The sequence below is a fragment of the Coturnix japonica genome, chromosome 33, assembly GCF_054131305.1.
Source record: "Coturnix japonica strain WE chromosome 33, WE-NBRP24, whole genome shotgun sequence".
Taxonomy (NCBI): domain Eukaryota; kingdom Metazoa; phylum Chordata; class Aves; order Galliformes; family Phasianidae; genus Coturnix; species Coturnix japonica.
In genome coordinates, this window is record NC_140695.1 from 2895847 (window position 1) to 3036613 (window position 140767).

Below are 140767 nucleotides of genomic sequence, written 5' to 3' on the forward strand. Positions count from 1 at the left end.
CGCCCACGTGACCGCTACTATCCAATCACCGTCTCCGCTGCCCCCGCCCCTCGTGGTGCTGTGCTGTCCCGTGGTGCATTGCGCGGTGTCGGTAAGATGGCGGCCGTGAGTCTGAGGCTCGGAGACCTGGTGTGGTGAGTTCAGTGCGCTGCGCTGCAGGCGGAGCGCGGTCCGATCCGATCCGATGGAGTAGAAGGACGCTAAAGCCAAACATGGGGCAAAGCAATGGCAATGGCACCCGCAGCACGGACACCCCGCAGCCCTGCCCGGCCCCGCACCTTCATAGATGATCCCGCATCCTCCCCACTGGGTGGGCGGGGAGGAACGAAAAGGGACGGGATGGGGATGGGATGGATGGGGTGGGATGGGATGGGATGGAGATGGGATGGGGATGGGATGGGGTGGGATGGGATGGGATGGGATGGGGAACGGGAGGGAATGGAAAGGAACGTAAGGGCTGTGCCAGCAATGCCGCCGCCAGAGGCCGCCCAGGCCCCGACCACCGGGGTACCACGAAGCCACAGCGGCTGCTGGGGCCGCTCCCTGCACAGCGGCTTTGCCCCCAGCTCCTGAATCCCCCGTCGTTGTGTTCCCCCATGAGCCCCTGCCGTGAGTGCTGTGCTTCAGCCTCAGTTATTGAGCCCACTCTTACTGCCTTCTCAAAGGGTTGCCTAAGGAATCAGAACAGCAGAGCTCCCATTGGGCCCAAGGCAGAGTTTTGCTGAGGGTGAAGGAAGGAGGAAGTTTCAGCCCTGGATGGACGCCGTTCTGTGCCCACAGAGGAGCTTTGTGCCCTCGATGCTGAAGCAGCACCCAGAGCTGGCGGCGGGTGCAGGACCTGAACTCAGAGCCACAAGGAAATCAGAACAGGATGCAGTCAGTGCTGATTGTCACTGCTTTGACTCAGCTTTAAGACTCTGTGCAGAGTCTCAGAAATACCCACAGAGTAACAACAAAAAGGAGCAGGGCTGGAAAGGAACAGGGCTGGTTTTAATTGTTGTTGTTTTAAACTGTCCAATCAGGCGATGGTGTTAAGCCGTCATGTCGGACAGGTCCAGAAGGAGCTCATCCACATCCTCAACGTCACATCAGTTTCTCCATCCAGTTCTTCTGTGAGCTCCATCAGAAGCTCCTCAAGGTTGTTGTCTTCAGTGATGGCTGCTTCCCCCGCCCCTGTGCAGCTCAGCTGCTAATTTTCTGCCCCTTGTGAGGAACATGATGTAGTGTTGGATTCCTCTGGCTGTGCCATGGGGTCTGCGTGGCTTCCTGGGAGCAGCTCCAGACTTGTGGGAAGGAAAAGAACAATCTACGTGACATTTCTGAGATGTGCTTTCAGCTCTGAGGTCTGTAGTTGACCCTCCCGCCCCTCACACCCACATAGGGATGGTGATTCGATTAACCTGCGGCTGCCTTTGGAGTTAAGGAAACCAGCAGGTGCCTTTTTCATCTGTTCAAGTAGAGCAGTTTGAGTCTGGCAATCAGGGGCTGGGCTTTGTAGCAGAAACACATTGCCACCCTCAATGCTTTGTCTGTAAACGTGTCAAGAAATCATCCTCTGCAAAATCCTGCTTGCTGGCTGAGGTACTTTTCCCCATGAACTCAGCAGAGGTTTTGACAAAGCAGTTTCAATGATCTCAGATGACCTCTTCCTTTGTTGCATTATGCCATGACACATCTCAAACACCCCATTTTCCCCCAGTGTGAAAGACCTTCTGTCTGATGGGAAAAGGGCATTAAGGAAGAACAAGTTGTGGTCGTCACCTGCTTGGAAGCTTTATGACTTCGGTGCTGAGCACGGTGTATTCGGGCGGGTCTGAAGCAAGAGTCTCCTAGGAAGAAAAAAGACAGAGTATGAAGCACGAGTCAGAGTTTCCACAAGTACCTTGTGAGACATCTGCTGCCTTCAAGGGAAACAGAAGAGCTGTAGAACACTTGGAATTTCTTCCTTTTCTTCAAGGGCAATGTAAACCTTTCATATCCACTACTGCTTTTGCCACTGCTCTTACCATTGGTAGTTTTTTAGCTGGGGACTCATCCGCGTCCTCAGCAGCAGATGGATGAATTTCTGCTGCTTTTCGTTTCTGTCTCCGCATTGGGGGGAAGGTGTTTTTCCAATCAATGGGCCTCACAGAGACCCTGCGCCCACCTAAAGTAAAAGGAAGAGAGAGCTGGTACTGTCTTGCTGCGCCTCAAGAGAGATCAAGTTCTCTTATCAGTCCCACCACCCTTCCACAAAGTTAAATACATTTGGCCAGTGGAATTGCATTGCCCTGTCCGGGATTCTCAGCCATGTTTTGCACACGGTCATCTCTGTGTACCAACAACGCATACAAAGGAACAAAGAAACCCAATAGCTGCACTCAGTAATAATCCAGGGCAAGGAAAAGTCTGACAGAGAGCAATGCAAAATGACAGCACTGCTTTTCTGAGGCACTGTAACGAGCTCCTCGTGCTCACCTTTAACTCTTTTCTTGCAGGGTGATTCCCCTGCTTTTCCCTTCTCCTCCTCCGACCGTTTGCGTTTTAGTCCAGCTGGGCCATGGGAGGAAACTGGGATGTCAACTGCAGAGAGGAGTCCCAGGAAAGAACAGTCAGATCTCAGTAGAAAAACAGTGCATCAAACCCAGGAGCCTGTTGAGTATCTGTACCTCTCTCTGGTGCCTTGTCAACCTCTGTCTGGTTCCCCAGACTTTTTGCAAGGCCTCTCTTTGGAGGAAGGCCACTGGTGTCAACTTCTGGAAGAAAAGAAACAAGGAATGATTGATGAGCGTCTCTTTGGGGGCAGGTTTGAGCACAGTCAACCACAAGCTTCACATTTTCAAGCACTGTTTGTTACATTTGCCTTCCGCTGCCCAAATGCTGTGCAGTCAGCACAGACCTGCAGTGCATCTTCCTCACTCCAGAAAAAGCCCAGCGCTGCTCTGACAGCCAAAGCACAGACGGATATTTCACTATCACGACTCTCCCCTGCCTCCCCAATGAATGGTGACATGCATCCTGCACCCGCTCAGAACTGACATTCAGAATTGAGCCTTTCATGCTTCACGCCATCGGACACTCACTGTGGCTCAGCAGCGCAGTCGGTCTGTTCCCACCGCGTTCCTTCAGGTGGCGAAAGGCGCAGTGTGGTTTCTGGCAGCCTCCGGGCTGGTTCTCCCAGAAGCAGGGAATCAAACTGCGCTGCTTCTGCAGAGAGAAGGAAAGGAAGGGCCATGGCAACAGGCACATCAGGTCTGCAGGGAGATGCCGTGCTCCAACAGCCATCAGAAACCATTGTGTGGAGCCTTAGCTCTGTACCCTCATTTCCTGCCCCTCCTTTCACTACTCCAAGCAGCCAGAACGAACTGCTCTGGAGAAATCCAGGACGGAGAAGGCCCGATAGGGCACAACCGAGCCCTGCTGGCAGGAGGGCAGTGCCACTCTCTCCTACCACCCAGCTCCAGCAGCTTTAGGAGGCTGAGCAATGCGAGCTTTTTGCATCTGGGGAGAAAATGCTTTTGGCTCCTAATGCAAACATCTCCCGCTGTGATATACCTAAGGCACTGAATTCTCTGCCTTCTTTACCTCCTCCCAGTCCCCTCTAGAAACAGAAACCAGTAAGATTTTCACAGCAAACATATCCAGCCTGCAGAAGTGCATTCAGCCCAACCACAGCCATGAAAAGTGGTGTTGTAGACTAAGCTGGAAAGCACATCTTTAGGCAAACACTCACATCAATCCTCATGTGACGGAACTTGCAGTTTCTATTTGAGCAGCCGCCCTCCATCCACAGTCTGCAGACTCGTTCGCTCCCCAGAGCCGCTTCACAGTGGCGGAAGGGGCAGCTGTCTCCCTGCAAGCACAAGGAAACCACAGGAAAATAAGAGCACAGCCTGAAACGTGTCCATGCCATTAGCCCAGGCTGTTAGCAGCGCTATGAGGGTAACATCACCAGCAGGTCTCCCCTGCTCCACCCCTTTCTCTTCAACATGAGGAAATGGAAGAAAACCCAGGCAGAAGAAAGTCAACCGTACCTTAGTGCAGGTGGAGTAGAAGTAGAAGTAGCAGTCGCCTCTTTGCTGAGACATGGTGAAATTCTTAGAGCCCGTCTGGGTTATCTCCAGAGGAATTCCCTGCTCTTGCAAAGAGACGGTTGTGCTCGAACTGCTTGGATCCCCAAAGAGTCCTCTCGGACCGGAACCCTACAGGAAGTGCCTACAAGGGAAGAATCATGAGGAATAAGCATTTTCCCAGCTTTCTTTTGATGCAGTTTGGGCTCTTGAGGAGGGCAATGCCTTGGAAGCAGCTGGTTGCAAGAACTGTGCCAGCTCTGGAACCAATGTGTGTCTAAGTGCCATGACTTCCCCAGCAAGTGCTGTTCTCCATCCCACCAGCAGTTATATACCTTGCAGCATACATTTTGTGTTCCTGCCATGAGAAGGACTCCATCATCTACCCTTGCTGCAGCTGCAGTGGATGCAGTGCTACCACTCACACGTTTGAGAAACCTCCAGTTCTGGCTTACCCGGGCACAGCTGCAGTTCTCCTCCCTTCCAGCTAACACACCAGTGCAATGGCTGGGCAACACCGTCAGTGAGAGCAGGTAGCACCAGCAGCCACCACCACCGTCACTGCCAGCCGGGACGAGGGCTGACACAGCGTGTCCACACTCTGCGCAGCACTCACGGCTCTGGCACTCACTGGTGGCAGCCGCGGCCCCAGGCAGCGCTTGTGAGCTCACTGTGCTTGTGATGTCACTGCACAGCCCACAGCCCAGCTCAGCACCTGGATCTCACCAGGACTTCAGGGGGTTCTGTTAAAAATGTGCTGGATCCGGGGGTCAATAAAGCACAAGTTGCACTCCATGAAGTCTGTGCTCTCCTTCCCTTCTAATGTCTAAAACAAAGGCTGGGGACCAGCAGCAATTCTGCAGGGCTGTAGCAGCGATGCTCAGTCACGGCTTGAAGCAGAGATTGAGCACCTGGTGGGATGGCAGGGCCAACCCAGGGCAGCTCAGGCACATGCAAACCCCTCCCAGACATCACTGAAGGGTTGGCAGTGCAGGTGAGGGTGTCTGACTGGAGATCACTGCCTGCCTGAGCCCTTCCAATGGTCAGCAGTTTTTTCCTTCCTTTCTGTGCCCACAGCTGCTGCACTTGGGCTTATCCTCACCTGCTGCAGCCCAGGACTTTGATACCCCATTATCACTGCTGTGCTTTCCATTGCACTGCAGCATCACACAGGGCAGTAATGGCAGTTCATCATCCTCACCAAAACGTGTGACAGAATCTCACAAGGAATCAATTTCCCCTGCAAACAGCCACTCGGAAGGGCCTCCATTGAGCTGGGAGCTCCTCCCCAGCCCAGCTGTTCTGCTCAGACTCCTTCCAGCAGCCGCCCAGCACCAAACCCAGCTCACCTTATTGGCCTGGTCAGTCCGGGCTGTGCCCAGCTCACACACACGCCGCAGCGGTGCCTGCAGTGGGCTCGCAAAGGATGATCTCCAACAAGGAACGCTCACAGCTCAGTGTCTGTGTGCAGCATGCTCACCAGAGCACCAGCTCTGCTCGACAGCTGGGGGCCAAAGCCTCCCAACCCAGCAATGACTGTGACCTCACACAGACCCACATCACTGCTGCTCTTTCATCATAAACACAGGCAGCCAGCACCTCCTAGATCCAATTGTAAGAGACCAACACAAGGGTCACCCAGTGGGGTTATCTGAAGTAAAGTAACAGAGAACTGAGGTGACTCTTGTCACAACACTGGGAATGGGGACCAAACCTTCAGGCCAGGTTTCTTGCAGTTAAGATTCCTCAGAGGGAGGTTTGCAGTCCCAGAGAAGCCCATGAGCTCCTCTGCACGATGCTCGGAGCAGAGCTGCCTCGTGATTCATCAGTGCTCCATTCCATAACTAAGTACATCTCAGATGAAATAATAATATTTCATGGTCACTTCTTCCTTTCTGTGAGACAAGCCTTAAATGTGTCTTTTTAAAGTCGTCGTGCACCGAATCTACAGCATGCTAGCAATATAGGTAGGTATAATGACATCACATAGAATGGAGTGTTTGCAGGGCTTAAGGCCGTGAATCACGGGTGAGATGTGATATTCCCACTGCAATGATGCTTTTAGGGCAGGTTTAAGTGCCTTCCGCTTTGTGTAACGTGGAGTCTGTAGGATGACAATAATGATTGTGGAATCACACTCATCTTTGAGCTCTAACTCACATCCACGTCAGGAGCCTTCCCAAAGATCAGGCCCTGGTTTGCCTGCCCTGCTGGGCCCAGCTCAGTGCAGGACAGGAGATGGATTTCTGCTGTCCCTGTGCTCAGACTCCACAGCCCAAGATAAGCTGCAGCTGAGATCTCAGAGAGCACTCTGAGGTTTCTCTGCAGCTGTTTTCTGCTGCTGTTACACAGCACAGAATAGCTGGGATCCCCCAGGCACTGCCCTCGCACCAATAACTCCATTGTGCTCAGGATGTGCCAATGTGCTGAAGTCAAACTGTGCCATGTGGGTTTCACACAGATCGAACGCAGGCTGCAGATCTGCTGGCAGCCCTCAGGAGCTCCCCTGCCCTAATCCCACTCTTGCACTCCTTCCCTTCGTGCTCTTGTGGCCTTTAATAACACCGTGACACCTGACAGCCTCCTCCTGTCTGTAAGCTGTCATTTTATGCAGCCGTTTCTCTTCCGTTTACCCCCCAAACTGAAGATGTTTCCCTGCAGTGAATAAGCGATGAGGTTCTTTTCACCTCTCCTTGGACAACTTCCTTTATTGTTTTTTCGGAGCATTAGGGACTCTGAGACCCTGGAGTGTGTCCAGAGAGGAGCAATGGAGCTGAGAAGGGCCTGGAGCTCAGTGGGGTCCTATGGGGGTGACCAAGGGGACGGCAGGCAGCCAGTTTTCCCTGTTTTTCTCTCTGGATCCATCCCCACCTCAATGGGGCCATCAAACCCTTTTGCTGCAGAACCCGCAGGCACTTCACCTTGAAGGATCATTACCTACATTGAAACTACTGTTACATGCAGGCGCACAGGAGTGCCCTGGTTTTCACAGGCTCTGGGCAGAGACGTTCAGGTCTGGAGGCGTTTGGGGCATCACTAATTGAGCTGCAAAATGAGCTTATAGCTCCTGACTCCTCCCATCCAGAAATATCGCTCCTATATCGGCCCGCGCTGCCGGAGCTCACGGGACTCGGCTCCCCGCCGCCGGGATCGGGTGGTGCGTGCGGGGCTGGGGGTCGGGCTGTGTTGTGCTGTTGTGTTGTGTTGTTGTGTTGTGTTATGTTGTGTGTTCCCGGTGTTCCCCTGCCGCTCTCCAGCTTGGCTCGTTCCGGCCCCGCATCGTTCTGTGACTCCCCCCCCCCCGCCCCTTGGCGGCTCCATACATGCACACGGCGGCAGCGCGGCCCGCGCGGCACACACGGGGATGCCGCAGCTCCGCCCCGCCCAGCTGCAGCTTCGTCCGCTCAGCGCCGCGTCTCGGTGTCGGGGCGGCGCCGCGCGGCTCATTGGGTCCCGTTGGCGGGCGGAGCGCGGTGGGTCTTGGCAGCGGCGGATTGGAACGGAGCGGATCGGAACGGAACGGAGCGGATCGACGCGGGGCGCAGCGCATCGCTGTGGGGCTGGCACGATGCTGGAGATCCAGCTGGATGATGGCGGCGTGGGGGGGTACCCGGGCAACGACTATTGCTCGGGGTCGGTGATGTCGGAGCGGGTGTCGGGCCTGGCCAACAGCATCTACCGCGAGTTCGAGCGGCTCATCCACTGCTACAACGAGGAGGTGGTGAAGGAGCTGATGCCGCTGGTGGTGACGGTGCTGGAGAACCTGGACTCGGTGCTGACCGATAACCAGGAGCACGAGGTGGAGCTGGAGCTGCTGCAGGAGGACAGTGAGCAGCTGCTCACACAGTACGAGTGGGAGAAGGTGCTGCGCAAACAGGCCGAGGTGGTGAGTGAGAGCGGCCCAGCGCCAACGGGGCCCGGCATCCATCTTGTGCGCGGCGCCAAGGGCCGGGGATGTGATGCGATGTGATGCGATGATATGATGCGATGCGATGTGATGATGTGATACGATGTGATGTGATGTGCTGCGGCGGTACCCGCATCGCAGGCCGCGCTCCCGGCCCCGCTCCATCCGCTCCGCGCAGCCCGTGCGGAGGGGAAGGGGAATGGCTGGGAATAGCTGGGAATGGCTGGGAATAGCTGGGAATGGCTCCGCGTTGCTGCGCTGCCCCGAGCTCTAACACCGGCTGCATGGGGATGACTGGAGGATTCCTGCCGGTTTCGGGTTTAAACGCAGCCCTCAGATGGTTGATGTCTTCCCTGTACTTCCCCTGCCCTGGAGATGATTCCCTGTCTGATCTCAGCGGCCTTTCCCCGGGCGCTGCGGGTCCCAGATCCCCGGGGCTGCGGCAGGTGCTGGGAGCGGGCGGCATTGGGGCACAGCGCCTCATGCGGGGACAAAGGAGCCGAGCTGAGCGCGCTGCTCCGCACTGAGCGCTCGAGTCTGCCGACACCACCGGCATCTTTCTGGCCATAGGCGCAGCCGGGCGTCTCCAGCCTCCAGCAGGGCCGGTCTGCGACGTGCCGGACACATTGGTACGGCTAGAAGTGTAATGCTGCCGTGTCATCAGCATGTCTTTGCAAAGCTGCTGGGAAAGGAATGTATGCGTCTGTATTGGCTGTGTTTTAACACTGGGAGAGTAGAGGGTTTTTTCCGTCCCAGGAGTCTTGCTCAGAGTCGGGTTTTGATTTGCTTAGATGTGGTAAATGAAATTCCTTGATGACTCCAGAGTAAAGCGTCGTGCAGTATTTCAATGGAGGTGCTCTGGGTGCTGGATGGTGAGGACGTGAGCCCAGGACATTTATCGCCCTGTACTAATGCTGGTCAATTTGGGTTGTAGCCTTAAGTTTTAAGTATGTGTTAATAAAACTTACAGCTGATCTTTTCAAATTCATATGAAGGCAGGGAGGGATTGAAAAGCAATTCCAAGTGTGGGACTTCATTCCACAAGCCGGTATTTTTTAGCTTCTGAGAATTAAATACTTGGAAATGTGCTGCTGCTGGGGAGGAGTGGGGCTCGGGGCGTGGGGTGGAACAGCCCCATGGATGGATCCTGCATCTTTGGACTCGTATCTTTCTGCTCTCAGTTTACCAGGTACAGGGGGTGCTGCTTCCTGCTGTGCCTGCTCCTGGAAGCAGATGTGGTGACAACATTTACGTCCTGCAGGGACGCTCGGACCCACAGCACGGTGCTGTTGGCAGATGTAAAAGCACTCTGTCATCCTCAGGCGCATCTGAGCTGAATGGGCAAAAAAGTATCTGCATAGGGCCTTGTTAGCAGAAAGGAATAGATAATGTGCTTCTATGAGAACAAATGGGTTTTGCCCCCTGTGTAGCCTCTGCTATCAGCTCATGTGTGTGAGATACAGCTGTCATTCCCTTTGTGTGTGACCAAAGCACACCATTACCTGCAGCAGTTTCCTGTGTGCCTCTTCCTGTGCAGTGGATTACGTGTTATGGAAGTGAAAATCTCTTATGCTACAGAGAATTCTGCTGTTCATCAGCTCATTGTAAGCAGAGAAATGCACCCCCCACCAGAGCACGCCTTGCACTTCTGTAGCAGGGGAAGCCCATCTCCGTCCCTGAGCAGCACTCGGCGCTGTGTGCTTTGCCTGTCCTGGGTCTGCAGCTTCCAGCCCCACCTTCAGTGGGGGTTCCACCTCCAGGAGCGATGTTCAATCCCTTGCTGTTGAGTTCTTTGCATGTATCAATGATCATTTCAACAGCTGCAGCAATGCTGGGGAGCTGGGAGTCGGTGATCACAAAGTAATTTGTTCCTGTATTGCAATATCATGTCATGGGCGTCTGATTACATCGTTAGTTTATTGATGTTAAGTGAACTGAAACCAGCAGTGGATGTTATTCTCTGGCATAAAAGTTGTGTCGTATCCTCCTGTTCCCGCTACTGCAGAACCACCAGATCTTGTTTTACATAAGCGTGCACCCAGCCATGTCCTGCTCCATTGGGGCAGCTTGCACAGCCTTCATTTCCCTTCCTCTGAAGCAGAGGTTTCTGTCTCCATGTTCTGCCACTCATTTCCCCAGGATGGTTGCATTCAGTATCTTTCAAAATACTCTCAGCCAAAAGCGAAGCTTTTCTGGACACTTTGACTGCAGAGTGACTCAATATTTTCCACTTGCTCTAAAATAGGGCAGCAGAAGCACCCGGACAAGAGCACTGAAGTCAGAAGTCCCTTGAAATGAAGCAGTGCAGTCAGCCTGTGATTGCAGGGCTCAGAATGTCACATTTCTTTTCCTTGACCTCCAAACCACTGAAGCTGTGGAACAGCGTCAGCTTTTCAGTATTGCCATGTTCTTCCACCTGCTTTGCATTGTGTGAGCGCAGGGTAATGGCTGCACCTCTCCTAGAGCCCATTTAGGGGCTGACTGCTGCTGGCAAGGGTCTCTTTCTGGAGATCCCCCCTTGGTGCAGCTTTCCCATGTGAATCCGAGATCTTCTGCTCCAGGTGAGCGATCTTCTTCCCTTCCTTTATAGCACCTCTGTTGTGCCGCTCCTGTCATTGCACAGAGCTGGGGCTGCCCTGTCCCAGTGCAGAGTACAGCACTTCCCTTGTTAATCCTCATGTGGAGCCTAATGCACATCCCACTAACTCGTCAAGCTCTCACTGCAAGGCCTCCCTACACTCCAGGGAGCCAGCAGCTCCCACTATTTAGTGACATCTGCAGCTTATGCATAGGACCTTGCATAGGAATTTTCTTCCTGCTCTGTAGCGGGTGTTAGGATGGCACCCACTTGTAGGAGCACAGAACTGGGAGGGACCTGCTGACTCAGCAGCCCATTCCTCAGCACTGCAGGCAGTTGCATTACAGAAGCTGCTTCATAAATGTATCAGGCTTTGTCTTAAAGCCATTACTTAAACCTCTTGCGTCTGCTCTTCTAAAAGTGACCTCCTCCTGAATTCCACTTTCTTTTTTTTTTTAACTTGCAGCCTGTTTTTACTGGTTTGTTCTTGTGCCAGCATTGACTTTTACTCCAAGTAACTTCTTCCTCCATGAGATATCTGTGCCTTTGAAGTATTAATAGAAACCAGTCCTGCCTTTGGTCTCCATTGTGTTGGTGGCACGAGCCGAGCTCTGCTCGCTGCCTGCTGGAGGAGGGTCAGGTTGGAGTGTCCCATGGAGGGATCTGTGTGCAGCTGGTTTGGGTGACACTTGGCTGTGCCTGGTTTGATCCCTGGGCGTGTGGGGCTGCAATAGCAGGTGGCTTTCCTGGAAGGCTTCAGCATGAATTGGAGTGTTGCACTGTTCAAAATGACAATGGTAGGATTTATCTGGTGTGATCACCCTGCGTGTTCACCTGTGTGACATCCTGTTGGCTGGAGATGGCAGCACGTCTGTCTGTCTCCTCACACTGTGTTGCAGCTGACCTGGGGCTCATCTTTGCTTTGTGCTCAGCTCCCTTCTCTCAAGTCTTCTCATTGCAGTCACGATGTTTGCATGCCCTTGCCCAGTCCCAGCTCCTCTCTGACCATCAGCATCGCTTCGTTCCTCCTGTGTGATGTTTTGATTCTCTTCATGAGTGGCATTTCCCAGTCCGGTCTCATCTGCTGCACTCGAGTAGCACCTCCTGCCCTGTCAGCCCCACTTACCACAAGGCTGCCTTGAAGAGCTCTGTTAGCTGCCCGTGCTCCCTTTGTGCTCCTCTACAGTGATCCATGGTGTGCGGGGGCAGAGCTGTGTCAGGGCTGGGAAGAGCCCATCTGCCTGCCCTGGCTCTGCCATAGCACCAGGCCTGCTTCATGGAGAGCATTTAAAGGGCAGAGCATCTCATTCTTCTAAAAAAGGCTCAGATCCCTTGGAATAGGAATCCAGGAGATGGTTTTATTGATATATGCCAAAATAACAGCATTTGATTTCACAGAAGCATTTGAAGACCAATCTACAACTATAAAGTAGCTAACACATAAAAGATGTGCTTGTGAATCCTTGAAATTAGCAAGAGAAGCAAAAGCCCTTAAGGGCTGCAGTTGTCAAGGGGATGTTATTTCACTGAGGCTGTGTGCTCCTGTGCAGGTGGAGGTGTTCCTTCAGAGGAGTGTTTCTCTTTGGGGAGGATAGCAAAGATTTGAGCGTGGGGTGTAGCTCAAAGCATCTGCCCACCAGGCAGTACTGCGTCCTGCCACCAGTGGGTTCTGCCCTATTTCTTTGTCTTGGCCTCCTAAGACAGAATACTGTCAACGTAACTTCCCAAATTGCCAGTTAATTACTGCCCCAAATTGTGAGTTGGAGGCTGCACAGCCTGCATTGGCTCCCTGGCTGACAGCCTTCCTGCAGGTGGGGAGTGGAATGCGGTGTGAGTCCTTCCTGCCCTGCAGACAGCCCCCTCCTCACAGGCAGCTGTGCGTCCAGCTGTGCGTCCAGCTGTGCTTCCAGCTGTGCGTCCAGCTGTGCGTCCAGCTGTGCATCCAGCTGTGCATCCTCCCTGTTCTCCCGGGCAGTGCATCCCAGCGCTGCTCTCTGCCCAGCCGCAGGGTAAGGTGACGGCTGAGCTGCTGCTGTTCCCGTCAGCATGTAATACGTGCTGCCAGCCAGCCCAGATTAAGACCTTATAATAAGATTTCTGCATATATGCACATCTAGCTCACTCTGCCTGATTTATTGTTAATATGATATGATGGTTTCTGACCGCATGCTACTATTTTTAGTCATTTTCTTCCTCTGAAAGCCAGTAATGCAGGAAGCTCAGCCATCTCCAGTGTACCGCTGCTTTGCAGAGGAATACTCGTTCTTTCACTTAAGATGATTTTGTGCTCGTTGTTTTCCATTTAACGATGAGCGTGTGAACCATGGTGCTGGTTGTAACCTTATCCTGAGATGTTAGAGACCAGCGATCCTGCTTGAAATCCAGGGAGAGGCTCCAGCAAGACTAATTTGTATGTGTACAGCAGCGTCATGTTCCATCATTACTAACTGTTTAAAATATATCTGGCTCCTATAACTGCTGGAAAATTATCCTTTGAAAGCAAGTATGAAGGGATTGGAAAAAATAGTAATGCTGTGCTCGGCTTTGCTCTCCCAGGACAAGTGGGAGTGGGCTCTTTGTTCTTCCAGTTCACCCATTGATTTCATTGTAGTGGGGTAGAAAAGAAAGGAAGATTTTCCCTTCAACATCATTTGAATTACCTGTTCCTGAGGCCTCACTTCTTGAGCCTGTCCAGGCTCCATGGCATCCCTTCCTTCTGTTCTGGTGCAGTTTGTAAACATATGTGTGGAAAATAGATAGTTGTGTGTTACTGTCAGTTAACATCTGCAATGTTGTGAAGTCACCCATAAGGACCAGGGCAGCTGGATTTCAGGTCTCTCTCAGTTCCTTAGAGAACAGTGCCTCCATGTCCCCATGCTTGCTGGGTGGCCACTCCCACGGCACCCACTTTATTTGCTTGTCTTGACTTTCTGATGCAGGGGGAGACACTGGCTGGGAGATTCTGATGGAGGAACAGCCAAGAAGCGTTTTGGAGCCAGACAGAGTGAGGAGCTGTTGGGTCCCTGTGCCCAGAGCTGGTGTTCGATCTCCGTAGGAGATGGAGCAGGATATTGCTGCAGTGCACTCACCTGAGATGCTCTTCTTCCCTGAGAACACTTAGAGTGGCATTAATTTTTAATGCTGCTGTCTCTGTTTCTTCTCCACGTGGTCGGCTCATTGCTAGTTTGCAGTTTGTTTGAGTACTGTGAGGCTGCAAGACAGACTGGACTAAGAAGAGCCTTAGTGTGGAATGTTTAATCTTCCAATCGGTTTCACTAAACTAAACCAAAGCAACGGTAGCAAATCCAGGAATCCTATTAAAGTTGACCTACATAGTGGGAATAAAATTGGTCTCCTGCTTTCTTTTGCTTCCTGTTTTACTGTTGAGAGTTCTGTGAATGTTTTCCTTAGAGTCAGTTAAAGTTTATTGCTACTCCAAGCACAATTCCTGCCTGGCTGGGTGGCACACGCCTGGGTGGGGAGCTGGGAAGAGATGGGCACCTTGTGCCAGGAGAGCTGCACAAGAGTGAAAGCCAAGCAAGTGAGAAGGGAGAGGGATTTAGCGCTGGGCTGTAATTGGAAGTTTGTCAACAGAGCATTAGCATGGAGTGCTTCCAGCAAACCCTGAGAGGGGGCAGAGGGAAATACTGCTTTTCTTAGCATAGCTTCAACCAGTCCAAACCAAGTGAAATGGCTTCTTTAGGCCTGTTGCTCAGTGTGGCTGTCTTGGTTAGAACTTTTTCTTTTTTACTGATGCCCAGAGAAGACTGGCCGGGATTTTCTTGCTGTGAGGTCTCATCACTCACTGCTTCCATTCTGCACCAATTGAGGCATAACTCAACTTACAGAACTGAAAAAGTAAGACTCAAGTTTTTCTTAGCAGCTCTGGAGCTGAATGTGCCATCCTTATAGAATCACCTGTCAAAGTTGCTCTGGTTTTTACCGTGTAACTCTCTACCCCTTCTCTGATGTGTGCCTGAAAAAACCTCTGGTCTGAGATCTGGGAAGTGGATTGCAAAGGAGACTGTGAGGTGTGACGGTTGTGGGTTGGTTTTCCACAAGGCTTGTATGTTTCCTGCAAAATTTAGATGCAACATCATTAATAGTGGGAACTTTCTGATGTCTGAAGGAGATTTCTGACGTAGGCACTTCTAAATGCGTGACCGTAGACACAGAATTTGGCTTTTCTGACATAAAACTAACAGGAATCCAAATTCAGCCTAGCATGATAAAGGTGTTGTTGAAGATGATGGAACCGTGTTGGTTTACATAACTTGCATTGGCCAGCAGATTATATCTTAATGATACACAAAGTACATCTTTTACTTTATTTTAGAAGATAAGTATTTCTAGCTTGAGTAAATGCTGTTTTAACTTAAAGCACATAGAAATTCTTATCTCTTGCTTTTTTTGTGTGTGTACATATATATATGTATATATACGCACACATAGTATAGGAGGAGAGAAGAGGAAAAGTCAAATACGTTTAGGTCTGTTCCTCATCCTTGCTTCCTTCTCTGGTTTTTCCCTGTACAGAAGTTCATAGAGTTTGAAGATGCCCTGGAACAGCAGAAGAAAGAGCTACAAATCCAAGTGGAACACCTTGAATTTCAGACTCGACAGTTGGAGCTGAAGACCAAAAACTATGCAGATCAGAGTAAGCAAAGTTTGCACCAGATACGATTATGTAGTTTGCTTTCCATGAGCATATACTTGCAGATATTCTTCATGTGCTGTTTTTTCTTGTTTGTTTTAATGTAGTTTGTGGAAAGCCTGAAATCTGTGGCTGTCCCTTTCTTTGGTATAAAAATCAGAGCAATCTACAGGGTGCGACATATCCACACTAGTGTAGTGCAGGTTTCATTGCTTCTCTTGCATGGAGCATGTCTAGATCTGTATGTTAGCTGATGGGTGGAATCTTTTCTTGGCAGTTTCATGGCTGGAGGAGCGTGAATCAGAAATGAAGAAAGAGTATAATGCTTTACATCAGCGTCACACAGAGGTAAGCTGTTGCCTGATTCCTTCCAAATAAACAAACTCTTAGCTTACCCATAAAACCACATCAGAGAATTGGGTTTTTCATCCTGACAGTGACTAGAGCTTCAGAAACTTGAGAGCATCAACATTATCTGAAGGGAGGGTGCAAGGAGGATGAAGCCATGCTCTTTTCAGTGGTGCCCAGTGCCAGAACAAGAATCAGAGGGTGCAAACCGGAACACGGGAGGTTCTGTCTGAACATCAGATAGCACTTTTTAAAAGAAATTTTAAGGAATTGGAAGTAAATGCTGGAAAACAATATTCAAAAAACAGAAATCACAGAATATCCCAAGTTGGAAGGGACCCATAATGATCATGGAGTCCAATGGAGTCTTTTGTTTTATTCTGTTTGCCTCACATATTTTTTCCTCTTCTCAGATGATCCAGACCTATGTGGAACACATCGAACGATCCAAGATGCAGCAGGTTGTGGGAAATAATCAAACTGAGGGCAGTGTACCTGGGAGAAGGTAGGGCCATAACCTCTCCATATAATGTTTGCCATCCAGGAACTTATCAAATGAGTGCATATTTGCAAGAGAAAGAAACCAAAGGATCTTTCCCTGTGGGCATGGATTGTACCTGAAGCTTTTTGTAATGGGTTGAGGGTGAGTTGTGGATAAGTTCTCTAAGGTTTGACAGAGAGGAGTTTTTTGTGTTCTGTTACAAAGCTTAGACTTCATTGTGCTGCTGCAGATGGACGTCTTCTGGAAAGCAACGTTGGTGTTCTCAGGTATCATGTAAAAGACTGATCCATAAAATGGATGGGGATGGAAGAGAGTGTTCATTTGTGTGTGTCTGTGTGCATGTGTGATAGCCAGCAAAACTGGAGTAGTTAAATGCATTAGCCTTTATGTAACTTCTTCCCCAGTTTCTTAAGGGAAGATTTATCTGAGTCAGTCACTCAATAGATCTACTTATGCCCATGAAAGTGCTTTGTTTTTTTCCCCTCTGTTTTCATAGCACCAAAGTGATCAGAGCCAGCCTCTGTTTAAAGGAATGGCAGTAGCAGGAAATGAAGTGCAGTATATAAAACCACTCTATTAAAACCACATATAAAAAGATAATTTCAAATGAAGAAAAGAAGAAATATTCTTCCTATTTTCTAAACATAAGGTTATTTTAGTACCTTCTGTTTAGATCCGTAACATTTAAATACTAGTGTGTCCATTAGGTTTGGGATAAAGAAAGTGGAAGGAAGTGTCAGGTCTTGAAATAAACAATATAAGCTCTCTGGAAGCTGTGGCTTCCTTTTGCTGGGTTGGAGTGCCTGGGAAGGAATTCAGATCATCAAGGTTTTGGTTGTGTATTGTAAAACAGCAGAGGAGAGAGCAAGAGAGACACAAACTGCTCCCCGATTCCTTGCAGACGTGATGTTCCTTCCCCAGCCAGTGCTTGGCCTCCTGCCCGAGCATCGTGCTGTGAGGGGAAGGTTTGGGGGTCAGCCTCTGGTTCTGTACTGGTGCCTTACTGGTGTGCACACAGGGCTGCTGGGGGGAATGGGAGTTTTGTTCACAGCTGTTGGTAACGTAACATTGTGTTAGAAGGAAGGGAGGATGCTGAAGGAAAATGGGCTCTGTAACTGCAGAACATCCATGTTTGAGACTTTTGCTGGGCTGTGTGCCTCTGCTGTCAGATGTCTCTGTACAAGCTCTTAGGCACACCCATGGTGAAGGAGAAACAGGGTGGATTAGGTCTTTGTTCAGTCCAACTCACCTCTCCCACCTACCTGAAAGGTATGAATGTTTGTAGGAAGAACAGCTGTGCTGATGTGTGCGTTTCTGTCTTGTTGCCATCTCCATGTCTCAGCTGGGAACAGGGGGAGCTGGGAATTGCTGAGCTGGCAGGGTGCAGCATTGCAGGAAGCCAAGTGTCAGTGTGTGGTCCTGTTTCTTTTGTTCTGCAGAGAGCAGCTCAGCTCTCCTGCCATGGAGAATATCCAGCAGTGTTTCAGGGGCAGCAATATAGCAGTTTGAAGCAGTTATACCCTAAACTCCAGAGGCAGAGAGACTTATCTGGGCTTTCTCCTGCACAAACTCTGAAGGACAGCACAAATCTGTAGCGGATCTAAAAGGAACTGGAATAGGAACATTCTGATCTGGCTGAGTTCTTTCCATATAGTAAGTTCTCAGTGCTGTGTTTTCTGCAGAGCAGTAAATTGGTGTCATGTCAGAGAGTGGCTTAGAAAAATAAAACTGATTACAGAATACAGTGTAACCCTTTCCCATCTGAAGGTAATGCTTTTCTAGCAGACCAGTGGAAAAATATAGAAATCTATACAAGGAAAGAAGAGCAGAAGCTGGATGGTGGCCTCTGTAGGTGAATGGAGGCAGGCATGATGGGTATGGAAAGAGAAGATATGGGGTGAGAAGAACCAGTAGGTTGTTAGGATTGTGAGAGTGTGTGTTCCTGACAGCTCCCTCAATAGGTTGTTTCTGTTTTCCTCTGCCCCAAACCAATCCTGATCACAGCTGTAATGGTTGGAGTGTGTTAGGCTGGTTGCCCCCCCACACCCCGTTCTCTGGTATGAAGGACAAACCTTGCACTGAGGATTGTCTCTGTGTTGGAGGGATGCTATTCCATGTAACGCGTTGCTAGTTCCTGGAAGAATGGGAAGAAAGAGCAGCTCTCTGTGTCTGTCACAGCCCTTGCCAGGCCTCCATCTGAATCTGTAGGAACAGCAGCTGGGAAGTGGGTCGTTTTCCTTCATTTCAAGCTTTGGGCTGTTCATGTGTGCTGTATTTGTGTATGTTTGTGCCTTTGAGGGTTGTGTGGTCCTGTGTCTGCACAGCTGCGTGTGGGTGAACACCAGCACTTGTGAGTTGGTACACTGATGTGTTTTGGGGGGGATATGGGTGTAATCTCTCAATGTCTTCCTACATGTTTGTGAGTGCATTTGGTTACCTTCATCTGTGGATGTGCTTGGGTGTGTTTTATATGGTAGACTGTGTAAATACATATTTGCATAAGGCTGTAAATGCACCAAGGGTGCTTCCTTGTCACTTGAGAGAAGATGGTGCAAGAACTGCTGGGGGGTGTGTGTGTCTGCTGCCATCTGAGGAGGGGAATGGGTACAGTGCACACCTCCAAGTAGTATGAATAAAAGTGCATGCATTCGCTGTCTCTGATAGGGCTGCATGTTTGCATGACCTTCATTCTCTAATAGTTGTTGTTATGTTTTTTTGTTGGTTTTTTTTTGTCTTGCTTTTTGTGCAATTGCTGCTCTGTTTTGGCTGTTACGTTTGTCGCTGCAGTCATCGCCAGTCATGGAGGAAAAGGTAAATCCTACTGCTATTTGTTAATCATAGTTCTGGAGGTTGCTGTTGGGTGGTCGTGGTGTGATGCTGAAAGGTTCTGTGCTGGCCTATTTGCCCTCTTTGTGTACTGACATCTGCATTAGATTCACTCACATGGCACACTTCCCTTGGCTGGTGCAGAGGGAGCCAGCAAGCTTCTACATCAGGAAGGAGCTCATGCACCCAAAGCAGAAGGGGCAGAGGCTGGATTCCAAACCGGGATCATCCATGTGTGATTGGACATTTGAACTTCACCTTCCAGATTACTTTAAAAAGTTGTCTTTTCTCCTTTAAATTAGAATCATCAAATCACCAAGGTTGGAAAAGATCCCCAATGATCCAAGTGTCCACCTACCACCAATATTTCCCTTCTAAACCATGCCCTGCCTACCGCATCTACACGTTTCTTGAGCACTTCCTATATGAGCACAAAATACACCTCTTTTCTAAGCAGGGCAGGAAATGCGTGTCACCAGTAACTGTCAGAATGCACATCTGACTTTGGCTGAGGCAGTGAGTTCTGCACCCTCAGCCTACAAAGAGGGCTGTTGCCACCTTGCAATGATGGCAAACCTAGTAGTTCTGTTACATTTTCTAAGCTTTAAGGTCTTACAGGAGGAGCATTCTGATCCAGGTTTTGGCTACTGCAAGCCCTTATAGAGGCTTTTGCTGTTTTCCTCACAACATGAGGTGGAACTAACCAAGTGCTCAGAGTCCCCCTGGACCAGAAGGACGTGGGTGTATGAAAGTCACTCCAAAGGGCTGTAGTCAGCACTGAAAATTTATAGCAACCCTGAGGATATTCTGAACTACTCTGGGGACTGGTAACACCAACATCAGGACTGTGAAACTGAAGTTATCTTTCCTGCAGTTTTTCCTTGATGGGGCACAGTAAGCAGCCATTCCAAGCAGGAGCCATGCTGGCACAGCGGTGCAGTGCGCCGTGTCAGCTGGACAGTGCTCAGAATGGAAAGGCTGAGCATTGGTCTCTTCCGTTAGACATTTTGCTTTCACTTTGTAAATGAACTCTTTTCTGCCCCTGCCATGTCAGTGTGTTTGAGTCAGTCCTGGGGCAGCCTCAGATGCAGCTGCAGTTGTTTTTCACCCGTGGTCACAGATCACAGGATCACAGAACAGGTTGGGTTGAAGGGACTGCTGGAGGCTGCCGGTCCCACTGTGTGATGGTGGTAGCTGAGCTGAGTCTTGGTGAAATGATTGCTGTGTCCAGGAGCAGTGCTGTACTGGGCTGGCATGGAGCCTGATGGAGCAGGGAAGCAGATCGGTGTCTTGCAAGGAGGTGTTGACTGCTGCCCTGTTTCTGGAGTGTTCATGCTGACAAGCTACTTTCTTTTTTGAGTTTCCACCTCCACTGCTTGCTCTACATTTTCTCCCACTGGAACTTGGTCCCCAAATCTGTGCCAGCTTCCATATTGAGAATCAAATCCACAGCTTTCTGGTCACCTGCACTTGCCAGAAAGGAGAGTGATAAAGAAAAAGTAATACAGACATCTGGCTTTATGAGTGATGCATTTATTTATAAGTTTGTATAAATTCTGAATTTTGAGAAGACTGTAGTTGGATATGGAGGAGGAATCACAGAATGCAAGTATTACTTCTCTTGCTTAGTATTAGAAGTGATCCAAAACCCACTGATTTCTGCTGTTGGTGCAAACCAGGTTTGGGGTGGAATGTGCAGAAGTGGCGTGTAGGTGACTCACTTCAGCCTCTTTCTTCGTTCAATGATGCCCATTTTGTTGTGGGATTGTCTGCTGTGGCGTTTTCCCACGGTGCACCCATTTCTCAAAGGACACATTGGTTTGAATTTGCTCGGTTTCTTTGCACTTTTGCTTTTCCTTCAAACACTGCATGGGGGTGCTGATGTCAGTTGTGCCTGTCCTGGTCACTTGACCCCCTTTGACTTTCTAGGCAGATGGTTGGCTCTACCTGTAGACACTCTGGGTCTGAACAAACAGCACCATGGAGCTGTGGGTTTGGGAATCCACACAACTGCTAAGCTGGGGCAAGGAGTGCGGTTCAGTTTCTAATGACTAACATTTTGCATGAGCTAGTGTGCTGTTTCTTTTGTGTATGAAGCTCGTAAACAGCTAACAGATTGGTTTTCCCTCTCTCTCTGTTTCTCTGTTTAGCAGGAAGGAACGTCCTAACTCTCTGAATGTCTTCCCCCTCGCGGATGGCATGGTACGTGGGCAGATAGGGGCCAAGATCGTCCCAACACTGGACCACTGGCACCTGAGTGGCCTCGGGCAGCTGCAGTCCAACTCCAGCTACAAGGTTTTACAGACCATCACAGAGCAAGGGTTTCCCACTCTGCCACTGTCAATAGCATCCATGTTTTCATTAAGGTGGAGGTTAACCTGTGTCCATAACCCTTTGCAGCCTCTTTCTGCTGTGAGTTTACTCTTGTGGTGGCTGTGATGAGGTGGGAGGATGTCCCATCGCAGATCTGGTGTACAGTGTGGGATGGATTTATAAGGCTCCTCATGCTTGTTACCCCCTTGTCTCAGTGTTAATCTCTTGGCTGGCCCTAAGTTGAAAAGAGTATATGTGAGGACAGTTAGAAATATAGTGAAGATAAAATCCTTACCTTTTTTAGCTTATTTGTGAGAGGAAATGATGGAACCTGCCTCCTCTCTTTCCCTCTCTAAGAGCAAAGCTTTTGCTCCTCAGATGGGGCTAGAAGTAGAGTTACTCTTGCTCTTCAGCAGTTGTTCTTTTTGTCTTACCACTCTTCTGGCCTTCCTATTTTCAGCTAAAAGGGGTACTAAACATCTGACTGCCCAAGTCCTGCACTGTGCTTTTAAAGCTCTTCACTTCCTCACACATCTGGTCTGCAGCTCTAGTCTTGTGCTGTGTATATTCAGTACGCCTGTCACATTCAGTGCACTGCCTTCTGCACTGGGGCTTGCCAAAAGCCTCACAGCATGGCAGCCACACCAGAGCAGCTGGATCGTTGTGCCTTTTGCTTCAGGTGCTGTGCCATTTGGAGACTGGTCTGAGTTCAAAGACCCAGAGATTGTGCTCTTAGTTGAAAGATCTGTGCATTTATTAACAGCTGAGGCCGCTCATGATGAGCCATCTTTCCCACATTCTGTGCCTGCAAACTTCTCAGTCTTTACTCAGAATCCTACCAGATTCTTAAACGATGTTTCCCAGGTGCCTGGTGTCAGCCCTGACAGCCAGTGATGCATCCACCCAGCATGGCTTGCAGTGTGTCCTCCCTACAGAGCTTCTGGTCTGCTTTAAAGGTGTCTTAAAAGGCACTAATCAGATCCTACACTAATTTCTGGAGAGCTTTACTGCAGTTAGGGAATAGCAAAACCACAGTGCAGTGGGATGTGGATGTGAAGGTGTAGCTTCAGATAGTCTGACGTGTGCCAGCACATTGCTGCACACAATCACACGGCAGCCAAAATGTACAGAGAGCGTATTTGTACTTCTGGAAAAAATTTATTCCTTTGGATCTCTGAACAGCACTGCACACTGTGGTATGGGTGTGCTCTTGAGCTCTCTGTTGGTCAGGCATGTGTGGCAGGTGTAAGCCTTTAGAGGAGCTGGAACAAAGTTGAGGTGAGATCCACCTTCCAGACTACTGAAGGCATCATTCTTTCAGAGATATCATTGCGGGGCTTCTGAGAGGTTTTCAGTGAGAGCTGAGGGGAACTCAGCAGTAATTCAGGATCTGCATTGCAGGAGAATACAGCGGGAATCCACATAGATTGTAAGCTTTGGTTTCCAAGCTCAAGTAATGGAGAGTTACTGACTTGATGACTTTGTCATTTATTATTGGTGATGTCAGGCAAAAAGTCCATTTCTGGTAAAAAGAAAACATGCAGAAATAGTACCGTGCTGCTCTACATGTATTTGATGGGTGGGTCTGGGGCTTGTGTTGATGCTTGCTAGGAAAATTCAGAAGTGGGAAACACAATAAGGAGGTCAGCTGATAGTGTGCAGATAGAGCTCGGGCTATGGAAGACTTGGATAGCTGGGGTGTTAGGGAGGATTTCCTAAGGCTGTTGAAGAAACATATGAATAATTAAAAGGACTGATTATCTGACTCTGGATTTGCAGTTTGGAATGGAAAATTTTCCTCCTGCGAGCTACTTGTGTGCACTCTGACTAAAAATGCTGTTTTTCAGCTCTTCTGCATGGCTGAAATCTCAGCAGTGGTGCTCGTGCACTTCTTGCTTTTTCTTCATCTGCTCTGATATTTCACTGACATCGACTGCAGACACGTAACTGACTTTATTTTCCCAATATGTGTATCTTGACTTTTCTGGCTAGTTTTCCTTCTTACGGGGCCATACATTAGTTATGTTTTAATTGTACTTGTGTACTTATTATGACTATTTTCTGTTTAAGTTGCTGTCCTTTGTTATTTTCTTTTTATATTCAGTTGCACATTTATTTTACATAATGATTTGGAGATGAAAGTCCTTAACGTTTTTGTTTTTATGTACTATGCTTTCAGTGTTATAACCATACAAGTGTGACTACTCATGGTGACATATGACTGCTATGAATGTTGAGCCTTTGCAATGCATTTTGGAGGTCACTACTGCACATTTGATGTTTAGGAGGTTGACAGGTATGGCTGTAGGTAAGTGGTGGCTGTGGAGTTTTCTTTGGGTGAGCAATGCAGTGTGCCTCCTGGACTGCAGAGGAGAGCTGTACAGTCGGTAAAATATCTGGAACAGCAATAGTGGAACAATCAGAAGGACAGTAGAAGGAAGATACCAGCGAAGTTTAATAGATGTTCTGGACTGCGAAGAAAAGTGCCTTGGTAGTGTTAACATTTGAGAGGAATTTCTCCAGGGCAGGTTGGTAGTCTTAATAAAGGACACTCTCTAGATGACTACAAACTACAAGTGTATAATCATAGAGTGTAATTACATTTGTAATAACTCCCTGATGTGTTCTGGGTGAGAGAAGGATAATGTCAACAAGCAGGAAGCTTGTATTCTCGATACAAGTATCACTCTATAGATGCTGTAGAACTTCTAAATGACATCTAGATCCCAAGTCCAAGAATTGACATCTGCACATCCCTTTTGCAGGGCTGAAATTCTCACAGACTTCAGTTATGCTTAAAGGTTGTGGGTACAAGAAGGAGCTCTGAATCTGTTCATCCAACAGAAGTGTTTTTTTGGGTGGGGGAAGAGGTTTTATGATTGCACTTTATGCTTGGAACTCTTTGTTGTCCCTCTGTATGACAGAAAGCACAGCAGGTAAATTGCAGCTGAAGTGTTACAAGGTTTATTGGATCACGTTCCCAAAAAATGAACTAAACTATTAGAAAAGTAACTCACAAAACAGGAATCTGGAGTGGAGGTGAGAAGTGTGGTTTCCACATGTAGCCACAGTGAAGTGTTTCCATCTCAGTTTTGCTTGTAAAATCAGCAAATGTGCAGGGAAGCCATTGGAACTTCCATGTGGGAGCGTGGGGGCTGCTTGGACTGAATGTGCAGAAACCAAACAAGACATCAATTTTTCTGAATGGTCAAATATTAAAAATAAACCTTTCTATATAAATGCACAGATGTAATATAGAACCTTTTGACTTGTGCCATGCAATGCACTGCAGGGTGTTTTAAGATAAGCATAGTGGCCGGTCTAATTAAAGGAAGGTGTTAATAAGATTCCAGATTAAAAAAAAAAAAAAAAAAAGGCTGCAAAGGGTTAATATATTTCAGTATTTCTCTCATCCCATTTTGAATTGCTTTGTTATGTTGTGCAGTTAATGTTAGAACAGTAGAGCAAGACTTAGAAATTAGTGAACCAGCATCACAGCTCCGAGGATGGGAGGCCTGAAGCAGCTGCTGAGCAGTCTGAGCCTCTGCAGCAGTTGCACAGGAGGGGAGAGGCAAGCAGTAACAATTATAGCTGAGTCTGGGTGTGCGGCTGCTGAGCGTCACTGCACCCAATTGCAAGTCATCAGCACATAGAACTCTCCAAATTCATTTTGCCATCTCCCTGCTGGCAGCAATTAGAGTGGGCTGCCGTGAAGAAAGGAGAGATCTCATTTGGTACTGGGGATGATTACTGCATCGGTCAAGACATTAATTGGCTGACTTTGAAGCAGCGCTGCTTTAACTGACAAACAAGGGCTGCAGTGTAAAATCCTCACAAAGCCTTACAAGTCTCCCATGTTTTTCAAGAGGTGTTAATACAAGAAATGGGGTGGTAATGTCTGTAAAGCTGAGACTCACTCATGCACATTTCACAATGGAAGTCTGTTGCCTTCGTTAATTTGTCAGCTTCTTATTTTTGAGTTTCTGGGTCTTGCCTTATCAATTTGGGGAGACCACACCTGTTTCTTCTGTGCTTTCAAGCCAGACCCATGCTTGGCAAGCTTCTGTGTAACATCATGCGGGGACATAGGGCTTCCCCCACTAGCAAAATCGGACCATCAGTTAGTTATCTGCTTTGCTTCTGCAGCTTGGTGTAAGAAATACGCTGCTGTTCTCTCAACGCAGGGGATTCTCATTCTTGTTATGTCAGTGGCTTACTGTAATGGCAGCTTCTGGATCCTCTAAGAGCTCGCATCTTTCCCAAGCAATGTCCGTGTTACCTTCCAGTCTTGGGAAATGCTGTCCTGGCTTACTGCGAGTGCCAAAGCCCTTCAGCTTCTGCTGTAGTCAGTGGCAATTGGAGGGGCTTTTCACTTATGAAAAGACCTTCTTCCTTGAGGTGCATGATGAAGAGGTCGCATAATGATGTGGCTTGTGAAGATAACTCTTCATAGTAAGAGAAGAAGGATGTCAATCCTTTCACAGGTAGGATTTGCTTACTGAGTTCAGCATGGGAACTCACTGCTGCATTCTGGTTGCAGTGCCACGTGTCTCCAGTGAATGCTAGGCATTTAGTCAGTGCAGTGAGCAAGGCTCATTTTGCTTAATGCTTTAAGGCAGCCATATACCAACAAACCGGAGATTAACTGAAATATATAGCTCTGCTTTTCCCTTTTTATTCTTTCCCTACCCTGGAATTGCCATAATGTCCCCAAGATGAAATGTCTGAATCTGGGCAGTCCTCAGCAGCTACCACACTGAGCACCACTGGAACCAAGTCCAATACTCCCACATCATCTGTGCCCTCTGCTGCTGTCACACCCCTGAATGAGAGCATCCAACCCATCAGCGAATACAATGGCACAACCAAGAGCAACAAGAGGACACGAGAAAAGCGGAACAGCCGAAACATGGAAGTCCAGGTCACGCAGGAGATGAGGAATGTCAGCATAGGTATGGGAGCTGGAGCATGTTTATGAATACAGGTTTCTGAGGTTAGCATCAGAACCAGAACCTTTTCTGTGTAATACAGAGGAAATTCCTGTGCTAACGTTCACCAGCTGTTTCCTAACAGGTTGAGACTATAAAACAACGTGCAACATCCTCTAGTGTAGCATTTGAATAAAAAGACTCACAGCTGAGTCCAGTTCTGTATTTTATTATTGTTTGCCCACAGTGCCAGCCTCAACCAAGCAATGAACGCTCTTGTTCTCATGGGCTTTGTAGATTTTACTTCTGGGGCAGCTTGGAAAGGACAAAAATGTCACCTCTAACACATTAAAGGGGCTAATATAGTACACAGGTGACATCCTTAATCCTTCGGGAATTCTCTATGCAAACAGACATTGTGTTTATGTTGCTTGCCTCAGCTTTCAAATGTTTTGGTTTCTAAGTATGTTGGTTTCTATGTAAGTTGGCAAAAGGGGGAGTCCCTTATCTTCTTCCTCAAATATTGGTCTTAGGCTACAGATTATACAGAAACCAGGTTAGATTTCATGCACTGAACTGTGCAGTTTCAAAGTGAAATTTTAACTATATGCAGCACCATGACATTGTCAAGCTGTGCTATTTGCAGCTGCAGAAATGCCTTTAAGGAGCACTGCTGCCATAGATCATGTGTTGTCTTACGTAGGTATGGGAAGCAGTGACGAGTGGTCCGATGTTCAGGACATCATAGACTCTACTCCTGAGCTGGATATGTGTCAGGATCCCCGCCTGGAGCGCCCTGGTAACAGGTATTGGTTTTGTTTTCTGCTCTTGGCCCTCTGTCTTGTTTTTGTGAAGGGTGGATATTGTGGTCCAGAGCTCAAGATGCAGCTGTTTCAGAAAATGCATAAATTCTGCCTAATGCAAAAATGAGGTGCTGGCAGCCTTTGAGATCTCCAGGGAAGGCACATATCAGTAATATGGAAGGATCTGTGTGAGTGGCCCAGGCTGCTCTGAGACAGGAAAAAAGAAATCCAGGGCTGTTCACAGCATTTGAGTCCTTATCTGATCTTACTGCTGTGAGGGTTGCTGTTGAAGTTGGTGGGAGTGTAGGCATCACTGCACAGCCTTAGGACTGCCAGTGGAAGGTTTTCTATGAATTTTTGAGTAGTTATCAGCTATTTGAAAAGGCATCAGCGAGGCAAGGCTGAGGTCATGCAAGGTAGGTATTGGTACATGGTATGGGGAATAAAACATTCTTTTTCCTTTACTTACTGAATTCCCTCAGTCAACCCGTGGCAGAATCCACTCTCAGAGTTTTGACTGTACTGGTCTGTGATGCTCAGTATTTCAGAGTTATGTTCTGGCTTAAACATCACCAAGTAAGAAGAATCCTTGCCTTTCTTTCTTCCAACCACAGCCCAACCCAGGGGATTGTGAACAAAGCGTTTGGCATCAACACAGACTCCCTCTATCATGAACTTTCCACAGCAGGATCCGAGGTGATCGGAGATGTTGATGAAGGAGCAGATCTGCTAGGTAAAATTTGTTGGGACTGTTCTGTTTTCTCTGAAGCAAAGACAGCTCCGTTAGGCTTCTAGAAGCGTTTAGATTCACTCTTTTTTCCGAAATTGGATGTTTGACCTTTAGAAAATGGCATGGAATTTGGGATACACTGTGACTGAAATATGCACCTACAGCAGTAATTCTTACCCAACAGCTTGAGTTAATGGCTGTGTATTTGGGCTGTCTTTGTGTCTGTAAGTTATTTTCCTTTGTTTGAAGATTGCTTCTTCCCCTCCTCCCACAAATCTTCACGCCAGTAATTCTGCATTCTGGCAGCTTCACTTGGAATAGAGCTTTTCTTGGAAGTTTGCAAGAAAAAAAAACCCTTTTGTTAAGATTTCTTTAAGTTTAAGGGGAACAATTGTCGTTCTCGTATGGAAACATCATAGATTTCACTGCAGTTTTTACCTTCTTAGTCAATCCAAGAGAGTTTTGCATTCTCCTTTTAGGCTGATATTGAAGGAGCTTCTTTTATCTGAAGTCTGATTATGTTCTATGTTCCCAATGAGGACTTTGAAGCAGTCAGAGAAGCAGCTTTGTGTCAGGTAGCAGTCTGATAAAGCTGTGAAAGTGTAGCAGTCCCAGCTGCTTGTGGGTTGTTCCCCCTTTCTCTCATATCTCCTTTCCTGGTCTTCATTATCCCTTTACTCTGGACATAGGGTAGGACTAACAGTTGGGTAATGGGCCCTGCGAAGTCCTTTTTTTCAGTGTTAGGGTGGCCTCCTGTGTTTGCTTTGGAGATTAAAATCTTACTTCATTTAATGGGTGTTTTATGGTGAAAACAGCAGTTGTTACGTTAGTGGTAAGTTCATGTATATAAATGATGTTTTTCTATACAGAAGTTTAAATGAAATTATCAGACTGAGCCCTGGCGCTGCTGTTGGAAAAAAAAAATGTTGTAAAATGCAGCTGTCCTTTGCATGATGAAATGTGGCTGAAGTGCACGTTTAATTTCAGCAGATCTGTCTGCTAACAGGAGAATGATCACAAACGGAGGGGAACAAGAAGGCAGTGGAAACTGGCCGTTCTGCGCTTAGTGCTGTGTGACTGAGAAAAGAAAGGTTTATCCAGGCTGAGATGCGACTGTCTGAAACTCGTGTCTGGAAGGCTGGGGGTGGCTGAGGCGTGTGGCTGCAGTTCTAACAGGGGTTCCCTCTCCTTGGTTTTTTTGTCCTGTATGTAGAGTCGTGGCAGTTCCCGTCCTTACTATTTCATGCCTTTTGACACTGAAATGGCTGAATCATTGTTAATTCTTTTTTTTTTGAAACAAAATTTTAGTTTTGTTGGTTTCAGTCACTGATCGATCCTTTTTTTCACTTCCTTTTTTCCCTTGTCTCTCTGTGCTTCGCTGGACATGGCCCATAGGGGAGTTCTCAGGTGTGTATCTCTGCTCTGCTTAGTTTCCTTTCTTGTTTGTTTTTACCTCGTTGAGACTCAATGATATGGTATACACGTGTGATACTCCCCTGCTCTTGTCCAATCACGGTTGGCTTTGCTGACTTTCTCCCACCTTTGCCTTGCTTGGTTCCTTGCACTGGCGGGTTCCTGGGCAGGAGGCTATTCCTGCTTGGTGTTCACGTGTCTGCTGTGTTTTGATCCGCTTTTTGTGTAGCTTTCTGCAGGTTTTGACACTGGCCCGTCTCAAGGTCTTGAGAAAACCACGCTGTGCCTTTCCATTGCTTTGGGGTGCAAAGTGCCTCGTTTTAGGGCAGGCGCTGTGCTCTGCGCTGAGCTCAGCTGAGCACAGGATTTACATAGTTCACTCCTGTTCTTCAAGTAAAAAAGACTGTGAGGAGTCCCTCTGCTTGCATGATGCTCACTATGAGTTTCTTAATGCATCCTGACCCACAGCTGCAGTGAAAAGAAAGACTTTTCTGTAGGGAAGAGAGTGGCAGAACCACAGGCCTTTTTTTGTTTGTTTTGTCTTTTCAGTAGGAGTTTGAAGTGCCGCCTCTGTTGCCTTTTGTCCCATACGAAGGTCAGCAGGCCTAAATTGCAGAATTTTCACCTCTCTGTAAAATGCATTTGGGTACTGATAAAAAAAATAATTAGATGAAATCAAGGAAATCGCTGTTGATTTCAGTGCAAACTGGATGAAGTTTCACCTGTAATAAGGACAGGCGACTTGGGCTGATACGGTACAAAATCTGTGGCATAATTGTGCAGTGCTGAGCTCTGTCACATTCCTCTGCACGGAACCTCCTGATGTTGGGTCTGTAAGGTCACAAAAGGGAGGAAGGAACGGCATCATCATCTCTCTTAGTTCAGATTGTTTGGGCTGTCACTGTAGGCCATTTTTGGGTGGTCTATTCTCAGAGACTCCCCCTCTGAAGTGGCACTGGAATTTATCTCAGTAGCAAAGTGGATTTGGATCTGTGCAGAAAGGCCAGATAACAGCTCTGATATCCCTCCCGTTTTGTTTTTTCTCCTGCCCTTCCTTCACCCTGTTCATCATGTCTGTTGACTTGCCATTGTGGTGGGGTTGGAATGCACAGAGATATTTAGTCCAGGGTAAGTGACCTAAACAAGATAGCACTGAGTGTAGGGTAAGCCAATCTACTCAGCTGCTTGGTATCTGAAACAGATTGCTTCATGCCCATGCCAGCTGATGAATGTCTGCAGTTCACAGCTATTGGCCAGTGCATTCAGTCAGCAGGCTTACCACTGCATCACCATAGAGCAGTACTTTCAGCTCCAGGTTCAGATAGCCTTTCTGATTGCACTGGAATAGTTTAGAAGTAGGGGAGCAATCATTCCAATAATATCTTTATCAATCAGCTTTGCATGACAAAATATTAAAAATAAACATTCATTATGGGAGGACTTGTTTGTCATTGGGTGGAAACCTCTGCAGAAGCATGTTTAGAGCATTATTAATCAGTAGAAGGAGATGTTTGGTTGATTTTTACTTAGTAAATCTGGCAAGAAGACCAAATGAAATATCTTGAATTGCTCAGCACTGACACAATGATGAGTGCAGGAACAGAAGGTGATACTTTTTCAGAGATCTTGCAGCAAACATTGACCAACTTACCCTGATATCAATTGAAATAACGAGGCCTTTGCTCCTGACAGGTGCTGCAGTGAGATTTACCAATAAGAGCAAAGATGTAGAAAAGATCTGCGCTTGGCTGCGTGAGGAAGCCAAACTGCAGGCTGAGCTTTCAGACACAGGTGCTACTGTGGAGTGGATGAAGGATGGGAAGGAGCTCAAGGCCAGTGAAAAATATGAACTGCACATTGTGGGGAAGAAACACACCCTGAAAATTCACAGCGTCTCAATGGATGATGCTGGAAGTTGTCAGTGCATCTGTGAGGGGGATAAAATGCTCTATCAGCTTTCAGTGAAAGGTATGTGACAGTCTGGGCTGTGCTCTTCCGGCCCAGGGCCAGCAGACTGCATTCACCTGACTCCCCAACAGTCCAGCTGTTGTCAGACAGCATCTGGGGTGTTTTCAGTGGCTGTTTTGACTTGAACTGGCCAATCTGCTTTGTAGAGCCATTTGATTTCTGTGTTCTGTCCTGTGATTCGTCCCTAAGATATAGAGGAAGTCAAGGGAAAGATAGGAAAAAGAGCATCCCAGCCTTCCTGCTCTTCTCTCAGGGTGGCCACGAGAGATGATGTAAACAGCTCTTTTTGTAGCAGTGATCCCAAACGTAGAAGAGACCTGTGAAGAGTCACAGGGATGTATACTTAGCTGTCATTCCATGGTTGGCTTTTTCTGACACAGATGTAGAGAGAAACGGAACTTTCCCACGCAGGTCTCTGTTTTGCTGCAGGGTGTAGGTCTGATCTCTGAGATCCACACGCTGGGCCTTGATTGCAATAAATGAGAGCCCTTTGTTTGCTCCAGTGGAAGACTTTCCATTTCTGCAGTACCCTCTGCAGATGACACAAATGCAAATGCACCTTCTTCCCAGCAACAATTGCCTTTTTTTTTTTACACTGAGTTTGCATGAGGCTCTTCATCATATTCTGCTGGCTTGTCACCCTTATTGGTCCGTGGAGAAACAACAAAGCCCTAGAGTAGTGTATGCACATGAATCTTTTAAGTCAATTATTCCACTGTGTGTTAATAGGGGCCAGTTTTATCATCTAACTTTTGCGCTCCAATTAATTTCCATAAAGGAATTCTGTTTATCTTTTCAGTCCTAAGTGATATCTCCATCTTTTAGGCTCGATTTGTTTGCCAGGGGGTTACAGTGCAGTAATAGATACCCCCTCCATTGATTTCCTTCTAGTTTGCTTGTTCCAATTCTTTCCTCAGTTTTCCTATTTTAGACATTTTCTTGAAGCCTTGGGCTTCTTCCTTTGGCTCTGTCCCCTGTCCAGTGTATGTCCTTCAACTTGTGGAGATAAGGTAATCTGGTACGTGGTTTATAAAAGCTGCCAATTTGCCAGCATCTGAATTAGAATCCAGCAATTAGAACTAGGACTAAACGTGCACGTTTGATCTTATGATAAATGAATGCCTCATGGTCACCAATGTCCCTGCAGTTCTTTACCATCATACATATTTTATGTGTCCATATTTTGTTTCAGCACTGGCAAACTTCGTAATCAAAGAGACAACTGGAGGAGTAATCAGGGCCGTTGCTGGAAAGCAAGCTGAATTTGTTTCTGAGACCTCTGAAGCCAATGTCATGGTGAAGTGGTACAAAAATGGCAAAGAAATCACGACCAGTAAGAAATTCACAATGGAAGATAAAGGGAAACTGCATAAGCTTGTGGCTTCAGTTGTAACGAAAGTAGACGAGGGAACATACATCTACACAATTGGAGATGACACTCTGATTTTTGATTGGAAAGTCTCAGGTAAGTTTGTGAGGCAAACATAGGATCACAATCCATGTAAAGCACTTCAGACTTAATTCATTTGATTTGTCCAACCCTGTGGGTTTCCAGTATTTAGGACAAAGTTTGCATATCTCTATTGAAGCAATTCTGAACTTCCTGTTGTCCCTATGCAAATCCACAGTATGAGCAAATCATGTAACTGTGTTGTGATGAATTCAGGACAGCCTTAGCTCCAGCTCGGGCTGGAGTCATGACTTGAGCCCTGACATCTGGGCTTCATTCTTCTAGTTCATGAATTGCCTCAGCGCTTACATCATCTTTAAACCTATGACTGAAATGGTCCTAAGTTATTAGCATGGGAATCCTGTCTCCTCTTTTGACAAATTAAACTCCACATTTGGAGAGTTGAGTGTCTCCTGCTGTACCCGAAGGACGTTGTGATCTCTGAGGTGTCTCCCTGAGGTGCTGTAAGCACAGCCATTAGCTCATAGTGCAAGTAAAACACTGTCAGGTCAAGCCTGGAGGAGTAATGCTTGTCACTGACATGTTCCTGTTCAGGGTGGAGCTGGAGGGTAAAATAACACAAGAAATTGTCATTGAAATTCAATATCTGTGAAATTCAGCTGGCTGCATTCACAGAACCTGGCGTCAAGGTCTGTTTTTTGGTGTATATCTTGAGCCTATTTTCCATAACCCAGTTTTCATTTATGAACTGAAGCTCTACTGAAAGCCTTTCGCTGTAATCTATCTATGTGATATTGATTGATGCTATTAGTTCTTAACAGCTTGACTCTAGAGGGACTGTTCTTCTTTGGTCACCTAGTTTTAAAAGAATAGATGGCTCCTGTCTATTACAATTTTTAATGCATTATTTGTTCACTGATGCCATAAATGCGCCTGGCATAGCAATTGGCCTTGGTATATTCAGTGACTGAAAGCAACAGTTGTTGCTGTAAGAAATGCAATACTAAGCTAGGTCTGCCTGTAGCTGACAGCCATCAGCTTGCTCCTCAGGCAGGTTCTGTCTGGATGGAATGAAGGGCTTGAAATACTGATGTGCTCATCAAACGCTGCTTGTTAGCTTAGAGACAAGGTGTTGAATAGGTTTGTTCATGTATTGAAAACACGTTACTTAGCTGCCTTCATTTTAGCTTCAGAAGAACATGTGCAGAATACAGAATTGATTAAAAGAAATAAGAACTGTCTGCATAGAACTTACTCTTTCCTTACACAGGAGAATCAAGCACACGTTTGTATGTGAGTACCTCCAGAGGTGAAACTCGATCACCCAAATGTAATGAGCAGAGACATTACAATCAGTTCTAACTGTATCTTCATGCTGAATAAGCCTGAGTCAGGATGTAAACCACTTTCTCTTTTTTTCTTCAGATGAAGCCATTAATGTTGTCAACAAGCCCAAAACGACTCCAGAAATATCAGTCAGTCCTTCTGAAGACCTGGAGCTGGTGTGTGAGGTGTCAGCTGCAAGCGGAGCTGTCGTATGGAAGAAAGATCAAACAGAGGTGAAGCAGGACCAGAGGACAACCATCATCTGCCAGGGGACGCACCGCAAGCTCATGGTCAAAAATGTGACCCTGAAAGACCAAGGGAGCTACAGCTGTGTAACAAAAGATGACAAAGCAACATTCCAAGGGAAAGTCAGAGGTGAGAAAATGCTTGGAATCCCAGAGATAAAGGAACGCTTCATTTTGTGTGTCTTGCATTTGGAGGATCAACTGACAGCCTCTCTGGTGCGAAACACTTTGGCTATAGGACTTTCTTTGTCATCTAGTGTCATAGCTACACTTTTCTACATGTGCTTTTCCATCCAGGAATGAATCACTGCAACAAACCATAGGCAAGGAGGGTAACTTGTGCAGCTCTTATAGTCAGCTGGTGTCTGCAGGGTTACAGTGCAAGAGCACACCAGGCATGCAAGGAGTGAGAAAAGGGGAGGTGTTTGAAGAGATCTGCTTACAAAATTTGAATGACACAATGAGGTGGAAAATGCCACTAATCAGACTCATAAATGGCCTGGGTTGCAAAGGCCCACAGTGCTCATCCAGTTCCAACCCCCTGCTTCCTATGTGCAGGGTTGCCAAGCAGCAGCCCAGGCTGCCCAGAACCACATCCAGCCTGGCCTTGAATGCCTGCAGGGATGGAGCAACCACAGTCTCCTTGGGCAACCTGTTCTAGAGGGCCGTTCCCTTCTGATTTACTGGAAATGTAGAGAGACATCAGAAGAAAAAAAGATAAGGGAGGAGGTTCAGTTGTGCATGCAGGTGATCTAAATCTCATGTCCAAATCTGCTATCAGACTTCGAAATGTTTAGATTTATGATATGATATGAACTGATATGCCTATCATTTCCCAAGGCAAAATAGAGGGGAAAGTATTTTCCTGTCTTAATGAGGCATCATGATGGTCCCTGTGAATGGCAAGTATAGTGAAAATGGGGAACTGGAGTAAGCTCTGCAGCAGACTACAGCAAAATGGTGTGACTGTTGTGATGTCCCTGCAGAGAAAGAAGACGTGTTTACAAACAAGGACAAGGTACAAAAGGAGGTGAAGGCTGCACTGACTCAAAATGCCACGCTGAGCTGTGAGGTGGTCCAGGAGAAGACGGAGGTGAAGTGGTACAAGGAGGGGAAACTGATCACCTGGAGCAAGAATTTCAAGGTGGAGTCAGAGGGCAAACAGCGTCGGCTGGTGGTGAGCCAGGTGGAGAAGAAAGATGCAGGGGAGTACAGCTGCGAGGCTGCTGGCCAGAAACTCACCTTCAAGATTCATGTCACAGGTGAGAGAAATTGTTTTGACTGTATTGAACCCCCCAACAAAGAAGGAGGGGAAATTTAAGTGGTTTGACACATTCAACCCCAGCATTCAGTGATGTAGACGGTGCTTAAATTCTGTTTAATTCGTGTGCTTTTCTGTTTGCCTTCTGAAGCTATGAACACTTAGGACTTGGATAGCCTCAGCTTAAGACAGGCTGGAAATAATTTGGGAATTTCCCTGGGGATCTCAAGTAGATGCAATGATAGCAAAATGAGAAGTCAATAATTACAGGGGAAATTAAAGGTTATTAAAGATATCTTCAGGGCACAAGCACACCCCTGCAAATGCTTCTTCCTAAATAGTCTCAGAGACAGCATTTGGTCACAATGCTAGATGGCAGCATTGGTGGTTTCTATTAAATTAAAGAAACCTGCTCTTAAAAAGGTTTTCCCGTATTTTCTTTTGTTTTCTTCTCTATAGCAGGTGCAAAAGAAATGCTTAAAAATAGAAAGCCTTCAAGCTGGTGCTTTTCTTTCCAGAAAAGGAGGAAGACAGGCATTCTATTTATTAGGAGAGTCTGATAAGAAAGTGGAAAAAAGCTTTTTACCAGGGTCTATAGCTACATAACAAGGGGCAATGCTTTCAAAAGTGAAGAGGGTAGACTCAGTTTGGACATGAGAAAAGTTCTTCATGATGAGGGTGGTGATACACTGGAACAGAAGGCTGTACTGACTCAAAATGCCACGCTGAGCTGCGAGGTGGCCCAGGAGAAGACAGAGGTGAAGTGATAAAAGGAGGGGAAACTGATCATCTTGAGCAAGAAGTTCAAGGTGGAGTCAGAGGGCAAACAGCGTCGGCTGGTGGTGAGCCAGGTGGAGAAGAAAGATGCAGGGGTGTACAGCTGCGAGGCTGCTGGCCAGAAACTCACCTTCAAGATTCATGTCACAGGTGAGACAGGTGTTGTCTGAAATTCAGCAGAGAACAGTAAAGTAAAATCTAGTTTCTATTATACAGTGATCCAGGTGCAGTAGTCTGTGCTGAGGTTTTTTCCCTATACTTGATTGCCTGGGTTTGTAGCAAGTATGTGGTTTTAGTATGGCACAAAGACCTGTTTCAGTCTGTCTGTAGAATAATAATTACTTATATATGTACAGTGGAAGAAATATTCAAGATATTATTCAAATCTCTCCTGTGCCTGAGATCCCAAACTGTAATTCTTGTTCACCTAAACATTTGACTAAGATAAGTATGTGCAGTGAGGCTGGAGTGCATGTTGTACGTGCAGCCTTTCATGGCAGGAGAAGCAGGAACTTCTCCTAGTAGTACACTGCCTTTTTACTATGCCTTTATGTTGGAGGCTGCATCTGGATAGGTGAGTCTGCTACTCACAGTAAGAGACCTGGTAGAGCTGACTATTGCCAGAGCTCAAAGTAAGATAGATATCTGCAAATCACACACAAAGAACAAAGGACTGCGTTGGTGAGCATATTTCCTTTGTGCCTTTGACAGTCACAGTTGTGGCAATGGTAGAGGCCATGAGGAGTCTGTTCAGGAAGCCAGGAGTACTGTTCTGGGTCATGAAAAGGCAGCCAGTGGTTTGACTATCACATGTGTATGTGTTTTGATGTTTCACAGTGGGTCTTAAGTAAAAGGAACTCAGGTTTTGGTTGCCTGCAGGACAGATGTTCTTTTGGGTTCAATATGTTTGCATAGTGACTTGCAACCATGGGACTGGTGTTCAAGGACCCTCTTGGTTGCTTCAGTTCCTAGCTTCTTTCTTGCCTAGATTTGACACTTTGTTTCAACAGAAGAGCTGATATTCTCTAGTGAAGGCTATTAGTTTGGGCACAAGTGGTAACCTAAACCTGTTCCAACCTGTACATACAAACCTGCAAGATGGTCTCATTTCAGTCCTTCTGTTTTTCTTTTCTTCCCTCAGAGCCAAAACCTGTGTTTATAAACCAGGTGCAGGTGCAGAAAGAGGTGAGTGCTGCCCTGGCAGCAAGTGCCTCCCTCAGCTGTGAAGTAGCACAGGATCCAAGCGAAGTAAAATGGTACAAGGATGGAAGACTGCTTGCCTCCTCCAGAAAGTTCAGACTGGAATCTGTGGGCAAAACACGGCGTCTGGTTGTGGAGCAGCTGGAGAAGAAAGATGCTGGAGAATACATCTGCGAGGCTGCTGGCCAGAAGATGACCTTCAAGTTGGAAACAACTGGTGAGCATTCGCTTTGGGAGCACTAAGCAGCTGTTTATGTGGCTGAGAGGAGGACTGGCTGTCTTCTACCCTGTGGGCATGGAACAGCCACAATTCCCCCTGAGGGAATATTTGAATATATTAATTCCTTTGGCTATGTTAGAGCTCATCATGAGGTCAGCTGTTGTTCTTTAAATGCTCGGAGTCTAGCAATGTGGGGAAGTGGACTGCTATTTGCTGTTGAGCTTTAGGCTAAGAAGCCTGATTTTAGAGGACCTGACTTCCCCTTTCCCTTCCCCTCTCCTCCCCTTCTCCCTGGACTGAGCCTGCATGGTTTGAGAATGATTTCAGATCAAGGTAAATGAGGAATAGCCATGTGAAAACCTGTTGTTTTACTGCACTATAAGAGACACTTAGTCAAAAGACAAGTGTGTGTTCCAAGCTTGAGATTGCAGGAGATCCTAGAAACAACTCAGCTGCTCAAACCTGTAGTCTGGCTGAATATTTTATTGTCAGTTATGGTCATAAAAGGTCATGGGTAAGTTGGTCCTTCTTGTGATATACTTCTAGGCTTTCATCAGGGAAAAGCTTAATTAGTCCAAATAATCATAGCAGAAAGCACACCAAGAGCATGAGAGTGAAATTTATACTTTCTTGACGTGAAGGAAAATTTTACTTGGTTCTGCCATTCCCCAAATGTTTGTTTCCTTATGACAAGAAGAACTTTGCAAAAGTAATTTTTTTTTTTCAGTCTTGTGTGCAACACAAAAAGGGGTAGAATCTAGGAGGCCACCTGAAATGTTTTTTCCATCTGGAAGGATCCATTTAAGAGCACCCATGGACCTGGTTATGAACAAGTTTTCTTCTTTGCAAAGGCTGTTGCTTAATTAGCAGATACTGTACCTGGGAGAGTGTGAAAGACAGAACTGTTTTTCTTTTATTGTCTCAAAGTTTGCTTTCTTGATGCCTTTCTGATGATAAGACTCTGACAGGCAACTGCTAACTATCCAGGAGGGTGAATGGTGGGTGTTATCGTGCCATCCCTGCTTAGGACTGCAAAGATAAGCAGTAACAAGACAAGCAGTCTTTTCCAGGGGTGCTGCTGGGAGGAGCAGACCCCTGCAGAAGGTGGTAAATCTTGTGTCTGGCAACAGAGACCTCCAACCCTTGCTGGCTTATCTGTGGGACAGGAATGTCAGAAAAGTTAGTTTTAAATCATTTTACAAAGAAGTGTTTGTTAAGAAGAAGAAAAACCCCCACCGAAATGGGGGATAAAAGGCTCTCGCTAAACTGGGGACTTTGGAGACAAACTCCCAAAGACACCTTTGACGGAGAATTCCCTGAGGGGAAAACTTTGTCGGAAGAACCCCGGGACCGGCTTGCTGCGGAACTCCCTGGCTGTCTCCCATCCCCTGCGGCGATCAGACGAGTTCCTGAGATCAACGGACCTACTGTGTACCTCGCTGGACCCACTGTGGTGACTATCTCTTTCGCTCTCTGCAAAGACTCCTTGCTTACATTTCCTACTTTTTCTATCGCCTACCTTCCCTTCCCCATCTCCCTAAAAATAGCTAGGACAATAATAAACTGGTTGGACCAACATTTGAACCGTTGCTTCTTAATCTCACGCCGGGTATACACATATCAAAGAACCTTGCCTCCCTCCTACAAATTGGAGCGAGACAGAGAGGAAGAGGGAAGTAACTTGTTTTGGAAGTCCTGATGCTATTCAAGCATTCAAGGCCAGGCTGGATGGGGCTTTGTGCAATCTGGTGTAGAGGGAAGCATCCCTGCCTACAGCAGGGGGGTTGGAACTGGATGATCTCAAAGGTCCCTTCCAACCTAAACCTTTCTCTGATTCCTTTGATGATTCTGTTTCTCAGCTGCTGGTGTGAGATCTCCAACCTCTCCCTGTTGTCTTTCAGTGCGCAGATGAAGCTGGTGAAAGGTCTGCAGCCCCTGGAATTCCCTGAGAAGGGAACTGTCACCTTTTCGGTGGAGGTGTCCCATGAGGATGTGGAAGGGACTTGGCAGAAGGACGGCGTGCGGCTGAAGCCTGCACCAAATATCACGATGGGTGCCCAGGGGAAGAAAGAAGATGACCTTGAAGATGCAGGACTCATTTCCTTTAAAGCAGAAGGCATTAATTCATCGGGGAGGCTCACTGTGACCGGTATTGGTTGGTGCAAGGTGTGATTATCTGCTCTTGTCCCAGATTACTTGAACAGCAGAACCAGCTTTCCTTCCAGCTGCAAAGAATGTTATGCACTGGGCTATTGCCACCAGAGTATCCGTGAAATATCAAGAGGATTGTTGTAACATGATTGTATCTAGCACAAGTAATGATAATGTGCTCAAATTCCAACTAAATCCACATCCTTCTTTCTCCTTCTCAGAATTGCCTGTGAAAATCAGCAGACCATTTGCAGACATTAGCGTCATTCAGAAGGACAAGGTCACGTTTGAGTGTGAGCTGTGCAGGCCCAAGGTGGACATCAAGTGGTTCAAGGTATGGCATGTAATGGTATTTTCATTTCTGACTTGTTTGGAAATGAATGAGAGCCTTTAATTTCACTTCCAAGGGATGCGAGTCTGAGCTTTTGCTTGATAGCTTTTGCACTGCTCTCTTTTCTTTATGCTCTTTTATTTGCCCAGATCAGCACTCTTTGTTATTATGTCCTGAGTTCATTTATCAAGTTGAAATTGAAGTTTATTTTGGTTTTATTGTGAACTTTTTAGGTCATGCTGCACAAAATATTGTTGGTTGAACTACAGTACAGTCTTGAGCTTCAAGTCTAACACAGAAATTCTCAGCCGGGATTTTGTAGCCTTGTTGTGAACTGGGTTTTTGGGGTGAAATCTGAGTTTTCTTTGCACCTGACAGTGTGAGAATTTGCTCTGGCACTTTGTGTACCTCCCCAGTGCTCAGCTGTTCCTTCCCTTACTTGGGGATAACGTCATTTATTCAAGGTGATGTCCAAACAGGCTTGTTAACAGTCCTCTGCAGTGCTTTAAGCTGTTATAGGTCAGCCAGAATTTATGCAAGTTCTATAGCCTTTCCTTCATGTTGAAAACACTGCACTGTGCTTAAGCTTTAGCATATTTTCCAGTAAGCACAGTTCCATTAATTCTAGGGGAGTGGGTGAATTAAGCATAGATCTGAAGGCTCCCTTTGCTCAGTGCAGAGATGGAAGGACTAATGGAGATCTGACTTGATATTTTCCCTTCTAGGATGGGAAGGAGCTCTGTCAAAGTAAAAAAGTGGGCATTACTTCCCAGGGAAATAAGAGAAGTCTCATTATTCACAAGTGTGAATATGAAGATCAGGGAACATCCACATGCTGAGCAGCCTAAGACAAGTTTAGGTAGTTGGCAACAGGAGTAAGGGGGCTCAGGAGGACACTGTAGAGTAGTGTGAAAAATGAGCAAAGAGAGTTACTAATTGATGCCTCTTGGAAAGTAGTCCAAGAGTGGTCCTCTTCATAAACTCTCCTCTTGTGTGTGGTTTTATATTTCCGTGCAAGTGGCTTTTGGTTTGATTCAATTGCAGTGTAGATCTCTGCATTCCTGTCCAGTTTTTTGTTTGTTGTTTTGGAGGAGAATTAGCACAAAGGGAAGCTGTTGTGTTAGAGTGGACCAGGGTGCTGTATGGCTTGTCTCTAGGAAAACTGCACAGAGAGTTGTGTGCCATGAAATATTTGTCTTCTGTGGTCCGTGTCAGCAGTGTCAGAGTTAACACCTGTCTGTGGCTTTGTGCCATTTAGTACATAAACCCACACTTGGCAAGTCAGAGAACACTACCCTGTGTACTGAGCTATCAGCCAGCATCTGGTAGAGGCTGGGTAGAGCAGGCAGGCCTCCTCTAAGTGACAGCCAAAGGGCCTGTGAATGCCTCACCATGCCCGTGCTTCCCTCTGTAACAGGGAAGGTGATTCTCACAACTGGGGTAATAAACTGTTCCTGATGCAATGAGGTGTTCATAACAAGTGATGTGTAGATCTCCCTTATCTCATAATGTCTTTTCCTGCCTGCAGTGAATATGCAGGATACAGGATCATATACCAGCTTCTTTGAATTACTGCTCATGTCAGGAGATAAAATCTGCCTATTCTTTGAACTAACACTGGCGAGGGTTAGTTATTCTGGCTACCGAGAGAATGGCACAGCAGACTAAACTCTTTCTTTTCCTTCTTTGTCAAATGCCTTTTCATCCAACTGCATGTCCCATAGATATTCAGAGAAGTGTTGGCTGAGGGAAGTGGAAATATTTATCTCCTGTGTGTATCTGCCACCCTATTTAGGCATGTCCCTCCTAGCAGAGTGCAGAGATTGGAGGAGTTGGATTAGGCAGTGGTTTCCCTTTTGCTCACAGAACCACTTGTTCTGTGGTCTCCCAGCTACCCTGTGCCCAGTGGCCTATGCAAGATGGAGCGGAAAAGGCACATTTTATGAACAAACAGGAACCTTTCTGGTCAGATTAATACCTGTGCTCTTTTAGAGAGATTTAGGTACTAGAGGTTTTATGTACTGGAATAGGCTCCTCAGAGAGGTGGTTGAATCGCCATCCCTGGTTGTGTTTAAGAGCCATTTGGATGTGGTACTCAGGGATATGATTTAGTGTAGGGTTTCTAGAGTTAGGGTACTGGTTAGGCTGTGGTTGGACTTGATGATCTTCAATGTCTTTTCCAACCTGGGTAAATCTATGATTCTATGCAGGAACTCTTCTCCTGATGTTAATCCAAGTTGTATCCAGGCCCTTCAGAAGGAAAAGGATATAGCAGCACAGAAATATGGTCTGATTCTGACATAAATAAGTGCAGACCTGGAGAGTTAAAAGGGATTGTGTGATGTTCAAGGGATTTTGAAGCAAAGATGTCCCCTAGGTAAGATTTGTGGCTGACATTCCCCATACATTGTTTGTGGGCACACAAGCTAAGGAGAGACTAGTGATGAGCATGCAGAGAAGCCAATGGTTCAGACAGGTTTGTAGTGACACGACATTGTAGAGTTCTGTCTCGTTCTCCTTGGCATAGTTTGGAAAATAAAGATGAGGTGATTGGTGGTAACAATATGGCTTCATCAAGGTCAAGCCAGGGCTGACAAACTTGGTGGCCTTTCATGATGGAGTAACAGCATCAGTGGATAATGGGAGAGCAACTGACATCATCTACCTGGACTTGTGCAGAGCATTTGATCCCATCCTGCATGACATCCTGGTCACCAAAGTGGAGAAAAATGGTTTTGATGGATGGACCAGTTGCAGGATAGGGAACTGTCTGGATGGTCACACTCAGAGAGCTGCAGTCAATAGGTCAGTCTCCAGGTGGAGGGTGGTGTTGGGACCAGTGTTCTTTAACATTCCTGTAGGCAACATGGACAATGGAATCAAATGCAGCCTCAGCAAGTTTGCAGATGACGCCATCTGCAAGTATTTGGAGGTAACCAGCTGCAGTGAAGTGAGCGATTTCAGTGCCTATTTCTGATGGTGGCAGTGAGTTCAGAAGTCACACTGAATTGATGGTACCTGTTTCCATTCCGACAACGGCTGTAGTTGCAGCTGACTTCCCAAGGCTGCCATACGTGGTGGTGACGGAGCCTTGGGCTTGTGCGTTTGCATGACTCCCACCTTTCCTTTCTGTGTCTTGCAGGTCAGCTGGTGCTGGAAGCGGCCGGTATCTGAGTAGGAATGAAGGTGAGTGCAGGAGCAGCTGCTGAGGGGAGGAAGGAAGTCCATGCTAATGAGCTCTGAAGCATCTGCGGGTCCGGTACCAGAATAGGCAGCAGTGATGCAGGGGGCTCCCCAGCAGGAAGCTGGCTGATCCAAATGCTTGCTGAGAGTTTGGAAGCCCAAACCCTTATGGTCTCTGTAAGGGTGGCTAATAAAAAGATGTTAACCAAGATGGTGGTAAATAGTCAAAGGTTGTTAGCAAAGGAAAACTCACCAATGTCGATGTTTTGACCAGAAAGCTGAGGCAGTCTCAACTGGGGAGCAATCTCCAAGAGATGCTGCCTCAGTGGTGGTCAGCCTTTAAATGAGGTCTCAGAGGAGGTGGAGTCAAGGTCCACCCCTTCTGGGAGCACAGCTAGATTACTCTCACCTGTGCTCCCGCAGCTGACCCAACACTTGCCTCAGCTGATTAATCAGAGGTTCAAGCTGTGATTTCCCATACAGTCTCAAAGCTGAAGGCAGCATCTCCTTGATCTGATGGTGGTGTGCCTGAGTGAGGGAGTGATCCAAGCTGGATGCAGAAGAGTCATCTTAATTTCTCTGCTATTTTACTTCAGATGACACCTATTGGGTGTTGGTTTCTTAAAATTTGGATCTAGGAGGTGGCCTCTCCCTTTGCTTCTGGTGAAAGCACAGAAGTGCAGCAAGAGTAGAAGACAAAGAGGTTTTCTTCGTGACAGGAACACCAATTATTTGATTCAAATGTGTAACTGTGATGAAGATGGTGAAGAACAGATCCGCCTCAAAGACATGCTTGATCACATAAGGAATGAGCATGTGATCCAAGACAGCCAGCGTGGCTTTAGCAGGGGAAGGCCATGCCGAACCAGTCTGGTGGCCTTCTATGATGGAGTGATGGCATTTGTGGACAAAAGGAAGGAACAGATGTCATTGACCTGGACTTGAGCAAGATCTTTGACATTGCCCTCCACCACATCCTTATCTCTAAACTGGAGGGATGTGGATTTGACAGGTGGACCACCTGGTGGATAAGGGATTGGTTGAAAGGCCACAGACAGAGGGTGGTGATTCGTGGTTCGATGTCCAGGTGGAGGCCGATAACAAGTGGTGTCATCCAGGAATCTGTCTTGGGACCAGTGCTTTTTTACATGGTTATCAGTGATACCAATGATGCAATCGCGTGCACCCTCTGCTGTTTGCTGTTTGCACGCAGGTGCACACAAAGGGGTGTTTGTGGAAGGTGTAGGCACGTAGGTGTTCCCAGGGGTGGTTGGCACACGTCTGTGAATGCAAAGGAGGGCACACGATGCAGTGTGTGCATGGGGGTGTGCAAAGCAGGCAGGGTGGCACACGGGTGTGCGTTTGCACATGGATAGGGGAAGGCTGGGGTTACAGGTTGACCTGTGCTGAGGTGAGTGGGAGCTCACGGTGTTGCTCAGTGGTAGATTTGTTCACACTGAGTGCTAACAGGAAACTCGCACACCTTTTTTGTTTCAGCTGTGCCAGTGCTGTGATCCCTTGCTGCTGGGGTGGGGTGTTGGAATGATGGTGTGCGTGCCAAGCTCCCATCTCTTGCAGGAATCAAGTGTAGAGCAAAAGGGATGTTTGGGCCAGGTGACTGTAAGAAGGCTGGCTGCTTTGGATGATGGCAGCTGATGGAAACAGGTGCTCTGGGGACCGTTCAGCTTTTAACAGAAGACAGGGGTCCTGCAGCAAGAACAACTAGGTTCTCAAATGGCTTCAGAAGTGCACACTGAGTACATCCCCGCAGACATTTACCGGTAGGCGGCTCTTGCAGAAGAAGATTCAAGCAGCAGAACCTTTTGCTCAGCTACAGCACACAAATGCTACAAAAGCAGGAACAACCCGCAAGCTCTGGGTCTGTTTGTCTTGCAAAGGCATGCACTAACTGCGTTTGATAGTACCCCCCATCCTTGATTTCCTTCCCTGCTTCTTGTCTGATGGCACTGCTGAGCCAGGAACAAGCTGCCCAGTGTGGCAGAGCATGGTGCAGAGCTGTGCTGGGACCTCCTCCCCTTCCTCTGCTACAGATCAGTGCCCCACACGTGCCATCGGGATGCTCTGGCACGGGATGTGCCTCCAACCCAAAGCTCCTTCCCACCTCCCAAGGAAAAACAAAGCAACCCAAGCATCTCCAGCAAAGCTGCCCAGCAGACAGCAGGGAATGCAAACAGCTTCTGACTGCTCCCCTGCACTCCTGTCCTAAGTAAGAGACCCTACGAGGACTGGCTGGGAAATCAGGGCATGACACACGTGAGTGTGCACAGGATTGTGCAAAGCAGTGGGGTTCCACGAGTTTGTGTGTGTGTGTATCTCTGCTGTTATGAAAGCATGGGAAGACTTACTGAGTCCCAGATAATTACTTATCCTCAAATGATTTTTCCTGGCCAAATTTAGAGCCACTCACAGGTAATCGAGACCAACAGGCTGTTGTTGCACAATCAACAGGCACAATCTAGATGATCAGCTGAGGAAAATAAAGCATCATGCCAAGGGTACTAGATAAGGGAGCAGCTTGAGATCTGCACATTTATGTGATACTCATGGTGTTAGACAATATTTGCCTAGAGAGGTCACATTGAATGAAAGCAAAATATAAGATGAATGAAGATATACACAGGAGAAGAAGCCTCTGAGGCTTCTGAAGTGTTATGACCAGAAGACATAAACTCTGTTAAAGCAAACGTTTCTATTTTTTGTGTTATTCCAGGCAGGCCTTGATTACCGCCTGAACACATGCTGTGGAAGCCCAGCTTATGCAGCACCAGAGCTAATCCAGGGAAAAGCGTCTATTGGCTCAGAGGGATGTAGAGCGGTGTTTGTTTTCCCCTCTTTCCCTTCCCTCTCCACAGAGCATTTAAAGGCAGTGGAGCTCAGGTAGGCTCTCTTGGTTTCCCTTCTGAATTCTGCTAGGTTGCATTGCTTGGTAGCTCTCAGAAGCTGTCAGTGGCCACAGACTAGAAAAGTGCAATTGGTCTCAGTTCACACAGCTGGCTGGTTTGTCTCTGGCTAATCCTGAGCGGCCTCAAGCGACTGCTTTGGGGCTCTACAGAACAGCAACTTCAGAGATCTCTTTCTATTACTAAGTGTTTGAAAGAGCAATTTGCTCTGTTAATTATCCATCATTTCTGTGCAGTCTGTTTTGTCAGACTTGTCTTTAGCTTCCAAGTTGTATGTGAAGACTTGTTTGCACTGTAATGCACAATGTACTAAAAATTGAGAGATGTAAATGCAAAGAGTTTTTCCAGCTTTGATTTCATGTCTGGAATTTTGGAACCCACTACTTGCAGTTGTTAATCTGTCCAAACTGGTCTGGTTTGGAATGCCCTCATCCTTCTTGAATCGCTGTTAAAGGCGGAGCAATTCCTACAAGTGCCATGGCCCCACTGTTGTTCTAATTCTTGTTTCTTTGTTTTCCACACGCTGCTTTTCAAGCCTCCTTTTTCTTTACAGTCAAAGTGAGAATTACACCGTGAGGTGTCTGAACCTTGTTGTGCCTCTACATAAATAGAACAGCAGCAAAGCCTGACAGGTGACTGTGCTGACAGCTCTCGTAGCCAGTAACACGTAACTGTGCTAAATCCCTTGTGACGGCTTTGATTTCATTTTTGCCAGTGAAATCCTTGTAAAAGGAACTGCAGCAGTGTGATGAGCTAAGGTGAAGATGCTGGTTTTAGTAGTGCTCTAAGCTGAGTGGAAGGGCAATTGAATGAGGGTTATATGCTTTCTCTGGGACGATAAGGCTTTTTTTCCTGAGGGAAAGAGCCAGCTTTTCATGGGCTATATGTGGGCTTTGGCAAGGGCAGACAATCCAGTCTGTCAGGAAGCCATTTGAGGTGCTTCAGGTTTGTAAGCTTGTCTTTTTGTTTTTCAGGCGGATATTTGGAGCATGTGTGTAGTGCTGTATGCTCTGCTGTGTGGGTTTTCCCTTTGGATGATGACAATATGATGGCACTCTACAGGAGGATACCAGTGGGTATCAGTGGTGCTAGAATACACTGAGAAGGGAAATAGCTGAGCTTGACAAGAGGCCTTGCTTTTCGGATGGCAGAACATGCTGAGCTGTGGGTAGAAAGGCCTGTCTGCTGAATATTGTCCCTCTTTTTGCTGCTTTGTCTACCAGTATTTTGTGGATTTGGTTCTACGCTTGGTTGGCCTATGTGGCACTGTAGCCTAATTCTGTACCATGATAGCATACAGAATTTAAGGAGAAGTATTTTCTTGCCAATGGGCTGGATTTTTTGTATCTGGTTCTTCAACTGGCTGCTCCCTATACTATCTGTAGTAAAAATACAGACACATCATTTGATTTCCCTGAAATGAATGTTCCTAAATGCCAGCCCTTCTCATGTCTACGAAGAGCAAAGTTCTGCATTTGCTATTAGAATTTCCTCTTCCAGAATCAGGAGGTAATGTAGGACCCCACAGATTGCCTTCAGAATTCAACAGTTAGTTGTGTTTCCTTTCGGAGAACTTAATCAGAATGCAGTATAAAAATTGATAATCTCATGGGTATTAAGTTACAGGCTTGCTATTTCTTCACTGAATTTGTTTTTATTTTACATGGTTGTGATCTGAAAGTTGCTTGAAACGCAGGCACCTCGGCACTGTTGTGTAACTGAATTTCACACATTATAGATCTTGAAATATAAAACTCTGACTTGTTTTCAGTCTGCTGCTTGAGTCTAATCAGGGTCATAGTGTCTGTGTGAAGTGGAGTATGTGGGGAGATTGTTGCTGCAGATCCTGGGAAGTTGCTGTGTATTTGCAGACAATGGCTGCTGTTGGTCACTGGGTGCCACTGTTGCTCTGAAGAACAGCTGTGCTGTGCATGCAGCACAGCATGCTGTGCATGCCATGGAACTAGGAATCAAGAAGAGATAGAAGCGTCACTTCTGCTCTAGTAAAAGGTCTCATCTGCTGACAGGCTTTTGTACTTGAATTCAGAACTCAGGACCTGTTGCCACAGAGGGACTAGTTGCTGAAGTTGGATGACTCTTCCTGTTTACTCCTTGTAATATGTAGCCATAACACTAACTATTTAAAAAACATCTGAAATCATGGCTAATTATTGACTGCTGCACAGCAGAACACTACCACAGTGAGATTGGGCTGTGAGATGACTTGAAAGCTGTTTCCTCAGTATAGGTCTTATTCGTGCAGCTGGGACACCTTGATGAAGACTGTGTAACAGCTTTCTGTGTTTCACAACAAGAGAAGAGAGAGTAGATCAGCATTAACGTCAGACGTAATAAACGTATGTCAGTAATTCTCTGTATTTAAGCCCGCTACTACAGTAAATAACCTTACTGTATTAACAGACTCTAACACTCACTTATTCTCAAACATGAAATATTTCACACCTTTCAGAGGTAAGGTACCACTGCAGAACTTCATAGTCTACCTAATAACTACATTTCTGAAGTTCACATTTATTCCTTTTTTCTCCTTTAATTGTGTTTTCTCAGCCTTTCTGTTATATTCTACCATGCTGAAATCCTTATGAATCTCTGGAAGTCCAGGCAGACTCAAAACAGAAACTGATGGATGAACAGCAGATGTCACATGCTGGCTTAACTCCCTGCTTTGAAATATTTCACTAATAGGTGGAAAATATCAACACGTCAGGTAAGACAACCAAGCAAATTTGGGGAATTACAGTTCACAAATACTTCAGAAAATGAATTAATTCCAGTAACTTTTGAAAATAAATGGGAAAAGCTGAACTGAGTGCTGCTAGAGATGCTGTATAAATGTCAATAATGACATTCCAAGGTGTAGAAGAGATTTAAAACATGATGGGTACTCTGGCATTAAACTGAATCTGAAAGTTGTCTCTTGCAATTGAGTTGTCTTTCTATTAAATAGAAAGTGGTAGAATTTGAAGGATTGTTAAGATTTCCATATAACCTTAGTAAGACTAGATATAAAATATAAGTTTATCTAGGCGAGATCGTTTGTGGAGTCACTGTTACTTCTTTTTTAGGTACAGGGAATAAAGAGAACAATCGACCTACAAGGGAAAAACGTTCTTCCGTTCACGTCTGTGATATTTTCACAGTCTTAACTCAAAGGACTTCTAATGCCTGATAAGTAATTCAAGCTTATTATACTACACTGAGTCTGTCAAGCATTGTACCCACGGTTCTCATAGTAGTCAAAAAGCTGCTGAAAATCCAGCTGAATGTCGATGCTCCTTGGAGCTGGGCTGGAACTTGCCCCCAGAAATGGGAGTCCAGCTGAAATGCTGTGCAAACTGAATTAGTAGGAGCTTTGCCATTCACTTCAGTAGAGAGATTCTGGCACCAGCTTTAGTTTTCACTTCCAGCAATTGTACAATACACTAACTTTCAAGCAAAAATGAGAATAGTCTGCTTCTTTATCTCAGACATATTGTGTGAATCAGCTGAGGCCTGAAACTACCCTAATGTGATCAGACGTGAAGGTTGCACATCAAGGGGAAAATATGGCAGACATGCAGAAATTTTCTTTGTACTGACAATGTTTCTGAAGAGATCTACATCCTCTTGTTTTCTAGCAGAATTACGACCAGTTGTGGCAACCTATCTCTTGCTTCAGTCTAAGAAGGCTCGTGGCAAGCACATTCCCTTGAGAATTCCATCCCAAACAGGACGTGCCAGTACCACACAGTCAGGAAGCCTGGGGGTAAGTTTTAGAGTTCAGCACAAGGTTCTGGTCAAAATGCCTCTGTGTGCTGAAGCTCTGCCCGGGTAAACAGTCTGGTGGCCTAAACATCGGTGAGGGAGCATGTGTGCAACCGGTCTTGGTTGAAGAGTGAGCAAAGCCTCAAAATGGTGGTAAGGTAACACTTTGCTATAGAAAGGGAAAGGGGAACTTCACAGAAACCAAGACAAAGGGTAACTGTACATTTTAAAGTGCAGGGAAAGGGGGAATTGCAGACACTTAGTCAAAATAAAGCCAGAGAAGAGGGCAATAAAGATAAGAAGAAACTGTCCGGAGACCTCTGACAAGAAGGATTAGATCCCCCCCCCCGGGCAAGATGATGCCGACATGGGAGAACAATAACAGCAGATAACACCAAGAAGAAAACAGAAGAAGAATTTCACCCCAAAACATCGGCAAGGGTCACGGGGAATGGGGTCAGGGGGAATGAGGGAATGGGGTCGCGGGGAACGGGGCCATAGGGAATGTAATGAATATGTAATCAAACTGAGGAGGAGACTATTGATTATGTATTAGCTTAACCTATATCTGTAACACACTTTTCTCTTTACGGTGTGCAAGTTTGGTGGAGCTATCGCCCTTGCACCCGGCGCTGCGCAACGCTGGAATAAACATACCTGCTTTATAACCCATCTCTGGATTATAGAGTTTGATTCCGCAAGTCAGTTTGGCACCCCAGATGGGACCCTCTCTGTTCGGCTGCAGGACCAGCTGAGAAGGGGGACGCCTTTGGCGCGCCCCGAGATTTCTCGGAAGGACTCCCCTCCCTCATCTGATCACTGCAGGAGCAGACAAGAACCATCTATCGGCGGACCAGGTATGTGAAATGGGGGACCCGTAAGTCGTGAGGAGACGTCCTACGCAGGGCACAGTGGAGTCGGCGTGCTCCCCCCCAGGGATGTGAGCTCACGGGTTAGGTTAGGTTGCCGGCTGGGTTAGGACTCCCTATGGAGTGCCTACAAAGGGGCCAGTAAGTTGTACGCATGGTAAAAGAGCTATTGCTCACATTCAGGTGATTGCTAATTGGGCAGAGCTTGTCTGCTCTCTGGTACAGGGTGATTTGGGTAATCCTGGGATAATTGGTATCGTACAGTGCTGTTTATATAGGTGACCTAAGTCAACAACTAGCACCGGTGTTCTTAACATCTTTGGTTAAGCTTAACAAATGATATAATGTAATTGTGCTTGAATTGTCGTGTGAGTGTGGTGTGAGTGAGACGCAGCACAGCTGCGGGGCGAGTGCGGAGTCCCGGCCCGCGGTTCCGTCCTCCCACGAGGGAAACGGCCGGGGACGGACGAAGCGAAAGTTGTCTCCAATACTTGTTTGTCTTTGTTTTAATACATGTTTATTTTGTATTATTAATTACTGGTTGTTGTAAAGTATGTGGTCATAAGTCATAACAATGCTGTTGTGTCAGAAGTGGTTTTACTTATAAAAGAATATGGTGGTTTATATTAAGTTACGATGGGAAAATCACAGAGCAAAGAGGTCCCTGCGCACTCACCCCTGGGGTGTATACTGGCACATTGGCGAGATATCGCTGGGGAACCAGGAGGAACCCTGAGCCAAAAAAAAAAAAAAAATCCTGATTAAATATTGTAATCAGTGGTGGTTGATGTATAAGCTAGAAGACAGGGACAATGAACATATAGAGGGATGTCTGTGTGGAATGAGTATCAAGCCATTTATGTGATACTGTGTTCTGCCTGCGAAGAGGTGTAAGGGAGGTGGGTCAGTCAGTGCTGGCTCTGTGGCGAGAGGTTTATAACTGAACGATATGGATTGCTAAGGGAAAGTTATAAGGTAGTAAGGGTGTTTATGGAAACTGAAGAACTGTGTTGCTTGATTTGTGGGTTTTGAAGGGAATGGGACAAACTGTTTTGCTGGTATAAGAAAGTGTAGTTGTTAATGGCATACGGAAGTATAGTTGAGGGTATGTGGAAGTGTAACTGAGGGTACAAATAGTGGAATAGTGTACAGAGGAAAAAGGGTTAAAGAGAAAGTGAGTTTATCTGTGCTGGCATGAGAACAACCCCCCCCCCGCACCGTTCCCCTGCAATCAGAACTCTCAGAGTGGGAGAGGGAGCCAGGGTCAGAGACTGCTGCTGTAAACTGCAAAGGGGGAGGTGGAGAGGACAGGGCATTGGAAGTGAGAATAGCCTTCATGTGCAGAGATGTGGGAAATCTGAAATCTGGGCAGCACTGGAAGGTTCTGGAGAGGAGGTGAAATGTAATGATTAGAGTTTGGAAAGTGAGAAAGTTTGGGAAGGACACAGGTTGAGGAAGGCAAAGATAAAAACAGGGATGTCAGGTCTGAAGAGAGGTGTACAATAAGAAGAAAACAAAACAAACACCTGATTGAGAATCAGAGATGTTCAGGAAACTGAAAATAATAACAGCTGTTACTGTTGTGGTGCTAGAGTAGGGCCATAGGACCCAGAAGATCCCCCACGAGGAAAGGGGGGGAGGGAGGCTTGAAGAGCCCAGGGAGGGCTCTGCCCCGCGGGAATGAAAACAGTGTGCAAACTGCAATGGGACACTGGTAGAGAAATCCGACCAAGCTGAGTGAGAAGGAATTGTCTCTGATTGCAGAACTGAACAATGAGAACTTGGGAAGTTAACCCTAGCAGATACACCGATGAAACTGCAGCTAAGGAAGCAGGATAAAGTAGTTCATTTTCTGATGGATATGGGAGCTTCTTACTACCCATAGTTGGTTTTGTAACATTAGTAGGTGCTACTGCCCAACAAGAAAAGGCTTACCTTTGGAATTAATTAAATATAAGCTAAGGAAACAAGTAGGAATACAGGAATTCTTGTACCTGTCAGGTTACCCTGGCAAGAAATTTAATAAAACTGGAGCTAAGGGTCAAACAATATTGGCTGATTAAGAATTGTAAGTCTGACTATTAACACAAACTGGGAAAAACAATGTTATACCCCCAGGAGCCACAGCAATCTCAAATAAGACACACTTAGGGGTGTGGGCATCAGGGCCAAAAATTAAGCCCTAAATACAAGTTAAAAGCAAGAGCTCACCCACTCAGGGTAAAGTGGTGCCCTTTGAGGATATGTGACTGTAGAAGGACAAAAGAAATAATAGATAATTTTTTGAGTTTGAATTACTAATTGAATGGGAATCCAAGTACAAAACTCCAATTTTGCCAATTTGCTAAATTTTCGGATAGCAAGTGCTTTAGTTTGGTAGAAGACATGAGGACAAGTAATGGAATTGTTGAATGGATACACTCAGTGATGGAAAATCCATGCACTTTATCAACCAAGTTAAGGAATGAATAGGTGGAGTTTACCTTCTGGATTTGAGGGATGTCTCTTCTGCCTGGTTTGGCTAAAGGAAGCCTAAGGTTATTTGCCTTTGAATAGGAAAACCCTAATAGAGGGAGAAGAGACTCAGTTAACCTGGACAGTGTTACCCAGGGTTGTGAGAACAGCTTAATGATTTTTGAGAACTGGTCAACTCATGAGCCTGAGACCTGGGATCCTCCATCCTAGGGTGGAACTTTACTGGAGCGTGTGGATGCCACAGCAACAAAAGGACTGTGTACAATAGACTGAGAGTTTGCTGAGTTTTTTGGTTTACAGAAAGCACAAATAACTCAGAAATTACAGCTGGACTTTGAACCTTAAGGACTGCCTAGAAAGAAGCCATCTGCTAAGCCCCTGAGCTGCAAACTGCCAAGGAACTCCATACGTTCCCAGGAATGACAGGAGGGTGCTGACCATGGATACACAGCTACGGACTGATGGTAAACCTCAAACAGCTTGAAGTGAGTAAAGGATGGTGCCTGAGGGCAGTGGCTGCACTGGTGTTCAATATTCAAGAAGCCTATAAATCTACACTGGGCCAAAGGACACCAGTTTTAATATCTCATACAGTGTTTACTGTATTGGAGGCAAAAGGGGGACATTAGTTCATTGGCTCTCACCCCAAAGATTCCTGAAATACCAGGCCATCCTGGTAGAGCAAGATGATGTAGAAATAATTGTGACTAATATTGTCAACCCAGTATCTTTCCTTAGCGGAACTCCCGGAGAACCAGTATTACATGACTGCTTTGAATCAACTGAAGCTGCACATTCCAGCCGGTCAGTCGAACCTGAAGGACGAACCCTTAGAAGATGCAGAAGACACCTGGTTACCAGCAACTGCAGTTTTATGAGACAAGGAGACTGTAAGGCAGGACATGCAGTAACTGCTACTGACCAGGTAATCGAAGCACAACCACCAGCTGTGGGGACTTCCCCTCAGAAGGCTGAAATAACTGCCTTGACAAGAGCTTTAATCATATGGACAGATGCTAAATATGTGCCACACGCTCATAGTACCATCTGAAAAGAGCAAGGATTGCTCACACACAAGAAAAACAGCCTGATTTAAATCTACCAATGGTTATTATATGTTGTAAAAGACATCAGAAATGTAACACTGTACAGGAAACAGAAAATAAGATGATAGATCAGGTGGCAGAACAGGCAGTTGAAGAGGGCTTCAATTCCAGACGGTAAACTTAAAATCTCTGAAGCCAAGTCAAAACCTGTAAAATATTCTAAAGAGAACAGGAGTCCAATTAATAATTTAGAAAGGAAGAGAGCAAGCTGACAGATGTGTGCATGCCCAAATGGACACATTATTATGCCCTTTAGTATTTTATGGAAATTGGTTATAAGGGAAGATAAGAGAACATATTGAGCAAACCAACACTACAAAGTACAGTCCCAGTACCAGGAACAGGGCACAAGTGGGCCTCATGGGAGAGGGCCTTCCAGGGCAACAACAGCAAATTGAGTTCACAGAACTCCCAAGAAAAGGGGGGGTACCATTGTATGAAAATTTCTGTAACCTTAGAAACAATTGAGGATGCTGCTGCAGATGCTTGATGGACAATCCAAAAGGAGATATCCTGTTTATCCAAAGATGCACTGCAACATGGAGTAGGCAGGGATAACACCGATTGGGGAATAGTTTTCTCTGGATCATGGGATAAACTTACTACTTGCCAAATTTAGGATGACTAAAACAGCTTTTCTTAGCCTGCATCACCTTGCTACTCTTGGTGTGTTTTACTTGTGTTGTTATAAGATGTCTTTTGTGTCTGTACCAAGGTACTGGAAGGGAATACGAGGTTTGGAAGAGACATGAGCTGAGACAAAAAGGTAGAGAGCGGAGCCTATTTTGAGACCCATTAAGAATCTAGCAGGTAAAAGCCTGCTAGATTAAAGAAAAGGGGGGAATTGAAGAGTGAGCAAAGCCTCAAAATGGTGGTAAGGTAACACTTTGCTATAGAAAGGGAAAGGGGAACTTCACAGAAACCAAGACAAAGGGTAACTGTACATTTTAAAGTGCAGGGAAAGGGGGAATTGCAGACACTTAGTCAAAATAAAGCCAGAGAAGAGGGCAATAAAGATAAGAAGAAACTGTCCGGAGACCTCTGACAAGAAGGATTAGATCCCCCCCCCCCGGGCAAGATGATGCCGACATGGGAGAACAATAACAGCAGATAACACCAAGAAGAAAACAGAAGAAGAATTTCACCCCAAAACATCGGCAAGGGTCACGGGGAATGGGGTCAGGGGGAATGAGGGAATGGGGTCGCGGGGAACGGGGCCATAGGGAATGTAATGAATATGTAATCAAACTGAGGAGGAGACTATTGATTATGTATTAGCTTAACCTATATCTGTAACACACTTTTCTCTTTACGGTGTGCAAGTTTGGTGGAGCTATCCCCCTTGCACCCGGCGCTGCGCAACGCTGGAATAAACATACCTGCTTTATAACCCATCTCTGGATTATAGAGTTTGATTCCGCAAGTCATGGTCATCAAATCTTGTTCTATGATAAGGCCACCGACTCAGTGTATGAAGGAAAAGGATGTAGTCTTTCTAGATTTCAGGGAGGCCTTTGATCCTGTCCCTTTGGCTGCATGTTCCCAACCTTCCATCAGGAAGCCAGGAGTACTGTTCTGTGTCATGAAAAGGCAGCCAGTGGTTTGACTATCACATGTGTATGTGTTTTGATGTTTCACAGTGGGTCTTAAGTAAAAGGAACTCAGGTTTTGGTTGCCTGCAGGACAGATGTTCTTTTGGGTTCAATATGTTTGCATAGTGACTTGCAACCATGGGACTGGTGTTCAAGGACCCTTTTTGTTCCTTCAGTTCCTCGGTTCTTTCTTGCCTAGATTTGACACTTTGTTTCAACAGAAGAGCTGATACTCGCTTTGGGAGCACTAAGCAGCTGTTTATGTGGCTTAGAGGAAGACTGTCTGTCTTCTACCCTGTGGGCATGGAACAGCCACAGTTCCCCCTGGAACAACATTAATGACCCACACCACTAATTGGATTCTCCTTTTTAATGTAGTGGTAGCGAGGTGAAAATGTGGCTGTGGAATATTTTTACTAAGGAACTTCTATATAGATTTTGTTCATCTTTGCGCACCTCATCACCTGATCTGTGTCAGTGAGCAGAAGCTGAAAGCAGGCATGGGATGTTCTGAAGAGCAGAGAAAGAGATAGGGAGGAAGGTGATTAAGACAATCCCCTCTGCTGCTGTGTGTCCCAGAACTGCCCAGTTCTGTGGCAAAGTGTTGTACAAGATGAAGAGGCCAAGAGATTGGGAGTAGAATGAATAGAAAATATGCCTTACTTAGGCCATACTCAGCGTATTAATACTTCTCAGTTAGTTTTAGAATTCTAGAAGTGAAAGGTAAGGAGGTAGAAGCCTGCAAGTTGTGTCCTTTTTTACAGCTGCTCTTTTCTTATGGGAGGATGAAGTGATGAAGATTGGTCTATTCTACAAGCTGTTCCAACCTTTACTCTTAGTCTTAATGCCCTTTTGTGACGTCATAATGCCCTTTGTGACATCATAATGCCATTTGAGACATCATAATGCCCCTTTGTGACGTGATAATGCCCCTTTGTGACGTGATAATGCCCCTTTGTGACGTCATAACACCCCTTTGTGATGTCATAACACCCCTTTCTGACGTCATAACACCCCTTTCTGACGTCATAATGCCCCTTTCTGATGTCATAATGAGCCTTTCTGATGTCATAATTCCAAATTGTGACGTCATAATGCCCTTTGTGACGTCATAATGCCCTTTGTGACGTCATAATGCCCTTTGTGATGACGTAATGCCCTTTGTGACGTCGTAATGCCCTTTCTGACGTCGTAATGCCCTTTGTGATGTCACAGTGCTCCTTTGTGACGTCATAATGCTCCTTTGTGACGTCATAATGCTCCTTTGTGACGTCATAATGCTCCTTTGTGATGTCATAATGCTCCTTTGTGATGTTATAATGCCCTTTCTGACGTCATAATGCCCCTTTGTGATGTCATAATGCTTCTTTGCGATGTCATAATGCTCCTTTGTAACGTCATAATGCCCCTTTGTGATGTCATAATGCTCCTTTGTGATGTCATAATGCCCTTTCTGACATCATAATGCCCCTTTGTGATGTCATAATGCTTCTTTGTGAGGTATCTGTGGTGCCATTGATAATGAAGTATGATGAACTGGAAGGCTTTCAGTAGAATTGCAGCCCTAACATAAACAATGACATGAACTCTGGAATTCTGTGTAAAATCATTACCTAGCTTGTGGTCCGGCTCTTCAAACCAAAGGCTATGAGGTGCTGCTCTTGTTGACACAGGCTGTGAAAGATGACTTGAGCTCTAAGAGTAATTTCCCTTCTGCTCTTGATATGAACGTCAAATCCACAATTAGAATATTAAGAACATAATATAAAAGTTTTTTCTGCTGGACTGAGGACTGGGCAGTAAGAAACCGGATGAGGTTTAACAAAAGCAAGTGTAGAGTCTTGCACCTGGGTAGAAATAATTGCATGCACCAGTACAGGCTGGCGGGAAGAGCTGCTGGAGAGGAGCTCTGCTGAGAGGGACCTGGGCGTCCTGGTGGACAACAGATTAACCATGAGCCAGCAGTGTGCCCTTGTAGCCAAAAAAGCCAATGGCATACTGGGGTGTATTAAAAAGAGCGTGTCCAGCAGGTCGAAGGAGGTGATCCTCCCCCTCTACTCTGCCGTGGTGAGGCCTCATCTGGAATATTGTTTCCAGTTCTGGGCTCCCCAGTACAAAAAGGCAGGGATCTCTTGGAAAGAGTCCAGCGGAGGGCCACTAAGATGGTGAAGGGCCTGGAGCATCTCCCCTATGAGGAGAGACTTAGGGAACTGCGTCTGTTTAGCCTTGAGAAAAGAAGGCTGAGAGGGGACTTGATCCAGGTTTATAAATACCTGAGGTGTGGGAGCCATAGTGGTGAGTCTGGTCTCTTTTCAGTAGTGCGTGGGGATAGGACTAGAGGTAATGGGATGAAAGTACAGCATAGGAAGTTCCGCACAAATGTGCGGAAGAACTTCTTTACAGTGAGGGTGACGGAGCACTGGAACAGGCTGCCCAGGGAGGTGGTGGAGTCTCCTTCTCTGGAGATATTTAAGACCCGCCTGGACACCTACCTGTGTGACATGGTGTAGGGAGCCTGCATTGGCAGAGGGGTTGGACTCGATGATCTCTAGAGGTCCCTTCCAACCCCTACGATTCTGTGATTCTGTGATTCTGTGACTTCCATTAGCTGTTAGCCATAGTTTGGAACTTGCAAAGCAATCATATTGGAGCCTTGCTGGGCAACCTGCTCCAGTGTCTCACCACACCCACAGTAAAGCATTTCTTCCTAATATCCAATCCTAATCTACCTTCTTCCCATGTAAAGCCATTTCCCCTCATTCTGTTGCTACCTGCCCTTATAAAAAGTCCCTCCCCAGCCTTCCCTGTAGGCCCTCTTCAGATACTGGAAGGCCACTCTAAGGTCTCCTTGGAGTCTTCTCCAGGCTGCAGAGCCCCATCTCTCTCAGCCTGTGCACATAGCAGAGGTGCTTTCAGCCCTCTCTGATCACCTTCATGGCCCTCCTCTGGACCTGCCTGAACATCTCCAAGTCCTTCTTGTGTTGAGGGCTCCAGAACTGCGTGCAGTGCTCCAGATGGGGTTTCAATGAGAGGAGTGTGGAGGGGCAGCACCACCTCCCTCGACCTGCTGGTCATGCTTCTATGCTTTAAGCTTATGCTTTAAGGTCCTATATGCTTTAAGGTTTAGATAGTGCAGTCGCCACACCTCTTCAGGTTTATCTATGAAGGTCCCTTCCAAGTGAACCGTGCTGATCCAGACAGTTCGGACTGCTCATTAAAATGTTTTAGGAAGTTGGGCTGGTCCTACGAAGTAGTTTGACTGCAGTAAGCAATGTACATGGTGCGCTGTGAGTACTGCACACATTCCTCTTGGCAGCTTGTGGAACAGACATTGTGCATTGTTTGGATTGTGTAAGCATTCCTGTTGGTCTCTTGTGATGCTTACCTTCTTAGAGCACCTTTCCTCGTTTGGCTCTACATATTTTGCTACCTTACTTGTTCTGTTTGGCTTAGCAGGGAAGGTCTTCTTCTGAAGCATCCTCAGTCTTGGTCTGGGCAGCATACTTAGAAATGACATGGATGTTACATGATTAGGTGGTCAAAGGGGGGAAGAACTCACCTTTCTGATCTGTTTCCTTTTAGAACACAGTCCTGGAGAGGATTTGCTTTCCTTGTTTCCTGGAGACTTGGATTCTTACATGGTTTTGACTGCAGCTAATTCTGATGTTAATTCCTTTCTCTGTACTTTAGTAGCCAAGTACACGTGGAGTGCTTTGGAATTGTCTGAAGTTGCCAGGTTGCTTGTGATCACATATGTAACGTGGAGTTATGTGTTGTGCCAGTGATAATTCAGTGTGATGAACTTGAAGGCTTTCGGTAGAATTGCAGCCCTAAAGTAAACAATGACTTGAACTCTGGATTTCTGTGTAAAATCATTAGCTGCCTTGTGGTCTGGGTCTTCAAACCAAAGGCTGTGAGGTGCTGCTCTTGTTGACACAGGCTGTGAAAGATGACTTGAATCTCTAAGAGTAATTTCCCTTCTGCTCTTGATATGAATGTCAAACCCACAATTACAGTATTAAGAACATAATATAAAGGTTGGTGCTGCTGGCCTATTGGCTTCCATTAGCTGTTAGCCATAGTTTGGAACTTGCAAAGCAATCTTATTTAGATTTTAGTGATGAAATCTTCTGATGAAATCTTCCTTTTAATTCTGCAAAAGAATCTCAATGGAACATTTCTGTCTGAAAAGGCTCTGGCATATGAAGATGTGCCAGACTGCAGCCATGTGCCAGATGTGTTTGGATCCATGGAATTTTCTGATGTAGCTTCAGTGTTTGAAGAATCTCCACTCGATCTAAATACTCAGAGAACAAAGCAGGTGTGTGAAGATGTAGTGCTAGTTTCTTACAGAAAAAATACAGCACTTAATCCAGAAATCTGCTTCTCATTGTATCTAGTGCTTACTCCATATTTAAGTATCTAGTGGACCTTGACCAAAGGGAGATACAGATTGAGCAAAGAAGTATGTTAAGCATAAATTTTGGTGCCTTCTACCTGTAGGCCATGGTTGGTTTAATGAGAACCCTAACTCCAGTGTTTGGTTTGCACAGAAACAGCAAGCAAGGGAACAAGTAAAGGAGTCAGTGAGGATTTTAAAACACAATGGGAAGTGATGAGGCACAGTTCATAAGATTCTGGAGTTAGGCTAAAGGTACACAGACCTTTAAAGGTACCGAAAGAAATTCAGTCTTACTGTGTTGGACAAGAAAATCCACAGTGAAGTGATTGAAATTTTGCAGCCAAACCAAGTGATAATTCATAGTTATGTTTAGATAAGCTGGTGAGGGTTAATCGTAAATGGGGAATTGACATGAACAAATAAAAAATGGCATTTGAGAGTCTATAAGAAACGCACTTATTCTAGGAAAGAATCAGAGGTTTTAACTCTTTTGTTCAATAGACAAGTAGTGTATGATGTTTTTATAAGCATTGTGTCTGACCTTCTCAGCTGTTAGAATTTCTTTGACAGTAACTTCTCCGGCTGTGATCAGAAAACCTTTTGTTCTATCTCTGGCAGCATTCGAGGCATGATACTCAACTGGGTGATATGGAATTCACACTGTCAACTCCAGTGACAAGAAAAGTGGCATCTAAGCAGCGTGCAAACACAGAGAATGTTGATGCAGAGTAAGCGTTAAGAAATGAGCTGCCCTTTGCATTTCCTGCTCCTGCTCTTTTCAAAGAGTCAGACAGAGAAGCAAGTAGAAGGCATACCCTTTCAGGCGCCTACTTCCAAAGGTATGTTGTATCTAACAAATGAAAACCTAGAACATGTGTAGCTTAGGAATTTTTTACTTTAAATATGAATGCAATCCTTGTAGGTCCTGATATTCTGAAAGGTTTCAGTGTGGGGTTTATTTGGTCACAGCACATACAGCTGCCAGCCTGTACATCTGACAGTGCACTGCAAGCAGTTTAACCATCTATCAGGGCACGGTACTCGTCTATTAATGATAGAAGTTCTCACAGTTTCACAAGGAGCATGCCTTGAGATGCATTCAGATAATGAGACAAGTGCTGTGCTCCTAAATCTAGCATGTGCATCTACTTCCCATCGAGATCTAGTAGATAATTTCTTTAACATTCATGATGAGGGTTTTGTTTTTATTTTTTTCTGGTCTATTATTTTGAGTGAAAGAAAAGGGTATGCTTTTATTTAAGCGTGCTTTTGATTGCAACATGCTTCTATATTAAATGTAACCTACTGAATTCCTCATGATAGCATACGAGTACTTGCGTGTATCTGTTCTCCCTAATAGAGGGAGAAGAGACTCAGTGAACCTGGACAGTGTTACCCAGGGTTGTGAGAACAGCTGAATGATTGTTGAGAACTGGTCAACTCGTGAGCCTGAGACCTGGGATCCTCCATCCTAGGGTGGAACTTTACTGGAGCATGTGGATGCCACCAAAACAAAAGGACTGTGTACAATAGACTGAGAGTTTGCTGAGTTTCTTGGTTGACAGAAAGCACAACTAACTCAGCAGCAAGTGACATATTTGGGATAGGAGATGACAGCTGGACTTTGAACCTTAAGGACTGCCAAGAAAGAAGCCATCTGCTCAACCCCTGAGCTGCAAACTGCCAAGGAACTCCATACGTTGCCAGGAATGACAGGAGGGTGCCGACCATGGATACACAGCTACGGACTGATGGTAAACTTCAAACAGCTTGAAGTGAGTAAGGGATAGCGAGGGTGCACTGGTGCTCAATATTCAGGAAGCCTATAAATCTACAGTGGGCCAAAGAATACCAGTTTTAATATCTCATGCAGTGTTTACTGTATTGGAGGCAAAAGGTGGACATTGGCTCTCACCCCAAAGATTCCCGAAATACCAGGCCATCCTGGTGGAGCAGGGTGATATAGAAATAATTGTAACTACTATTGCCAGCCCAGTATCTTTCCTTAGCGGAACTCCCCTGGTGGAGAACCAGGATGACATGACTGCTTTGAAACAACTGAAGCTGCACATTGCAGTCGGTCGGTCGGAGCTGAAGGACGAACCCTTAGAAGATGCAGAAGACGCCTGGTTTACCAGCAGCTGCAGTTTTGTGAGACAAGGAGGCTGTAAGGCAGGACATGCAGTAACTGCTACTGAGCAGGGAATGGAAGCACAACCATCAGCCGTGGGGACTTCACCTCAGAAGGCTGAAATAACTGCCTTGACGTGAGCCTTAATGATATGGACGGATGCTAACTATGTGTTTGGGATGCCACATGCTCATAGTACCATCTGAAAAGAGCAAGTATTGCTCACACACAAGGAAAAGAGCGTGATGTAAATCTACCAAGGGTAGAGTTTGATTTTGAGTTGGATTTTCTGGGCTTTGAGACACGTCTTCCAGATACACACTGTGTTATTTCTGATGTGTTGACCTGTTGAGGTCCAGCCTTAAATGAGGATTCAAGTAATACCATAGCAGGAATGGTTTAGATTGGAATTGGAATGCAGAAGGTTGGAGCCCGCAGGAGCAGGGAGTTGTGTTTTGAGTTTTGTGTTCAGTTCTTGGCCCCTCACTGCAAGAAGGACACTGAAATCCTGAGATGTGTCCAAAGAAGAACACTGAAGGTATGAGGTTTCTAGAGCACAAGTCTCTTTGCAAGCACTATCTTAGAGGCAGCCTTGATTTCTCCTGCCCCAAGCTTTGTGCCACAAGAGCTCTCCTGCTTCTCGCTGTGATGTGAGACCATATGGAAGGCTCTGCAGAGGTCCTTCCTTTTCTTGACTGTATTTTGTGTGGCTTTGGACTTGTTTTCGTCTTTCCCAAAGCCCTCTGCCCAATTCTGTGTCCTTCTCTGCAGCCTTGAATTCGATTCAGAGCAGGTTCCCAAGCTCAGCGTCTGAGACATTCACAGCGTGAGCTCCCTGTGCAAGATGTATTTCAGGGAGCTCCCGAGCCCTCTGCTGACTAAGCATCTCTATGCCAAATTCTCGGTAAGCTCAGGGCAGTGTCTTGGAAATGACACGTACCTGTTCCCTGGGCGTCCTGGCTAGTGGTTGCAGCATTGCCCCAGCTCTGAGGTCTTCTTTCTGTTAGCCCCATGAGGCATGTCTTTGCCACATCCTGCCTCTCACTTGATGGCACTTGTGGTGGTGCCAGGAGGTGCTTATTTAAGCTATTCACAATGGTTGTGAGAATTCCCTTTCCTTTGCTGTTCCCCTGCTATTGATAGTATGGGGTTAATAGCAAAGGGGACTTGGAGTCAAATGCCTGCTGCGAGGAGCTGCACTGCGCAATCAGGCTGTAAAGCCCCCCAGAGCTTGCACTGCTTGGCCTTGATGGCACAGGCTGTGTGTATAATCAGGAGGGGTGTTAACTCTTTGAAAGGGCTGATAATAGCAAGACAAGGGGAAATGGTTTTAATTTGAAAGACGGAAGATTTACGTTGGGTGGTAGGGGGAGATTCTTTACTAGGAGAGTGCTGAGGTCCTGGAACAGGCTGCCCAGGTACGTTGTGGATCCCCCATCTGTAGAGGTGTTCAAGGCCAGGTTAGATGTGGCCCTGGGCAGCCTAGTAAATGTGGAAGATAGGTGGCCCTGCCAGGCAGGGAGTGGAGCTTCATGATCCTTGAGGTCCCTTCCAACCCGGGTCATTCTGTGATTCTGTGTTCCCCAGATGCCTCTTGGAAGTCATCAAGTCTGCCTCAGTGCTGACCACCAGTGCACTGTCCCCATGGGACTTAATAAGACACTTGGTGTCTCTGGCTGGGATCTGCTCGGTGATAAACATGCACGTGAAGAACTTAGCGATAGAGTGGGCTCCAAACCTCTTAAGGTAAACTTCTTTTTCCATTTCAACACGATGCTTAGTTCTGCTCTCCCCCAACCCCAGGGGCACAATTTCTAGATGACAGTTTCTACTCACTTGTTTAGCTGGGACAGCTGTGTCCCTGATCATCCAGGATAATTTCGTCAGTGGCATCGCTGTTTGCCCACTGCGGAAGTCTCCAGAGCCCAACCTGACAGTTTTTGGCTTCAGAAATTCAGACTTGGGGAAATGACCTTGGGGAAATGACTTGTAAGATCTGCCTTTTCTTCAGATCCCAGCAGAGCCAATCTTCCTGCGCCATTGAAGCTGCCTGCATGGAGCTGCAGACTCAGTCAGCTGTGGTGGAATTCCTCATCAGCCACACAGATGTCATCTTCTGCTCCGAATCCACACCAGTCGTGGGAGAGTGAGCAGGTGAGTGTCTTCCTCCATTAGCTTGATCTTGATCTGGCACCTTGATCCAATCCAGGTCTTCTCCAAGACCTTTGAAAATTCTATTACTGTCGAGGAGACAGCAGGCTTCTGGGCTTAGGTTAGAATATGGTGCCCCATTCCTGGATCCTTAGTGTGTCCAAACACAAGCCTTACTTGGAGAAAACCATCACTGCTGTTAAGATTTTTTGCCAGCAGGTGAAGCTTGATTGAAATGTGGCAGCAAAGCTTTCTGGAATCCCAGCCCCCTAGTTTTTCTAGGATTTTTGTTTACCTGTTTTTGATACAGTGAGCTGCTCTTAATTGTGGCTGTGTCCTTTGCCACGAGCATACCACTGAGCACACGGTTATTTTGAGCTCCTCTACTTCCAGTGGCTCGGATGAGCAATTCTGAGAGATATGCAGTACTGGGATGGCTGTGCTGTTGCTTCCTCTGCCGTCTCACCTGTGTTTTTCCCTTGCAGGGCACAGTTCTCTGCCTGGGCCCAAGTCTGTGTGGGTCTCTCCATCCACAAAGCTGCTCACCGTGCAGGAGGCACAGGCTGAGAGGAGAGGCCAGAGCAGCTCTCCTGTTGCAACACAGAGCAGCAAGATACAAGTGGAGGAAGGGCCTGCAGCTGTACTGAGGAACTTCGACGCAATCATTGATTTTCCATCTGAAAGGTAAAGAAAGAGGAATTCCTTTCCAGCCCCTATCATCATTGTTCAGGTGATTTCTATTGGTTTATTTTTTGTCCATTGTATCTCCAAGCACTCAACTAAAAAACAGTTGCCCTACTGGCTCAGAGGAGCCACACAAGGGTGCATTTCCTTCCTGGTTGGGCAGGCAGTCACAAGATGCAGAAAGCCACGCTAGTGTCTATCTTGGTCTGTGCTGCCTGTACCTGGAAACGCTGGGGTTTTCCAGATTTCAGGGCCACGCACCTGAAACCAATTGCACTTCTCCTGTAAGAAGAGCTGTTGGTCAGACTTGCTGGCACTAGAAATTAAAGATGGCAGTGAGCTGAGGCCGAGGAGGTGTTAACGTAAGAGTCAGAGATGCTTTTGAGCTTCCCTTATGGCTGCCCAGTTCCTCAGAAAGCAGTTACGCCTGCCAGCTCCTGTCCTTTCCTGCTGCTGAGCCTTTGCTCACATGCTCTGCATCTTGCTCAAAATGGTTGAGAGGAATGTAGCCAGCAGGACTTTTGGGGGCTAAGCTGTAGGAATGGAAGCATCTCTGAATGAATCTTTGAAACAGAGGGCTTTTCTAAGCTGTGTTTCAGCAGAAACCAGGCATTGCCAGGAGCAGGCAACTGTCATCAAGGGCTCGGTGCAGCTTGTCACTCACCCTGCACCACGACTGACAACATGCTGTTTTGTCTCTCCAGACCATGTTCTCCCAGAAAGAGGAAGGAATCACCAGCTGGCAGTTGGCGTTCCTGCTTATTCCTGGGCAAACCATCCCCTGTGGCCAAATGCCAACTGCAGAGCAGTGCCAGGGAAGCAGAAGTCGTGGTCCTGACAGGTAAGGGTGAAAATCCAGCTTTCAAAAAGCTGCTTGTCAGCAACACAGGTAGAATTCATGCTTTCAGTGGGCTTGTACCTCTTTCTGTATTCCTGCATTCGAGCCCGTGCCTGACTTCTTTGGTTGACTCCTGTCTTTCCCAAATGAGTCTCGCAAGCTGCTTGAAGCCTGCTTGACAGGCAGCACCAAGCCTTTGCCTCCTTGGATAGTGAAAGTTTACACTAACTGCTGTGTATCTACTCTTTCAGGTGAATCTATCCCTTGCCAGCACAGGAACCCACCGGCAAGTAGCGATGATGCCTGGTGTGCTTCCATCAATGGAGTGCAGTTAGGATGCATGAGTCACTGCAGTTTCAAGGACAGCCTTCCACGTGACAGCAATGATGGAGAGAAGGAGGTCTGACCTATTCAGTTTTGAGCCCCTCCATGCAAGAAAACCTTGCGGTTCTGGAACGTCTTCAGCTACGAAGGTAGTGAGTGGTCTGGAGCACAAAACTTACGAGGAGCAGCTGAGGGAACTAGGATTGTTCAGCATGGAGAAGAAAAGGCTCAGGGGAAACCTTATAACTCTCTATAACTTCCTGAAGGTAGGTTGTAGTGAGCTGGGGGTTGGCCTCTTCTCTCGAGTAATCAGTGAGAGAACTAGAGGGAATGGTTTTAAGCTGCGCCAGGGAAGATTCAGGCTGGACATTAGGAAATATTACTTCTCAGAAAGGGTAGTCAGGCACTGGAATGAACTGCCCAGGGAGGTGGTGGAGTCACCGACAATGGGAGTGTTCAAGAAACGTTCGGATGTGCTGTATGGAATATGATTTATCCGGGAAGTATTGGCAATGGTTGGACCAGATGATCTTCTAGGTCTTTTCCAACCTTGATAATTCTGTGATTCTGAGCTGAGAAACTTTTCTTGCTCAAGTCCTGCTTCCAAGTTTAACCACCTACGGGGAAGTAGATGTCACTTTTCTAGTGTCCTTCAATTCCGTGTCCGCATTTTCCTAAAAGTAAAAGAATTTGGAGGTAACCAGCTGCAGTGAAGTGAGCAATTTCAGTGCCTGTTTCTGATGGTGGCAATGAGTTCAGAAGTCACACTGAATTGATGGTACCTGTTTCCATTCTGACAAAGGCTGTAGTTGCAGCTGACTTCCCAAGGCTGCCATACGTGGTGGTGACGCAGCCTTGGGCTTGTGCGTTTGCATGACTCCCACCTTTCCTTTCTGTGTCTTGCAGGTCAGCTGGTGCTGGAAGCGGCCGGTATCTGAGTAGGAATGAAGGTGAGTGCAGGAGCAGCTGCTGAGGGGAGGAAGGAAGTCCATGCTAATGAGCTCTGAAGCATCTGCGGGTCCGGTACCAGAATAGGCAGCAGTGATGCAGGGGGCTCCCCAGCAGGAAGCTGGCTGATCCAAATGCTTGCTGAGAGTTTGGAAGCCCAAACCCTTATGGTCTCTGTAAGGGTGGCTAATAAAAAGATGTTAACCAAGATGGTGGTAAATAGTCAAAGGTTGTTAGCAAAGGAAAACTCACCAATGTCGATGTTTTGACCAGAAAGCTGAGGCAGTCTCAACTGGGGAGCAATCTCCAAGAGATGCTGCCTCAGTGGTGGTCAGCCTTTAAATGAGGTCTCAGAGGAGGTGGAGTCAAGGTCCACCCCTTCTGGGAGCACAGCTAGATTACTCTCACCTGTGCTCCCGCAGCTGACCCAACACTTGCCTCAGCTGATTAATCAGAGGTTCAAGCTGTGATTTCCCATTCAGTCTCAAAGCTGAAGGCAGCATCTCCTTGATCTGATGGTGGTGTGCCTGAGTGAGGGAGTGATCCAAGCTGGATGCAGAAGAGTCATCTTAATTTCTCTGCTATTTTACTTCAGATGACACCTATTGGGTGTTGGTTTCTTAAAATTTGGATCTAGGAGGTGGCCTCTCCCTTTGCTTCTGGTGAAAGCACAGAAGTGCAGCAGGAGTAGAAGACAAAGAGGTTTTCTTCGTGACAGGAACACCAATTATTTGATTCAAATGTGTAACTGTGATGAAGATGGTGAAGAACAGATCCGCCTCAAAGACATGCTTGATCACATAAGGAATGAGCATGTGATCCAAGACAGCCAGCGTGGCTTTAGCAGGGGAAGGCCATGCCGAACCAGTCTGGTGGCCTTCTATGATGGAGTGATGGCATTTGTGGACAAAAGGAAGGAACAGATGTCATTGACCTGGACTTGAGCAAGATCTCATCCTTATCTCTAAACTGGAGGGATGTGGATTTGACAGGTGGACCACCTGGTGGATAAGGGATTGGTTGAAAGGCCACAGACAGAGGGTGGTGATTCGTGGTTCGATGTCCAGGTGGAGGCCGATAACAAGTGGTGTCATCCAGGAATCTGTCTTGGGACCAGTGCTTTTTTACATGGTTATCAGTGATACCAATGATGCAATCGCGTGCACCCTCTGCTGTTTGCTGAGTGGTGCGGCTGACGCAGTGGAAGGAAGGGATGCCATTCAGAGGGAGCTCAACCGAGAGTTTGGCCTAGGTGAATCTAATGAGGTTCAACACAGCAAAGTGCAAGGTTTTGCACTTGGGCTGGAGGAATCCCAGGCATTTCTACAGCCTGGGAGGAGCAGTCCTTAAGAGAAGCCCCGCAGAGAAGGACCTGGGGGTCCTGGTGGATGAAAAACAGAACGTGAGCCATCAGCGTGCTCTTGCAGCTCAGAGAGCAAATGGTCCTCTGGGCTCCATCAGAAGAGGGGATGGCCAGCAGGGACAGGGAGGTGATTGATCTTCATGATCCTTGAGGTCCCTTCCAACCCGGGCCATTCTATGATTCTGTGATTACACATGCTGTCAGAAATAACGGCAGCTGTACAGAAGCTGGATATATTTTGGGACAGTTCTTGTAACCAGCTGATTTTAAGACCTTGCCCGAGTCAAGAGTCTTAATTGCATGTCAGAAGAATGCTGGGAAAGTGGTTATTCCTCATTCTTTTTCATTTGCTGATTCTTTCTCTCGGGTTCCTTTTCCAAAGGAGATTCTGGTGATGGAAGCAGTTGAAGAAAGAACCAAAGCAGCTCTTGCCAAGAGTGCTTGAAGTCCCTGTGGAGAGAAGCAAAGAACTTGGGCTTCCTCTTGGATGCTCCCCACCATGTCTCAGGAAGGAGACAACTGCTGTTCCACTTTCTGCTTTGTGTGTGGAAAGGTACGTCTGGGTTTCTTCTGCTTGTTCATTCTTTCTTTTTCTGGCTTTGAAGGAGAAGGGGTGGAGCAAGGGGAGACCCACTGGTCATTTGTTACCTCAAGAACAGGATGGATTCTGCATTGACTGTGAAAAACCTGGGCTAGTAGCATGGGCATGTTTCAGGCTGGACTCTTCTTTTGCTGCTTGGTTTCCTTTTGGCTACAGGGAGACAGCTGTCTAAAGGTGTGTTTTCAGACCCACTCTCCAAAACCATGTTTCATTGTTGCAGGTGGTTCAGTGTGCTCTTGCAGGGTAGATGCTGTAGTTTGCTGTAGAATCTGAATGGTTTCTGTTCCTAGGGGAGGACTGGGAGGAGGTAGTGAGAAGAGAATTCAATGCCTTAGGTGTATCTTAGTGAGAAATGTTGGCATGAGATGATGAAAGTCTTGAGTTGTCAAAGGCCAGTGAGGCTCAGACTCCTTAACCTGCTGGAGCAGGGTGGAAGCAAGGAGTGGGCACTGCCGTCACACAAGCTGCACTTGGTTCTGGTCTGCCAGGTCTGTGCTGGCCTGGATTTCTTCTGAGAAGTTTGTTGGAGCTGCTTGGAGTAGTGAAGGGTGGGGAAGAAGTGCTGCTCCAGAGCTATGAGACGTGCAGCTCCTTCTGAAGTGCTCCTGAGAAGGACGGAGCGCATTTGCTGCAGCTTTCTCTGCAGATGTGCTCCTCACCTTGAAATCCTCGTGGTTTGTCCTCAGCTCCTGACCACGGCCTGTTCTCTGTTTTGCAGGCTGATAACATGCAGAAGCCGCAGCTGGTGCGTGCTATGTCATCTTTAAACGTACCAGCATTTGCGGCAGCCCATGTTATTAAGAGCCACGTCACCCAGGGGCCAGATGAGCTCTCTCTGGAGGTAAGCAGTTCCAGGCGTTCCTTGTTGTTGTGCATATAAGAGGGCAGTCCTTTCTGCTTTGTTTTCCTACCAGATTTGCTGAATCTGGGATTGATGTTTCAATCTCTTGCAGGTCGGAGATCTGGTGAGCATTGTTGATATGAGGACATATCAACAGGCTGAGCCCCTGGTGGAGAGGCAAGCGTGGCTTTGAGGTAGGCACACGTTTTTGACTAGAGAGCACAACTTCAGTAGAGTTGGGAATCTCAGCTTGGAGCTGCTCTGCCTGCACAGGATGGCTGCTGGATGCAAACAGTTGCCCTGTGTCACTGTCAGTGGACCTTCCCTTTGGCTCTGGGCTCGGGCTCATGCTCACCTGTCTTTTTGTTCTAGTTACAGGTTGGGCTTTTCCCTGGTGAGTGCATGGAACTCATCAGCGGAAAAGTTCCCTATTCCCTCCTCAATTCATTGCCAAAGCCAGGTGCGTAATTTACATTTGACAATGCGAGTTAGTCAAATAGGGTCAGAACGTTACTTTCAGTGGGTTTGTTTATGCCCAAGTTCAGCAAGCTTAGAAAGAGAACTACAGTAATCTCCTTGGGCACCTCCAGGGATGGGGAAAATCCATTCTTGCGTGCCCTTGTTGGGAATGTTCTTCCCGTTGTTACATGCTCTGTCGAATGCGTTGCGCTCAGCTTCGTCCAACCGAGCCAGGCCTGAAATGAACTGGTTTCTTTGTTTTGTTGCACAGAGCCAAAGAAATGGGGCAAGCTCATCAACCGCCTTCGTTCCCTGGTGAAGGCCAGCCCCGGGAGAGCAAAGCAGCCTGAGCCTCCGACATTCTCCGGATCCATGTCCTTGCTTGACATCGTTGAGAGGTATTTAGCCTTCAGGACTTGAGGGCTGAGCTGTAGGAATGGAAGCATCCTCTGCTGTTTGAAACAGAGGGCGTTTCTAAGCTGTGTTTCAGCAGAAAGCAGGCAATGCCCGGAACAGGCAACTTTTGGCCAGGGCTCGGTGCAGCTCTTCCCTCACCCTGCACCACGTCTGACAGCATGCTCTGTTTTCTCTGCAGAATGAGTTCTCCCAGTAAGAAGGCAGAGTCAGCAGCTGGCAGTTGGTGTTCCTGCTTCTGCCTGGGCAAACCATCCCCTGTGGCCAAACGCCGACTGCAGAGCAGTGCCAGGGAGCCCTCTGAAGCAGAAGTCTTGGTCCTGGCAGGTAAGGGTGCAAATCCAGCTTACAAAACACTGCTTGTCAGCAACACAGGTAGAATTCATGCTTTCAGTGGGCTTGTACCTCCTTCTGGCGTTCAAGTCCGTGCCTGACATCTTCAGTTGACACCTGTCTTTCCCAAATGAGTCTCTTGTCAACACAAGAGCTGGACCTGCACGTGGATCACTTTCAAGACAGTGACACTGTTGCTAGAAGCCTATTTGCTTCTGCCCACCACCACTACATAGCGAAATGGCAAGAATCTCCATGGTTCATCTTGCGAACGTTCGACACTAACCGCTGTACATCTACTCCTTCCTAGGTGACCCGAGCCCTTGTATATCCCCAAGACGCAGGGCATGTTACGATGACGCATCTTCCATCAATGAAGAGTTGTTACTAAGCACAGGATGCTGCAGTTCAGATGAAAGCCTTCCGTATAACATCAGCTATCAAGAGAAGAAGGTCATCATCGTTGAAGCGCTCATTCATCCCATCCATACTGAAGCTGCTGACCTGAGCCTGCCAGACTCCTCAGGCACCAGCCTGGACTCAATGTCTCTGCAGTGCAGCCCAGCCCAAGCACAGCCCGAGTGCCCCGACAGCAGCACCACCATGCAGGCTCAGGTCAGCATCACCGAGGAGAAGCTGAGCATCTCGCAGGGGGGCACAGAATCAGGACACGAGTCCCAGGCTCTGGGCAACAGCATGGTCTCTGAGCAGCTCTCATGATTACAAGAGAGGATGAGTCCCATCTTTCCTCCAGACCTCACACCCCCTCCTTTCTCCTATTGAATAAAGGCACGCTCGTGCTCAATCAACGCCTTGACTGAATTCCGAGTTTTCATTCGCAGAGATTGGGATGAGTGCAAGAAACATCAAGGCAGCTCAGCTTACAACACTCTGGCTGTGGGGTTTGCGCGGCCGAGCTCTGGGTGTGTTCCCATTTTGCCTGACTTTGGGATGCCTGCAGGGAGAGCTCTCCTGCCGTTGTGTATGGCAGCAAATAGTCTCTAGCATCCTGGATGCTGCTCATGAAAACCTCAAGCTTCCCGGCTGTAGCTCTGTGATGCTTTCCAGGGCCTTTTGATGCTCTTCGATGCCGTAGCTGCTCCCTAACACCTCTGTCCTCCCGCCGTGTCCATTCCTGGCTCCCACCTGTGAGCTGTCCCTGCAGATCATCTCCAGCCCTGCCATCATCGTGCTGCGGCAGGAGGAGCTTGCCCTGACCAACATCATGCAGTGCTGCCTGCCTCTCTCACTCTCTAGACCAAGTGTAACTACGCTGTCGTGGAGACAAATGCTTTCTGTCACATCCTCCATCCCCGCAGACATTTACTGGTAGGTGGCTCTTGCAGAAGAAGATTCAAGCAGCAGAACCTTTTGCTCAGCTACAGCACACAAATGCTACAAAAGCCGGAACAACCCACAAGATCTGGGTCTGTTTGTCCTGCACAGGCATGCACTAACTGCGTTTGATAGTACCCCCCATCCTTGATTTCCTTCCCTGCTTCTTGTCTGATGGTGCTGCTGAGCCAGGAACAAGCTGCCCAGTGTGGCAGAGCATGGTGCAGAGCTGTGCTGGGACCTCCTCCCCTTCCTCTGCTACAGATCAGTGCCCCACACGTGCCATCGGGATGCTCTGGCACGGGATGTGCCTCCAACCCAAAGCTCCTTCCCACCTCCCAGGGAAAAACAAAGCAACCCAAGCATCTCCAGCAAAGCTGCCCAGCAGACAGCAGGGAATGCAAACAGCTTCTGGCTGCTCCCCTGCACTCCTGTCCTAAGTAAGAGACCCTACGAGGACTGGCTGGGAAATCAGTGCATGACACACGTGAGTGTGCACAGGATTGTGCAAAGCAGTGGGGTTCCACGAGTTTGTGTGTGTGTGTATATCTGCTGTTATGAAAGCATGGGAAGACTTACTGAGTCCCAGATAATTACTTATCCTCAAATGATTTTTCCTGGCCAAATTTAGAGCCTCTCACAGGTAATCGAGACCAACAGGCTGTTGTTGCACAATCAACAGGCACAATCTAGATGAATAGCTGAGGAAAATAAAGCATCATGCCAAGGGTACTAGATAAGTGAGCAGCTTGAGATCTGCACATTTATGTGATACTCATGGTGTTAGACAATATTTGCCTAGAGAGGTCACATTGAATGAAAGCAAAATATAAGATGAATGAAAATATGCACAGGAGAAGAAGCCTCTGAGGCTTCTGAAGTGTTATGATCAGAAGACATAAACTCTGTTAAAGCAAACATTTCTCTCTATTTTTTGTGTTATTCCAGGCAGGCCTTGATTACCGCCTGAACACATGTTGAGGAAGCCCAGCTTATGCAGCACCAGAGCTAATCCAGGGAAAAGCGTCTATTGGCTCAGAGGGATGTAGAGCGGTGTTTGTTTTCCCCTCTTTCCCTTCCCTCTCCACAGAGCATTTAAAGGCAGTGGAGCTCAGGTAGGCTCTCTTGGTTTCCCTTCTGAATTCTGCTAGGTTGCATTGCTTGGTAGCTCTCAGAAGCTGTCAGTGGCCACAGACTAGAAAAGTGCAATTGGTCTCAGTTCACACAGCTGGCTGGTTTGTGTCAGGCTAATCCTGAACTGCCTCAAGTGACTGCTTTGGGGCTCTACAAAACAGCAACTTCAGAGATCTCTTTCTATTACTAAGTTTTTGAAAGAGCAATTTGCTCTGTTAATTATCCATCATTTCTGTGCAGTCTGTTTTGTCAGACTTGTCTTTAGCTTCCAAGTTGTATGTGAAGACTTGTTTGCACTGTAATGCACAATGTACTAAAAATTGAGAGATGTAAATGCAAAGAGTTTTTCCAGCTTTGATTTCATGTCTGTAATTTTGGAACCCACTACTTGCAGTTGTTAATCTGTCCAAACTGGTTTGGTTTGGAATGCCCTCATCCTTCTTGAATCGCTGTTAAAGGCGGAGCAATTCCTACAAGTGCCATGGCCCCACTGTTGTTCTAATTCTTGTTTCTTTGTTTTCCACACGCTGCTTTTCAAGCCTCCTTTTTCTTTACAGTCAAAGTGAGAATTACACCGTGAGGTGTCTGAACCTTGTTGTGCCTCTACATAAATAGAACAGCAGCAAAGCCAGACAGGTGACTGTGCTGACAGCTCTCATAGCCAGTAACACGTAACTGTGCTAAATCCCTTGTGACGGCTTTGATTTCATTTTTGCCAGTGAAATCCTTGTAAAAGGAAGTGCAGCAGTGTGATGAGCTAAGGTGAAGATGCTGGTTTTAGTAGTGCTCTAAGCTGAGTGGAAGGGCAATTGAATGAGGGTTATATGCTTTCTCTGGGACGATAAGGCTTTTTTTCCTGAGGGAAAGAGCCAGCTTTTCATGGGCTATATGTGGGCTTTGGCAAGGGCAGACAATCCAGTCTGTCAGGAAGCCATTTGAGGTGCTTCAGGTTTGTAAGCTTGTCTTTTTGTTTTTCAGGCCCAATGTCTGGCAGTGCTGCTTGTTCTGCAGATGAGCAGCTGCCTCCTCATCTCTTCAGCTACAGTAGTTTTTCTCAGGGCAGTTAGATGCAGTCATGCTCCTCTGGATTTGGTGTGTTAAATCCATGCTGCATGGCAGCAGTCAGTGCAATACAAAGGTGTTCTGTGTGCCACAGCATTTCTCCAGGGGCTGCCAAAGGTAGAAGCACAACACAGCACCATCCTTCTGACAGTAATGTCTGTGAGTGTTAGACATGTGAGCACTGCATCATCCCCAGCGTGTCAGTGCTTTTCCACACCAACCTGACTCTCACACTCTGCACTGAATGTAACTCTGCTCTTGTGGAGACAAATGCTTTCTGTCACATCCTCCATCCCTGCAACCATTTGCCAGTAGGCAGCTCTTGCAGAAGAATCAAGCAGCAGAACCTTTTGCTCACCCTATAGCATGCAAATGCTATGAAAGCAGAAATAACCTGGCATGCTCTGGGTCTGCAAGGCTGCACAGATGGGAGAGGTAGATTGTGGTTTTGCAGTGGAAGTTTCCAGTATTTTCAGTACATAGTGTAGGCCCTAACTGAATGTATAACCCTCTTGTAAAACAGCTGTATAAGTAGTTTTTGCACCAAGAAAGTTGCTGAACAGAGTTAAGTTCAGACTGGGGGCATTCTGACATGGGGAGAATTGAGACAAGCACAAGATAAATACAGGGTGGGTAGAGCCCAGCACAGGACAGAATGAATGTACTGACTTTTGGAAACATTGCCCTTCTCTGTCCACAGAAAAGTACAAGGCAGACCTAAAAACAAGAGGTTGGTAATTGACCTTCTATGGAAATGAATCCTAGCCACAGTCTCGAGGAGTCTGTGAACCTGAGATGCTCAACCAATGAGAGCCATGAGAGCATCACCTGCATTGGGTTTAGGGCACAGAACAGAATTGATTTCACTGACTGGTGTGCAGTTTCTCCCTTGCCAATAGGGGATGTGCGCGTAGTATTGCAATAATGAATAAGCACTGCTGCTATCGCTGCCATCTTTGCCTAACTAGAAATCTTTGACTTTGAGAGTTTCTCACACAAGGGGAGAGGGTAAGAAAGTAAAGAGGCACAGAAAACTAAGGGAAACTGCTCTTCTTTATCTTATCTATAAAAATTGATACGATGCTGTTGTGCATTTTTTTTAATTTTATTTTTAATTTTTGCTAATGTCAGTTAGATTGTTTTAAAATATCCACACACCAAAATCTGACTACCAAGCAAATGTAATGAAAATGAAATGAAGGTGAGTTAGTGGAAAGCACAAGGCCATATTATATTAGGCTCCAGCAAATTTACAGGCAGTCACTGCACGAAGAGGTAGATCTGAGTTGCACATTATATGATTCCCACAAAGATTAAGGAAATCTGAAGCTTTCAATATATTTTTTTAATTCTTTTTTCATTTCATTTTTAAACACCTGACCCAGACCCCAACCCTCACAGGAGCTGTAAAGATAACAGCATTAACCAGCAATGTAACTCTAATCCTAACCCTTACCCTGATTCTAAAATCGTCCCTAACTCCAAATGCAACAACAAAAATGATGCTAGAAGTTTGTAGCAAAAGGAACCTTAACCCTGATCATAATCCAAAAAAAAAATCATTATGGTAACAATAATCTTTACCTTAAGAGTAATATTAATCAGAGCCCAGATGATGCCTGCATCCAATCAGAAGCATGCTTTGCATTATTTAAGAGTTGTATTTTTTCCAATGAACTCTCTCTATTATCACGTTTATAAAGTAACAGAGTCTGTTCTTTTTCTCCTGACACTGTGCCTTACTCCTGACATCCCCTGGAAATGACCCAGATAGGGCACCATCAAAGTAATGCTAATAGTAATGTCAATCCTAAGGGTATCTCTAGCCTCAGTGTTAATGGGACGCTAACAACAATCCCAACAGCCTTAAACATTCTGGTGGTGTGAAAGAGGTGCTGCCTTGCACATGCTGGGCAGTCCCATTGCCTGTTAAATGCAGGCGGCAGCGTAGAAACATGATGCCCGTGGTCAGAATGTCCTGTGGCAGATCCTGGCACCGGAGAACTGACTGGAGAACCATGAGAGAACTGACAACAAATCACGCGACATCAGAACCGACCCAGTGGTTATTTACAAGCCTTGGGTGACCCAGACAGGATCTCAGAGTGGTGAATGTAGGTACAGAAGTTGTTACTACTCTGTTTTCTTCTAAAAGAAGTGGTTTTTTTTCATCTCAGAAGTTGGGGGGAGGGGGGGAGGGGGGCGGGAAAGGGATATCAATTTAATTACTCATTAATTTATTGACAGACATTCACGTTTGCTACGTTTGGAGAAGTTTTTATTTGTTTGCTGTGGTTTGATTTTTTTTTTCTTTTTTTTTTCCCCCTTCCCTCCTCTTCCATCTTTGTGTTCTTCCCCTATAATCAAAAGAACGGATCCCCAGGGTCTGTCCCGCAGACGTTCTTTCCGTGGTCTCTGCTGCCACCTGCTGGCCAATACACGGAACTGCCACTGTTGGGCGTTTGGTGCCGCAGGAAGCACAACGCAGATCTGAGTTCTGACCGGTCTACGCAGCAAATCCGCCAATCTTTATTGCGATAAGCCCTCCAGACAAGAGCATAAAGTCTTTGCCTGAGGGCAGGGTTAGTAGTAATGGATGTCAGTTTTGAAATTTCCAGTCCATTCACCATAGCACTTTCTGCCTCCATGTCCCATAACCAGAGCAGCTATGCTGGCATGCTCTCTTGGTTTCTGTCTAAACCACTGTACTATATCCATCAGTTCAGCTGCTGTATTATGGGCAGCAGGGTTTGGGGGGTGGACACTGGTCAGGGCACTCCCACCAGCCTATCCTGCATTTATTTTTTTTCATTTATGGGTTACAGTCAGTCAGATCTCAAATAGATCTAGTCCAAATGGAACCTCAAAATCTGACCTTTTAGTGCCTTCATTTACAGAGTCCATTTTATACAGATTCCCTTGTACAGGGTCCCCATGGTCCTCCAGACAGTTGTTACTGATCTTCCATAGGAGAATGATTGAATTAGGTTTTTTTCCCATCAAAACTGCCACCTGTCTTTCCAATTTTTCAACACTATCATTCAATAGCTGATTTGCATCAGCCTGAGCCTCTTCAGTTATGTTCAGACAGTTCAAGGCCATTAAAAGTGGCCATGCCACCATGAACACAGCTAACTGTCATTCTCAAGTTGTAAGTATGTCTTTGCTAAGACCATGGAAATACTCAGTCAGGTGGGCCAGGGACTCATGGACCCTCCCTCCGTCCCACACAGGGCCCCATTTTTCAGTGACAGAAGCAGTGCTGCATTTTGAGGATCCTAGGAATCCCAGGACATGCCCTGACAAAAGGTCATTCAAAGGGGTAGTCTTTCCCCATCCAAACAACTCCATGATATTCACAGAATCACAGAATTGTAGGGGTTGGAAGGGACCTCCAGAGACCACTGAGTCCAGCCCCCTGCCAAAGCAGGTTCCCTACACCACGTTGCACAGCTCAGCATCCAGGCAGGTCTTGAATATCTCCAGAGAAGGAGATTCCACAACCACCCTAGGCAGCCTGTTCCAGTGCTCTGTCACTCTCACCGTAAAGAAGTTATTGCACACATTAGTGCAGAACTTCCTATGGTGCAGTTTCTGTCTGTTTCCCCTTGTCCCGTCTCCACACACTGCTGAAAAGAGTCTGGCCTCAACACTTTGCCCCCCACACCTCAAATATTTATAGAACCTGGATCCTGTCCCCTCTCAGCCTTCTTTTCTCAAGGCTAAACAGACCCAGTTCCCTCAGTCTCTCCTCATTGGGGAGATGCTCCAGGCCCTTCACCATCTTAGTGGCCCTCTGCTGGACTCTTTCTAAGAGATCCCTGTCTTTTTTTTACTGGGGAGCCCAGAACTGGACACAATATTCCAGATGAGGCCTCACCAGGGCAGAGTAGAGGGGGAGGATCACCTCCTTCGACCTGCTGGACACGCTCTTTTTAATGCACCCCAGGATGCCATTGGCTTTTTTGGCTACAAGGGCACACTGCTGGCTCATGGTTAATCTGTCGTCCACCAGGACACCCAGGTCCCTCTCAGCAGAGCTCCTCCCCAGCAGCTCTTCCCCCAGCCTGTACTGGTGCATGCAATTATTTCTCCCTAGGTGCAAGACTCTACACTTGCTTTTGTTAAACCTCATCCGGTTTCTTACTGCCCGGCTCTCCAGCCTGTCCAGGTCTCGCTGAATGGCAGCACAGCCTTCAGGTGTGTCAGCCAATCCTCCCAACTTCGTGTCATCAGCAAACTTGCTGAGGGTGGTCATTGATGAAGATGTTGAACAAGACCGGACTGAGCACAGACCCCTGGGGGATGCCGCTCGTTACAGGCCCTCAGCCAGACACTGCACCGCCAACGACAACACTCTGCACTCTGCCAGTCAGCCAATTCTCGACCCACTTCACTGTCCAATCACCTATCCCATACTTCCTCAGCTTTGTTATAAGGATGTCATGGGAGACTGTATCAGTTATAGAGGTTATAGAGTTCAATTCCTGTAGTCAATTTGGCGGCCCAGGTGGGACCAGCTCTGTTCGCTGCAGGACCAGCTGAGAGGGAGACACTTTTGGCGCACCCTGAGATTTCTCTGAAGGACTCCCTTCCTCACCTGATCACTGCAGGGACAGACAAGGACCACCCATAGGTGGACCAGGTATGTGTATGGTAAGTGGAGCCCATATGTCTTGAGGAGACATCCTACACAGTTTACAGCCATACGTGCTGCTCCCAGGGAGGTGAGCTCATGGCTTTGGTTGCCAGCTGGGTAGGAAGACTCCTTGGGTGAGTTCCTATGAAAGGGAACTGTATGTCATATGAATGGAAACAAGAACAAGTACTCTCTCCCAGGTGGGTGACAATAGGAGGGACCTAGGTTGGTCTCTCCTACGGGTATGGGATATAGTGGATAGCCTGTCAAATGGTAGCCTGGGTTCTCCAAGTTGTAATCACGGGGGTTATAGGTTGTATGTTCAATATTATCATCTGCTTTAAGTGTTTGGTACCGTGTGTCAAGCCGACTCTGGGAAAAACATTAACGTTTGCAACTGGTCGACCAGAGTATGAGTGTTATTAAGATTCCAGCTAGAAAACGTTGTCAGCATTGTGTAGTATGAATAAACCATGGTTTTTGATCTAAATGTCAGAGTGAGTGTGGTGTGAGTGAGACACAGAACAGCTGCAGGGTGAGTGCCGAGTCCCGATCCATGTTTCCTTCCTCCTGTGAGGGAAATGGCCAGACACAGACAAAGTGAAAGACTGTGTTGTCTGTCCACTCATATGTACTTTCTGCTTGTATGTAAGAAGACAGGAGTTTGTACTCTGTAGATTAGTAAGATTGTCCTGAGGAGAGGTGTACATTCCACCCAACCAATGAATGTCAACCCATTTATGTAATACTATGTACTGCTTGCGAGGAAGTGTGTGAGGGAGGTGGTTCAATCGGTGCTGGTTCTGTGGCACAGTGTTTATAACTGAAGAATACAGACTGTATTAAGGGAGTTTATGTGAACTGAAGAACTGTACGTTTTGACAAACAGTTTTGATGGTATAAGAAAGTGTAATTGTTAATGATATATGGAAGTGTACTTGAGGGAATGTGGAAGTGTATCTGAGCATACAAACAGAGGAAGCATTTACAGAAGAAAAAAGGTTAAAGTGAGTTTACCTGCACTGACATGAGAGCAACACCCTGCCAGACCGCTGCCCTGTGAGCTGAGCAGAGCAGAACAGAGACACAGTCCTCATGTATCAGGTAGTGTTATTCTGCTTACCAAATGAATGAGTTCACTACAGAAGAGGCAAATCTTCCCCTCTGCTCCATCTGTGGCATACTCTGGAGTTCAAGACATTGCAATGCTATGGCACATCTACTTTCTTTCAATGATGACGCCTTAGTATGCTCTGGGCTGTCATTTCAATTGCATCTAAAGAAGTCTAGGGTCATGCCAGCTGACAGGAAGCTGGCAAATGTTGTCTCATTGTAAGGAAGAGCAAGAAAGATGACATGGGCAATTATGGACCTGTCAGTCCAGAGCCTGGTAAAATTATGGAGAAAATGATGGTGGGAGTTATGGAAAAACAGCTGAAGGACAATTCTGTCATTGGTTGCAGCCAACACAAGTTTGTGAGGCGAAGGTCCTGTTTAATTTAAGCTCATTCTGTGACACAGTTATCCGTTTAGTTGACCAAGGGAAGCCAGTTGACGTAATCCTTGAGGATTTCAGTGGAGATTTTGATACTGTTTCTCACAACAACCTTCTGGACAGAATGTTCTGCATATGGCTAGACAGAAACACAATGTGGTGGGTGAGCAGTTGGCCAGTAGGTCAGTCCCAAAGGATTATAGTCAGTTTTTTCCATCAGGCTGGTAGATGGTCACTGTCGGGGTCCCCAGGGTTCCATTTTGGGGCCACTTTCCTTTCATGTTTATGCAGATGACTTGAATGCAGGACTAGAAGACGTTCTGAGCAAGTTTGCTGATGAGACCAGATGAGGAGGTGCTGTTGCCTCCACTGAGGGTGGAGAGGACTTGCAGAGAGATGTGGACAAGTCAGAGAAGTGGGTACCAGTTGGTACTAAGCACCAAGTGCATAACGTATAACAAGAACAAGTGCCTGATTGTGCACCGCAGAACATAAAGGACATCAAACTCTGGGAGAATGTGCAAATGAGGGCACTGGAACTGAGAGATCTGAAGTTCAGAGTTTCACAGGGATTGACTGCTTGTTCAGACTGGGCCCTTCTCACATCCCTTCTCACATCCTGCAATGAAACATAGGTCTCATATGGGACATGAACCTCACAGCGTCCTTGCACCACATGTAGAGCCTGGGATCTTCTGTCCCCATGTCTTTCATTTAACATCATATGGACCTCCAACCCATTGCCCCAGGAAATGCCAGGAGCCAACATGAGAGACAGCATCTCTCTACCACTGGTCTTGCAATCAGGGCTTGACCTGTCTGCTTCGTAAGGCAAAGGAGAGGTTTCTTAGCATGCCAGTGCCTTTGCCTGCCTGTAGTCATGGCTTCCAGTTATCTTCTCTAACAAGTCCCTTGGGAAGCTTACTTGGTAATGGCCCTCAGTGGGCCCATTAATACTCCAAGAAACTTCACTGTTACTTCTGACTTTGTCTTGTTGAGCACTTTGTGCAAACTTCTCTCTGCACTAGTGGCTGATGAACTCAGCATCAAATGCACCCTGGGGCCCATTATAACCTAAAGAATCTCCTGTGCCTTATGCCATTTTGTTATCTTCTTCAGGTTATCAGAACTTGTTCAGCAAAAAGGAGGGATATCTGGAGAGAGCTTAAAGAATCCAGTATAAATTTATTGTCTATTTATTTATAGTTGGGTTTAAAGAAGACATTAAAGCAGCACTGTGCAACTGATACCAATCCAGGATGTCCCAATGAGTTCTGTACTGTTACTGTGTTGACAAAGGTCCTTCTCCACCTCCCCACACAATTTCTGCTCACAATGGACCTATGGGACTTGCATCACTTTTCTTCACATCACTCTTCTCCTCTGCATTCATCCGCTCAGTGTTAAAACTGCTTTGCACCAACTCCCACTGGCTTTCCTCAGAGAACCAGCTACACATGGAAAAGGAAAGATTTCTCTTTTTTATCTGGCCAGCAAATGGAAAGAAAGGTGATGCAATTGAATGAACAGTAAAACACAGTGATCAACTGCATGCCATGTTCAAGCGGCATCTATTGAAGTTTGTCTTTCATATGGAATATTTTTAAAAGAAATGATTTATACTGAGGTAGGATAGGATAGATTGAATCACAGTGAAGTAGATGACAACAGAGGCCATCAGACTCTGAGAGATGGAGCAAATTCCAGTAATCTTCCTGGGATAGATCAGCCAGGTAGTTGAGAGGTATCAACTTAAAATTGATCAGGACTTGTGAGTATTTCACACATTGAGATGGGTTAACACATTCTCATTGATTTATATCTTTGTCTCCAACTCTGTTTTTCACTTTTACTGACATTAATGAACATCTTTCAGACTTCGTGCCTTAATAAAAAAGAGACAGTGATTGAGAAAAAGAAAAAGTATAAGAAGAAAAAGAAAAAGAATAGATAGGAAGGGATAGATCAAATCACAGTGAAGGAGTTGACAACACATTCCATCAGACTTTGGGGAGATGGAACAAATTCCAGTAATCCCCCTGAAAGTCAGAAATCAGACAGATAATTGGGAGGTATCTGACTGAACAAAGAGCAAGGGATGGAGAAATCTGGAGGGCAGTGGGAGTAGTGTGTGCCCAAATGGCCTGCTGAAAACATGCCCTTAACCATGGCCATTTCTTTAGGAGAGCTGAAAAAACTTGGAGGATGAGGCACATCAAATAGGCAGCAGGGAAGAGTAGTGCTGGGCACCAGGCTACAGTCACAGGGCATTGGCACTGGCACCGCTGTCTGTGTCTCTGAACCTGAAGGCATTTGTGTCCAGCGAACACAGTTCTGGAAAACATTGTAGTTTCAGTAAAAGAAAAAAAAAGACATCAAATCACCTCAAAGATTCATATTTACAACTTAAAATGGAAGAAGACTCATGAGAATTTTTCATGTTGAGAAGGGTTAACACATTTTCATTGATTTCCATCTTTGTCTTCAATTATTTGTTTCAGTTTTATTGACATTTATGATCAACTATTAAGCTTACAGCCTCAAAATAAATAAATAAATTAAAAGAGATACATTTGCATCTTGCACATGGCCTGATGCCCCTTTCACCTTCACAGTTCCCACAAGTCCTTCCATGCCAGAAAGTATGAGATCCAGCAGAGCACCTCTCCTCTTTGGTTCCTCCACTGCTTGGTCAAGAAGCTGCCATCTGTGCTCTCCAGGGATCTGCTGGATGCCACATGCCCTGCTGTGCTGTCCCTGCCACAGATAATGGAGTGACAAAGGCCACCAAATGGGACAAGGGACAGACAACATCAGATTCCCATCTGTCTGCAGAGGGCACCTTCCATTTACTCTCCCTGATCAGGAAGACAGGAAAAGACACTGATGGTCTCCTCTGTTGGCCATTTCCATTAGCTCTGACCTGTCTGTTCTTCCATCCCCAGGCAGAGCTCAGTGCACTCTCACAGAGGGCAGTCGCCCTTCTTTGTCTCCTCGCCCATCCATCCTAAAGACTCGTATCCCCCTTGTGCTACAGTGCAGTTGTGGAAACCATTAAACTGTGTCCCCATGGTCCAAACAGGAGCTCAGGCCTGCAGCTCTATCAAGATTTCTAGCTTCTTGTGTGTTGGTGTTTGCATTAGTGCAAAAGCACAGAAGTAAACATCCTAATTGGAAAGCATCACTGGACATTGCCTGACTGGATAGCTCATCTATAGAATCAGTGTGCAGAAGGTGGCACACAAACATTAGACCGATCGTGGGTCTTGGAGGTGACGTAGCAGCATGGACACACCATGGGCATGGCTTTCCTGAAGGCCCTGTGCTGCTCTTTTAGCTGTGAGTGAATTCACCGGACAGCCGGTGCTATCCCCTCTCTGGCCCTCAGCTGATGCCCAGGAAGGAGGTGTCTATCTCAGGGATTTCCCACGCGGTTTACAAGCACTTGCAAACATCAGGAGCAGCCCAGGCACTTGGGCATCACCCAGTGTCTGTGTGTGAGCAGCTGCCTCCCAGCTGAAGGACCGAGGACTCAGAGCAGGAGCTCACATGCAGGCAACTCCTTGTGCACTTCTGAACTGAACCAGAGAAATCCCAGCTCCTGTGGTTCTGTGGGGAGCCGAATCCCATTTCAGCTCCAGGATTTCTGTCAAGGGATGAGACTCCTGCGCTGCCTCAGCTGGATCACTGCCCTGCACAGGGAAAGTCCAAACCTCGCCTTCCTTGTCTGGTTGCCCTTATTGTTTCATCAAACGATCTCTGGGAGCACTCCCCATATGTCTCCAATCAGTCACTGACCACTGGACATGTGGTGGTTAATTGAGCGAATTTCAAAGCACAGTCATGATGCTGTTGTCTTTCAGGAGCTGTTGGCCATGAGGACCCAGGGACATGTCAGGGGAGACAAGTCGGAAAGATAAAAATGACATAATCTGCTGCTTGCTTGTCCAGGTTCCTGGGACACAGGGAGCTCATAAAAGTGGGCAGAGCTGCAGAGAGACAGCTGTGCCCAGGAGCAGATCTCGTGCACAGCACAGCCTGCAGGTGACAGAAGGAGAGGAGAGAAATTGGAGAGAGCTTGCAGGATGTGTGTGGTGTGAGCGGGCTGTGAACTCACTGCAGGAGCATTGCTCACAGACCATGACAAGGTAAGTCTCACAGCTGACCATGAGCTGCTTTTAATTAAGGGGTAACTATAACTGGGACATCCCATAGGAGATCTGACTGCAGGCACTGCATGTTTCTTTACTGTGGAAAAAGCTTTCTGCTCCAGCTGAGACGGGTGCCCAGGGCTGTCCTGCAGAGCAGGGTCCCTGCTGTGCCCCAGGGGCTGTGTGCCGGGTATGGGACTCTGCCGCCTGCCAGGCTCAGCACTCAGCCTGCCCGGGGAGCTGCCCAGGGCGCTGCGGGGAGACGTGTGGGGTAAGGAGCCCCCGGCAGGGTTTGTGCTGCCACAGCTGCTGCCTGGGGCAGGGGATCACAGCTCCACTGCACAACTGAATGTTTCTGAGGGCACTTTGCAAGAGGAGAGCCAAGGCAGGGGGTTTCCATTTCCTGTTCTGAGGCAAAGAGGTTTGGAGTCAGAAATCTAAAAGGGGCAATAAGAGTTCTGAGAATTTTTCATCAATCAATTGCTTGTTTTGTGAACACTCACACATGATGTGCTTTCAATCTCCCCTTTCTCGAAGGATGGAATTATCTTCATTTTCTGTAGGCATGAATAATTCACTTATCCTACAAACAGGCAGCATTTTCTAACTGAAACTGAATGCCACAGAAGCTCGGGTAGGGGGCTCTAAGAGCACTTGGGGTAAAGATATGAGACATGAAACAGATGAAAATATCCAGGGAGAAGGGATAAGAAAATAAGAGGAAGGTTAGAGCTTTATATGCTGCTTCTGCTTAAGGAATGCTGATCTACATGAAATTAAATGCAAGTAATGGTGCTAAATGTACACTGTTGTAGGAGAATTAAAACATTTCATAGTATAGCAGGAGTAGTGCCTCTGAGAATGGTCTGGACTTGTCATTATCTTCTGCACTCTGAGCAGGACTCCAAGCCCAACAACAGCAGATGCCCAACAGCAGCTCCATCAGTGAGTTCCTCCTGCTGCCGTTGGCAGACACACGGCAGCTGCAGCTCCTGCACTTCTGGCTCTTCCTGGGCATCTACCTGGCTGCCCTCCTGGGCAATGGCCTCATCAGCACAGCCGTAGCCTGCGACTGCCGCCTGCACACCCCCATGTACTTCTTCCTCCTCAACCTGGCCCTCCTCGACCTGGGCAGCATCTCCACCACTCTCCCCAAAGCCATGCCCAACGCCCTCTGGGACAACAGGGCCATCTAATACACAGGATGTGCTGCACAGCTCTTTTTCTTTACCTTCTTCATGTCAGCAGAGTATTCCCTTCTCACCATCATGTCCTATGACCGCTATGTTGCCATCTGCAAGCCCCTGCACTACGGGACCTTGATGGACAGCAGAGCTTGTGCCACCATGGCAGCAGCTGCCTGGGGCACTGGGGTTCTCAATTCCCTGCTGCACACTGCCAGTTCGTTTTCACTGCCTCTCTGCCAAGGCAATGTTGTCAACCAGTTTTTCTGTGAAATTCCCCAGATCCTCAAGCTCTCCTGCTCAGAATCAAATCTCAGGGAAGTTGTGTTTCTCATTTTTACTATCAGTTTAGACGTAGGCTGCTATGTTTTCATAGTTGTGTCCTATGTGCAGATCTTCGTGGCTGTGCTGAGGATGCCCTCTGAGCAGGGACGGCGCAAAGCCTTCTCCACGTGCCTCCCTCACCTGGCCGTGGTCTCCCTGTTTCTCAGCACTGGTGCTTTTGCCTACCTGAAGCCCCCCTCCATTCCCTCCCCACTCCTGGATCTGACAGTGGCACTTCTGTACTCAGTGGTTCCTCCAACACTGAACCCTATTATCTACAGCATGAGGAACAGGGAGATCAAGCACGCTTTCAGGAAGGTGTTGCAATACTCACTATTCCCGCTTCAATAAAGTGCACATCGTCATCGCATGATTCCCAGTGATGGTTCTTCATCTTTTATGCATCTTTGATTGATTGATTATGTGAGATATAGCAACGTCCAAAAAATGTTATTGAACTTATAAATAAAAATTTGTTTCACTTCTTTCACACCTACTATCCATTTTCTCACTCCAAGAGCTCATGTAAACATGGAATCAGATTCCCCGAATAGGTTAAGAGATAAATAAATAGCATTCAAAATACGCTTTTCCTTAGCTCTTCTCTTATCCAACTTTGTCTGGATTTGGGGAAGGTACAGCCACAGATAGAAGCACAACTAGTGCTTTTCATTCCTCCTCTCTTTACACTGATACAGTGCACAGAGGATTCGAGTCCTCTCATTTCTACAGGCCTGAAGGTCTTGTGTGTCTCACAGCAGTCCCGTCGTCTCTACAGCAGCACTCAGGGGTTTGCTTAATTTTCTTATCTCAATACTTGGAACAGCTACAGGACCTGTAGCATAAGTGACCGCAGAGCTCCTTATGAGGGGTGGAGTGACAGTGGGATCTGTCCAGAGCTTGGAGCAACTGCAGGATGTGTAGCAAAAACTTGGAGCTATTGCAGGGACTGTGCCAGGAGTTGCAGAGGCTGCAGCAATGTCAGCAGATCCAGCTCTCTTCCCCTTGAAGATGCTGAATAGTGTTGAACACAGCTCAGTAGGTGTGGGCCAGGCCCTGGCACACTGCAGTCATTTGGGCCTTTTTAGGATTACCAGTGCCACAGCAGACCTGTCTCCAATATTCTACCAGTTTCTCAGGATCCTGCAGTTGCTCGGAGATGAAGTTCCAAAGCCCTGGGGGTGCCCACCACTCCAGGCAGCTGCCCAGACTGTCCCACACCCCCTGCCATGCAGAGCCTTCTCACCTTGGGGCAGATCTCTCACTGATATTCCTGAATAATTGTTTAACCTCAATCCTAGAATCATAGAATCACCAAGGCTGGAAAAGGCCTGAAAGATCATCCAATCCAACCGTTCACCTATTACCAATAGCTCCCACTTAACCATGTCCCTCAACACAATATCCAGTCTCTCCTTGAATACCCCTGGTCTCCCAGAGACGACAGTGTAAAATGTGTAATTCCTAATCATACCAACAATATTACTTCCAAAACCCAAAGATGTCCAAAGAGCTGAATGTGCACAAAACTTCACTTTGCCAATTTTATCGTGGTACAAACCAAGGTCAAACAGCATAGCAAAATAAATACCCTAATCCAGCATCCAGAGTTGACAAATGATGCAGCAGGGAAAACAAGCAGCAAGCAAGGAGCTGTGAAATGCAGCTTCATGAGAAGACTCAGCAAGCTTCACAAATAGGGAAACTATCAGCACCATGGCCTGCACATCTCCAACTCCCACAAAGCCCTGTCCACTCTGGACAGATGTGCTGTTACCACAACCCTTGGAGCCTCACATCAGGCACCAAAATGACTGTGGTTGTTGAACCCAACATGTGGCTCAGCAGCTCACAGTGCTTTGTGCACTGCCCCATTCCCAGTGGGATGGGGATGAGAACTGGGAAAAAGAGTACAACTTCTGGGTTGTAACAAAGCAGTTTACTAAGAGAGATAAAAGGAGAGGAGTAATAGTTATCACTATATATCCGTTGATATAGAATCGTATGTAACAACTGATGCACAAGCACTTGCTCAGCACCACCAGACTGATGCTCAGCTGGGCCCTGAGCAGTGAAGAGACTGAGATGAACTCCCACCCCTTTCAATACAATTTCTGCTTGCTGTCAGCTGATAGACAACGTCTCTTTGGCCACTATCAGTCAGCTGTCCTCACTCTGTTCCCTCCCAGCTCCATGTGCCCTCCACTGACCATGGCCTTGGCTCTGTACAACACTGCTTAGCAGCAGCTGTAAACATCAGAGTGTTATCAATGGTTTTCTCCTAGAACCAAAACACTGCACCATAGCAGGCAGTCTGAAGAAAAAAAATTCATCTGAGCTGTAACTCAGATTCCTGCCTGTCCCCTCTTCTTGTTCTTCCTGATCAGGAAGCAAGGAACAGAATATGCTGCTCTTCTTTTTGAAACAGGTGGCTCCTCTGCCATCCCCGGGCAGAGCTCAGTGCACTCTCACAGATGGCAGCAGCCTTTCTTCATCTTCATTGCCTAATCGTAATGAAGAGTCTGTACCTACTTTGCTACAGTTCAGAGGTGGGAACCATCCCACCATGTCTCTGTGAGACAAACAAGACCCTAGGCCTGCAAAGGCACAGAGATTTGGAGTTCGCTGAGTGAATGTTTGTGGTCCTCTCATTAGTGTAAGGATTCTTCAGAAAGCATCCCCTTCCAGAAGCATGCTTTGATTTAGCCTGTCTGGGTCTTGCATCTACACTGTGGTACTGATGTTCAGGGCCTTGCTCAGAATCAGCAGCCTGCATGAAAGGAAAAGCTCTGTGGTTTTCTCTTGATTTGTCCCATTTATTTCCCATGCTACCCGCACTGGTCTACAGGCACTTTAGGGCAGCAGTAGGTTGGGGTTACCCCCAGAGGGTACACAGTAAGATTTAGGACGGGGTATTGGCAACAAGACTTTCTCTGAGGAATCCTCACACAATCCTATAGAACAACTCAGAGGCTTTCCATTCAATCTCCAACAGCAACAATATCCCTCAGCCCTTCTCTGTCACATCCAATTCCCCACCCTTCCCCATTTGGACCTGGTTTAAAGCCCTATAATCAATCAGTGCAGGAGCATTTCAGATGGGGTCATGGAGGAGGCAGACTGTCATTCTTGGGGTGGCCATTTTCCCAGGAGGGCATGGTGGGAGGGCTTTGTCCCATCTGGTTCCACCAACACTTGCATCCACCCAGCAGAAGGCTGTGCCCTCTGTGTCCCACTTGAACTCTGCATGGAGCTTACAGTTGGCAGTGACATGGCTGAGAAGCTCTGGGCATGGATTAAGGGACAGGGAATTAATGTGCCTTCCTAACTTCCTCCCTGCATGCCTTAGCAACTTCCTTGTAATCTCCCCAAGTACCCAGCCCCTTCTTCCAGAGGACGGAGATTCTCTTTTTCTTCCTGAGTCTCAATAGTTTTCCCCAGTTCATCTGCACTGGTCTTCTTCCCCTATGGCTCACCTTATGGCATTCAGGGACAGCCTGATCTCGTGCCTTTAAGATTTCCATCTTGAGGAGTGTCCAGGCTTCCTGGACCCCTTTACCCATAAGGAGCGACTCCCAAGGGACCTGTGCTACAAGTGTCCTGAACAGGTCAAAGTCCGCCCTCTAGAAGTTCAGGATAGTAGTTTTGCTAGTCACCCTTCTGACATCTCCAAGAATAGAGAATTCTACCATTTCATGGCCACTCTGCCCAAGACAGTCCCCAACCTTCTCAACTCCTACCAGTCCTTCACTGTTAGTGAAGAGCAGGTCTAGCAAGGAACCACCCCTGGTAGGACTTCATACCAGCTGTGTAAGGAAGCTGTCTTGCATGCAATCTATAAACCTCTTGGACTGATTCCTCTGCTATTTATTATATTCCCAGCATATATCAGAGAAGTTGTAGTCTCCCAAGAAAATGTGTGCTGGCAATCTTGCGACTTCAGTAAGCTGCTCATAGAATGCCTCACCCATCAATTAGGCGGTCTATAAGAAACCTTTAGCAAGATGTCACACTTACAGGCCTTTCCCCCGATCCTTACAAACATGCACTTCATTCTGAAGCCCAAGCTCTTCAACATCAAAACTCTCTTTAATATAAAGGGCCACACCACCACCCTTCCTTCCTCCTCTATCCCTTCTGAAGAGCTTGTAACCATCCATCACAGCACTCCAGTCATGGCAGTGGTCCCACCATGGGTCGGTAATAGCAACTAGGTCATGGTTTGTCAGATGCACAGTTGCTTCCAGCTCCTCTTGCTTGTTGACCAAGCTGCGTGCGTTGGTGTAGACGCACTTCAGCTGAGGCATCTGCCTCTCTCCCAGCTCAAACAGCATTTCCCTAGGCTTATCTCTGGTAAGCCCTGTTTTGTCCACTCCCCCATCGTAGCTAGTTTAAAGCTCTTTCGATAAGCCCCGCTACCGTCTATGCTAGGATTCACTTCCCCCTTTGAGACAGTTGGGTTCCATTCATGGATAACAGACCATGGGCCAAGTAAACTGTCCTGTGATCAAAGAACTCAAAGTTTCTGGCTCAGTACCAACCTCTGAGACAATTGTTCATTGCTTTGCTTTCCAAGCCTGCTCTGTGTCCCTCACTGCCACTGAAGGTATAGAACAAAAAATCACTTGATCTCCCACTTTGTGAACTAAATGGCCTAAATTCCTGAAATCTCTTTTTATAGTTTGTAGTCTTATCTAAGAAATTTCATCACTGCCCACCTAAACTATGAGTAGTGGAAAATAATCAGTGGACCTAACCAGCATTGGGAGTTTCCTCATTATGTCCCTGACCTGAAACCAAGAAGGCAGCAGACTTACTGACAACTGGGGTCCAGTCTGCAAATGGGGCCCTCTATTCCTCTGAGAAGGGAGTCACCCACCACGGCCACCCTTCTTTCTTTCATGGCAGAGGAAGTCACAAGGCTTGGTAGTGACTGCCTTGCATTAGGTTTCCTCCTAGGCAGATCCTCCATTGCCTCCCCATTCTTATCTCCTTCAGATTTCAGAGTGTCAAACCTGTTGCTTAGATGGATCAGGGGTCAAGGGCTAGGCAGGCATGGGGGGGCTCCTGTGATGTTGAGTTGGGACTCTCTTCCAACCCTTCTCATCAGTCAGGTCTGTCTGACTGTGACAGGGCAGGGAGTCAACCACTTTTCTGGGGGTATCTGCCTGGCAGCCTTCCCTCGGGGATGCCAGCAAGTCACTCCACCAGCCCATCTCCCGATCACACTCCCTGATGGCAAACTGTGAGTAAAACCTTGAGTAAAGTGAGAGTTCACCTAGACAAAAGTATGAGTAGAAACATGGACTGACGTGAGGGTAAACCCAGAGTAAACCCAGGATCCCATCCATTGGGCATGCACAGCCTCTGAGGGCAACTTTTTCCAGTGTTGCTGTGTAAAAATATAGGTTCCTCACATCTAACCTATGTCTCCCCTTTTTAATTTAAATCCGTTTCCATTTGTCCTGTTATCAACAGACCATCCCATCCTTATTCTAGCGTTAGGCATCTCATCCTCAGATGGAAACCCTGGGGCTGAATTGGGATCAGTTTTTCAAAGAACCACAGGAGCTACAAGTTCACCTAGCTGAGTTCAGATGTGCACAGTGAGGTGTCTGTGTGTGAGTCCCTCATCTGAATCCTTGGTTTTTATTCCACAGGGACTGCACTACTCATACACAGTCTCTCAGTGATGCCCAAGGTGCCTTGGGTGATCCTAGTTTTGTGCTAGTGCTTGTAAACTGTGACGGAAAATCTATGAGATAGACACCTCCTTCTGGAGCATCAGCTGAGGGCCAGAAGGGAGGTATTCTTGGCCATCCTAAATACCACCTCAGCCACGTGCTTAGGGCACCCATTGTGTCTTTTGCACCTGACCCCATGGAGTATGTAGTGATATTCAGCTTATCAACAGGATGAGCTCAGAACAGAAGAGGCAGATCTTCCTCTCTGCTCCATCTGTGGCATAGTCTGGATTTCAAGGCATTGCAAAGCTATGGCACATCTACGTTCTTGCACTGATGACACTTTAGCATGCTCTGGGCTCGCATTTCAATGGCATCTAATAAATCTAGGGTCATACCTGTTGACAGGAAGCTGGCAAATGTTGTCTCATTGTAAGGAAGAGCAAGAAAGATGACACGGGCAACTATGGACCTGTCAGTCTCACTACAGTGCTTGGTAAAATTATGGAGAAAATGATGGTGGGAGTTATGGAAAAACAACTGAAGGACAGGTCACAGACAACACAAGAAACAGAGGGGAAGGTCCTATTTAATTTCAGGTCTTTTTATGACACCTTTATCCATTGAGCTGAACAAGGGAAGGCAGTTGATGTAATCCTTGAGGATTTCAGTAGAGCTTTTGATACTATTTCTCCAGCACCCTTCTGGACAGAAATTCCTGCATACAGCTAGACAGAAACAGAACGTGGTGTGTTGTAATACAAGAAGAATTTTACAGAGCAGCAGCCATGGATTGAGATAAGGAGTTCACAGAGCAGCAGCTGCAGAGCAGGATAAACAGCATGAGAACAAAGGACATCTCTAGGAATAGAATGAATGGCTCGTGGCTTTGAAGGGGGTTTATAGGGTTGTTATTGCAGTAGCTTTTCTCCAATTAGCGTGTGTGATTTTTGGACACCCTTGTCTGTCTCCTATAAAAGTCTGGCTTTCGGGCAATAAATTGATGCAGCTATATGTAACTATATTGGTGTTTGTCTGTTTGACCCAGCACGCTGACATTTTGCCTTTCAGGTTCACCAGCAGTGGTGGGTGAGCAGTTGGCCAGTAGTTCTGTCCCAAAGGATTATAGTCAGTGGGTTCCATTGGGCTGGTAGATGGTCACTGTCAGAGTTCCCCAGGGTTCCATTTTAGGGCCACTTTCCTTTCATGTTTATGCAGATGACTTGCATGCAGGACTAGAAGATGTTCTGAGCAAGTTTGCTGATGAGACCAGATGAGGAGGTGTTGTTGCCTCCACTGAGGGTGGAGAGGACTTGCAGAGAGATGTGGACAAGTCAGAGAAGTGGGTACCAGTTGGTACTAAGCACCAAGTGCAGAACGCATAACAAGAACAAGTGCCTGATTGTGCACCTGGGTATGGGCAACCCTGGACATAAACACTGTCTGTATATTGGACACATGAGAGACGTCTGACTGAAAAGGATTGGGGGTCCTGCTCAACATAAAATTTTAAGTGAGTCAGCAGTGTGCCCAGCCAGCCAAGAAGGCCAACAGTCCCCTAAAGTGCATCAAGCAATTTATTGCCAGCTGGGTGGGAGAAAGGTTTGTCCCTCTTTGCTCTGCATTGCTACTGCCTCACCTGGAGCACTGGGTGCACTTCTGAGCAATGCAGAACATAAAGAACATCAAACTATGGGAGAGTGTGCACAGGAGGGCACTGGAACTGAGAGATCTGAAGTTCAGAGTTTCACTGGGATTGACTGCTTGTTCAGACTGGGCCCTTCTCACACCCCACATCCTGTGATGAGACACAGGGCACATGCGGGATATGAACTTTAACAGCATCCTTGCACCACATGCAAATGCTTTTCCCAGTGCTTCAGTGTTCCACCACCCATTGCTTTCAACATAGTTTTCAACACCCCATTGTATCTTTTAATTTTACCAGAAGCTGGTGCATGGTAGGGGATATGATAAATCCACTCAATGCCATGAACTTTGGCCCAAGTATTTATTAAGGGAATTTTTGAAATGTGTCCCATTATGAGACTCAGTTCTTTCTGAGGTGTCATGTCTCTATAGGACTTGTTTCTAACAACCCAATATTGTGTTTCTGGCAGTAGCATGGGGTACTGCGTATGTTTCAAGCCACCCAGTGGTTGCTTCCACCATGGTAAGCACAAAACGCTTATCATTATGAGATCCTGGCAAGGTGACATCATTCACCTGTCACTCCTCCCCATATTTATACTTTTGCCTTGGCCTTCCCCCCAGAGAGGCTTCATATTCTTGGCTTGTTTAATTATGGCACATGATTCACAGTCATGAATAACCAGTGCAATAGCATCCATAGTTAAGTCCACCCCTCAGTCTCTAGCCCAATTATATGTTATGTCCATTCCTTGATGGCCTGAGGTCTCATGGAACCATCAAGCTTGAAATAATTCACTCTTGTTCTGCCAGTCCAAGTCTATTTGAGCCACCTCAATTCTGGCAGCTCGACCTACCTGATGGTTGTTTTGTTGTTCTGCAATAGCCCGACTCTTGGGCAAGTGTGCATCCACGTGACACACCTTTACAATCATATCTTTTTTTTGAGCAGTTATGTTTTTCTACAGTTCAGCAGCCCAAATAGGTTTACACCTCCGTTGCCAGTTATTTTGTTCCCACTGCTGTAACAACCCCCATAAGGCATTTGCCACCATCCATGAGTCAGTATAAAGATAAAGCATTGGCCACCTCTCCTGTTCAGCCACATCTAAGGTCAGCTGGACAGCTTTTACCTCTGCAAACTGACTTGATTCTCCTTTACCTTCAGTGGCCTCTGCGACCTGTCGTGTGGGGCTCCAAACAGCAGCTTTCCATCTCCGATGCTTCCCTACAATATGAAATGATCCATCAGTGAAAAGAGCATATTTCTTTTCATTTTCTGGTAGTTCGATGTATGGTGGGGCCGCTTTAGCACATGACACCTCTTCTCCTGGTGATGTTCCAAACTTTTTATCTTCAGTCCAGTTCATGATCACTTCTAAAATTCCTGGACGATTGAGGTTCCCCATCCGCGCTTGTTGTCTAATCAGTGCAATCCACTTGCTCCAGGTGGCATCGGTAGCATGATGGGTGGAGAGAACCTCCCCTTTCAACATCCGGTTCATCATTGACAGTCGAGGTGCCAGAAAGAGCTGCATTTCAGTACCAGCTACTTCGGAAGCAGCCCGAGCCCCCTCATACGCGGCTAAGATCTCCTTCTCAGTTGGAGTGTAGCACTCTTCAGACCCCTTGTACGCTCAGCTCCAGAATCCCAGGGGTCGGCCTTGGGTCCCTCCTGAGGCTCTTTGCCACAAACTCCAAGTGGGACCTTTCTCTCCAGCAGCAGTATAGAGGATGTTCTTTACATCCTGTCCAGTCCGTACTGGCCCCAGGTCCATGGCACAGGCTATCTCCTGTTTAATCTGTTCAAAAGCCTGCTGCTGCTCTGGGCCCTATGCAAAATCATTCTTCTTCTGCATCACCTGATAAAGGGGGCTTACAATGAGGCTGTAGTTTGGAATGTGCATCCTCCAAAAGCCCACTGCACCCAGGAAAGATTGTGTCTCTTTCTTGCTAGTTGGTGGAGACATGGCAGTGATTTTGTCAATCACTGTTGGGATGTGATGACATCCATCCTGCCACTTTATACCTAAGAACTGAATTTCCTGGGCAGGCCCTTTTACTTTGCTTCACTTAATAGCAAAACTGGCTCATAGAAGAATTTGAATTATTTGCTCTCCAGCACAGCAGCACTCAGTGGGGGTGTGACCTCATTCAGGCCACGGTAGTCTACTGTCAGCCTCCATTCTCCACTGGCTTTACGCACTGGCCATATGGAGCTGTTAAAAGGTGAGTGAGTTTTACTGATCACTCCCTGATTCTCCAACTGGCGAATCAAATCATGAATGGGGAGCAAGGAATCCCTGTTGGTGCGATACTGCCGTCTGTGCACTGTCTTTGTAGCAATCGGTACCTGCTGCTCTTTTATTTTTACTCGTAGCAGCCTCACAACAGACGGGTCCTCGGACAGGCCAGGCAAAACAGACAGCTGCTTAATGTTGTCCATATCTACAGCAGCGATTCCAAAGGCCCAGTGATACCCCTTAGTATCCTTGAAATGCCCTCTTCTGAGGTATCCTCAATACCAAGTATGAACGGAAACCCTGGACCACTCACATAGGATGTTTTTTCCAGTCTTTACCAGTGAGGCTTATTTCAGCCTCCAACACAGTCAATTCTTGAGAGATATCCAGAAATATGGATTGATTCTGTCCCTTCATGACTGGAGGGCATTAGGGTGCACTGTGCACCAGTATCCACCAGTGCCTTATATTTCTGTGGTTCTGATGTGCTAGGCCATCAAATCCACACAGTCCAATAAACTCTATTATCCCTTCCACTCCCTTGAATGAGGGCAGGGCCCCTCTATTGGTTACCTGTGATAACTGGAGCAGCCGTACTGGTGGTTGGACTGTTTTGTAGTTCCCTCACCCGTGCTCATAGTACAGGAGTAGGCTGGTCATGCCACTTCCTCGTGTCTTCTCTGTGGTCACGTAGGTAACACCACAAGGAAACACACAGTGCAATTTACTGTTGTTCCTTGCTCAATCTGGAAAGCGCTTGTGTCTAATAGCTGAGAATTTTAATGATACACATGAAGGCTTTATGGTCGTTAATTTCTTTACGATCTCTCGCCTTCAACTGAAGCAGCAGCTAGGCCAATTACCAAGTGACACCAAGGAGATGAAGTGGCAAAATGGCGATTTATTGAAACAGACACATCCTTATATAACCTACGCCTTTTTGTCTACACCCACTGTATTACACTAAGATTCTTCCAGAATATGGGGAAGGGCCTGTCACATCACAACAAGCTACCGTCCCAGCTGTCCCAACAGCGAAGCAACCAGGTAACAAGAGATTCATTCTGGTGCCGTGTGAACTCCTTTCTTACGCCTTCGATTTCAGTCATCTTCAGGGATCGACAAACAGTAACAGAGATTTCCTCCTCATCACTCTCTTCTTCATGACACTTTTCCTTTTTCCTTTCTCGGTACTTATCCAGACCTGTCACCTGGATCTTCTGTTGCCTCCTCCTCCACTTCTTTTTTCCGTTCTAGACGTGAGGACACCCATTTCCATTTCTTGCCTTCCACAAGGGCAACTGATATTGTTACTGGTGCCTCCTGTGACTGATCAAAATTGACTTGGGGATTTCCCTTTTTGGCTAGAACCTCAGCTCGGAAATTCTCTCTTTTCGGAACAGTGTTATATAGAGCACGGTAAGCACAAGCCAAGCCCCAAATAAGTCATACCCCCTTAGATCTATCTAGGCTGCGCCATCCCTGACTCAAATACTGGCTTAGTTTCTCGGGATCCCACAGGTGTTCAAGAGTTAAATCCCATGACATTGCGGGCCCCCATGTGTTGGCGAACCTGAAGGCAAAAGTCAGCGTTCTAGGACAAACAACCACACACCAATATAGTTAAATATAGCTGTGTCCATCTATTGCCTGAAGAGCCGTACTTTTATAGCAAACAAACAAGGGTGTTCAAAAATCACACGTACTAATTGGAAGAAAGCTTCTGCAATAAGAACCCTAAAACCCCGCTTCAAAGCCACGAGCCTTTCACTCTTTTGCTAGAGGTGTCCTTGGTTCTCATGCTGTTTATCCTGCTCTGCAGCTGCTGCTCTGTAAAGTGCTTATCTTGATCCATGGCTGCTGCTCTGTAAAATTCTTCTTGTATTACAACAGAATGGCAGTTCCCTGGGGTCTCCAGCACACCCCCAGCCAGCTGGCAAATGCCACTGAGGACCTTTAGGAAAGACATGCCCTGGGTAGTGACAATTTTCACTGGACAACTGTGAGCCCCACAATGGGTCTCGTACCTGTGTGCCATCTTCTGAACACCAGTAGCACGGTGTAGATGCAAGGCCCAGCCAGGCAAAATCAAAACATGCTTCTGGAAGGGGATCCTTTCTGAAGAGTCGTTACACTAATGAGAGGACCACAAACATTCACTCAGCGTACTCCAAATCTCTGTGCCTTTGCAGGCCTAGGGTCTTGTTTGGTTCACAGAGACATGGTGGGTTGATTCTCAGCTCTGTACTGTAGCAAATGGGGTACAGATTCTGCATGACGGATGGGCAAGGAAGAAGAGAAAAGGCTGCTGCCATCCATGAGAGGGCACTGAGCTCTGCCTGGGGATGGCAGAGGAGCCAGCTGAGAACTGATGGAAAGGGCTCAGAGAGGAGAGCGGCAGATTCTGTTCCTTGCTTCCTGATCAGGAAGAACAAGAAGAGGGGACAGGCAGGAATCTGAGTTACAGCTGGAATGGAATTGTTTTCTTCAGACTGTCTGCTGTGGTGCAGTGTTTTGGTTCTAGGAGAAAACCATTGATAACACTCTGATGTTTACAGCTGCTGCTAAGCAGTGTTGTACAGAGCCAAGGCCATGGTCAGTGGAGGGCACATGGAGCTGGGAGGGAACAGAGTGAGGACAGCTGACTGATAGTGGCCAAAGGGACGTTCTCTATCAGCTGACAGCAAGCAGAAATTGTATTGAAAGGGGTGGGAGTTCATCTCAGTCTCTTCACTGCCCAGGGTCCAGCTGAGCATCAGTCTGGTGGTGCTGAGCAAGTGCTTGTGCATCAGTTGTTACATACAATTCCATATCAACGGATATATAGTGATAACTATTACTCCACTTCTTTTATCTCTCTTAGTAAACTGCTTTGTTACATCCCAGAAGTTGTACTCTTTTTCCCAGTTCTCATCCCCATCCCACTGGGAATTGGGCAGTGCACAAAGCACTGTGTGCTGCTGAGCCACATGTTGGGTTCAACAACCACTGTCATTTTGGTGCCTGATGTGAGGCTCCAAGGGTTGAGATAGCAGCACATCTGTCCAGAGCGGACAGGGCTTTGTGGGAGCTGGAGAAGTGCAGGCCATGGTGCTGATATGTGTGGATGTGCTCCCTATGTGTGGAGCTTGTTGAGTCTTCTCATGAAGCTTCACTGCACAGCTCCTTACTTGGTGCTTGGATGCTGCATTAGGGTATTTATTTTGCTATGCTGTTTGACCTCAGTTTGTACCACGATAAAATTGGCAGCTGACAAAGTGAAGTTTTGTGCACATTCAGCTCTGCGGTCATCTTTGGGTTTTGGAAGTAATATTGTCCATATGATTAGGAATTACACAATTTACATTGTCGCCTCTGTGAGTCCGGGGGTGTACTGGATATTGTGTTGAGGGACATGGTTTAGTGGGAGCTATAGGTAATAGGTGAACGGTTGGACTGGATGATCTTTTAGGCCTTTTCCAACCTTGGTGATTCTATGAATCTATGATTGAGGTTAAACAATTATTCAGGAATATCAGTGAGAGATCTGCCCCAAGGTGAGAAGGCTCTGCATGGCAGAGGGTGTGGGACGGTCTGGGCAGCTGCCTGGAGTGGTGGGCACCCCCAGGGCTTTGGAACTTCATCTCCGAGCAACTGCAGGATCCTGATAAACTGGTAGAATATTGGGGGCAGGTCTGCTGTGGCACTGGTAACCCCCAAGAGGCACAAATGACTGCAGTGTGCCAGATCCAGAGAGCTGGATCTGCTGACAGTGCTGCAGCCTCTGCAACTCCTGGCACAGACCATGCAGCAGCTCCCTGGCACAGACCATGCAGCAGCTCCAAGGTTTTGCTACACGTCCTGCAGTTGCTCCAAGCTCTGGGCAGATCCCTCTGTCACTCCACCCCTCATAATGAGCTCTGCAGTTACTCCTGCTACGGGTCCTGTAGCTGTTCCAAGTATGGTAATAAGAAAATGGTACAAATTCCTCCCAAGGGAGGAAGTACAGCCCTGCGGTGGCTCCAACCCCTCCAATGAGCCCAGTGGCTGCTCCAACATAGTCACAGGTCCTGTGGTGGTTCCAGCTCTGGCAATGAACTCTGAGGTCACTTCAACTCCTGCAACAGCCCAACAGCCACTTCAGCTCCTACAGTGAACCCTGTGGCTGTTAAAACCCCTGCAACTAATCCTGGACTTGCAGACAGATGCGCATAGGGATTAGTTCATATATGTTTGCAACTGCATATGTTGTATATGTGTGAAAATACACTAAATATATTATATATGTATAAATACATTTGTCATAATTATTATCCTTTTCTTTTTCTCTTTGTCTCAACCCATAAACCTTAAACCACAGCACTGCCTTGAGATGCTTACGGATCTCCTTGGGACTATTCAATCTGATCTGGTCACACAGTGAAGAGCACCTGAAGATCTCAAGGTTTTCTCAGGGAGCAGCTCCTGAGGTATATTCCTTACACCAGCTTTGGAAGAGGCCTCCCTCCAGTTCTCTGGTCCTGCTCTAAAGGGGCCCTCTTGTCATGGCAGTGCCAGCAAGGAGACCAGCTCTGACAGACCTGTTCATATTGCCGGCTACTGACTGCAGCCCTGGATTGCTGCTGTAGAGGCAACAGGACTGTTGTGAGACACACAAGACCTTCAGGACTGCACAAATGAGAGGACTCAAGAGCACTGCAGCACTGGTAAGAGCACATGAATGAAAAGAGCACGTTGAGCTGCTGTCTGTGGCTGTACCTCCCCAAATCCAGGCAAAGTAGGAAGAAAGAAAATCTAAGTAAGTCTATTTTGAAAGCTTTTTAGGTATCTTATAACATATTCAGGGAATCTGGTTCCATGTTTACATGAGTTCTTGGAGTGAGAAAATGGAAATTAGGTAGGAAAGAATTTAAATAAATTTTAATTTATAAGTTCAATAACATTTTTTTTTTTGCACATTCCTATATCTCACATAATCAAACAGACAAAGATGCATAAAACATAAAGAACCACCACTGGGAATCCTATTGAGGAAGTTGTGCATTTTATTGTAGCTGGAATAGTGCTTATTGCAACACCTTCCTGAAAGCGTGCTTGATCTCCCTGTTCCTCATGCTGTAGATAATAGGGTTTAGTGTTGGAGGAACCACTGCATACAGAAGTGCCACTGTCAGATCCAGGAGTGGGGAGGAAATGGACGGGGGCTTCAGGTAGGCAAAAGCACCAGTGCTGAGAAACAGGGAGACCACAGCCAGGTGAGGGAGGCACATGGAGAAGGCTTTGTGCCGTCCCTGCTCAGAGGGCATCCTCAGCACAGCCATGAAGATGTGCACATAGGACACAACTATGAAAACAAAGCAACCAAAGCCTAAACTGACACCAAAAAAGAGAAATACAAATTCCATGAGGTAGGAGCCAGAGCAGGAGAGCTTGAGGATCTGTGGGATTTCACAGAAAAACTGGTTGACAACATTGCCTTGGCAGAGAGGCAGTGAAAACGTACTGGCAGTGTGCAGCAGGGAATTGAGAACCCCAGTGCCCCAGGCAGCTGCTGCCATGGTGGCACAAGCTCTGCTGTCCATCAAGGTCCCGTAGTGCAGGGGCTTGCAGATGGCAACGTAGCGGTCATAGGACATGATGGTGAGAAGGGAATACTCTGCTGAGAGGAAGAAGGAAAAGAAAAAGAGCTGTGCAGCACATCCTGTGTAGGAGATGGCCCTGGTGTCCCAGAGGGCGTTGGCCATGGCTTTGGGGAGAGTGGTGGAGATGCAGCCCAGGTCGAGGAGGGCCAGGTTGAAGAGGAAGAAGTACATGGGGGTGTGCAGGCGACGGTCGCAGGCTACGGCTGTGCTGATGAGGCCGTTGCCCAGGAGGGCAGCCAGGTAGATGCCCAGGAAGAGCCAGAAGTGCAGGAGTTGCAGCTGCCGCGTGTCTGCCAACGGCAGCAGGAGGAACTCGCTGATGGAGCTGCTGTTGGGCATCTGCTGTTGTTGGGCTTGGAGTCCTGCTCAGAGTGCAGAAGATAATGACAAGTCCAGACCATTCTCAGACACACTCCTCCTGCTATAATATGAAATGTTTTTATTCTCTTACAACAGTGTACATTTAGCACCATTACTTGCATTTAATTTCATGTATTTCAGCATTCCTTAAGCAGAAGCAGCATATGGAGCTCTAACCTTCCTCTTATTTTCTTATGCCTTCTCCCTGGATATTTTCATCTGTTTCATGTCTCATATCTTTACCCCAAGTGCTCTTAGAGCCCCCTACCCGAGCTTCTGTGGCATTCAGTTTCAGTTAGAAAATGCTGCCTGTTTGTAGGATAAGTGAATTATTCATGCCTACAGAAAATGATGATAATTCCATCCTTCGAGAAAGGGGAGACTGAAAGCACATCATGTGTGAGTGTTCACAAAACAAGCAATTGATTGATGAAAAATTCTCAGAACTCTTATTGCCCCTTTTAGATTTCTGACTCCAAACCTCTTTGCCTCAGAACAGGAAATGGAAACCCCCTGCCTTGGCTCTCCTCTTGCAAAGTGCCCTCAGAAACATTCCGTTGTGCAGTGGAGTTGTGATCCCCTGCCCCAGGCAGCAGCTGTGGCAGCACAAGCCCTGCCGGGGGGCTCCTTCCCCCCACCCGTCTCCCTGCAGCACCCTGGGCAGCTCCCCGGGCAGGCTGAGTGCTGAGCCTGGCAGGCGGCAGAGTCCCATACCCGGCACACAGCCCCTGGGGCACAGCAGGGACCCTGCTCTGCAGGACAGCCCTGGGCACCTGCCTGCAGCCCCGGCTGCACAGCCTGCAGCCGTGCTGGGACATGCAGCCCTCAGTGCTGTGATTTCATACTGCAGTATGGAAGCCCTCAGCTGGAGCAGAAGGCTTTTTCCACAGTAAAGAAACATGCAGTGCCTGCATCCAGATCTCCTATGGGATGTCCCAAATTAAGTTGACCCTCTATGAAAAGCAGCTCATGGTCTGCAGTGAGACTTACCCTGTCATGGTCTGTGAGCAATGCTCCTGCAGTGAGCTCACAGCCCGCTCACACCACACACATCCTGCAAGCTCTCTTCAGTTTCTCTCCTCTCCTTCTGTCACCTGCAGGCTGTGCTGTGCACAAGAGCTGCTCCTGGGCACAGCTGTCTCTCTGCAGCCCTGCACACTTTTATGAGCTCCCTGTGTCCCAGGAGCCTGGACAGGCAAGCAGCAGATTATGTCATTTTTATCTTTCCGACTTGTCTCCCCTGACATGTCCCTGGGTCCTCATGGCCAACAGCTCCTGAAAGACAACAGCATCATGACTGTGCTTTGAAATTCGCTCAATTAACCACCACATGTCCAGTGGTCAGTGACTGATTGGAGACATATGGGGAGTGCTCCCAGAGATCGTTTGATGAAACAATAAGGGCAACCAGACAAGGAAGGCAAGGTTTGGACTTTCCCTGTGCAGGGCAGTGATCCAGCTGAGGCAGTGCAGGAGTCTCATCCCTTGACAGAAATCCTGGAGCTGAAATGGGATTCAGCTCCCTACACACCCACAGGAGCTGGGATTCCTCTGGTTCAGTTCAGAAGAGCACAAGGAGTTGCCTGCATGTGAGCTCCTGCTCTGAGTCCTCGGACCTTCAGCTGGGAGGCAGCTGCTCACACACAGACACTGGGTGATGCCCAAGGTGCCTGGGCTGCTCCTGATGTGTGCCAGTGCTTGTAAACCATGTGGGAAATCCCTGAGATAGACACCTCCTTCCTGGGCATCAGCCGAGGGCCAGAGAGGGGATAGCACTGGCTGTCTGGTGAATTCACTCACAGCTGCAAGAGCAGCACAGGGCCTTCAGGAAAGCCATGCCCATGGTGTGACCATGTTGCTGTGTCAACTCCAAGGCCCACGATCAGTCTAATGTTTGTGTGCCACCTTCTGCACACTGATACCATAGATTAGCTATCCAGTCAGGCTATGTCCAGTGATGCTTTCCAATTAGGATGTTTACTTCTGTGGTTTTGCACTAATGCAAACACCAACACACAAGAAGCTAGAAATCTTGATAGAGCTGCAGGCCTGAGCTCCTGTTTGGACCATGGGGACACAGTTTAATGGTTTCCACAACTGCACTGTAGCACAAGGGGGATACCGAGTCTTTAGGATGGATGGGCGAGGAGATAAAGAAGGGTGAATGCCCTCTGTGAGAGTGCACTGAGCTCTGCCTGGGGATGGAAGAGCAGACAGGTCAGAGCTAATGGAAATGGCAAACAGAGGAGACCATCAGTGTCTTTTCCTGTCTTCCTGATCAGGGAGAGTAAATGGAAGGTGCCCTCTGCAGACAGATGGGAATCTGATGTTGTCTGTCCCTTGTCCCATTTGGTGGCCTTTGTCACTCCATTATCTGCAGCAGGGACAGCACAGCAGGGCATGTGGCATCCAGCAGATCCCTGGAGAGCACAGATGGCAGCTTCTTGACCAAGCAGTGGAGGAACCAAAGAGGAGAGGTGCTCTGCTGGATCTCATACTCTCCGGCATGGAAGGACTTGTGGGAACTGCGAAGCTGAAAGGGGCATCAGGCCACGTGCAAGATGCAAATGTATCTCTTTTTATTTATTTTGAGGCTGTAAGCTTAATAGTTGATCATAAATGTCAATAAAACTGAAACAAATAATTGAAGACAAAGATGGAAATCATTGAAATTGTGTTAACCCTTCTCAACATGAAAAATTCTCATGAGTCTTCTTCCATTTTAAGTTGTAAATATGAATCTTTGAGGTGATTTGATGTCTTTTTTTTTCTTTTACTGAAACTACAATGTTTTCCAGAACTGTGTTCGCTGGACACAAATGTCTTCAGATTCAGAGACACAGACAGTGGTGCCAGTGCCAATGCCCTGTGACTATAGCCCGGTGCCCAGCACTACTCTTCCCTGCTGCCTATTTGATGTGTCTCATCCTCCAAGTTTTTTCAGCTCTCCTAAAGAAATGGCCATGGTTAAGGGCATGTTTTCAGCAGGCCATTTGGGCACAAACTACTCCCACTGCCCTCCAGATTTCTCCATCCCTTGCTCTTTGTTCAGTCAGATACCTCCCAATTATCTGTCTGATTTCTGACTTTCAGGGGGATTACTGGAATTTGTTCCATCTCCCCAAAGTCTGAGAATCAGTGAGAATGTGTTAACCCGTCTCAATGTGTGAAATACTCACAAGTCCTGATCAATTTTAAGTTGATACCTCTCAACTACCTGGCTGATCTATCCCAGGGAGATTACTGGAATTTGCTCTATCTACCAGAGTCTGATGGCCTCTGTTGTCAACTACTTCACTGTGATTCAATCTATCCTATCCTACCTCAGAATAAATCATTTCTTTTAAAAGTATTCCATATGAAAGACAAACTTCAATAGATGCCGCTTGAACATGGCATGCAGTTGATCACTGTGTTTTACTGTTCATTCAATTGCATCACCTTTCTTTCCATTTGCTGGCCAGATAAAAAAGAGAAATCTTTCCTTTTCCATGTGTAGCTGGTTCTCTGAGGAAAGCCAGTGGGAGTTGGTGCAAAGCAGTTTTAACACTGAGCGGATGAATGCAGAGGAGAAGAGTGATGTGAAGAAAAGTGATGCAAGTCCCATAGGTCCATTGTGAGCAGAAATTGGGTGGGGAGGTTGAGAAGGACCTTTGTCAACACAGTAACAGTACAGAACTCATTGGGACATCCTGGATTGGTATCAGTTGCACAGTGCTGCTTTAATGTCTTCTTTAAACCCAACTATAAATAAATAGACAATAAATTTATACTGGATTCTTTAAGCTCTCTCCAGATATCCCTCCTTTTTGCTGAACAAGTTCTGATAACCTGAAGAAGATAACAAGATGGCATAAGGCACAGGAGATTCTTTAGGTTATAATGGTCCCAGGGTGCATTTGATGCTGAGTTCATCAGCCTCTAGTGCAGAGAGAAGTTTGCACAAAGTGCTCAACAAGACAAAGTCGGAAGTAACAGTGAAGTTTCTTGGAGTAATAATGGGCCCGCTGAGGAACATTACCAAGTAAGCTTCCCAAGGGACTTGTTAGAGAAGATAACTGGAAGCCATGACTACAGGCAGGCAAAGGCACTGGCATGCTAAGAAACCTCTCCTTTGCCTTACAAAGCAGACAGGTCAAGCCCTGATTGCAAGACCAGTGGTAGAGAGGTCCTGTATGTCATGTTGGCTCTGGGCATTTCCTGGGGCAATGTGTTGGAATTTTGTATGATGTTAAATGAAAGACATGGGGACAGAAGATCCCAGGCTGTACATGTGGTGCAAGGACGCTGTGAGGTTCATGTCCCATATGAGACCTATGTTTCATTGCAGGATGTGAGAAGGGATTTGAGAAGGGCCCAGTCTGAACAAGCAGTCAATCCCTGTGAAACTCTGAACTTCAGATCTCTCAGTTCCAGTGCCCTCGTTTGCACATTCTCCCAGAGTTTGAAGTCCTTTATGTTCTGCGGTGCACAATCAGGCACTTGTTCTTGTTATACGTTATGCACTTGGTGCTTAGTACCAACTGGTACCCACTTCTCTGACTTGTCCACATCTCTCTGCAAGTCCTCTCCACCCTCAGTGGAGGCAACAGCACCTCCTCATCTGGTCTCATCAGCAAACTTGCTCAGAACGTCTTCTAGTCCTGCATTCAAGTCATCTGCATAAACATGAAAGGAAAGTGGCCCCAAAATGGAACCCTGGGGACCCCGACAGTGACCATCTACCAGCCTGATGGAAAAAACTGACTATAATCCTTTGGGACTGACCTACTGGCCAACTGCTCACCCACCACATTGTGTTTCTGTCTAGCCATATGCAGAACATTCTGTCCAGAAGGTTGTTGTGAGAAACAGTATCAAAATCTCCACTGAAATCCTCAAGGATTACATCAACTGGCTTCCCTTGGTCAACTAAACGGATAACTGTGTCACAGAATGAGCTTAAATTAAACAGGACCTTCGCCTCACAAACTTGTGTTGGCTGCAACCAATGACAGAATTGTCCTTCAGCTGTTTTTCCATAACTCCCACCATCATTTTCTCCATAATTTTACCAGGCTCTGGACTGACAGGTCCATAATTGCCCATGTCATCTTTCTTGCTCTTCCTTACAATGAGACAACATTTGCCAGCTTCCTGTCAGCTGGCATGACCCTAGACTTCTTTAGATGCAATTGAAATGAGAGCCCAGAGCACACTAAGTTTTCATCATTGAAAGAAAGTAGATGTGCCATAGCTTTGCAATGCCTTGAACTCCAGAGTATGCCACAAATGGAGCAGAGGGGAAGATTTGCCTCTTCTGTAGTGAACTCATTCTTTTGGTAAGCAGAATAACACTACCTGATACATGGGGACTGTGTCTCTGCTCTGCTCTGCTCAGCTCACAGGGCAGCGGTCTGGCAGGGTGTTGCTCTCATGTCAATGCAGGTAAACTCACTTTAATCCTTTTTCCTCTGTAAATGCTTCCTCTATTTCTATGCTCAGATACACTTCCACATTCCCTCAACTACACTTTCATATATCATTAACAATTACACTTTCTTATACCATCAAAACAGTTTGTCAAAACGTACAGTTCTTCAGTTCACATAAACTCCCTTAATACAGTCTGTATTCTTCAGTTATAAACACTGTGCCACAGAACCAGCACTGATTGAACCACCTCCCTCACACACTTCCTCGCAAGCAGTACATAGTATTACATAAATGGGTTGACACTCATTGGTCGGGTGGAATGTACACCTCTCCTCAGGACAATCTTACTAATCTACAGAGTACAAACTCCCGTCTTCTTACATACAAGCAGAAAGTACATATGAGTGGACAGACAACACAGTCTTTCACTTTGTCCGTGTCTGGCCATTTCCCTCACAGGAGGAAGGAAACATGGATCGGGACTCGGCACTCACCCTGCAGCTGTTCTGTGTCTCACTCACACCACACTCACTCTGACATTTAGATCAAAAACCATGGTTTATTCATACTACACAATGCTGACAACGTTTTCTAGCTGGAATCTTAATAACACTCATACTCTGGTCGACCAGTTGCAAACGTTAATGTTTTTCCCAGAGTCGGCTTGACACACGGTACCAAACACTTAAAGCAGATGATAATATTGAACATACAACCTATAACCCCCGTGATTACAACTTGGAGAACCCAGGCTACCATTTGACAGGCTATCCACTATATCCCATACCCGTAGGAGAGACCAACCTAGGTCCCTCCTATTGTCACCCACCTGGGAGAGAGTACTTGTTCTTGTTTCCATTCATATGACATACAGTTCCCTTTCATAGGAACTCACCCAAGGAGTCTTCCTACCCCAGCTGGCAACCAAAGCCATGAGCTCACCTCCCTGGGAGCAGCACGTATGGCTGTAAACTGTGTAGGATGTCTCCTCAAGACATATGGGCTCCACTTACCATACACATACCTGGTCCACCTATGGGTGGTCCTTGTCTGTCCCTGCAGTGATCAGGTGAGGAAGGGAGTCCTTCAGAGAAATCTCAGGGTGCGCCAAAAGTGTCTCCCTCTCAGCTGGTCCTGCAGCGAACAGAGCTGGTCCCACCTGGGCCGCCAAATTGACTACAGGAATTGAACTCTATAACCTCTATAACTGATACAGTCTCCCATGACATCCTTATAACAAAACTGAGGAAGTATGGGATAGGTGATTGGACAGTGAAGTGGGTCGAGAATTGGCTGACTGGCAGAGTGCAGAGTGTTGTCGTTGGCGGTGCAGTGTCTGGCTGAGGGCCTGTAACGAGCGGCATCCCCCAGGGGTCTGTGCTCAGTCCGGTCTTGTTCAACATCTTCATCAATGACCACCCTCAGCAAGTTTGCTGATGACACGAAGTTGGGAGGATTGGCTGACACACCTGAAGGCTGTGCTGCCATTCAGCGAGACCTGGACAGGCTGGAGAGCCGGGCAGTAAGAAACCGGATGAGGTTTAACAAAAGCAAGTGTAGAGTCTTGCACCTAGGGAGAAATAATTGCATGCACCGGTACAGGCTGGGGGAAGAGCTGCTGGGGAGGAGCTCTGCTGAGAGGGACCTGGGCGTCCTGGTGGACGACAGATTAACCATGAGCCAGCAGTGTGCCCTTGTAGCCAAAAAAGCCAATGGCATCCTGGGGTGCATTAAAAAGAGCGTGTCCAGCAGGTCGAAGGAGGTGATCCTCCCCCTCTACTCTGCCCTGGTGAGGCCTCATCTGGAATATTGTGTCCAGTTCTGGGCTCCCCAGTAAAAAAAAGACAGGGATCTCTTAGAAAGAGTCCAGCAGAGGGCCACTAAGATGGTGAAGGGCCTGGAGCATCTCCCCAATGAGGAGAGACTGAGGGAACTGGGTCTGTTTAGCCTTGAGAAAAGAAGGCTGAGAGGGGACAGGATCCAGGTTCTATAAATATTTGAGGTGTGGGGGGCAAAGTGTTGAGGCCAGACTCTTTTCAGCAGTGTGTGGAGACGGGACAAGGGGAAACAGACAGAAACTGCACCATAGGAAGTTCTGCACTAATGTGTGCAATAACTTCTTTACGGTGAGAGTGACAGAGCACTGGAACAGGCTGCCTAGGGTGGTTGTGGAATCTCCTTCTCTGGAGATATTCAAGACCTGCCTGGATGCTGAGCTGTGCAACGTGGTGTAGGGAACCTGCTTTGGCAGGGGGACTGGACTCAGTGGTCTCTGGAGGTCCCTTCCAACCCCTACAATTCTGTGATTCTGTGAATATCATGGAGTTGTTTGGATGGGGAAAGACTACCCCTTTGAATGACCTTTTGTCAGGGCATGTCCTGGGATTCCTAGGATCCTCAAAATGCAGCACTGCTTCTGTCACTGAAAAATGGGGCCCTGTGTGGGACGGAGGGAGGGTCCATGAGTCCCTGGCCCACCTGACTGAGTATTTCCATGGTCTTAGCAAAGACATACTTACAACTTGAGAATGACAGTTAGCTGTGTTCATGGTGGCATGGCCACTTTTAATGGCCTTGAACTGTCTGAACATAACTGAAGAGGCTCAGGCTGATGCAAATCAGCTATTGAATGATAGTGTTGAAAAACTGGAAAGACAGGTGGCAGTTTTGATGGGGAAAAAACCTAATTCAATCATTCTCCTATGGAAGATCAGTAACAACTGTCTGGAGGACCATGCGGGCCCTGTACAAGGGAATCTGTATAAAACGGACTCTGTAAATGAAGGCACTAAAAGGTCAGATTTTGAGGTTCCATTTGGACTAGATCTATTTGAGATCTGACTGATTGTAACCCAAAAATGAAAAAAAAAAAAAAAAAAAATGCAGGATAGGCTGGTGGGAGTGCCCTGACCAGTATCCAACCCCCCAAACCCTGCTGCCCATAATACAGCAGCTGAACTGATGGATATAGTACAGTGGTTTAGACAGAAACCAAGAGAGCATGCCAGCATAGCTGCTCTGGTTATGGGACATGGAGGCAGAAAGTGCTATGGTGAATGGACTGGAAATTTCAAAACTGACATCCATTACTACTAACCCTGCCCTCAGGCAAAGACTTTATGCTCTTGTCTGGAGGGCTTATCGCAATAAAGATTGGCGGATTTGCTGCGTAGACCGGTCAGAACTCAGATCTGCGTTGTGCTTCCTGCGGCACCAAACGCCCAACAGTGGCAGTTCCGCTTATTGGCCAGCAGGTGGCAGCAGAGACCACGGAAAGAACGTCTGCGGGACAAACCCTGGGGATCCGTTCTTTTGATTATAGGGGAAGAACACAAAGATGGAAGAGGAGGGAAGGGGGAAAAAAAAAAGAAAAAAAAAAATCAAACCACAGCAAACAAATAAAAACTTCTCCAAACGTAGCAAACGTGAATGTCTGTCAATAAATTAATGAGTAATTAAATTGATATCCCTTTCCCGCCCCCCCCCCCCCCCCCCCCCCCAACTTCTGAGATGAAAAAAAACCACTTCTTTTAGAAGAAAACAGAGTAGTAAAAACTTCTGTACCTACATTCACCACTCTGAGATCCTGTCTGGGTCTCCCAAGGCTTGTAAATAACCACTGGGTCGGTTCTGATGTCGCGTGATTTGTTGTCAGTTCTCTCATGGTTCTCCGGTCAGTTCTCCGGTGCCAGGATCTGCCACAGGGCATTCTGACCACGGGCATCATGTTTCTACGCTGCCGCCTGCATTTAACAGGCAATGGGACTGCCCAGCATGTGCAAGGCAGCACCTCTTTCACACCACCAGAATGTTTAAGGCTGTTGGGATTGTTGTTAGCGTCCCATTAACACTGAGGCTAGAGATACCCTTAGGATTGACATTACTATTAGCATTACTTTGATGGTGCCCTATCTGGGTCATTTCCAGGGGATGTCAGGAGTAAGGCACAGTGTCAGGAGAAAAAGAACAGACTCTGTTACTTTATAAACGTGATAATAGAGAGAGTTCATTGGAAAAAATACAACTCTTAAATAATGCAAAGCATGCTTCTGATTGGATGCAGGCGTCATCTGGGCTCTGATTAATATTACTCTTAAGGTAAAGATTATTGTTACCATAATGATTTTTTTTTTGGATTATGATCAGGGTTAAGGTTCCTTTTGCTACAAACTTCTAGCATCATTTTTGTTGTTGCATTTGGAGTTAGGGACGATTTTAGAATCAGGGTAAGGGTTAGGATTAGAGTTACATTGCTGGTTAATGCTGTTATCTTTACAGCTCCTGTGAGGGTTGGGGTCTGGGTCAGGTGTTTAAAAATGAAATGAAAAAAGAATTAAAAAAATATATTGAAAGCTTCAGATTTCCTTAATCTTTGTGGGAATCATATAATGTGCAACTCAGATCTACCTCTTCGTGCAGTGACTGCCTGTAAATTTGCTGGAGCCTAATATAATATGGCCTTGTGCTTTCCACTAACTCACCTTCATTTCATTTTCATTACATTTGCTTGGTAGTCAGATTTTGGTGTGTGGATATTTTAAAACAATCTAACTGACATTAGCAAAAAATTAAAAATAAAATTAAAAAAAATGCACAACAGCATCGTATCAATTTTTATAGATAAGATAAAGAAGAGCAGTTTCCCTTAGTTTTCTGTGCCTCTTTACTTTCTTACCCTCTCCCCTTGTGTGAGAAACTCTCAAAGTCAAAGATTTCTAGTTAGGCAAAGATGGCAGCGATAGCAGCAGTGCTTATTCATTATTGCAATACTGCGCGCACATCCCCTATTGGCAAGGGAGAAACTGCACACCAGTCAGTGAAATCAATTCTGTTCTGTGCCCTAAACCCACTGCAGGTGATGCTCTCATGGCTCTCATTGGTTGAGCATCTCAGGCTCACAGACTCCTCGAGACTGTGGCTAGGATTCATTTCCATAGAAGGTCAATTACCAACCTCTTGTTTTTAGGTCTGCCTTGTACTTTTCTGCGGACAGAGAAGGGCAATGTTTCCAAAAGTCAGTACATTCATTCTGTCCTGTGCTGGGCTCTACCCACCCTGTATTTATCTTGTGCTTGTCTCAATTCTCCCCATGTCAGAATGCCCCCAGTCTGAACTTAATTCTGTTCAGCAACTTTCTTGGTGGAAAAACTACTTATACAGCTGTTTTACAAGAGGGTTATACATTCAGTTAGGGCCTACACTATGTACTGAAAATACTGGAAACTTCCACTGCAAAAACACAATCTACCTCTCCCATCTGTGCAGCCTTGCAGACCCAGAGCATGCCAGGTTATTTCTGCTTTCATAGCATTTGCATGCTGTAGGGTGAGCACAAGGTTCTGCTGCTTGATTCTTCTGCAAGAGCTGCCTACCGGCAAATGGTTGCAGGGATGGAGGATGTGACAGAAAGCATTTGTCTCCACAAGAGCAGAGTTACATTCAGTGCAGAGTGTGAGAGTCAGGTTGGTGTGGAAAAGCACTGACACGCTGGGGATGATGCAGTGCTCACATGTCTAACACTCACAGACATTTCTGTCAGAAGGATGGTGCTGTGTTGTGCTTCTACCTTTGGCAGCCCCTGGAGAAATGCTATGGCACACAGAACACCTTTGTATTGCACTGACTGCTGCCATGCAGCATGGATTTAACACACCAAATCCAGAGGAGCATGACTGCATCTAACTGCCCTGAGAAAAACTACTGTAGCTGAAGAGATGAGGAGGCAGCTGCTCATCTGCAGAACAAGCAGTACTGCCAGACATTGGGCCAGGTGAGCACCTCCTGCTGCAGCGTGATGATGACAGGGCTGGAGATGATCTGCAAAGCCAGCTTAAAAGTGGGAGACGTGAGTCAACATGGCAGGAGGACAGAGGTGTTAGGGAGCAGCCAAGGCATCAAAGAGTATCAGAAGTCTTTGAAAAGTATCACAAAGTGACAGCCAGGAAGACTGGGATATATCATGAGCAGCAACCTGGATGCTAGAGATTATTTGCTCCCATACAAAATGGTAGAGATCTTGCTGCAGACATCCCAAAGCCAGGCAAAATGGGAACCCAGAGCTCTGCCTGCACGAACCCCACAGCCATAGCATTGCAAGCTGAGCTGCCTTGCTGTTTGTTGCATTCATCCCAATCCCTGTGATTGAAGACTCAGAATGCAGTCGAGGCGATGACTGAGCATGAGAGTGACTTTATTCAATAAAAGACAGGAGGGCTTGAGAGGTCAAGGGTGAAGATGGGACTCCTCTTGTCAAGATGAGAGTGGCTCAGAGCTGGTGCTGCTGCCTGGTGCCTGGGACTGGCAGCCTGACTCTAAGTCCCCATCTAAGATGCTCAGCTTCACCTCACTGATGCTGCCCTGCTCCTGCATGGTGGTGCTGCTGCTGGGACACTCGGGCTGTGCTTGGGATGGGCAGCACTGCAAAGGCGCTGGGTCACAATCCAGGCAGGTGACTGCTGTGTCTGGCAGGCTCAGGTCACGAGCTTCAGCAGAGCCAGGAGATATGAGAGCATGAACGTGCATGAGCCCCTTGTGTCCATCACTGTTACCATGTGGAAGGCTGTCATCCGAATTGCAGCGATTCATGCTTAATAAGAACTCTCCATTGATGGAAAGACACTGCTTGGTTTGGATCTTTGGGGTTGACAAGGGCTCGAATCACCTAGGAAGGCATAGAAACACAAGGGTTAGTTTCAAACATTTGCAAGTTGAATCAGGAAAGGTTGTTGATACTTGGTAATAGAGTGGCGGCAGGAAGAAGCAAGTAGGCTTGAAGCAGCATAGCCACTGTCTTGAAAGTGATCCTCATTCAGGTCCAGCTCGTGTGTTGTTTCACTGTAATCTGCTTCTTTGGGTCTACCTAGTGGGCAGCAACACTCGAGCTGTTACTGATATCATTGAAAAGAACTGGAGACAATTGTTCTATTCCTAAGAGCTTCAAGGTGCCTAGAAGCACAAATAGAAACCAGCAGTATTTCATCACTTCACCAAAAGGAAGGTCAAACACCTGAGCTGTGAAGAGCAGTTACAGAACCTATGCATAAGATCACACCAGACATACTTTGTTCTAACAACAGTTATGGCACATAGTCCATTTCCTTCAATATTCCCAAAATGAAATGATGTGGAGCATTACAGGGAAAGAAACACTGCACACAGACACTATGACCCTGATTAGACTCAAGCAGCAGACTTAAAACAAGTCAGAGTTTTTGATTCCAGGATATTTCAGGACCTATCGTGTGAAATTCAGTTACACAACAGTGCCTAGGTGCCTGCGTTTCAAGCAACTTTCAGATCACAGCCATGTAAAATAAAAACAAATTCAGTGCAGAAATAGCAAGCCTGTACCTTAATACTAATGAGATTATCCATTTTTTACAGCACTCTGACTAAGTTCTAAAACTTGCTCATCCCAGTTCACTTCAGCAAGTTCCACCAATTCAAGCAACGCAGTTCTGAGATCCTGTGTATGTTGTGCAGATAGAATTGAACAGTGCAGAAATAATCTCTGACAGCTTTAAGAGCTCTGTTCTGCTTACAAACTCTCAGTCCAAAACTATTCTCAGTTTTAAGGAAATGAACACCTGAAGCAGTTGGATCATCTGCCATTTGCCGCATTCTGCTTCTTGGCATCATGATTAGCACAAAGGGTTTTCTGCTGTCCTGCAGAGATGGAAAAAGTCCTGCTTACAAATGGACCAAGTTTCAGTGTACAGCAGAGTTTGTACCAGACTAACAAGCCACGTCATTCAATTCATGTGCTCAGGTTGTTATGCACTCCGAAAGGAAACAGAACTAACTGTTGGATTCTGAAGGCAATCTGTGGGGTCCTACATTACCTCCTGATTCTGGAAGAGGAAATTCTAATAGCAAATGCAGAACTTTGATCTTTGTAGACATGAGAAGAGCTGGCATTTAGGAACATTCATTTCAGGGAAATCAAATGATGTGTCTGTATTTTTTACTACAGATAGTATAGGGAGCAGCCAGTTGAAGAACCAGATACAAAAAATCCAGCCCATTGGCAAGAAAATACTTCTCCTTAAATTCTGTATGCTATCATGGTACAGAATTAGGCTACAGTGCCACATAGGCCAACCAAGTGTAGAACCAAATCCACAAAATACTGGTAGACAAAGCAGCAAAAACAGGGACAATATTCAGCAGACAGGCCTTTCTACCCACAGCTCAGCATGTTCTGCCATCCGAAAAGCAAGGCCTCTTGTCAAGCTCAGCTATTTCCCTTCTCAGTGTATTCTAGCACCACTGATACCCACTGGTATCCTCCTGTAGAGTGCCATCATATTGTCATCATCCAAAGGGAAAACCCACACAGCAGAGCATACAGCACTACACCCATGCTCCAAATATCCACCTGAAAAACAAAAAGACAAGCTTACAAACCTGAAGCACCTCAAATGGCTTCCTGACAGACTGGATTGTCTGCCCTTGCCAAAGCCCACATATAGCCCATGAAAAGCTGGCTCTTTCCCTCAGGAAATAAAACCTTATCGTCCCAGAGAAAGCATATAACCCTCATTCAATTGCCCTTCCACTCAGCTTAGAGCACTACTAAAACCAGCATCTTCACCTTAGCTCATCACACTGCTGCACTTCCTTTTACAAGGATTTCACTGGCAAAAATGAAATCAAAGCCGTCACAAGGGATTTAGCACAGTTACGTGTTACTGGCTACGAGAGCTGTCAGCACAGTCACCTGTCTGGCTTTGCTGCTGTTCGGTTCTCTTTATGTAGAGGCACAACAAGGTTCAGACACAGTGCAGTTCTCACTTTGACTGTAAAGAAAAAGGAGGCTTGAAAAGCAGTGTGTGGAAAACAAAGAAACAAGAATTAGAACAACAGTGGGGCCATGGCACTTGTAGGAATTGCTCCGCCTTTATCAGCGATTCAAGAAGTACTAGGGCATCCCAAACCAGACCAGTTTGGACAGATTAACAACTGCAAGTAGTGGGTTCCAAAATTCCAGACATGAAATCAAAGCTGGAAAAACTCTTCACATTTTCATCTCTCAATTTTTAGTTCATTGTGCATTACAACGGAAACAATTCTTCACATACAACTTGGAAGCTAAAGACAAGTCTGACAAAACAGACTGCACAGAAATGATGGATAATTAACAGAGCAAATTGCTCTTTCAAACACTTAGTAATAGAAAGAGATCTCTGAAGTTGCTGTTCTGTAGAGCACCAAAGCAGTCGCTTGAGGCAGTTCAGGATTAGCCTGAGACGAACCAGCCAGCTGTGAACTGAGACCAATTGCACTTCTTCTATTTTACTTTCATTCTATGTGACCTCACTAAGCAAATATTGTCTAAGACCATGAGTATCACATAAATGTGCAGATCTCAAGCTGCTCACTTATCTAGTACCCTTGGCATGATGCTTTATTTTCCTCAGCTATTCATCTAGATTGTGTCTGTTGATTGTGCAACAACAGCCTGTTGGTCTCGATTACCTGTGAGAGGCTCTAACTTTGGCCAGGAAAAATCAATTGAGGATAAGTAATTATCTGGGACTCAGTAAGGCAGTCTTCCCATGCTTTCATAACAGCAGAGATACACACACACACAAACTCATGGAACCCCACTGCTTTGCACAATCCTGTGCACACTCACATGTGTCATGCACTGATTTCCCAGCCAGTCCTCATGGGGTCTATTACTTAGGACAGGAGTGCAGGGGAGCAGCCAGAAGCTGTTTGCATTCCCTGCTGTCTGCTGGGCAGCTTTGCTGGAGATGCTTGGGTTGCTTTGCTTTTCCTTGGGAGGTGGGAAGGAGCTTTGGGTTGGAGGCACATCCCGTGCCAGAGCATCTCGATGGCACGTGTGTGGCACTGATCTGCAGCAGATGAAGGGGAGGAGGTCCCAGCACAGCCCTGCACCATGCTCTGCCACACTGGGCAGCTTGTTCCTGGCTCAGCAGCGTCATCAGACAAGAAGCAGGGAAGGAAATCAAGGATGGGGGGTACCATCAAACGCAGTTAGTGCATGCCTGTGCAAGACAAACAGACCCAGAGCTTGCGGGTTATTCCTGCTTTTGTAGCATTTGTGTGCTGTAGCTGAGCAAAAGGTTCTGCTGCTTGAATCTTCTTCTGCAAGAGCCACCTACCGGTAAATGTCTGCAGGGATGGAGGATGTGACAGAAGCATTTGTCTCCATGACAGCGTAGTTACACTTGGTCTAGAGAGTGAGAGAGGCAGGCAGCACTGCCTGATGTTGGTCAGGGCGAGTTCCTCCTGCCGCAGCACGATGATGGCAGGGCTGGAGATGATCTGCAGGGACAGCTCACAGGTGAGAGCCAGGAATGGACACGGCGGGAGGACAGAGGTGTTAGGGAGCAGCCACGGCATCAAAGAGCATCAAAAGGCCCTGAAAAGCATCACAGCCACAGCCAGGAAGCTTGGGGTTTTCATGAGCAGCATCCAGGATGCTAGAGACTATTTGCTGCCATACACAACGGCAGCAGAGCTCTCGCTGCAGGCATCCCAAAGTCAGGCAAAATGGGAACACACCCAGAGCTCGGCCGCACAAACCCCACAGCCAGAGTGTTGTAAGCTGAGCTGCCTTGCAGTTTCTTGCACTCATCCCAATCTCTGCGAATGAAAACTCGGAATTCAGTCAAGGCGTTGATTGAGCACGAGCGTGCCTTTATTCAATAGGAGAAAGGAGGGGGTGTGAGGTCTGGAGGAAAGATGGGACTCATCCTCTCTTGTAATCATGAGAGCTGCTCAGAGACCGTGCTGTTTCCCGGAGCCTGGGACTCGTGTCCTGATTCTGTGCCCCCATGCGAGATGCTCAGCTTCTCCTCGGTGATGCTGACCTGAGCCTGCATGGTGGTGCTGCTGTCGGGGCACTCGGGCTGTGCTTGGGCTGGGCTGCACTGCAGAGACATTGAGTCCAGGCTGGTGCCTGAGGTGTCTGGTGGGCTCAGGTCAGCAGCTTCAGTAGGGATGGGATGAATGAAGGCTTCAACGATGATGACCTTCTTCTCTTGATAGCTGATGTTATACGGAAGGCTTTCATCTGAACTGCAGCATCCTGTGCTTAGTAACAACTCTTCATTGATGGAAGATGCGTCATCGTAACATGCCCTGCGTCTTGGGGATATACAAGGGCTCGGGTCACCTAGGAAGGAGCAGATGTACAGCAGTTAGTGTCGAACGTTCACAAGATGAACCATGGAGATTCTTGACATTTGGCTATGTAGTGGTGGTGGGCAGAAGCAAATAGGCTTCTAGCAACAGTGTCACTGTCTTGAAAGTGATCCACGTGCAGGTCCAGCTCTTGTGTTGACAAGAGACTCATTTGGGAAAGACAGGGATCAAGACGGGCTTGAACGCCAGAAGGAGGTACAAGCCCACTGAAAGCATGAATTCTACCTGTGTTGCTGACAAGCAGTGTTTTGTAAGCTGGACTTGCACCCTTACCTGCCAGGACCAAGACTTCTGCTTCAGAGGGCTCCCTGGCACTGCTCTGCAGTTGGCGTTTGGCCACAGGGATGGTTTGCCCAGGCAGAAGCAGGAACACCAACTGCCAGCTGCTGACTCTGCCCTCTTACAGGGAGAACTCATTCTGCAGAGAAAACAGAGCATGCTGTCAGACGTGGTGCAGGGTGATGGAAGAGCTGCACCGAGCCCTGGCCAAAAGTTGCCTGTTCTGGGCACTGCCTGCTTTCTGCTGAAACACAGCTTAGAAACGCCCTCTGTTTCAAACAGCAGAGGATGCTTCCATTCCTACAGCTCAGCCCTCAAGTCCTGAAGGCTAAATACCTCTCAACGATGTCAAGCAAGGACATGGATCCGGAGAATGTCGGAGGCTCAGGCTGCTTTGCTCTCCCGGGGCTGGCCTTCACCAGGGAACAAAGGCCGTTGATGAGCTTGCCCCATTTCTTTGGCTCTGCGCAACAAAACAAAGAAACCAGTTCATTTCAGGCCTGGCTCGGTTGGACGAAGCTGAGCGCAATGCATTCGACAGAGCATGTAACAACGGGAAGAACATTCCCAACAAGGACACGTAAGAATGGATTTTCCCCATCCCTGGAGGTGCCCAAGGAGATTACTGTAGTTCTCTTTCTAAGCTTGCTGAACTTGGGCATAAACAAACCCCCTGAAAGTAACGTTCTGACCCTATTTGACTAACTCGCGTTGTCAAATGTAAATTACGCACCTGGCTTTGGCAATGAATTGAGGAGGGAATAGGGAACTTTTCCGCTGATGAGTTCCATGCACTCACCAGGGAAAAGCCCAACCTGTAATTAGAACAAAAAGACAGGTGAGCATTAGCCCGAGCCCAGAGCCAAAGGGAAGGTCCACTGACAGTGACACAGGGCAACTGTTTGCATCCAGCAGCCATCCGTTGCAGACAGAGCAGCTCCAAGCTGAGATTCCCAACTCTACTGAAGTTGTGCTCTCTAGTCAAAAACGTGTGCCTACCTCAAAGCCACGCTTGCCTCTCCACCAGGGGCTCAGCCTGTTGATATGTCCTCATATCAACAATGCTCACCAGATCTCCGACCTGAAAGAGATTGAAACATCAATCCCAGATTCAGCAAATCTGGTAGGAAAACAAAGCAGAAAGGACTGCCCTCTTCTATGCACGACAACACGGAACGCCTGGAACTGCTTACCTCCAGAGAGAGCTCATCTGGCCCCTGGGCGACGTGGCTCTTAATAACATGGGCTGCCGCAAATGCTGGTACGTTTAAAGATGACATAGCACGCACCAGCTGCGGCTTCTGCATGTTATCAGCCTGCAAAACAGAGAACAGGCCGTGGTCAGGAGCTGAGGACAAACCAGGAGGATTTCAAGGTGAGGAGCACATCTGCAGAGAAAGCTGCAGCAAATGCGCTCCGTCCTTATCAGGAGCACTTCAGAAGGAGCTGCACGTCCCATAGCTCTGGAGCAGCACTTCTTCCCCACCCTTCACTACTCCAAGCAGCTCCAACAAACTTCTCAGAAGAAATCCAGGCCAGCACAGACCTGGCAGACCAGAACCAAGTGCAGCTTGTGGGACGGCAGTGCCCACTCCTTGCTTCCACCCTGCTCCAGCAGGTTAAGGAGTCTGAGCATCACTGGCCTTTGACAACTCAAGACTTTCAGCACCTCATGCCAACATTTCTCACTAAGATACACCTAAGGCATTGAATTCTCTTCTCACTACCTCCTCTCAGTCCTCCCCTAGGAACAGAAACCATTTAGATTCTACAGCAAACTACAGCATCTACCCTGCAAGAGCACACTGAACCACCTGCAACAATGAAACATGGTTTTGGAGAGTGGGTCTGAAAACACACCTTTAGACAGCTGTCTCCCTGTAGCCAAAAGGAAACCAAGTAGCAAAAGAAGAGTCCAGCCTGAAACATGCCCATGCTACTAGCCCAAGTTTCTCACAGTGAATGCAGAATCCATCCTGTTCTTGAGGTAACAAATGACCAGTGGGTCTCCTCTTGCTCCACCCCTTCTCCTTCAAAGCCAGAAAAAGAAAAACAGGTAGAAGAAAACCCAGACGTACCTTTCCACACAAAGAGCAGAAAGTGGAACAGCAGTTGTCTCCTTCCTGAGACATGGTGGGGAGCATCCCAGAGGAAGCCCAAGTTCTTTGCTTCTCTCCACAGGGACTTCAAGCATTCTTGGCAAGAGCTGCTTTTGTTCTTTCTTCAATTGCTTCCATCACCAGAATCTCCTTTGGAAAAGGAACCCGAATGAAAGAATCAGCAAATGAAAAAGAATGAGCAATAGCCACTTTACCAGCTTTCTCCTAACATGCAATTTAGACCCCCAATTCGGGCAAGGTCTTAAAATCAGCTGGTTACAAGAACTGTCCCAAAATATATCCAGCTTCTGTACAGCTGCCGTTATTTCTGACAGCGAGTGTAATCACAGAATCATAGAATGGCCCGGGTTGGAAGGGACCTCAAGGATCATGAAGATCAATCACCTCCCTGTCCCTGCTGGCCATCCCCTCTTCTGATGGAGCCCAGGGGACCATTTGCTCTCTGAGCTGCAAGAGCACACTGATGGCTCACGTTCTGTTTTTCATCCACCAGGACCCCCAGGTCCTTCTCTGCGGGGCTTCTCTTAAGGACTGCTCCTCCCAGTCTGTAGAAATGCCTGGGATTCCTCCAGCCCAAGTGCAAAACCTTGCACTTTGCTGTGTTCAACCTCATTAGATTCACGTAGGCCAACCTCTCGGTTGAGCTCCCTCTGAATGGCATCCCTTCCTTCCACTGCGTCAGCCGCACCACTCAGCAAACAGCAGAGGGTGCACTCCATTGCATCATTGGTGTCTCTGATAACCATGTAAAAAAGCACTGGTCCCAAGACAGACTCCTGGATGACACCACTTGTTATCGGCCTCCACCTGGACATCAAACCATGAATCACCACCCTCTGTCCTCTACAAAACCTCTTTGTCTTCTACTCCTGCTGCAGCTGCAATGGCTGCACCAGCATGACTCACGTTTGACAATCCTCCAGCTCTGGCCTAGCCATGCACAGCAGCAGTCCTTCTCCCTCCCAGCTCACTCACCAGTGTGCTGCTGTGCCCCAAATTCAGTGCAGTAGCACTGAGAGCAGGCAGCACCCATCACCCTCCTCTAACTCTCTCTGCCAGCTGCGATGAGGACTGACATAGCACGCCCACCCCAGCCCAGCTTTTCTGCTGAGACACCTCCCAGCAACCACCCAGCACCAATCCCAGTTGCTGCAAGCTGTCTGAGAGCCTGCTGGAGTGCACTGACAATAACTTTGTGGGTCAAGTATTAAGCACACCAAGCAGAAGGGAAGCATTACTGGACATGGTGCACAGCAGGGGTTAAGACTGGAGGTGGTCAGGGCTGTAGTGACCATGCCCTCCTAGAGTTCCTCATCTCAAGGAATGCAGGCCTGGCAAAAAGCAAAGTCAGGATCCTGAGCTTCAGGAGAGTCAGCTGCAGGCTGTTCAAAGAATTCTTGCATGAGAGACACTGGAAAACTGTTTTTAGGGGTAAAGGAATGGAAAAGAGATGGTAACTTTCTCAGAAAACCTTTCTCAGAGCTGGAGCTCTGAGCTCCATCCCGACCACACGAAACACAGTAGAGGAGGCAGGAAAGCAGCATGGCTGAACCTGCTGGTTACAGGGAGCAACAAGAAGGAAATGGAGAAACAGCGGAAACGGAGACATGCAGCCTGGTCGCTTTGGTGGCCTTCTACAGTGGAGTGACAGCATCAGTAGGGAAAGGAAAAGCAACTGACATCACTCAGCCAGACTTTTGCAAGGCCTTCGATGTTGAGCAAGTTTCCTGTTAGAACTCAGTGTGAACAAATCTACCACTGAGCAACACCCTGAGCCCCCACTCACCTCAGCAGAGGTCAGCCTGCACCCCAGCCTTCCGCCTATTCTGCTCCATTGATGGAAGCACACCGGGCATCATTGCTACTCACCCGACCAATGATGATAGGGGCAGAAAAGGGAATTCCTCTTTACCTTTCAGATGAAAAATTGATGACTGTGTGGAATCTTCCCAGTACAGCTGTGGGGCCTTCCTTTACTTGTATCCTGCTGCTCCGTGTCACAGTGGGAGAGCTGCTCTGGCCTCTCCTCTCAGCGTGTGCCTCCTGCAGTGTGAGCAGCTTTGTGGATAGAGGAGACACCCACACAGACTTGGGCCTGGATAGAGAACTGTGCCCTACAACATAGGTACATTTACATCACGCTCTTTTCCTTGTGTGTGAGCAATCCTTGCTCTTTTCAGATGGTACTATGAGCGTGTGACACCCCAAACACATATTTAGCATCTGTCCATATCATTAAGGCTCTCGTCAAGGCAGTTATTTCAGCCTTCTGAGGGGTAGTCCCCATGGCTGATGGTTGTGCTTCCATTCCCTGCTCAGTAGCAGTTACTGCATGTCCTGCCTTACAGCCTCCTTGTCTCACAAAACTGCAGCTGCTGGTAAATCAGGCGTCTTCTGCATCTTCTAAGGGTTCGTCCTTCAGCTCCAACCGACTGGATGTAATGTGCAGCATCAGTTGTTTCAAAGCAGTGATGTCATCCTGGTTCTCCACCAGGGGAGTTCCGCTAAGGAAAGATACTGGGTTGGCAATAGTAGTTACAATTATTTCTATATCACCCTGCTCTACCAGGATGGCCTGGTATTTCGGGAATCTTTGGGGTGAACAGATGCCATTCAGAGGGACCTTGACAGGCTGGAAAGCTGGGCTCGGGTGAACCTAATGAGGTTCAACACAGCAAAGTGCAAGGTTTTGCACTTGGGCCGGAAGAACCCCAGGCACCTGTACAGGCTGGGAGGAGTTGTCCTTGAGAGCAGCTCGGCTGAAAAAGACCTAGGGGTCCTGATAGATGAGAAACTTAACATGAGCCAGCAGTGCGCTCTGGCAGCCCGGAAAGCAAATGGGATCCTGGGCTCCATCAGGAGAGGGGTGGTCAGCAGGGATAGGGAGGTGATCGTCCCTCTCTACTCTGCTCTTGTGAGGCCCCATCTGGAGTACTGTGTCCAGGTGCGGAGCCCTCAGTACAAAAAAGATATGGAGATTTTGGAAAGGGTCCAGAGGAGGGCCACAAAGATGATCAGGGGGCTGGAGCACCTCCCCTATGAGGACAGGCTGAGGGAGTTGGGTTTGTTCAGCCTGGAGAAGAGAAGGTTGCGGGGTGACCTCATTGCAGCCTTTCAGTACCGGAAGGGAACTTACTCCCAGGAGGGGAGTAAACTCTTCGAAAGGGCTGATAATAGCAGGACTAGGGGAAATGGTTTTAAGTTGAAGGAGGGAAGATTTAGGTTGGATGTTAGGGGAAAGTTCTTTACTAGAAGGGTGGTTAGGTCCTGGAACAGGCTGCCCAGTGAGGTTGTGGATGCCCCGTCCTTGGAGGTGTTCAAGACCAGGTTGGACGGGGCCCTGGGCAACCTGATCTAGTAAAGGCGTATGTTTGGTGGCCCTGCTAGGCAGGGGGGTTGGAACTACATGATCCTTGAGGTCCCTTCCAACCCGGGTAATTCTGTGATTCTGTGATTCTGTGGGGTGAAAGCCAATGTCCCCCTTTTGCCTCCAATACAGTAAACACTGCATGAGATATTAAAACTGGTATCCTTTGGCCCAGTGTAGATTGATGGGCTTCTTGAATATTGAGCACCAGTGCACCCTGGATATCCCTTACTCACTTCAAGCTGTTTCAAGTTTACCATCAGTCCGTAGCTGTGTATCCATGGTTGGCACCCTCCTGTCATTCCTGGCAACGTATGCAGTTCCTTGGCAGTTTGCAGCTCAGGGGTTGAGCAGATGGCTTCTTTCTTGGCAGTCCTTAAGGTTCAAAGTCCAGCTGTCATCTCCTATCCCAAATACGTCACTTGCTGCTGAGTTAGTTGTGCTTTCTGTAAACCAAGAAACTCAGCAAACTCTCAGTCTATTGTACACAGTCCTTTTTTTGCTGTGGCACCCACGTGCTCCAGTAAAGTTCCACCCTAGGATGGAGGATCCCAGGTCTCAGGCTCACGAGTTGACCAGTTCTCAACAATCATTTAGCTGTTCTCACAACCCTGGGTAACACTGTCCAGGTTCACTGAGTCTCTTCTCCCTCTATTAGGGAGAACAGATACACGCAAGTACTCGTATGCTATCATGAGGAATTCAGTAGGTTACATTTAATTTAGAAGCATGATGCAATCAAAAGCTCGCTTAAATAAAAGCATACCCTTTTCTTTCACTCAAAATAATAGCCCAGAAAAAAATAAAAACAAAACAAAACTCTCATCATAATTGTTAAAGAAATTATCTACTAAATCTCGATGGAGAGTGGAGACACATGCTAGTTTTAGGAACACAGCACTTATCTCATTATCTGAATGCATCTCAAGGCATGCTCCTTGTGAAACTGTGAGAACTTCTATCATTAACAGACGTGTACCATGCCCTGATATATGGTTAAACCGCTTGCAGTGCACTGTCAGATGTACAGGATGGCAGCTGTATGTGCTGTGACCAAATAAACCCCACACTGAAACCTTTCAGAATTTTAGGACCTACAAGTACTGCATTCATATTAAAAGTAAAAAATTCCTAAGCTACACATGTTCTAGGTTTCCATTTGTTAGATACAACATACCATTGGAAGTAGGCGCCTAAAAAGATATGCCTTCTACTTGCTTCTCTGTCTGGCTCTTCGAAAAGAAGGCCTTTGGAGCAGGAAATGCAAAGGGCAGCTCATTTCTTAACACTGACTCTGCATCAACATTCTCTGTGTTTGCACGCTTCTTAGATGCCACTTTTCTTGTCACTGGAGTTGACAGTGTGAATTCCATATCACCCAGTTGAGTATCATGCCTCGAATGGTGCCAGAGACGGAACAAAAGGTTTTCTGATCACAGCCGGAGAAGTTACTGTCAAAGAAATTCTAACAGCTGAGAAGGTCAGACACAATGCTTATAAAAATATCATACATTATTTGGCTATTGAACAAAACAGTTGAAAACTCTGATTCTCTCCTAGAATAAGTTCGTTTCTTATAGACTGTCAAACACCATTTTTTTATTTGTTCATCTCAATTCTCCATTGAGGATTAACCCTCACCAGCTTATCTAAACATAAATATGAATTATCACTTGGTTTAGTTAAAAATTTGAATAATATCACAGTGGATTTTGTTGTCCAACACAGTAAGATTGAATTTCTTTCGGTACCTTTCAACCTCTGCCTACCTCCAGCCTAACTCCAGAATCTTATTAACTGTGCCTTATCGCTTCCCATTGTGTTTTAAAATCCTCACTGACTCCTTTACTTGTTCCCTTGCTTGCTGTTTCTGTGCAAATCAAACACTGGAGTTAGGGATCACGTCAAACCAACCATGGCCTACAGGTAGAAGGCAACAAAATTTATGCTTAACATACTTCTTTGCTCTATCTTTATCTTCCTTTGGTCAAGGTCCACTAGATACTTAAATATGGAGTAAGCACTAGATACAATGAGAAGCAGATTTCTAGATTAAGAGCTGTATTTTTTCTGTAAGAAACTAGCTGTACATCTTCACACACCTGCTTTGTTTTCTGAGTATTTAGATCGAGTGGAGATTCTTCAAACACTGAAGCTACATCAGAAAATTCCATGGATCCAAACGCATCTGGCACATGGCTGCAGTCTGGCACATCTTCATATGCCAGAGCCTTTTCAGACAGAAATGTTCCACCGAGATTCTTTTGCAGAATTAGAAGGAAGATTTCATCAGAAGATTTCACCACTAAAGTCTAAATAAGATTGGTTTGCAAGTTCCAAACTATGGCTAACAGCTAATGGAAGTCCACAGGCCAGCAGCAACAACTTTTATATTATGTTCTTAATATTCTAATTGTTGATATGACGTTCATATAAAGAGCAGAAGGGAAATTACTCTTAGAGCTCAAGTCATCTTTCACAGCCTGCGTCAACAAGAGCAGCACCTCATAGCCTTTGGTTTCAAGACCTGGACCACAAGCTAGCTAATTATTTTACACAGAATTCCAGAGTTCAAGTCACTGTTTACATTAGGGCTGAAATTGTACTGAAAGCCTTCAAGTTCATCACACTTAATTATCACTGGCACCACACATAACTCCACGTTACATATGTGATCACACGCAACCTGGCAACTTCAGACAATTCCCAAAGCACTCCACTTGCACTTGGCTACTAAAGTACAGAAAAAGGAATTAACATCAGAAATAGCTGCAGTCAAAACCATCTAAGAATCCAAGTCTCCAGGAAACAAGGAAAGCAAATCCTCTCCAGGACTGTGTTCTAAAAGGAAACAGATCAGAAAGGTGAGTTCTTCCCCCCTTTGACCACCCACTCATGTAACGTCCATGTCATTTCTAAGTATGCTGCCCAGACCAAGACTGAGGATGCTTCAGAAGAAGACCTTCCCTGCTAAGCCAAACAGAACAAGTAAGGTACCAAAATATGTAGAGCCAAACGAGGAAAGGTGCTCTAAGAAGGTAAGCATCACAAGAGACCAACAGGAATACTTACACAATCCAAACAATGCACAGTTTCTGTTTCACAAGCTGCCAAGAGGAATGTGTGCAGTACTCACAGCGCACCATGTACACTGCTTACTGCAGTCATACTGCTTCGTAGGACCAGCCCAACTTACTAAAACACTTTAATGAGCAATCCGAACTGTCTGGATCAGCACGGTTCACTTGGAAGGGACCTTCACAGATAAACCTGAAGAGGTGAGGCGACTGCACTATCTAAACCTTAAAGCATATAGGACCTTAAAGCATAAGCTTAAAGCACAGAAGCATGACCAACAGGTCGAGGGAGGTGGTGCTGCCCCTCCACACTCCTCTCATTGAAACCCCATCTGGAGCACTGCACGCAGTTCTGGAGCCCTCAACACAAGAAGGACTTGGAGATGTTCAGGCAGGTCCAGAGGAGGGCCATGAAGGTGATCAGAGAGGGCTGAAAGCACCTCTACTATGTGCACAGGCTGAGAGAGATGGGGCTCTTCAGCCTGGAGAAGACTCCAAGGAGACCTTAGAGTGGCCTTCCAGTATCTGAAGAGGGCCTACAGGGAAGGCTGGGGAGGGACTTTTCATAAGGGCAGGTAGCAACAGAATGAGGGGAAATGGCTTTACATGGGAAGAAGGTACATTATGATTGGATATTAGGAAGAAATGCTTTACTGTGGGTGTGGTGAGACACTGGAGCAGGTTGCCCAGCAAGGCTCCAATATGATTGCTTTGCAAGTTCCAAACTATGGCTAACAGCTAATGGAAGTCCTCAGTCCAGCAGCACAAAATTTTATATTATCTTCTTAATATTCTAATTGTGGATTTGACGTTCATATAAAGAGCAGAAGGGAAATTACTCTTAGAGCTCAAGTCATCTTTCACAGCCTGCGTCAACAAGAGCAGCACCTCACAGCCTTTGGTTTGAAGACCCGGACCACAAGCTAGCTAATGATTTTACACAGAATTCCAGAGTTCAAGTCATTGTTTATGTTAGGGCTGCAATTCTACTAAAAGCCTTCCAGTTCATCACACTTCATTATCAATGGCACCACAGATACCTCACAAAGAAGCATTATGACACCACAAAGGGGCATTATGACGTCAGAAAGGGCATTATGACATCACAAAGGGCATTATGAATCACAAAGGAGCATTATGACATCACAAAGGAGCATTATGACGTCTCAAAGGGCATTATGACGTCACAAAGGGCGTTATGGCGTCACAAAGTAGCATTATGACATCACAAAGGGGAATTATGACGTCAAAAAGGGTCATTATGACGTCTGAAAGGGGCATTGTGATGTCACAAAGGGGTGTTATGACATCACAAAGGGGTATTGTGACATCACAAAAGAGCATTAAGACATCACAAAGGGGAATTAAGACGTCACAAAGGGCATTATGACGTCACAAAGAGGCATTATCACGTCACAAAGAGGCATTATGAAAACAAAGGAGCCTTATGACGTCTCAAATGGCATTATGACATCACAAAGGGCATTATGACGTCACAAAGGGGCATTAAGACATCACAATGGGTCATTATGACGTCAGAAAGGGGCATTATGGCATCAGAAAGGTGCATTATGATGTCACAAAGGGTGTTATGATGTCACAAAGGGGCATTATGATGTCACAAAGGGGCGCTGGGAAAAGATCTCTGTGTGGAGATTGCTTCTACTAGAGGTAGTTCTATAAGACTGTTATATAGAGCTGTGCAGGGGCTGTAAATCTGTCTGCAGAGGGTGATGATCAGTTCCAAGTGTCTGCAGTCAATGCTCATGGACAGAGCCCATCCAACCTGGCCTTGAATGCCTGCAAGCCTTGAATGGGGCATCCACAGCCTCCTTGGGCAACCTGTTCCAGTGTGTCACCACCCTCTGAGCAAAAAACATCTACCTAAGATCCAACCTATACCTCCCCAGTCTCAGTTTTAAACCATTCCCCCTTGTCCTATCATTATCCACCCTCATAAACAGCCATTCCCCCTCCTGTTTATACGCTCCCTTCAAGTACTCAAAGGCCACAATGAGGTCTCCCCACAGCCTTCCATTCTCCAGGCTAAACAAGCCCAGATCCCTCCACCTTTCCTCATAGGAGAGCTGCTCCAGCCCTCTGATCATCACAGTGGCCCTCCTCTGGACCCCCCCCAACAGCTCCACATCCTTCCCAGGCCTGGACACAGTGCTGCAAATATGGCCTCACAAGAGCTGAGCAGGAGTGGACAATCACCTCCCTCTCCTGCTGGCCACCCCTTTTTCAGTGCAGCCCAGAACACACATGGATCTATCTTTTCCATACGGATATTCCCATCTGTGTACATATATATACCACACCTACACCCCCACAATCTGCTACAACTCCATAGAATTTTCAAGGTTGGAAAAGACCTGGATGATCTTATGATCTTATGATCTCAGATCTTATGATCTGGATGATCTTATGATCATCCAGTCCAACCATCACCAATACTTCCCAGTTAAATCACATCCCTCAACACAACACCCAAACTTTTTGTGAACTTCCCAGGGTTGGTGACTCTACATGAGAGAAAAGGGCACTCAGATAAGGGATTCTGCATTTGCTATTAGCAGAGGTGGGATGAGACCGAGCACTGCCCCAGCTCCTGGGATAATGCAGAAGGGCTGAGACCTTCCAGCTGCTTCCACCCAGGGTCACACAGCAAAGCCGACCCTGCAGGAGTCTGCATCATTCTTTGCATGGCATTGCTAAGAGGAAGATCCCCCCCCTACCCTTGGCTCTACACTCCAGCTGCTGTCTGCCATCTGTAAAGCCACCACAGCTCTCCTACTGGAGTTCCCATCTGCACAGTGACAGCTTGGTTTCTTCTTACTGTCAAAGCAGCCACAGCCTCAGTGCTTCTCAAATCTCCCCTTTTCAGCTGATTTCCTCTTTCTTGTGGCTGGGCAATTCCTCCCTCTCACAGTCATCCCTCTGCCCCACTCTGTGCCCACAGAGCCAGAGAGGGCACACAGAGCCAGCCCTGTCCCAGCTGCTGCTGCTTCACATCTGACAGTCTCAGGAGCTGAGATCCAGGCCGAGACAGCAATGCCCAGACATGGTTTGTAGGACGTTTGTGATAGGAAATAGGGAGGCTTGTGATTAAACCTGCCCCCTAAGGAGGAAGGCAATGCTGCCTGCAGCCCCAGCAGGCATTACAAAACATCCCCATTTACAGGAGGGTTTTAAATAGCACAATTCAGGAACTACAACTGCACAAATTCCCGCATGCCCTGCAATAAGTTTGGGAATGGACATGGTTCTACCACCTGTGCAATGCCATAGAAATAACAACCATCCACCTGTAAACCTCCATCCTCTCCCCTGCTGCACAAAGGGAAGCTCAACAGCAGTGCACAAATGTCCCAGCAATGTCTGAGCACTGCTCTGTGCATCCCAACCTGCTCATCCCATCCACTCCTGGCTGGGCAGCAGGATTGGGGTGGCACATTGCAATGGGCACAGAGGAACATGGAAGCCCCACACATGTGAGGAAGGGGCTGGCTGTGCTCCACACTCACGTTATCAGACGTGATTTGCCCTTCTGTGGGGAGCCTCTGCACTTTCCCAGCTCATCCTCCAGCGTCTGGGACTCCAGGATCTCATTCAGGCTGTTGTTGGCTGCGGGGCAGCTCCATGAAGAGCCTCCCCTCCACCGACCGGCACACAACAGCCGCTCCCGCGCACTGCGGCTCAGCCAATCGGAGCCGGCGGAGCTGCCGCTGCCCGATGGGACCCCCCCCCCCACATATTGACCCCCCAGACGAGGAAGAGGAGGAGGAGAGCGACGAGGAGCTGCCGCAGGAGCTGACGTTGGGGCGGGGGGGCAACGCGGGGGGGGGGGTCGGCAGTGGGGGGTGGGGGAGGGGGTGGGGCAGCATTACCCCCGGACCCCGTGGACCCCCCCCAGCCAAAGTGCTGCTCTCCGACCCCCGCGGGCTCTTTGTGCAGCCGCTGCCCTCCAGTTATAGGACCCCCCCCCCCATATTGCGCTTTGCTCACCCCCACCTCCGGAACCCCCCCCCCCACTCACCACATCGCCCCCTCCCCCCCCGGGTGGGGTTATGGGGGGTGGGGTGGGGTCGACGATGTGCCGTAAGCCGCGCCGGGGTCGTGTGACAAACCCCCCCCCCCATCAAGAGGAATGGGGCGCTGTCGGGGGGGGGCTCAGCCGTAAGGATAAAGCGGGGGGGTTAGTGACGGGGGGGGCAGTGCTATAGGGAACGCAACTAATCTAAGCCCCCCCTCCCCACATTAACACCCCATTGTGTGTGGGGGTGGTGGGGGTGGGGCACACAATAACCCCCCCAAAGGCCAAACAGCCCCAACACCCCCCCTCAAAGCCGCTGACTTACGCTGTGCCCCCCCTGCATGAAGGGCCCCCCCCCATCGATTGAGCCCCCCCCAATCCCATCTATAGTTGAGAGCTATGCTTTTTGTAACCCCCCCCTTTTAAAGCCCCCCCCCCCCACAATGTTGTGCACGATGTGCTGCCCCCCATGAGCCTGACCCCCCCCCTTAAAAGATGGGGTGGGGGGGGTGGTCTCGGACCCCCCCTCCTTTAAACGATGGGGTGGGGGGGCGGATTGTCACTGCCCCCCAACACCAAAATGGACACCCCCCTTTTAAAGGATGGGGTGGGGATGGGGGGGTGGGGGGTGAAGGTGATCTCGCCCCCCCCCCCATTAAAACGGACCCCCCACCCCTTTAAAGGATGGGTGGGGGTCGGTTACGGGCCCCCCCGGCGCTGTGTGTGTATGTGCCCCCCCCCCGTTTTGCTCCCCCCGTGGCGCAGTGTGCTGGGAAAGGATCTCTGTGTGGAGATTGCTTCTACTAGAGGTAGTTCTATAAGACTGTTATATAGAGCTGTGCAGGGCCTGTAAAGAGAGTTGAGGGGGACTCTAGTGGGCATATGGGGCTGTGGTGGGCAATAGGAGGACTAGGGGCTCTAGGGGGCTCTGAGGGTGTGTAGGGGTTGTGGATCAGGTTGGATCTTAGGAAGATGTTTTTCACTCAGAGGGTGGTGACGCACTGGAACAGGTTGCCCAAGGAGGCTGTGGATGCCCCATCCCTGCAGGCATTCAAGGCCAGGCTGGATGTGGCTCTGGGCAGCCTGGTCTGGTGGATGGCGTCCCTGCACATAGCAGGGGGTTGGAACTGGATGATTTTTGGGATCCTTTTCAACCCAGGCCATTCTATGACTGTACAGTTCCATAGTGGAACAAATATAATATGCTAACTATGTAAAACATGGAGTCAGACCTGTGTGATTTGTCCACACCAGGAGGTGATTAGAAAACAATTTGTAAGCTACAAAGCTGCTTGCTGGAAAGGAAAAGAAAATAAAACTACAAGAAAAAGGGAAATCATTTCTTCCTGAAAATAGGAAGAATTATAGATCTGACATGAAATTTGAGTGAAGCTCCTGATTTTATGAAGCTATTCCCATTATTTTCTTGGTGCTGTGTTTCCCAAATGAGTGGTTTCTGGCTCTGCTGCAGCACCAGTCTGCATGTGAACATCAACTCTGTTCACCATCTGGGAAGATTAGGACTTCCCTTCTCCTACCAGCACCACTGAATTACAGTTACTCAGTGGTTAAACAAAGGAATCCTTAAAGAAGGGTTTACAGCTGTCCTGTTGTCTGAAGTGCTTGGGGCATTCTGATGCTATTAAGCTCTATGTATTAACAAGTTAAAAAAGAAAAGGTAGGCATCTGATTGTTGTGACAGTTTCTAAGCGATTTGGAAAGCTGTACCACCCAACCACTCCTTCTATTTGATGGAGGTGACAAAGCTCAGTTTAATTTCTGACTGCTGTTTAAATTCTGAAGCTCGAGCTGGTTCCTGGAGCAGAAAAAGCTCGGAAGCTGTCCCTCCTACAAGCAGGCACCTCTGAGCAAAATATGACATCTCAGTTTCTGATGGTAAGGTCAGGAGATCTGATTCCAGCATCTAGCTTTTGGCTTAATACTGTGTTAGTGGGACCTTTGGCATCTAGCACTTAATGATCTTGAAGGTTTCTTCCAACCCAAGCCCTCCCATGATCCTATGATTCTGTGATTTCATTCAGGTTTATTGAGATGAGTTCTCCTGAATGTGCAGTTCTCCATATGATTATAATTGGAGTCCAGATGGGTGACTGAAACCAGACACCAAACTTTCTGATGGCCAAAATTAAATGAAATCAATCCTTTACTGTGTCAGTAGTCTGTAACTAGAGCCCATCAGGTAATTCCCAGCCTCCTGCCTGTATCAGTGGCTGCACACAGTGAAAAAGTCTGATGGGATTTTAACCTCTAAAATGTTCCAAAGCAACCAGAGGGTGAATATATTCACTATGTAAATACCTGCAGGAATAAGCTTGTCATGTATGTCCTCAGGTACCACAGTAGTTAATGGTGGGACTCAGTAGGTCATGCTGAAAGTTGAGTCTGCTGATTTTGAAGGTCTTTTGAAGGTCTTTTCCAGCCTACATGACCTTATGCTAATATTTCTGAAATTTATTTCTGTTCAGCTCCCAGAAAACCTCCCACCCAGCCCCCAACTGACCCCGTGGTGAAAAATAAAACAGAAACCTCAGTGACGCTGGCATGGTCCCCTCCGAAGATGCACCGCCCCATTCCAGTCGATGGCTACATTGTGGAATGCAAGAAACTAACTGGCTTCACCTGGGTGAGGTGCCACGAGTCTCATGTCCCCGTCCCAGAGTTCACGGTGAGCAATCTGTCTGAAGAGGCTGATGATCAGTTCCGAGTGTCTGCAGTCAATGCGCATGGACAGAGCCCGTCTCTGGAATTCCCAGGGAGCGTGCACCTTGGTAAGCACAAAAACCCCAATGGAAATGGGTCAGTGTGTGCTGAGCAGCTGTGTTGGTTCCCTAAAGATGCTTCCTTTGACTTTAAGGTTAGCAGTGCATTAACACACCAAAGGCTTTCCTTTATTCCTAGTTCTCCTATCTCCTATCAACCTCCAGCTACCACTAAAGTGATACGAGTTGTTTCTGTGACAGAGACATGAATATCCTTATCTTTTGATATCTCACATGTGCAAGAGGCAGAACTTTCTGTAACAGATCTTAAGCACAGAAGTGCTTCTTCTAGCACTCATGCAAAGGGAGAAGTAGAAATGTACCTATGATTTAATCTTCCATCTCTAAATGAGATACCAGACTTGCATCTAAAGAGCATTAAGACATACATGTTCTTCCTCAGACCCAGTCCTGGCTGTGAAATCCCCCCTAACAACTGGTGAAGCTGTACCTGGAGGGGACGCCATGTTTACTATTGACCTTACAACAACGTGCAAGCATGCCAGCTGATGAATGTCTGCAGTTCACAGCTATTGGCCAGTGCATTCAGTCACCAGGTTTACCACTGCATGACCATAGAGCAGTACTTTCAGCTGCAGGTTCAGACAGCCTTTCTGATTGCACTGGAATAGTTTAGAAGTAGGGGAGCAATCATTCCAGTAATATCTCTATCAATCAGCTTTGCATGACAAAGTAGAACAAATAAACATTCATGATGGGAGGACCTGTTTGTCATTGGGTGGAAACCTCTGCAGAAGCATGTTTAGAGCATTATTAATCAGTAGAAGGAGATGTTTGGTTGATTTTTACTTAGTAAATCCAGCAAGAAGACCAAATGAAATATCGTGAATTGCTCAGCACTGACACAATGATGAGTGCAGGAACAGAAGGTGATACTTTTTCAGAGATGTTGCAGCAAACATTGACCACGTTAGCCTGATATAAATTGAAATAACGAGGCCTTTGCTCCTGACAGGTGCTGCAGTGAGATTTACCAAGAAGAGCAAAGATGTAGAAAAGATCTGCGCTTGGCTGCGTGAGGAAGCCAAACTGCAGGCTGAGCTTTCAGACACAGGCGCTACTGTGGAGTGGATGAAGGATGGGAAGGAGCTCAAGGCCAGTGAAAATTATGAACTGCAAATTGTGGGGAAGAAACACACCCTGAAAATTCACAACGACTCAATGGATGATGCTGCAAGTTATCAGTGCATCTGTGAGGGGGATAAAATGCTCTATCAGCTTTCAGTGAAAGGTATGTGATAGTCTGGGCTGTCCTCTTCCTGCCCAGGGCCAGCAGACTGCATTCACCTGACTCCCCGACAGTCCAGCTGTTGTCAGACAGCATCTGGGGTGTTTTCAGTGGCTGTTTTGACTTGAACTGGCCAATCTGCTTTGTAGAGCCATTTGATTTCTGTGTTCTGTCCTGTGATTCGTCCCTAAGATATAGAGGAAATCAAGGGAAAGACAGGAAAAAGAGCATCCCAGCCTTCCTGCTCTTCTGTCAGGGTGGCCACAAGAGATGATGTCAACATCTCTTTTTGTAGCAGTGATCCCAAATGTAGAAAACACCTGTGAAGAGTCACAGGGACTAAATTGATGGAGAGCAGAACTTCCTGCCAAGGCTTGTCAGCTAGTCTTAATTTTGCTTTTCTTCTCTCTCTTTGTCATGTTAGCATAATATTTCATACTGGCAGGTCTGCCCATAGAATTAACTGGCACAGGCTGCCCAGGTAGGTGGTGGGATCCCTGGAGGTGTTCAGGAGCTGTCGAGATGTGGCCCTGATGGATGTTATCAGGGGGCATGGTGGGGTGGGTTGGGGTTGGAATCAAAGGAGGACCCCCATGTATTTCATCGGGAAGCACTACTGGTAATAAGACCTTTGGAGCAAATCCTGGTAGGGCCACGCTCAGCTGGTCCAGTCTGGAGGCTGTTTCTCCTTACTGCAGTATCTGCAGTGAAAACCAGCAGCTGCTTTTGTGTGGTTGGGCTCACATCCAGCAGTGGTGATGGGACTACAATGATAAGAGACAGTTCCTGAAAAAATGAATGAAATTTGACTGTATGATAGGATGGAGTTAAATGTATTGACAGGATCTCAGTCATCCCAGTGTCCATCAGCTGGCTCTCGAGCTCCTAAATACAGGCATTCTGTAGAACGTTGTTGAATTTGTATTATACATGCGTGTTCTTGGAACTGCAGAACAAATGCATGCATAATCCAGACTTTGATTTTAGCAGCTCTGACTGTGCTGTCTCAACAGACCCAACTCAGTTGTGTGCGCTGTTTTGAAATGATATGTTAACAAGAAGTTGGAAAACAAGCTCAATTACCCTCAGTAAAATAGGACCGTGGACTTAGGCTTGAACTTTTGGCTAAGACAGTGGTGAGATTTTGAATCTTTGAAGTCAATTATTCCACTGTGTGTGTCAATAAGGGCCAGTTTTATCATCTAACTTTTGCACTCCAATTAATTTCCATAAAGGAATTCTTTTTTTTCTTTTTTCTTTTCAGTCCTAAGTGATATCTCTATCTTTTAGGCTTGATTTGTTTGCCAGGGGGTTACAGTGCAGTAATAGATACCCCCTCCATTGATTTCCTTCTAGTTTGCTTGTTCCAATTCTTTCCTCAGTTTTCCTATTTTAGACATTTTCTTGAAGCCTTGGGCTTCTTCCTTTGGCTCTGTCCCCTGTACAGTGTACGTCCTTCAACTTGTGGAGATAAGGTAATCTGGTACGTGGTTTATAAAAGCTGCCAATTTGCCAGCTTCTGAATTAGAATCTAGCAATTAGAACTAGGATTAAACGTGCACGTTTGATCTTATGATAAATGAATGCCTCATGGTCACCAATGTCCCTGCAGTTCTTTACCATCATATGTATTTTGTGTCTTCATATTTTGTTTCAGCACTGGCAAACTTCGTAATCAAAGAGACAAGTGGAGGAGTAATCAGGGCCGTTGCTGGAAAACAAGCTGAATTTGTTTCTGAGACCTCTGAAGCCAATGTCATGGTGAAGTGGTACAAAAATGGCAAAGAAATCAAGACCAGTAAGAAATTCACAATGGAAGATAAAGGGAAACTGCATAAGCTTGTGGCTTCAGCTGTAACGAAAGAAGACGAGGGAACATACATCTACACAATTGGAGATGACACTCTGATTTTTGATTGGAAAGTCTCAGGTAAGTTTGTGAGGCAAACATAGGATCACAATCCATGTAAAGCACTTCAGACTTAATTCATTTTATTTGTCCAACGCTGTGGGTTTCCAGTATTTAGGACAAAGATTGCATAGCTCTATTGAAGCAATTCTGACCTTCCTGTTGTCCCTATGCAAATCCACAGTATGAGCAAATAATGTAACTGTGTTGTGATGAATTCAAGACAGCCTTAGCTCCAGCTGGGGCTGGAGTCACGACTTGAGCCCTGACATCTGGGCTTCATTCATCTAGTTCATGTATTGCCTCAGCACTTACATCATCTTTAAACCTATGACTGAAATGGTCCTAAGTTATTAGCATGGGAATCCTGTCTCCTCTTTGGACAAATTAAACTCCACATTTGGAGAGTTGAGTGTCTCCTGCTGTACCCGAAGGACATTGTGATCTCTGAGGTGTCTCCCTGAGGTGCTGTAAGCACAGCCATTAGCTCATAGTGCAAGTAAAGCACTGTTAGGTCAAGCCTGGAGGAGTAATGCTTGTCACTGACATGTTCCTGTTCAGGGTGGAGCTGGAGGGTAAAATAACACAAGAAATTGTCATTGAAATTCAATATCTGTGAAATTCAGCTGGTTGCATTCACAGAACCTGGCGTTAAGATCTGTTTTCTGTTTTATATCTTGAGCCTATTTTCCATAACCCAGTCCTCATTTATGAACTGAAGCTCTACTGAAAGCCTTTCGCTGTGTATGCTCATGCTGCAGTGCAGCGCTTGTGACCTTTAACAGCACATTCACGTTCCTCTGATCACAGGATCCTTACGGTTGATTAAGACCCTCTAGTCTGACTGCTCACCCATCACCACCGTGATGCTCACCATCAGCTTAGCTAAAAACTCAGCAGAGATGATAGATCAAGCACAACACTGGATTTGGGGTGGCTAGAGATTCCTAAGATATTGAAGGATTGCTTGCAGGTGGTGTTGGTTCAGGTATTCACCCTGCATCCCACCTGCTGTTCTGTTTGGTTGAGAATCATGCATTCTGCAATTTCACTTTGTAATTCAAAGACCCTGGCTTTATCTGTTGAAAAACTGATCTAAAACAAGCCAAGAAGACTCCGTTGGAACTGGTTGATGCAGAACAAAGGCATCCCCAAAGGACAAGTTGCACTGTTTGATGAACATTATTGGATGAGAGCTAAGCTAAGATTTAAAAAGTTCTGGGGCTGTCTCTGAGCATCAAATACAGAGGAAGCCTGCATGATTCCCTGAGAATGGATACCTCCTACTTTGGTGTAGGGTTAAGGGAACACTAGCAGTAACTCCTATCACAAAATGTCGCATGGCTCAGACAAAATGCCATCAAGAGGGCTTAATTAGGAGCACCAAATGGTCGCAAGATGGTCTTAGGGCAGGGAAGTAATCTATCTATGTGATATTGATTGATGCTATTAGTTCTTAACAGCTTGACTCTAGAAGGACTGTTGTTCTTTGGTCACCTAGTTATAAAAGAATAAATGGCTCCTGTCTATTACAATTTTTAAGGCATTATTTGTTCACTGATGCCATAAATGTTCCTGGCATAGTAATTGGCCTTGGTATATTCAGTGACTGAAAGCAACAGTTGTTGCTCTAAGAAATGCAGTACAAAGCTAGGTCTGCCTGTAGCTGACAGCCATCAGCTTGCTCCTCAGGCAGGTTCTGTCTGTGTATGGGAGATCACAATGTGAACCACTGATTGATCAGCTGAGGCAAGTGTGGGGTCAGCTGTGGGAGCACAGGTGAAAGTTATGTAGCTGTGCTCCCTGGAGGGGTGGAGTTCGACTCCACCTCCTCTGAGACCTCATTTAAGGGCTGACCCTCACTGAGGCAGCATCTCTTGGAGATTGCTCACCAGGGAGGATCACCTCAGCTCTGGTGAGTTCCCTTTTCCTTATATCTTCTGTATTTCTACCATTTTACTTGTAATTGCTACCCTTGTTAATACCAGCATAGTTATTGCCAATACATTTGGCAAGCCAGGCAGGAGCCACTGACTTGGCATCTAGAAATATAAGGAAAAAAAAAAAATGTCCTTTGTGTGGAAAATCTTTAATTGGTACAAGGGGGAGAAGACCACCCCCTTAGGGACATGCCTTCCTGGACAAATTCCTGGTTTTGAGGTGTCCCCATATTACCAATTAGCAACAATTATTGAACAATGGGGCCCTTTAAGAGTACCAAATAACATGGACGCCTATTGTCTAACTGATTACTTTCTAGGACTACAAAAAGATATCTTAATTACAAAAGAAAAGCGAATGGCTGCATCTATGGCAGCCTGGCCATTATTAAATGCTTTAAATCGGGCAGAGATAAAATCAAACAACATTGCACATGAAAATGAATTGTTAAAGGCCCGTATTGAAAAATTGGAGGGTGAGATCAATCTATTGACAGGAAAAAAACCGTCATTTTCTTCCTCCAACCCTCAAATTAGATACATTTCATTTAATGACGATCAAGATCCTGAAGAAATGAATCAAAATAAGATCACTAAATCTGATCTAGAAAAACCATCTGAGACGGACTCACTAGAAGTCCGTCCAGTAATAACTCAAAAAACAAAGAAAATTCAAGATCGACCAGCAGGAGTGCCTCCTGATCAATGGCCCCCTGCCGAATCTGTTTTACATGTAACAGCCCGTCCATATACGCCTACTGAACTCATGGACCTAGTGCAACGATTTAGGCAAAGGCCAAGGGAAAGTGTTCCGGCTTGGTTATTACGGTTATGGGATTCAGGGGCAGATAGTGTACTGGTTAGTGGCCCCGAAGTATCTAAGTTGGCCACAATAACAGTACATCCTGCCCTTCGGCAGAGACTGTATGCTGGGACTCAGTTCCCTGAAGAAAACCATTCAATTGTAGAATGGATAATGGCTGCTTGCCGCATGGTGTGGACAAATAAAACTGACATGCCAGTAAACACAGGGATGTGGTCTTCTATGGAAGACCTTCAAAATTATATACGCGAATTAGGTATGAGAGAGGCTATCTACGAAGACACATTCGATAGCCCTGATATGGTTAAATTTTCTGCGGGAATGAGGGACCTAATTTTACAGTAAGCACCCTCTCATATGTATGGAACCTTGGT

The 140767-nt window shown here is 46.9% G+C and overlaps 6 protein-coding genes and 2 long non-coding RNA genes across 12 annotated transcripts; 7 read left to right on the forward strand and 1 right to left on the reverse strand.

Moving 5' to 3' along the window:
- Positions 1 to 1901: 1901 nt before the first annotated feature.
- On the reverse strand, positions 1902 to 4108 carry LOC146755383 (uncharacterized). Of its 2 annotated transcripts, XM_085525650.1 has the most exons (6): positions 4014 to 4108; positions 3713 to 3832; positions 3063 to 3186; positions 2649 to 2735; positions 2458 to 2562; positions 1902 to 2146 (listed from the first exon to the last, which is right to left on the reverse strand). In XM_085525650.1, the coding sequence occupies exons 1-6, from the start codon at positions 4065 to 4067 to the stop codon at positions 1953 to 1955; spliced, it is 684 nt and encodes a 227-aa protein (XP_085381776.1). In that variant the 5' UTR covers positions 4068 to 4108; the 3' UTR covers positions 1902 to 1952. The 2 variants fall into 2 exon arrangements, with proteins under 2 accessions (XP_085381776.1, XP_085381775.1); XM_085525649.1 differs by lacking the exon at positions 4014 to 4108 and having other exon boundaries at positions 3713 to 3894.
- A 3480-nt stretch (positions 4109 to 7588) lies between these two features.
- LOC146755384 (C-Jun-amino-terminal kinase-interacting protein 3-like) lies at positions 7589 to 21728 on the forward strand. 2 transcript variants are annotated; one of them, XM_085525727.1, is made up of 5 exons: positions 7589 to 7935; positions 15071 to 15191; positions 15466 to 15536; positions 15950 to 16041; positions 21015 to 21728. In XM_085525727.1, the coding sequence occupies exons 1-5, from the start codon at positions 7618 to 7620 to the stop codon at positions 21301 to 21303; spliced, it is 891 nt and encodes a 296-aa protein (XP_085381853.1). In that variant the 5' UTR covers positions 7589 to 7617; the 3' UTR covers positions 21304 to 21728. The 2 variants fall into 2 exon arrangements, with proteins under 2 accessions (XP_085381853.1, XP_085381852.1); XM_085525726.1 differs by lacking the exons at positions 7589 to 7935; positions 15071 to 15191 and adding an exon at positions 18826 to 18849 and having other exon boundaries at positions 15472 to 15536.
- A 4021-nt stretch (positions 21729 to 25749) lies between these two features.
- On the forward strand, positions 25750 to 27703 carry LOC146755385 (C-Jun-amino-terminal kinase-interacting protein 3-like). The gene is made up of 3 exons (XM_085525728.1): positions 25750 to 26129; positions 26809 to 26911; positions 27523 to 27703. The coding sequence occupies exons 1-3, from the start codon at positions 25898 to 25900 to the stop codon at positions 27701 to 27703; spliced, it is 516 nt and encodes a 171-aa protein (XP_085381854.1). The 5' UTR covers positions 25750 to 25897.
- A 2418-nt stretch (positions 27704 to 30121) lies between these two features.
- Positions 30122 to 32609, forward strand: LOC146755386 (myosin-binding protein C, fast-type-like). Its single transcript, XM_085525700.1, has 3 exons — positions 30122 to 30179; positions 30744 to 31019; positions 32212 to 32609. The coding sequence occupies exons 1-3, from the start codon at positions 30122 to 30124 to the stop codon at positions 32505 to 32507; spliced, it is 630 nt and encodes a 209-aa protein (XP_085381826.1). The 3' UTR covers positions 32508 to 32609.
- Positions 32610 to 37132: 4523 nt separating this feature from the next.
- LOC146755387 (obscurin-like protein 1) lies at positions 37133 to 39631 on the forward strand. Its single transcript, XM_085525701.1, has 2 exons — positions 37133 to 37456; positions 39361 to 39631. The coding sequence occupies exons 1-2, from the start codon at positions 37293 to 37295 to the stop codon at positions 39629 to 39631; spliced, it is 435 nt and encodes a 144-aa protein (XP_085381827.1). The 5' UTR covers positions 37133 to 37292.
- A 75-nt stretch (positions 39632 to 39706) lies between these two features.
- Positions 39707 to 43128, forward strand: LOC146755388 (obscurin-like). The gene is made up of 2 exons (XM_085525705.1): positions 39707 to 39944; positions 43084 to 43128. Exons 1-2 carry the CDS (start codon positions 39756 to 39758, stop codon positions 43117 to 43119), a joined length of 225 nt encoding a protein of 74 aa, XP_085381831.1. The 5' UTR covers positions 39707 to 39755; the 3' UTR covers positions 43120 to 43128.
- A 2733-nt stretch (positions 43129 to 45861) lies between these two features.
- LOC146755389 (uncharacterized) lies at positions 45862 to 55654 on the forward strand. Of its 3 annotated transcripts, none has more exons than XR_014938165.1 (4): positions 45862 to 46022; positions 48614 to 48773; positions 49132 to 49238; positions 49684 to 55654. It is a non-coding gene; the product is annotated as an uncharacterized LOC146755389 (long non-coding RNA). The 3 variants fall into 3 exon arrangements; XR_014938166.1 differs by having other exon boundaries at positions 49687 to 55654; XR_014938164.1 differs by having other exon boundaries at positions 49132 to 55654.
- Positions 55655 to 63205: 7551 nt separating this feature from the next.
- Positions 63206 to 67761, forward strand: LOC146755390 (uncharacterized). The gene is made up of 6 exons (XR_014938131.1): positions 63206 to 64131; positions 64397 to 64539; positions 65022 to 65220; positions 65925 to 66061; positions 66310 to 66648; positions 67289 to 67761. It is a non-coding gene; the product is annotated as an uncharacterized LOC146755390 (long non-coding RNA).
- Positions 67762 to 140767: the final 73006 nt, after the last annotated feature.

Excerpts from the sequence above, each read along its gene's own strand:
- LOC146755383 (XM_085525649.1), bottom strand. The coding sequence starts at position 3,892 with ATGGCATGGACACGTTTCAGGCTGTGCTCTTATTTTCCTGTGGTTTCC. Across the intron at positions 3,187-3,712 it reads TCCGTCACATGAGGATTGAT|AAGCAGCGCAGTTTGATTCC; the intron begins GTGAGTGTTTGC and ends TTCTCTCTGCAG. Across the intron at positions 2,563-2,648 it reads TGACAAGGCACCAGAGAGAG|TTGACATCCCAGTTTCCTCC; the intron begins GTACAGATACTC and ends TCCTCTCTGCAG.
- LOC146755384 (XM_085525727.1), top strand. The coding sequence starts at position 7,618 with ATGCTGGAGATCCAGCTGGATGATGGCGGCGTGGGGGGGTACCCGGGC. Across the intron at positions 15,537-15,949 it reads TACATCAGCGTCACACAGAG|ATGATCCAGACCTATGTGGA; the intron begins GTAAGCTGTTGC and ends TCCTCTTCTCAG. Across the intron at positions 16,042-21,014 it reads GGCAGTGTACCTGGGAGAAG|CAGGAAGGAACGTCCTAACT; the intron begins GTAGGGCCATAA and ends TTCTCTGTTTAG.
- LOC146755385 (XM_085525728.1), top strand. The coding sequence starts at position 25,898 with ATGTCTGAATCTGGGCAGTCCTCAGCAGCTACCACACTGAGCACCACT. Across the intron at positions 26,130-26,808 it reads GATGAGGAATGTCAGCATAG|GTATGGGAAGCAGTGACGAG; the intron begins GTATGGGAGCTG and ends TGTCTTACGTAG. Across the intron at positions 26,912-27,522 it reads CTGGAGCGCCCTGGTAACAG|CCCAACCCAGGGGATTGTGA; the intron begins GTATTGGTTTTG and ends TTCCAACCACAG.
- LOC146755386 (XM_085525700.1), top strand. The coding sequence starts at position 30,122 with ATGTCTGTTGACTTGCCATTGTGGTGGGGTTGGAATGCACAGAGATAT. Across the intron at positions 30,180-30,743 it reads ACAGAGATATTTAGTCCAGG|GTGCTGCAGTGAGATTTACC; the intron begins GTAAGTGACCTA and ends TGCTCCTGACAG. Across the intron at positions 31,020-32,211 it reads CTATCAGCTTTCAGTGAAAG|CACTGGCAAACTTCGTAATC; the intron begins GTATGTGACAGT and ends ATTTTGTTTCAG.
- LOC146755387 (XM_085525701.1), top strand. The coding sequence starts at position 37,293 with ATGGTACAAGGATGGAAGACTGCTTGCCTCCTCCAGAAAGTTCAGACT. Across the intron at positions 37,457-39,360 it reads CTTCAAGTTGGAAACAACTG|TGCGCAGATGAAGCTGGTGA; the intron begins GTGAGCATTCGC and ends GTTGTCTTTCAG.
- LOC146755388 (XM_085525705.1), top strand. The coding sequence starts at position 39,756 with ATGATTGTATCTAGCACAAGTAATGATAATGTGCTCAAATTCCAACTA. Across the intron at positions 39,945-43,083 it reads TGGACATCAAGTGGTTCAAG|GTCAGCTGGTGCTGGAAGCG; the intron begins GTATGGCATGTA and ends TGTGTCTTGCAG.